Genomic DNA, 121,896 nt, shown 5'->3' with positions numbered 1-121,896 from the left:
AGCTACTTTGGAGTTCAGGCTGGAACAGGAGGCAAGTTGGTACCAGCCTCCATAATGAGGAGGAGGACAGCATCTGTTTCCCATCAAAGGTCGAGAAGAGCATGTTACCTTCTGGAATAAACGTACTTGCTGTCGGTGGGATAACAGCTCCCAGGGCTGTTTGCCTGAAGCTAAGCTGGGAAGTTGCACATGCTGTTCATGGTGGAAAATGGAGCACAAGAGGGAAAAAAAGGAAAAGAAAATGAGGCTATAACCCAAGCACGGTAGAAGAACAAACAATGACCTTCATAAATACAGGCTAAGCATTACATAAGAGAATTTTTCTTTTCAGGTGCTTCACTTTGCATACATTTGATAAAACAAAACAGATAGGAAAAACTACTCATCTCAAAGCACTTTGTTACTAAACACACACACTTGTACTATTAAAAGGGGGTGTGTGTGTGTACAATATACAGCCAAAGAGAAGAGCATGCTGATTCTAATACTACACATGAAGATTTAATTTTACAGCCTGCCAGGAAGAAACCAAAAAATTTGAAGAGAGTGAAATTACTCTGCAGAGGATCTGCAGCTCTCCTTAAGTACAGAGGAGAAGGGTGGCCAAGCACTAAGAAGCTCTTAGGACAACAACAGCCAAGCAAGGTTAGCCTAAACGAACTTGAACTGTACATATTTAGCCATCTTTGTAAACCTTACATACAAAATAACTACACAAAGCAGCTTGATAATTGTCATTAGCAGGAACTGCTCAGTATCTTACTGGGGTCAAACAAGCCTGCTGTTCCAAAAAAAAGTTTGCTTTCACAGTTGCTTAACTGGTGTCTTACCAACTTTAGTATTTAATTCATTAAATATCTATTTCCAGAGTCTTTCTTAAGATCCACCTCCTCCACAAGCCTTATATCCCTCAGCCTGTTACACCAGCGTCAGAGCTGCTAAACACCTGATGGCCTCCGCACTTCTTGAATTCTACTCTGTTCAAGCAACAGGTTTAAGTTATTTTTCTGAAATGTGGCAGCTCTTGAAAAAGGTGGCTTTTAAAACATTTCCTCACATTATGATTAATTCCAAATTGGCCTTAACTGTTGGAGATCAGTTCAGAACTATATAATTTATTTCATTATATTTACTTTATCTAAAAAGTATTCTGGTAACTTTTTTCTCCTCTTTCTGATATAGATCTGGTATTTTAACTCTACCATTACTTCGCTATGATTTAACATCTGGAAAAAAACCAAAACACTTTAGAACTGTATGTACAATTGTTCATTAATGGACAATTAATTGCTGCCTAAAAATCTTGCAAATTAAGCAACGTGCAATGCAATACAGTAACACATTTCCTTTACAAACCCTCATGTTCTCCAAAACCAGTTTCCTGTTCCTAGGATAAACAATATTACTACTAATTTTATTCACCAGGACTTACGTCAATCTCAAAACACAATCCTTGTAAATGCAACTGGAGACTTTTCAAGTGGTGTCTAACTTTCTTGCCTGTTATTTTCTCTTCTTTCTCAAGAGGTTCCGTTTCATTGTGATCAAAGCTTTAATGTGTGAATGGGTTTTCCTAGTTTCCTCTCCCAAAACCTTTCAAACATACTATATAAGAATGAATTTTGGTCCCTGATATGTTCAGGGGCCTACAATTACTGTTGCTGTCTCTGTGATGAGCCTGTGAGTTTGGTGCAACCTCTGCAGCTGGAAAAGGAATGTGCCACTGACTGGACCTGCCAGTTATTTGTGCTCTGCTTTCTCCTAAGCCTGGACTGCACTGCATGACACAGGGGACTGCATCCCAGGTCGCTTTTGAGCTAATACTAGCCAAACTACAGTTGGACTACCACTGTGCTGAGGAAGTATTTCCCCTCTCCCAGACTTCTGTTCCTCTAAATCCTTGAAAGTTCCTTCTTCCCGATAACTATGCAAAAGCAAACTTCTGCCTTCTGAGTCTACCTTTGCTACAGCCCAGCACAAACACCCCTCATGTTGCCTCAACAGCCACTTTGACTCCAAGTTTCTGAAGAACAGCCCACTTTGTAATTCTGAAGTCTCCTAATTATGGTTTGGACATCATAAACATCACTTTAGCTGCAGTCAGCACCAAGAAAGTGGTCCCTCATCCTTTCTCCAGATTGGCTGCTTCCACAAGCATCTTCCACCTGTAGAGTCTTTTCTGCTTCTCCAGTTTTACTGAAAAGTTGGAGGGATTTGATTTGTTTTGTAAATCACTTGAGCTGTGTTATGGGAATAGATGCACCTCATAAATTCAGGCCTTCTGATTTCGTTCTTGTTGATGAATGTTGCTGCCTTTGTTGAATGATGGAGCAGTTTTCTTCACACTTTTCATTTTGGAACTCATGCTCAGCCACTAAGCAGCTGAGGCAAATATTGTCTGATGGACTCAGACATTCATTTAAGGAACATATTCCATGTTCTTTGGCAAGAAATAAGAATCATAGAGACATGCTGAAAGCTTTTCTTTTCAGGACTGACTTGAAGAGGAAAGCTGGAATATTTAGGATTTACCAAGGTCACGGCTGGTTGAGAATAATCTTTCATGTTCCTCTGGTTGAAGAGATTGAGCCATGTGTAAGGAGTGTAGTATATCCAGATAGGGACTAAATTTAAAGTCTTTTCACTGACATAGTGGCCTGTGGAATGGATGCAACCTTAGAAGCTTCCCTATAACTTCCGAGATACAATTTAAAGATATGGAAAGGGGTAATAGATGGGAGTATAGCACAGCATGGAGCAGCGTGGTCCATCATAGATAGCACATGTAAAACCTCTCTGCTTAAGACACAGGAATGAAGAAAAAGGATTTTGCCCATTGAGAGTAGTTATTACAAGTCATGTATGAGGAGTGCTGTTTGTAGCATCACAGGAAGAACCTGAAGATACAGTGAAGCCCTGAACTCATGAAGAGAGTTTTGCCATGCTTCTGCATGGTCTATCACAATCCAAATAAGAAGCCAATGGAGAAGCTGATATGTTCACGTGCAAACTATTTTATGATTATGTGGTTTTCACCATTTGAGGGCAGGAACTGATATAGCCTAACAAGAGAGCTTAACAGTTACTACACAATGTAAGACTCAATTAGGAGATCTGCAAAATACTGTGTGAGTAAAGATGTGTGAAGATCACAGACTGTGTTGAACTGAAAGACAGACAAACAAAATGATAGCGGGTAGAAATAAACCAGGTAAAAGATGCAGATCGAAAGAGATAAGGACAGCAGCCTGAAAAGAAGGATAATGAGGGCATTGAAAGGCAATGCTAAATTTAGCAAGAGACCTAACTTTCAAACCATGAACAGATGATCAAAGTTACTTTGTCTTCTGCAGATTTTCACTCAAAGTACAACACAGAAGACTTTTGATTCTCACAGACAGCATACAGTCTTAAAATGTATCTCAAAACATGCTATAGCACACTGTGCCTAAGATCTTCCTGCACAGAAACACACTGCTAACTCTTGATCTAAATAAGGTCTGACGTTTCCAAGGGTATTTTCAATGTAGAACAAATGGCTTAGAAGCATGTCAGAATTTTTCTTCTTTTCTTATAGCTTTTTTTTAAAAAGAAAGATTTACTGTTATTACAAATCCTGATGTTGCAACTCCTGTGATCACTACAAAAAATGTTTTCCATCTGCGTTCCTCTTCACGAAATCCATGCCTGACCTCCTCACAAAGCTACCCCACTGCTGCTCACACCGCTTCAGCGCATAAAGGATCCTAACTGCTGAGACCCATTGCTCTGACCCGCAGCGCTTAGCAGCTGACTCACTCTGTTGAGAACCAACTGCAAGAGTAGCATCCCATTTTTCAGCACCAAAATTACTGCCAAAGGAAAAAAAAATCAACCTCTACAGAAATCATCGTTATTTGGTTCTATATTACTATCACAAAAGAAATTGAAGTTTTAATAAAACAGTGATTACCGAAAGACATGACACTTTGTAAATATATTGTACAGGAAATGATTGCAGAAATAAGCTTCTAGTATTCTGTGTCAATAGAGATAATACACACATACAAACTAAGAGACAGAAAGACAATATGCAGTACAAAAATTTTATTGACATGAGTTTGGGATGACTGTTTTACATATAAAGGTGAAGCGTTAGGAAAGAGTTAGGTAATCCTTTTCTCTTCCAGGCTTGATTTGAGAAAAACGCTACTTTGGAAATTATAGGCATGACCATGTTACTGTCCATAGCTCCCCAAACCATCTCCTGGGAGCCCATCGGAAGGCATCTAAGTCTGATCTGAAGAAAACTCCACACTTTCCTCTGCCTACCAGGTGAGGTAGCGAGACAACGAGCATTTCCGCATTATTACACTTCACAAGTATATAACTGTAGCTACTGTCAGGAAAGCCTAGGAAAATACTCCCTTTGTAGAAACTCTCCCTCATGGGAACATGATCTACCTCTGTAGTGAGGGGGAAATGATAAAGACTTAATTTTAACTGCAACTCAAGTATCATTTCACAGCAATTACATCTTAAAGCCACAACAGAAATTGATAATTACATAGTAACTCATGTTATCGCTACTACATTATCTCTGATAATACTGTAGTTAAGCTTGTGCTCAAATTCCTTTTCAGTAAAATCTGTTTCTGTAAAACACTATTATTTCTTGGATACTCTTAAAACACTAATGAAGTATATAAAAGTTTTTACAGTATACAAGAAAAAACTAAGTTAATAAATGATCACATTTTCTTCAATTCTATCAAAGAATAAGAGTCTGAGAAAAATAACTTTTATTGCATTTTAATTTCTCAATCTCTTTCCTTTTTTAAAAGGTAAAAGTTATAACGGAAATTCATGACATTTTAGATGAAGAGAAGCTTGGGAGAAACAAAATCACAATTCAGCAGGCAGATGATGGAGAAATCAAAGTATTTAATATGGCTTGTAGCTGAAAGTAATTGATCTGCATTTCCAATCATTGTAGTTATTGCCACATTCCATTAATTGTTCATTAAGTGAAGATAAAAACATGTCTTTAAAATGCATGTACAATAGCTTTAAGCCATTGCTGTACATATTGTGCAACTCATCTGAATGCAGTTTAACACGTGAACTTAATAGAATATATTTATGTACAGTATATACACAAACAGAATCCTGTGGTAATACCCCTGAAGATTATCATTTAAACGAGTAATTTTCATAATAAAAGAAGAAAAAAAAAATCTATGAAGGTGGCAAAACTGCCCATTTCTGAAGTTCAAATCAATATAATTTCTAGCTGATTTACATAGAAATAAAACTGTGGTCCTGTACAAACTTTACATTACAGGGAAACAGTTTATTTTAAAAAAATATTTACATATTTGAGTACTTGGTTCTTTGCAATAGAGATTATATGAACACAGAAAATTGTATGGTAGGCAGGTTTATTTATTAGGTTTTTCTATTTGTTCTTTTTTGTGCAAATTCCAAATCTCTCTTTTTGTGTTATTATCTGCCTCTATTTGCCTTGTATTACTGCTGCTGCTTTTTTTAGTATTCTGAGAAGGCTGGGTGACTTTACTTCTAGGAACAGGAAGAAAAGATTTAACTCTTGAAACACCCAACTCTGTCTTTGATCTACTGTTGCTGCTTTCCACAGTTCGACTGCTGCTGAGAGGACGCATTCCATCCTATGAATAAAAAAAAGCATTTTCTGTATTAATAATTATTGCCGTTTGACCTGAAAAACAATCAACCAACCCTACTAGCCCCAGAGAACCTTTGTTATTTACAGTCTTTTGCAGTTTAATGTGACAGCTTCTTACTGCTTGGTGAACAAACTATGGCATTTTTTTGCTTTTTGACTGAAAGGCAAGCAATATCATCAAGATCTTACAACACCAAAATAAGTCAACAGGGTTTTTGCATTACCATTGAAAAAAACTTAAATTTGATTCTCAGATGTCTCAATTTCAGGAGTACCCAAATAAAAAATACATGTTCTTTCTTTCATTATTGTGGAAAAATCACAGCTGGAGCCACAGCTAAAAGGGAAAAATGGAAAATTAGGTAGTTATGAGCAAAGAATCCAGCTTTACAGCTTCAATAAAGATACTCACTTTTTTGTACCATCAAGGCCATAAATAAAACAACATAATCATGATGAAAATAATACTTCAATAACAGAAGTTGAAATACTAGTTACATTTTTATCCATAATCTTATAGATTGCTTTCTTATAAATTAGAGTTTAGCATCTCAAATTATTTATGCTAAGAAGCTACATTCTTAAAAACTGGTCTATACTATATTCACCCACCCAAATTTAGATACCTAAACTGCCAAAGTCAGGTATGTTGTCACTTTTTGTTCCTTTATAGTCAAGGAGAAAGAGGTTAGTTAAGCCATTTTATGATGGTCACTAACATATATCTTTCATGAGAGATGCTTACTTTTCCACTGACAGGAAAGAGAATTAGGACCCTCTGAACAGCAATATTAAAAAGTTGATTTTCACCATCAGCTACTGCTCTTCATATAAAGGTTGGTGGCATGAAAACAGATTATTCACCACTGTTATTTCTTATTAAAACTTTTAAATCAATTTGTTTGTATAGTGGATTGAAGATTTTGCATCTCTTATCAGGTTTCTCTTTCTCCTTCACATACTTGAAAACAGTTTTTCTTCCAGGCAATTAAATAAAATACAATGATGGGTATGCTGCCCTTTTAAGTAATTTGTCTTATTACTGTTGGTAAGATCTCTTCTACTTATTGAGTTTTGCTTTTGTTACCTAAAGAATTCTACTTACTTTCAGAAAAGGATGCTTTTCTAATCCCAAACTCTTTTTTAAACACCAGTTCTTGCAGCTGCATAGGTTTATTATTGTTACAATTGCCCCTAAAAGTTTGACTTCTGCTTCCAAACTAAGACTGTGCTCTTCTAGATTTTTGATAAATTTTCTGTAGTAATGACTAAATTTAGAAACAAAGCTTGTCATTCTATTAGATCTCTTTCCCCTCTAGCAAAAGGTTGGGTTTTGTTTCCTTCATTTTGGCCAACACTTGCCCACAAAGATATGGGAAATCCATTTTTTTTTATTCTGTATGAAATCTTTTGACTAAGTTCTTCAAAAAACTCAAAGATAGCTAAGCTCGTCTATCTCTGAAGTCAATATGCTTTACATTGTTAGAAGGAATTTTAAAAGGAAAAAGTTCACTAGGAAAAATTTACAGTAGGAATGGGTAGGTCAGCTTACCAAATTATACAGGCATCACTACTATGTGAAGCTCTGATTTGCAATGTCTGAAATGAATGTGTTTTAGAGAAATATTTAAAAGCAGTATATCTAAATGTGAATCTGCAATGTTAAAATTGTTTCCATTAGCAGAGACTGTTCTCTGGATTTTAAGTAAAATTACAGAAAATATTCTAACAGTTTGCATATTTCGATATGAAAAAATAGGAAGGTAAGGGTGGTAAGTCATCTCATCCAGCTTTAGCTTTTTTAATGCTTAGGTGTGCAAGTTAAACTATTTTCAGGGCTACTTCATTGTACCTGCAGAAAATAGACAGTGTCTCTAGAAAACAGTTTATCACAGTCAGATAAAAGCATCTGGACTGGACTCTAGAGGACCCCTATCAAGGGAATATAGATGACATTCTGCCCTGGCTAAGCTTAATTGAGCCGTGTGCTCAGAAGCTCTCTTGATGTTCAAAAACACAAGGAGCAAGGCAGAAAAGGGAAAAAAGTGTAACAAGAGAGAAAGCAATAATTTTTACTTTATTATCCAAAGAATGAAAACTAAGCAGGATATAATTACATCTTCATATTTAGTGGGGATGTTAGCACTCACAAACAATTATTTGAATTTCTCAAAAGAAGAAGATAGTGGACCTATTATATCTTGCAGTAGTATTCAGTTTATCTTTCCACTCTGAAACTGCTCTGAAGTTAGTAAAGTTTGTTTACATTTAGACTATTTTTTCCCCAAATCACCAAACTTATAACAGAGGGTTTCTTTTGATTTCTCATAAATAATATGGCAAGACAAGTGTATATTACAATAAATAGCTAGGTAGAAAAAAGAAACTGAATGCCCCTTTGAAAAAAAATGCTATTCTTCACAAACTCCAGTAATATCATGTCTTCTCAAAATTTCTACCACTGAGACCTTTGACACCAGAGCAGCTCAATTCTACTTAGATAACAACACATAGGAAAACAGTGGTTTGAAATCATATATATGTGGGTAATCACTACCAAAAAAATGGTAGAAAAAATAAACCAGGAGCCACCAATTTTACATCAAGAATTTTAAAAAGTTTTGCGCTCTTGCAACCTTACTGAATAACATTAATTGGGGGGGGGGGGGGGGGGGGAGGAAATTAACCCGGGGCTTTTATTTCTCTCAATATCTGATGCAAATGACTTATAATGTCAAAGTAATGTCAACAATACTTGCCCTAGGGAGATGGCTTTATGTAAACATGAAAACTGAAGCAAATACATCCATTGTTTAATAAATCTTTAGTTTCCATTAGGACACATGGAAGAAACTTGGCATGGTGTGTCTAGCAAGTTTCCTAAGAATCATGACAGTTTATTTTTGTAATAAACAGGGCACTGGAACACTAATTCTTTGGATCCAATCAGGAATTCAGATTCTGGAGAAACTCAAGATACCTTCCCTATCCTACAACAAAACTTGTTTCACCTACCTTTTGTGCTGTTGTGTTACTTGGGTTAGTACCACTTGCTGAAAATACAGGATTGTTCTGAGAGTTATTGAACATCAATAACTCATCCTTAGAATCTGCAATCTAAAAACGATAAGAAAATGGGGATTTTTTTAGTTATTCAAAGCAGAGATTTTGTTTCAATTTGCCAAATTTTGTAGTCTTGATTTTATTTTCATTTAGTTTCTGTGCAATGCAATGCAGAAATATCCAAAGAATGATTAAAATATCTTTCCTTGACTGTGTTTGTAGGAGATGGGAGATAAAGAGAGAGATTTCACACTGACTATTATCAGAGGAAGATTAAACATATATTTCCAGAGCAATACTACTCAGTGGAGCCTAAGGGCAGTTTCCCATTACATTTTATCCAGCCTCAAGAATATCACAGAAAAGAATGATCCTTTTCTCTTCCTACTGCCATGTTTCTTCCCTGCTATTTTCCATCAAACCTTGTGACCATGCAATAGCAGATAGAGTCTGATCAGCCTTCCGTCCTCACTGAAAACTAGGAATTTTATCCTGGGGCAAGCTGATCCAGTTCAGCTCCGCAACTGCAAAAGTACTCAATCCCAATGTAACAGAGGCAGCAGGAACATGTTTGAACGAAAGGGCCAATTTGAGAGTAGAAGTACTTATTCTGATGGCAGCCTGAAATTACATTACACAAAGAAAACATGCAATAGCACCCTTACTTCTGTAAGCTCTACCAGGCAGCTAGGACTTAACAACAGAAATTCCAGCCACAGATGGTTCCACCCATGGTGAGGAAACTGAACAAAAGACAGTGACATCTATCTTCTTCCTTATCTAACCCATATTTCCTTGAATTGTCAACAACAAGCAATTACATTTTACATGTTATTAAACACAATTTTAAGTTGGTTACCATTTCTTTAAGCACATCCCATTCTTTGAAGGATAGATATGGTAAATCTCTGCTGATTAGCTTGCCAGCTTGGTGCCTATGACTCATGCAAGCACTGTAAATACTTCAAAAAAAACCCCATCCAAAACAAAACACCATAATAAAGGATTTCATTAAATAGGCTGAAAATCTTCCCAAACACAGTATTTCTTTTTTTAATACAAACTTGGTTGACTTCTAAGAATAAACAGAATACTTAATAAAGCAAAACTAATAGAACTGCTGTTCAGGGAGATCCTAGAGGATGTAATGCAGAGCCTAACTGGACAACAGCCTAAGACTGACTCTAGCTGTGTTTCAAAAGATATGGAACAGCTGCTCCGGTGTGAACGCAGCCTGCTGTCACACCCACCTACTGCAGCTGTGCTAGGAGGAAAGAAGGAAACGAATAAATAGCTACAGCTAGAGAGAGAGCTGGATGCTTTTGGTGTAGAAGGAAAAATGAGAGAGATCCATGGCCCCACGCTCTGCTCCAACAGGCCTCCCATAACCACCCACAACCCATTCCAACATAGAACTTAGCCCCAAACCTATGAGACTCGCGAGCATCCTTCACCCTCTTCTGCCACTGTTAAAGAAGAATGAGGCCAATCCATTCTTTCTTGCTTGGGCAGCAAAACTGCATTTCGCCTACACAGCAGAGGAGCTTTGAGACTGTTCTGTGATAGCTAATGGGTTTACATTAAAGAAACCAAATGTGCAATGCATATTAGGAAAAATTTTCTATGTCTTTAAGACTGCAAAACAGTTTCCCAGTGGAAGCAATGATAGCATGAAAGATAACATGGGGAATAATAACGCAGAGAAAGCTATTGTTGCTAGCATTTATGAACTTATAAATTTCAGTCTCAACTGCAAAAATCTCTACAAGAAAAAATAGTGAAGGTGTAATTTAAAATAATGTATATTAAACCAGAATACTTATCCTCAAATGTATAATTTATTAGTTGACTTTGGCTTATTCCCAAATAATTTAATTACTTTATTCAGTTCAAGCAGTCCTTGTAAATTAAAAATTTATTTTAAACTTGTAGCAAACAACTGCATATGGTAATGACATAAACTATTTAAAAACCTTGTGTTTACCTTGCTTATATCAGGCTCAGATTTGCTGGAACACATACTTTGAAGTTCCTGCACAAGATCTAGTTCATCATCAGAACCAAGGGACAGCCTTTGCTCCAGATTTAACGTTCTCAATTGATCCTTCTCTGAAGATCTGGTTAAAAAAACCCAACACATGGAGAGAACAATTACAATTAAGCTATGAAACAGAATTTTAAAATAAGTATTATACACACCTGAAAAATAGTAATTTCTTTCCAAATGACCTTTACTACCAGAAATAGAAAGAAAATAACATCTAATTAAGTAGCAGCAATAGTTGTCAATATTGTTATATAATAATAGATCTTCATTCTATTCAAATTATTTCCATTCTGAAATTTTAACAAAGGATTCTTCTGCCTACTATCTTCAAAGATTCTCCACTTTTTAAGATGGAGCAATCAATTTTATTCCACTCTGTTTTGGACTTAATTCCAAACACTTAAACCCTGGCATACTGGAAGCATAAACAATCTGTACTCTCCGTGCCTGTGAATATGGTAGAACCAAGGTTTCAAATTGAGGTAAAGTCTCAAATGCAGTTCTCTCTGGCTAATTCGTACGCTTTCTTGGAGAAATTTGTATCATTTTGATGAAAGTGCATGTACTATACCATTTTGAATTGCCATTCAGTAAGCTAAAAGAGCCAGAGGAGTTTTTACAATATAATGCCAGGTGAGAAAAGCGTATGTTTGGCTTTCCATGGCAGAGTAAGTGTTACATAATATTCTTAAGTCATAGACTATTCTGTTACATAAAAAGACATGTAGTGCTGCAAGGCTTGAATTACAGAAATAGATTCTAAAACTATATTGAAGTACATAAATTTTATTTTCTCTCGGAAATTAAAATTAAAAAGGATTCTTTTCTTCAAATGTAGAACCAAAACATTACCAAATACAAACTCTTCATCTATTCATTATAATGTGCTGGTTTACAACACAATTTTATCATCTTTATTGTTTGCTAAGTGTTACAAATACCAGAAATTAAAACTTACTTTGTGGCAAGAGAAGCTCTTTTCCTACAGTTTGGTTGCAACACAGTCTTAGACTTTATACCTGCACAAAAGAGAGATTGACTTATTAGTGTGTTACCATGTGCATTGATTTCTTTATTCTAAAATCTGTGATAAACAGGGAAAAAGTGTTCCCATTTACTGGCTAATTATATCAATAGATTCTGTGAAATATCAGAATACATCCCTTGAAATTGTTCAGAGTAGCATTAGGAACTGCTAAAATGGCAAATGGGGCATGAGTTGCCCAAGCTTTTGTGGAAGACAAAACATGAGGTTTCTGTGCAAGTCACTTGAACCACCCTTACTGGTTCTCTCAAAGAGAAATCACTTTTCAACAGGGAAATATTTATGTTTGCTTCATTTAACTAAAATCAAACAACTTACTCTTACTTGGAATCAGTAACAATATTTGATTCTCATAGTCAGAAATGGAAGGCCACTAAAATTAAATTCACCATTCCATTTTTCACTTATATTCAGATATGAACTGGACTCCAAGAACATTCTCAGGTACAAGATACAGTATCAACCACCCTACTTCAGGTTATATTCATTTGATTTCTTAAATCCTCTTAGCAGGATTAGATAAATTCACAATTCAGACGGAGAACTAGCAATCAAAATCAGGACAGAGTTGCAGTTCAGAAAATGCAGACTTCTTTATGAAAAAGATCCAAAGGGTCTTTTCCAACCTGAATGATTCTATGATTCTAAGAGCTGAAGATATGAATAGCTCAATTTAACATTACAAAGTATCAGGCATCAAGTATTTCAGTCTTTTATATATGAATTAATTGAGGCTAGAATCTTACTGTTTCTAAAGTGCATGTAAGCCTCTCTCTCTCTAAATACCTTCTTAACTCTTCTCTCTGAAGGAGCTACCTTCATTTTCTGAGAGCAAAATGAGTAATTTGATTTTGTCCTCTAGTTGTTTTCCTGTGCAATATTGTATTCCATTACGGTATTCCTAAGTTTTCCTTTTCGACAGATGTATGCTTTTAGAAGAATGATATGTTGCTTCTGCACATATTCAGACGTTATCCCTGTGTAGTAAATGGCTTGTTAGATGGCTTTTGACCTTGAGGTGAAAAGACATTTCAAAAGTGTCAACTACTAATATAACTTTCAGATTTATACACGCACATAGACCCAGTCATATAAAGCCTTCTTTGTAAAACAGCATTCTGAAAATGATGTGGAAGCTTCTTGAAAACTTTACAGTATCTGTGACTACACAGAATTTTTTGCATTTATTTTTTGCAATTAAAGTGATAATCAAACAAAAATCTTCAATTTAAACCCAAAGATCTCTTCCTTCCACTACAGGGCTTCTAGATTATTCTAATCAATTTAACTAAAAAGACTGAACAAGAGATGCATGATCTGAGGATGCATGTATTCATTTATTTTTACTTCGATTCAAACAATGGTAATTATTGTAGTGAAGCTATAAAGTATGTGTAAAAAACCCCAAAAAGTAGGTATACTGTAAATTAAGTGCAGAACTAAGGAGTACCAATCAAGTATTTAAGCCTTCTCTCATCCGGTATTGAGGAAAAGAATGATAGAGCATCATTCCGTGCAACATGAGGTGAAACCACTGCTTAATCTTCCACCATCTGAGCCAAAGTTTACCTCATTATCAGACATTAGGAATGGCATTAGAACAAACAAACAAAAAGCCAAAAATTAATTAGGATACCTCACAGTTCGAAGAAATAATTTTGGGGAAAAAAAGTAAACAATTTTTTACTGGTAAACATAAACATGAGTGTCATTTAATTGAGGATTTTTAGTTCATGACATAGAAGAAAAGTTAGATTCATATCTATGCAGCTTAAATCCCCACACCTTCTTTCAGAATTGAAAATAGAAAGCTTTACCTTCAGTATTTGTCTCCTGCTTATTCCATGACTGGGAGGATAAATGGCCTGACTTTTTGCGAGGACTTGTGCTCACTTTTCTCCAAGAAGCATTCTCACCTCTTTTCTTACCACAATTTTTGTAGCTTGAAACCACGGATAAAGGAAAATTTCCTCCCTTAAAATCTGCTATATAATTATCTAGCTCTGAAACAAAAGTAGAACAATGTTAAGAAGTGACTGTTGCAAAAGGTTCTTCTTTGACTACCTTATACAACTACTTAGTTTAGTGACTGTAAATGCTTTTAACCACACAGGTCCCATCATAATTACAGTTATGTTTTATGGAAGTTTTAAAAAAGGAATCAAACAATTAAAAGCCACCCTGTGGCAATGTACAACTACTTGCCTTTCAGACTGTTCACAGTTACCTGTTCTGGGTAGAGGACAGCCATGCAGAACAGCTTTATTTAACAAGATACTGAGAGCAGCTTTAACAACAGCCTGTTGACCTTGGCTAGGATTTTTTTTGGCTATTGCTTGTCCTGGTACAGATGGTCTTTTCATAGAGGCTCTGGAGAGTATTGCTTCTTGAACTCTGGGAGCTATCACAGCATTCCATAACTTGGACATCCACCTGTAGGCGGACAAACAATCCCTTAACTTCAGAGACAATTATCAAACCCCAAGATTTTATACTTTGGGTAGCACATCAGATTTTGCATTTTCAGGAAGCACATATATTTTGGACTTCCTATTGTACCCCATTTCAGAGAGGAACTGATTTTATTTAAGGTAGGGTTTATTTGTTTGTTTTACAATAAACTATTGAACTTAACTTTCTTCAGGTTGCTTTGGCAAACTATTTTTTGCCATTTGATGCTATTCCTCCTTCAGTTAAGGACTATAAAACATCCTTTTCATTTTAAGCCTAAAAGAAAGAACGTCTCAGAAAGATGTGTGTTCATGTATATACAAGAAAAGCCCCTTTCACGTTTGCTAGTGCATGGAGAAATTTCCATGCTTGCAGGTGCTCATTCATAGTCTATTTGATGCCAGCATGGGAAAAAGGAGGTATTCAGTTATGATTGCACCCTTTCGAGTATTCTTTCATTTCCAAACTTGTCCAGTTTACAAGACCTTTCTATTCGTACAGCTGCCTGGCTCTCACTCTCCTTTTGTTTATTTGATCTATGGTGAACTGTGTTTCCCGGATGCTGTGGATTTTCCAGATTGTCTGGTTTAGAGACTGGGTCTGATTACAAAAATTTGAATCAAAGGGACTCTAAGAGAGAAATATTACGTTGATTTAGCATAGAAGTGAAAAATTTGCATTAGGAAATAAATAAATGCTATTTCTTACAGTTTATAGTTCTCAAGGGATAAAGGCTAGGAGTTTCAGGCTTAGGGCTCAGCTCACATTTACAAGAGACATTGAGATAATATTTTTTAGATCAAATCCAACTCTTTTTTTTTCTTTACACTATCTTATGGGAGGAAGATTGTAAGATTTGAGAGTCAGAGGGTTTATATTAAAGGTCTATAAGAAATGATAGACTATAATGCTGTGTTTCAGCTTTGCAGAAATCCATTCAGAAAAAGTGAAGGCTAAAATGTCTGTTTGACTTACAAGAACCATTTTGTTGGATACACTGATACACAGAAGCCATCTTATTATAAAAAAAATATGACTTTTTGGCTTTTTTTTTTTTAAAGTTAGAATGCATGAATCATTTGATAGATGTATTTTTGGTTAGTTATGAAGCATAAGATTGAGTTTTGATGATATATAACCATGCTACAAAGTGCTGGTATAAGCTTGATAAAAGTTACATTACTTAGAAAAATAATTAGTACAGTTGTTAAAATAAGATATAAAAAATGCATATTGGAGATGTTCCTTGAAGCTTCCTTAGCATAACGCTGTAGATACCATTCCTCATACAGACTGTTCTGCTAGCTGAGTTAAGCTACCAAAATAAACAATTCCTTCCTTTTTAGTAATAAAGAAGTCTATCTCTCCATTTCTGCCTATGTAAGCTTTTGACATTTTGCAATTCTGCTAGTATAAATGGTCAGAAATGAATGCCGCAAAGATAAAATTAATTGAGCCCATTCTAATCTAACAGTTAACAATTGATGAACTCTACAATGCCCTCCTCTCTAAATTCCAACCTGGTATTTAAATTCAGTCTTACATTTGCGCTCATTTTGATCAAGTCCCCAGTTCTTTGACATAGCTGATACTTAGGAAAGGTATAGCACCCCCACGTCCCTGAAAAAGAGCTGTAAAGTGAAACTCTTTCCTGTTGGAACATCATTTTTAATTCCCTAGATCAAAACCAAGAAAAAAACGTAGCTAAAATTTTCCTCATTTATTCACTCTACTCTCCAAAACTTGTGAAGCTACATGAAACAGCACACAGCAGGAAACAATTTCCTGTCACGCCTTCTCTCTCCCTTCCCAGCTGTCTCCTTCTGCCACTTGCCTCCTGCTAACACTTAGCCCAGAACAAACCCAGTCTGTAGATAGCTGTCTGTCTTAATGAACTGATTCAGTGAAACTTTAATAAATGTAAAAAGCAGCAGAATAGCACAGAAGTGGTTAATTAGATTGAAATAACAGCAACCAGTGAGCTGCTAATTAAAACTAGTTATTGCTAGTTATATGACCACACTGCTGGTCATCATGCTGCTAAACTAAAAGCGTCCAGTAAATGCTTACTAGAGCTGTGCTTTTTAACTCTTTATTAGTGGACAAAAACTACATTAAAATGAGGAGTCAGATGGCATATCACTACTGTAAAAGACATTTTGGGGTTGTGCTCAAGATAAAGCATTGTGAATCCAGCCAAAGTTACATGTGGGAGAAATCCAAACTCAGAAATGAAGGGATCTAAAGAACAGTTTTTCTGTCCTCTACTAATGCCACTGCAATAAATAAATGCTTAAGGTTTCAGAGGATATGATTCAAGATGGAGACAGGTTATAGATGCATGGTATACTTTATTCTTTTTTTATTTCACAGCACCCATAACATTTCAAGTCAATGTTACATTCACATTTAGACTTTGATAATTACTCTGGATATTAGATAATCTGCCCTTTTAGAAAAAAAAGGAAAATGATCAAGCAAAATGTATCAAGATCTGCAAACAGAACAAAATATGAGAAAGCCAATACACACACTAAGCAAAGGACCCTGGAAGAAGGATCAGTAGAAACTAGTACAAGAGAGAAAAGTTGGAGAGGGAACAGAAGTGGCAATTCAGGAAATGCTGTGAAGCAGGGTGAGAAAAGTAATGTTGCATTTCCAGAAACCAATGTTATTATTTGAATTCTGAATAAGTTTGAATCTTAATTAGGGGCTCATTACCCATCTAATATAGCCAAGCAATATCTTAGCATAAAATTAATATATTTTAAAATTCTGTAACTATTTCTTGTATCACTTGCTAGCATTTGCAGAGAAGTTGGAATGTGAGCAGATGTTCATGCAATTGTAGGCAAGAAGAGACAAAATTTTCATCATTCTTCTTTTATGTTGCTGGACATCTAACCATATGTATAGCTAAATGTATTTACCTGCCTTATTTACTAAGCTAATACATCTATGAAATTGTATGTATGTTTAAAAATGATACCAGGTATTAAAAAGAGAGAAATAATTTTCCAAATTTCCCTCATATACAGCTTCAAAAGGAAACTTTACCAACTTCTCAAGACCAGAATTCTTGAATCTTATTTTGGTCTGTTCACTAATGAACAGCTTTCTTGACAGTGCTGTCTTGAAACCTTTAAAGGGTTGAGCAATATTAGCCATTGCAGTACAAGTAATATCTGTGTCAGAAAATAACAGAAAGATCACAGCAAGACTGACTTTCAGCCAATGTTAGAGATGCAGTTTCCACTTGTGTCCTTCAGAATTGCCCTTCTAGTAATTAAATATCAAACAAAAGTTTAAAACTTTCAATAACTTCCACTAAAATACTTTCAAGGTTGCAAAGTCATATTGGTTTTGGGAGAAACAGGACTACTAAATTTGTAATAAGCATCTAGCTGGCACTGAACAGTGTCAAACAAGAAACAGAAATCTTACTTCACTGTCACTTGGCCATGCCCTGGCACCACAGGACAAGAGAAGAAATGTTTTGGTCCCATAAGTGCTTCAGGTGCTCCTAGGCGTGACAAGCAAGAATTCAGCTGGTGCCAAACAGCAAGAATCCAGTCTATGATCTTGCACACAGGATCACATGGAGGAGGTACTTTGCCTCTGAACTGAAGAGAGAAAAGATGTTTGACATGACATAAGACCTCTGCTGCAAACACCTTCATTGAAACCCCAAGAAGGCTTGTTTGGTTTTTTTTTTTTTTTCCCCAGTATATTGCTATTACAAAAATCAGGAACAGTCAAAAGCTGGTCAAACCTTTTTATGGAGTATATTGCAGACTTGTTGTATTAAAACTTATTTCCCCAACTACACTTTAAAAGACATCTCTTTATCAATTAATTGACATGCCTCTACTTTGTTGTGGGAAACTGAGACACAAATTTGGCAACAGTGCTTTTTCTATGGTGTCTAAGATTAGGATTACAAGAGATACTTACCATATCCTATGCAATTTATAAGATATAAATAAGGCATATAAAAGAACATACAATCACACTGAAAAGGAATGTCTCATCCAGGCATGTTCTCAGTGGATTTCCATATTTATTTTAGATTTAGTAGTGATGAAGGAAAGATGCCTTTCTCTAAGACTTACATTTTTTAGTATGCCTTGTTAAAGGCAAATTATTTGGTGCCAGAAAAATCATCTGTTTCCATCTGACTCCAAATTACAGTCTTCATCATCCTAATCCTAACATTATCCTCTGGAGCAGTTTGAAGTAAAGGAGCATTAAAAGATGCACTAGGGATAGTATTTGCCAGCACTGAAGCCAGAGCTTCTTGACAAGAGTCTACAGATGAACAATATAAAGTAAATGTAGAAAAACATTTAAACTGTTCCCATATATCTTAATAGTCCAAAATAAGGGGAAAATAGCTTTTCATATGAAAACATGAATATTAAGGCACAAACAAGGTATCAGAATACAGAGCTAGGATCTTTGAAATAGTCTATATTTCAAACAATAAATGTGCTTTTACTTTCCCTTAGATTTTTATAACAGATTAATCTTTCTTCTATTTTTAACTTTGGAATCCACTATTTTAAGCCCCACACCAACTGGCATTTGAGTTTGTGTATGACACATGTATGTATTAAAACAAAAGAAGCACTAGCACACTGGGCATTTTTATTCATTATTTAATTAGCGAAGATACAGGAAAATATGTGGCCTTTATCTCCATATATGCTTTAGACAAAATAAACTTAATGAGATTACTACTCAAATTCTTTTCAACTTCTGACAGAGGTAGAAACCTATTACATTGTTAAACTCTAACCTATAAGACTAAGGATTGCCTTCAAGCCTAAACAAAATAGCTTGAAAATGGTATCTGTTATATGATGCTGCACGTTCTGGTAGCCAAAGCAGTTTGGCAGAGTAAGTTTGATCCAGTCTTTGTGAACAAATCAGAATACCACTGCTTCTGCAATTGTCTGCATTACTATATTTCTTGGCCTTGTGCTCAACTGAAGACAGTCCTTCTCTTTGATCTTGAATGATCTACGATCAAAGTGTTTCTGTCCTTTTATAAAGGGGCTTAGATCACTAGATGTTGTCCAGTGTAGGCTTGAGTATACAATATTTTTCCTCAAGAGGATGGAGGAGAATTCTGCCACATACTTTTATTGTACTGTCCTCTGGCCTATACCTCATTCTAGCACTATAGCATATCTGCAAGATACCAGCTTCAAACAACCCACCTACTTGCCTACAGACAATTGCTACCCTCCCCCTCCCCCTTTGCAAGGATTCTGGAAACCATTCATACCCTCAACCAGACAACCACTCATAATGGTTCCAGTTTACTATATCTGTAGGGACTCAAAGATTTAAAGCACATGGGGAAAAAACAAAACATTGTTTCATGCAGAAAAAAGTACTTATAAATAACTATGCACCTGAAAAAAGTAACCTACAAAAAGTAATCTATTAAGAGTTTCACTGATACATTTCACATGATTCTTTTTTTATATTCTGTATTCCTGTTCTTGCTATTAAAGAACACCTAGGAATGTTTCTAAATTTCATTATTATCATAACTGAAATGTTCATTTACCACACATTTCCTCTTTAGGGTCTCTTTGAATAAATAAGCTTTTATAGATGAGAACTGTGGCACGGGGTACAGGACATGACATCCCTAAGGATACCCAAGATATATACAGCTGAACACTCAGAACCGACAGTAGGTCTCTTGTCCCAGACCAGGACTCTACTACTGACAGTTTTTTCTATTAGTAGAACAATCTCCCTTTTTAAGTCTGTTCAAAACTCTGCTGCCAAGATTATTTTCCTTTGCAGCTGTTTCGATTAAACTCCCCCTCCCACGTCTAACACTGCCTGTCTGCAATAGCTGCTATCACACTGGAATGGTTTTCTTCCAAATAACTTCCGAAATTCCACAATTCTGTGTTTGCCCACATCTTTCTTTTCATTTTCCAACCTCCATTTATTTATTCATGTTAAAACAGTCTTCCCATCTTTATTCTCTTTTGGACTTTTATTCCAGCTTCAGCAGGCCTATTGGCTCAAAACAACTTCCCTATTGATATATATTCATCCCTCTTTCCTCTTGGATTTGAAAATCATGAAAACTCTTTTTGCTGCTTAAAACTTAGACAATACACACAGGACATATAACTATCTTATTTTAGATATATAGAACAAATTCCTTGAGAAAGGGATTCTGTGTTTGCTGTACAGATTCTTACTATCATGCTCACAAAGAAGATTAAAAATTACTGAGGGATGTTTTCATACAGTCGATAAGCAAGTATCCACAGTATCATTATTTGCAGCCAACCTGTGTGCTTATGCTAACCAGCCATAAGACAGTTAAAGCCATAACCTTTCTATACGAGGCCAAGCACAACATTTACAGATACACAGCCCGTATCTTCCCAGGAATGTTTTTTTTCCTGAAACAACTTAGTTATCTGCTCAGCTTTTAACATTACCATTGTACATAGACCTAGTGATGAACAAAATTAGTGAAGCCGATTCAAGTTCTTACCTTGTTTATAACTTTTCTTCTTAAAAACCTTTGAAGCAAGCCATGCATTGGTTCCCCATCCCACCTAAGTTGAACCCAGCGGAAATGCTGCTGAACCAGCAGGTCAGAGCCATGAAGATGACACTTCACAATTGTCCCCAGTAAAAAGCAGTTCTCATGAAAGTAAAAGGCACCAGAAACTCCATTTGCTAAAAATGAACCATAAAACATTTTACCGAAATACTCAAAGCTTTGGCATGATTTCATATAAAAGCAAGAAACAGTGGCATAATTAGAAAGAAAAAAAAAAGCACCAAAAATTAGCCATAAACCATAAAATATAAAACCTGAACAAATTACATTTTTTGCCTGTTCTCTGTTTATCATGTATTAGAATACAACTGTACTGTAGTAAAAACATTTCTCTATCCTAAATTCTTTAAATACCTCTTTGAATAGTGCAAGGATTTTCCGAACTCCGATTCTCAAGAGGTGCCAGAAAATCTCCTAGTAATTCAGATAAAGAAGCTCTCTCCAGATTTTCTAAAATCACAATGGTTGTCTTGTTTACGGGAGGCTGTTTAACTGGGACCAGACAAGCTGAAATATAAAAATCCCATTAATGTCTACTTATGAAAATTTATTTTTATTTACGTATACAGCTTTTACTGCTAGTAATGCAACAAAGGAATTTTTAAAAATTTTTTGCCTTTTAACTTGTTCATAGAAGCAGACTGTATAATATATTCAAAACTGGAAACATAAAATCAAACAATGGAAAGAATATGATAATGTACAATAAGAAAAAAATGGAAAACTATTATTAAAATAAATTCCTGAAATGGCTATAATGGGATCTTCATAGATAAGAAGGATTTCAGCAGACTGAAAATAAATACAACAGAGAAGATAGCAAAGAGCTCTGAAAGCATTTCTTTCATTTACTGTACTACATCTTAAACTTTTAGCACGTACTCTTTACACCATGTAGTGATAAAAGGATTCAGAATATTCCATGTCTGTAAGAAACTTAATCATTCTGTGAGACTGTTTATTTGTTTGCTACTATCCTCTCTTCAAAACCTCCTGCAATATCTTTAAGAATCACCCAAATAATCAGAGCTAGTTTGAAGCACAAAAAGTAGCACCTGAACCTAATAGGCATTAAAATAATATATATATCATTTTTTCACATTTCAGATATTTTTCTTCATTTTTCCTGATTTTAATATCTTATTGCCTAAAAAAGATACAGCCTTTGCAAGTGCTCCTGTAACACGAAATCCCAGATGCTTCTGTAATACAAATATTAAACAAAACACTTGTCTTGAGCTTTTGTTCATGAGCGGAGATGCTGTCAGAGGAGACTGTGCCTTGCATTTTTTCACAACTTTTTGAAGGTAGTACTAAAGATGGTCATTAAGGAAAATGAGTAATAGAGCAAAACTACAGCAACTGGCTGTAGCTGATGATTGCTATTTATTTGCAGTTTCCTGAATACTACTGCCCTGTTTTACTAAGAGGATATAACTGGATAGAAGGTCAGGTACCTCTTCTGTGTCTGATGGAACCATTTAGAGAGAGGAGTAGAGTGCTCTCCTAGGAGAGGAGATGCAGCAGAACAGTGGGGCAAGAAGCAGGCAGAAAAATGGGAGACTCAACCAGCAGCCCAGTGCTGAAATGCAAACAGACTACTAAGAAGTCTGTTGCTGACACAGAGTAATGCAGCCCAAAATAGAAGCTTTCCTAAGAGACAGTGGCTAGTAAACAAACCAGACTATGAATGATTTTCTCGCCTGCAGGTCAAACACCAAAGTCTAGCTGACTTGTAACTAAATGGTCTCTTCTCTCCCAGCAATGGCAAAATATGTGGGAATAATCACTGGCACAAGCTATCCTCCAAACTGTGACCAGGATTTCCTGGGAGAAAAAACTGACATAGGCTGGAGTTACACCAGGAAGCATGCTAACAAACAGAATGTAGCCTTGCACACCACTGTACAAGCCTCTGCTTTTGTTCACAAGCAGAGATGCTGTCAGAGGGGACTGTGCATTTGTGGCGACCAAGAAATTCAATGAAAGCTACAGGATGAAAGCGTACTTGAAGAATAGGCCCCACACTGCCAACGCACAGCAGCAGAAGACAGCATTCAGTCTCACTCACTGAACTGTAGTTTTTCTATTAAAAAGTTAGTAATTCTAGTTTGTTTGAATAAAATGTTTGCTTATGAGATTCAAATTTCTCTTGTTTCTGGTCTGCCCATACTGAGAAGGAAAAAGGTAGGGGCTGATTGTCTCAAAGCTCTGGCTGTCTCAAAGTTTCATCACAGTAACATATGAGAATGCATCCAGAGGTGTTGCGTTGGTACAATTGAAATTGATACAATTTCAAATGCCTAAAGCCCAGCCTCTTTCAATACAGAAAGTGAAATATGAAAATCAGCTCCTGAAGCACAACCCTATTCCAAGCAGTAATGACATTTATAATATTTATTTTTAATGTGAATGACCATATTGAATGAGAGGTAAAATTAAGATCCTAGAGCTGTATAAGAGACCATAGTAATAAAAAAGCCCAACATTTTTGGAGGAAAATGAGGTCTTACTACCAAGGTTAGATTCAAACTACATTGCTAGTTTTTGTCAACAAAAAAACCCAAAACTAAACACTCATTAAACAGAAATGGAAAAAATTAGAAGAAAGCAGCAAAAGGTTGAAAGCAGCTAAATATCCGAGAACTACTTGCAAAACAGTAAAACTGTATTTGAGGCAAAATTAATTTGAACAGTACCAAAGAAAAGGAAGCATCATATCACCCTTCAGGCTCTTATATTATTACTATATGTGTAATATATATTATATTAGATATTATTGCTATATTATTTCATATATTATTATTATATACAATATTATTACTGTACGGTTAATACTATGGCAAAATAAAATAAAACAGAGTTTTAATGCATGAGTATGGCCAAAATGCAGCACAACTTACCCATGAAAAAGCCCTCCACAGAAAATACTGCTTTTTCCTTCACTTTTAGCAATATTCTATTCCTTTTTTTTAATGTTCTCATTCCTACTTCTGACTGAACCGTGTGTCCTCCCCCTTCTTCTGCTTCCGTACTTAATTTGCCCATTTTCAGTCATTCATCTTTGGCTACTTTGTCCTTTTTTCACTCTTACCAATTATTCATCAGGAATGTACACAGGTACAGCCACTGACCACTCTGAGAATACTTCATTGTGGAGCACCCAAGTAATAGGACTTTAATCTATGTTCACATCCATTAAGAGAAAATTGTTCATTTTAACAGAAATTCAACTTTGTCCTGTAGTAATGGGTCAGAATACACACACACACTAAATTTGCCTGCCTGGGTGACAAAATTTGGCTCAGATTCACGCTAAAGTATCTAGCAAACAAGCATATATCAAAAGCAAGTGGTCTAACTTTTTAAGAACTCTTTCACTGCTTCCTTCATTCCCCGAAAGTTAGTAATTATAGCTTCCCTTCTCATATACTTCTTCTTTTTCATAAAAACCACTTGAATAGCTAGAGTAAGGCAACAATAGACCTTCATTTCTGATTCAGTAGATCCAAACCATAACAATCGACTTTTAAAGGCTCACAATCAAAGGGAAAAAGGAATGAGATAGAAAAAAATATTAAGAACTATTAATTTTACTTAAATGGCAAACTTTTGACAGAACTCTCTATTAGACTGTCACACTTAGTTCTACCTCAGTTTAGACTCTTATCATTATTCCCCAAGCACCTAAAGAACTGTGGTTCTGTTAAAACATGCAAAATGTTTTAATGTATTTCTTTACTTTGTACCATTAAAACTTTTCCTACAAATTACCAAAAGCAGTCCTGCTGAAATAACCTTACCACTACTGATGAACAGTTCTGCAAGCTGCTCCTTGGAGAAACCAGCATCCACTTCAACTTTAACGATTTCACATGTGGATCCTGCAGCCACTTGCTTTTGCTGTGTTGAAAATTTATAAATTTGGTGAAATAGTGCAAGCTCTAATTTATGAACTAATTTACTTTCTACATTTGTGTTAATACCTTCATGCAGGCCGCTATCTGATATGCTATATAGTCTTGCAAACTTCCTTCTGGACCATGGAAAATGACATTACGGTATTGTTCAACCTACAGACAGACAATAAATTATTCTTGAAAGTTCATAGACTTGGATTATTTTTTTTACCTAGATGAGACAGCACTTAACAGACAAAATTATTTCTTTTTCACAACTGTACTTGATAACCCTTACTATAAGAGTTTTAAAATAGGCAATATTTGCATGCAATGTCTTGGAAATTATTGATAAATTTATATCCTAATTTGTAAAACTACATGAACAGGTATTTTTGTCATTATAACAATCATTAAAACTTGAAAAATTCATGTAGGAAGAATGAGTTTAGGAGTCACAAATACTTTCTTGATTTTGAATTAAAATAGGTAAACCAGAATGATGTTAAATTAATCAAAGAGTAGTTTAAGTCATTGTTAACTTAAGAACTTGGACTAAGGACTTTATTTCCAGTTGAAATGGGATCATATTATCAATATGGTAGAATAAAAATTATTTCATCCATCTTAACTGTAAAATTACTTTATGTCTAAAACGTCAGTAAGGGAATACACTCATATCATTGTGCAATATTGTTGAACACAGCAAGAAAACTATGGCACGTAACTGATCTAACAACATACAATACTATTCAAGGATGCAACAGAAATTATGTAGATTTTAAACTAATTCTGATTTGATTAGCAATGTTAAAACAAATTATCTATGAAAGTTAATTCATATTATCCAATTATCCTTACATTTTGAGGTATTACATAAATTATAAGAGTTACAGGAGATATATAAACTATATATAACAGTAAAATTCAAGTCTCGAATAACTGCTTACATTAATGTTATTCTAATTTACTTTCCCCTCAAAAGGCAGAATGAAATAACTTTGGAAAGAAGTAAGATATCACAGAGCTTTTAATATATTTTCTTAAGTGATTCAGTTAATCAGATGGAAGCTGTTTAAAGAAGAAAGTTAATGTCTGCATGTGATGAAAGTTATTGGGGTAAGATTTAAGAGAAATTTTATTTTAAAATAACAGTTTTCATCCCATTTAATGTTTTAGAAGTCTTGACATTCTTTCACAGAATAGAAGATCATTTTTTTTTAGTCACCACTATTACAGAAGTATTTTCACGTATAAATAGCATGCTGAGAGAAGCCAGCTTAGTACGTACCAGGCGGAGGTAATTCTGAAGTGTCTGAAGATGGATCATAGATGCATAAGTCACACTATTTAGGCAGCCCTCTTGAGGTCCTTTAAAAAGAGATACACAAATAACTTTTCTAAATCTCTTATGTTTATAAGCATGTATGATGGATACATATGCTTTTCATGCAGTATTCTACAGTGATCTCCTAAAATTACAGGCTATGCAAATTAAAATGGTGAAGGCATTTATCTAGCAACATCGATTCACAGGTGTCCATGACATAAGGAAAGTGGATACTGCTATATAACTGAAAAAGGTAGTAAGGCTTTTATGTGTCAGCATATTTTCTAAATGCTGTAGACCCCTTCAAATCTAGTTAAACAATTATTTGCACATGATATTTCTGAGGATCAAGCAACACGAGAACAAAACCAGTAGCAAATGATTCTCAAATTATGTATTTCATATGGAGTGTCCTAACATTCAAAACTGGAAATTATGAATTGAAAATTACCAAACAAAAACACTGTGATATCCTCAGCTCTGTTGCTCTTCAAAAAGTCCCATGGTGGCTGGGAAAATATCTGACCTGTTGACCATGAGATGTTTCCTGTTAAAAACAAAAAAATAAGAGAGATAGATATTCCCTGTATCTATATGAAGTGTCCTGTGCTCAAGCATATTCACTTGCTTACAGAGATTGTGTGCATACACTGACAAATTTGACAAACAAACCAGTCCCACGTACCAAAGCATACTATTATTTGAGACATGCCTGAGGATACTAGTGTTTTCTGCCAGCTGAGACACAAGTTTAATAGCTAGTCTGTCTTTACATCTTTACATGTAAAATAAAGTAGAATAAGATAATTTGCCCAGTCTAATATAAATAGAGTTTTTTTGGGGTGGTGGAGGGGTGTAGGGGGGAAGGGGATTTAAGATGAAGCACATGAATTTTCAGAATCCTATACAACTGTTACTGCTACTATCACATTTTGGCCAATTTCTCATAATTTTAAAGATTTTTCTGTTTTACCTTGATAAGTGAAGTTACATAAGCCAGAAGTAGTCCTGTTCTACCTATGCTGATGATTTACAGTCTGGATTTACTGTACATTCTGATGTACTGTAAAAGACATAAGGTGGGCTTTGCTTTGAGTTATTTTGTTTCACCTGTAATACAGATCTCTCCTCTGAAGTACTAAACTGAGTAAAGGACTAATTAACATAGGGCCTCATGGTCCCCAAGATATTAAAGTGCTTAATGAATTGTACCATACACATAGCTAGAAGTGCTTTCATGCCAGCACGATTCAAAGTTTCATAGCTAGCACTGCTCTTTCTTAGTCTAAGCTTTAAAAGATCCAGAAATCTAAAGATATTTTTATCTTACTTACAAAGTTTCACTAAATCAAGAAAACCCCCAATTTTTGCTTTTCTTATTACACAATATTGATACCTAGTTTGACAGATAATATACTGCTTGCACTGAGGCCAATGTTGGATTCTGCAGCACTATTAAATGACAGGTCTTCTACGCTCCTCCATCCATCAGAAGCGATTGCTTGGAAATGGTTTGTCACTGCCTGAATCACTGCTTTTGAAAAATCATCCCATGATGTCTGTTTGCGGATATTTAAAGCACATATTGTGTTTTCTGTATCAAATTCCTCTGTACCACAATGGGCTGGTTCAATGCCACGGACTGAAATCCTTACAGGTACATTAAGAGCATCTGTTGAAAAACAGAAAATCAAGAATGAGAAAAACTGTAAAACTCAATTAAAAAAAAAATCCTATTATTAAACAGCATTAACATCTAATATTTCAAAGGAAAGCTACAAAATAACTACTGCTACAGAAAAGCAAATGTTAAAGAGCAGCACAGATCACCACCACCAAATCAAAAACAAATATCAAGGTATCTATATTTTTTTTACATTACAAAAAAATAGTATTATGCTTAAATAACAGGAAAATTTACTTCATCTTTTATTTCCTCTTTGCAGACTAATTTCTTATAAATTAAGACAGATGGTAGGTAGTGTCTTAACATTTCAGTTTATTGCAGTTGTGTACATTTTTATTATCAATGCAGAAGGGAATTTCTGGCACTAGTGTACAAGTGGTAAACAAAGTTAGCTGAGCCAAATGTCTTTAAATAAAAAGCTCAGAGCTAAGACAGAAAATTCACTTGGAAGTGTGAATTTGATATGCTATAGAATAAATTCAGGAAATATTAAAAAAAGAAAGGAAATGTACATGCACACTCTAGAAACAAAATTAATTTAATGAAGTTATTTTAAATCTTGCTCTTTAAAAAATGGAATACAACTCAGCAGAAGCAGCGGTCTATATGGATCATTTAGATGGCTAAAAGTGCAAATGAAACTATCTTCTAACTTCAAAGCCAAAACAATACCTTTCAGAAATTATCCCTGGAATTAAAAATAAGTGCACCGCAAAAAAAAGATATCAGCTTATTATGAAATCTTGCAACATGATCTTAGTTTTGCTTTTGAGTTCAGAAGCCAAATCTTCAGCCAGTACAAACCAATGAAGCTTTTCTGATGTCAGAAAAGCTCTGATTTAAACTCATTAGCCTACCACAGGGAAAAGATTACTCAAAGGCTTCCTTCAGATGTGGGATTGTGAGAAATGTATCAAAGGCTTACCCTTCTGATGGCTGGACCTCAGGGAAATGAGCAATGACTGTAAGAAATACAGAAGGATCTCTACAAGGAAACAGGCCCCTAAGACAGAGGTACAGTGTATGTCTAAATTTCAGTGCATGTGACCTCTACGGCATAGCTGGCAATCCTGGCCCCCAGTCTTTCAGATCTGTTGCAGTGCATCCTCCTGTCCTACATGCATATAATTCCTTACAGTGGAAACTTTACTGGACTGTGAAAAGGTAGAGGATGGTACCTACACCGCTTAGCCAAAATGCAGTCTTGGCTTGTTGAGGCATATACCCAGATGAGTGTGGTGTTTCCAAGCTTCCACAGATCAGTGGGAGCAAAAAGGCTAATTATGATTGCAGTGATGTTAACTACAGGCTTAACAAATGACTGAGAAGAGAAATGGAGTCCAAAGGTTCTGACCTGATAAAAGCAGTTGGATTCATGATAAGCCTGACCACAGAAACAGGGTACTAGGACTGAGGAAAATAATACAAGCATCAATTTAACAGTCTACAGATTCAGCCATCGGAAAGTGGCTTCAGTCTGATAAAGAAGTAGACCACAGAGGAGTTTCTAAGACAAAGTGAGTTGTGTTCCCCTCTGCACCTACAGTAAATGGTAAGAACCTAGATATTATAATAGCTGAAGAAAAAAAAAATCAGAAGCACTACACAGAAAGCTTCCCTATTTTGTTGATAATCAGTGAACTTTACTATTCACAGCCCTACATCCCACAACACAAACACCAAAAAAGTGAATAAATACGAAGCATACAAATCTACAAAGTCAATACTTCTGACTATACAGACAAATAGAAAACAGAACTTGTGAGTGGGTGGACTAAGTTCTAACTCAAGAAATACATAGGTCAGCCTGCTCTACTGAATTTTGAGAAAACTTACAGAGAAGGAAGAAGATGACAGGTTCCATCAGAAGAACAATCTTCTGACAGAAGTTATTTATGTTGGCAAAAAGAAGTTGTTTGATGTTGTCTTTAAGACTTCTTTTGAAGAACAAATAAACAATCCCCTCAACAATAAATAAGTGGCAAATAAAACTATGCTCTAAAGAGAGATTCAGGTGTGACCAGATAATTGTCTTAGCCTGAGGAAATTTGACAGCTACCCACCATATGATTTTTCTGTAAGAATTTGAAGAAAAGATAAGAAGAGGGTAATAGCTTTGGAAAAAGTAATTACTAATATTACATTCAGAAATTTTAAGAGAATGTGGATGTTTGCACATGTACAAGATATACCATATTTTCAAATGGTTTAAAAACAAAGACATAAGTCACTTAATAACCTCCAACAAAATTTTATCATATGCTTTTGCAAAATTTGGAGAATAGAAGCTTGCTAGGTTAAGAAAACTTCATTTAGTGTGCCAAAAAAGTGACAACAACCCTTTTAATATTTCTCATTTTTGACCCACAAGCTCCTTACTAAAAACATTTTTATATAGTGCTGATAGCATTTACTTACTTAAGTTTTCTAGGAGGTGTTTGCAATCATCAGTAGCAACATCATGCAATGTTCGATTACACTTATCTTTTCTCTCAGCCTCTAGGCCACCATGGCTACAAAGGATTTCTAGACAGTTCTGCAAAGGTAAGAACTGTATTATTTACTTGTCCATTTGCTGTATTAAAGAGTTCTACCAATATGCAATGAAATTCTTACACATGCATTTCCAAAGATAATGAGCTATGGAGTTTCTATATACAAGAATACAAATGATATTCCTCACAGGGTTGAAAACCATGAGTAAAAATATTTTATACCAGAACTGAAAGTCTCAAATCAAGATTTTGAAAAAGCAGAACATATGCATCCAGGCTTCCACATTCTCCAAGCATCAACTGCTGATCAGTTGAGTTGAGAAATTCTTAACATCTGACCACCAGTTTAGGTATTTACATAAGGAAATAGAAGCCCCACTATGCATCCTGTTTTGAACATCTTGGCCTCAATGTTCAAGCAACACTAAACAAGCAATTCTAAAGCTTAATACAGACTAATTAATGAATCTATTCAGATAGCAATCCATAAAACCAGTTTTCACTTTGCAATTCACAAAGTAGGAGTTTCAAAAACAATCATTTTAAAATCACCTTGGAAGCCTCTTTTTTGGCAGGTAAACCTGAATTTCTGCAAGCATAGTAACAATGCAGCAAAATAAAAACGCATTTCTATTAAAGTCAGAGCACAAACATTTTGTGGATGCCAACATGATGTCCTCTTAAAATTCAAAGACTTAAAAAAAAGTCATACGCTCAACAAAAGCAAAAATTCATTACGATTCATTAGAAACAAGCCACTAGCAGATAAATTTGGAATGGTACACTAGTACTGTAACATGAAAAAATACTAATTATATAGATCCTCCCAAACTATCGGGGGGGAAAAAAAGCCCCCACAAAACTACAATCAAATGTTGATCAGCAATCAGAAGACTACGCCTTGATTTCTAATGATCATCCATTCAGCAACAATACAGATGGCACTCATGAAAGCTCTGTAATCATCAGACATGCCTTTCAAGGACAGATATCCATATTAAAAAAAAGACACCATCAGAAATTATACTAGTTAATACTGTACTGATAACCCTTGGGGTTAATCATAGCAGAGAAACCAAACCTTGAAAACACAGAGAAGCAGCTATTAAGTATTTCAATTCAGAACAGTGGCTTGTTGCAGGTTTGGCTACTGTTACCTATTTTGTAGCTGTTCTAACAGAATTCTGGCAGTATATCTGATACTCTGACACCTTTCATAACATAATGGTCATTCAAGCTATATTTCCCTGTGAGATGAAGTTTTACCAGACTGTGCTTCCAGCACTTGTAATAACTTCTAAAAATTCATTTAGCTCACTAACTTTGCCAGAAGAAAATTATCCAGGAAAAAAAAGCATATTTTCTTGCCAGGTAAGTTAACCCTGTCTCTCAAGCGGGTGCAACAAATGGCAAAGACAGCAGAAGGCAAAGGAATGAACTGTGAGACTGAAAGTGGGAAGAGGGAAGAAATAAGTGGGAGAGAACAAAGAAATGAGGCTTATTTCCTTAGTAAATGAGAAGTTTTGTTGGCTCTGTTGCCTACGAAATAGCAGCTAAAATGCTCTAGCATAATTAATCTGTAAAGAATGGCACCTACCAATCTTGAAAGAAAAGGGTACAAGTGCCAGCACTGTTTATATGCAATTATCATGTAGTGTCATGAATGACATGTAGCACAGATAAAGGATTAGAGAATGAAGTCGAAGTGTTAACAGTACTGAAAGATGGCTATTATGCTTTCCTTAGCTTCTTAATATTCCAAACATCTCTTGAGTCAATAAATGCATTTAATCAAATACAATTATATAAAGTCTGCAACATCAAAACCAGGACTCTGCCAGCTATATATTGTCTTCATTACCTAAGAGAATACCCTCAACCCTCAATGGAGATCTCATTAAACAGTTGATGTGGAATGTGCTCAGAAACTCAAAACCATGAGTTATTCATGAAAGGTATATGTGAAGACTTCCAGTGTCAAAGCCTTCAGAGAGAACACCTAGCCAAAGCCTCTTTAGACAATAAATAAAACCTAGCTTCTAAAGTCCTGAGGATTATATTATTGCAGAAAGAAGCAACATACTGCACACTATTTAGGTATTTTCAGACTATAACAAATACCTTAAACTCCATCTAAATTCAGATGAGTGGAAACTGAAATAAGAGTCTGTACCTGCCTAACAGACACTGGTAATAGAACACTGCTCTGTTTGTAATGCAAAATGCTGAGTAAGCAGTGGCTGGTCCCTAAAACTCCATAATTTAGTAAACTGAATCTTAAATCTGTGCCTATTTTGAATTTATCATAGTAAATTTATCAGGAAAAAAGCAACCATAATGATAGATATTGAATTAGGCATGTAATCACAAGCTGATTTTCGAAGTCTTGGACCATATTTTCCTAAAATTCACTCTCTTCTATGCTTAGCATCCTCTATTTTCTCGCTGGGTAAAAGTTTCACAGTAAGATTTGACTGACAGCTGTCATAAAAAAAAAAAATCCTTTAAACAGTCAGTGTTAGAAGTGTAAAGCTTCTGGTGTCAAATCATTCAAGTAATGTTCAATTTCCAGAAATCTTCCTGTTTATCATCAGTAAGACCTGTCAGGTCATTCTCCATGTCAGCAATTATCCCAACCCCCAAAAAACTTATTCATTGCCTATTAAAAAGGCTGCACAAAATAACAAATTAAACAACATATTACTGCACAAATATGATTCTTAATAAATTTCTTTTCCTCCCCTCCTTCCCACAGGAAAAATTGTTCATAGTTAAATCACCCCTAACTGTAACTGGAAACTATGTTCATCTAATATCTCTAAGTGCATGACACCCAATGTATTGGCATTTAGGGTGGGATTCACCTCACCTTAACTTTGAAAATCTGAATCTCAAGTAATCATTTTTTCTCTTTTTATTGTTGTCCCAAAACAGGCATTTACATATGACAATTCACCCCATTTGACACCTAGCTTTTGGGGTAAATTGTCCACTGGAATTATCTCTGTCTCTGTTAAATCAACTGTGTCAATAAACTAGATAACAAACTTAGATTTGACATCTAAGTTTTAGTTCTTCAAAGATAAAAAAGGAGGATTTATCTTGCCTAAATTCTAGCAGGTTACTGTAACTTGTTCACATTGACTCACCTTAAAGCCTTTTGATGCTGCTATGTGGGCAGCAGTCCAACCCTCTTTGTCAGCATGGTTGATGAGATCTGCAGTAATAACAGGCTTTACTCTGCTGTTGTAGTTGTCTTCTCTCTTCTCCAAATCAAAGTAGTCTAAATCAGGCTCTGCATCAGTCAAAGAGTTCCCATTGTTTGGTTCTTCATAGTACATAAGGAGCTTGAGACTGTCAACATTACCAGAATCCACTGCTGCATGAATCGGTGACCAGCCATCCTAAAAAAGCAAAAGCAAAAAGCACACTCACACCAAACACATAGCAAAATGTTTGCAGAACTTATATCAGCAATGAATCTGAATGGAAGGCTCTGTTTGGAAATTAAAAAGATAAGCATGAGTGACATAATAATCCTTTGGGAAGACTTTGATTATATGTGTTTAGGGTGGAAGAAAGAGGGAAGAAAATGTAGCAGAAAGAAAATTTTACAGCTTTCTCCAAGGACAGTCCAACAGACAGAGAATTCAAAATTTTTAGAAGAGTGTAAGTGACATATGACTTACATGCTTTTAATAAACTGTTTCCTTATCAAACTAACACGATTCTAATGATCAATAATTTGTTTCATATTGCATTAGTCAATTTATCAGTCAGATATTTTAATGGTTTTGACATCATAACTTTCTGTCATTTCAAGTCAAATAAATTTACTTTCCAAATCCAAAATAAATGAATCAAAAAAATTCAGTGTAATAGAGGAGCAGAATGTACTGTGAAGCTAATACTCTTTGTGCTGTGTTTCTGGACAGCCTGCATCCCACATTTATTGTCATGCTTATGACAAAGTCTTAAGAAAAACTTCAAGAAAGCATCTGAAAAGGGCAATGCCTAGACATTAGTTTTGAGACAGTTCTCCCTTTCTCCTGTAGATAGAAATTGTTTTTGCCATATTCTCCCATTTGTGATACACAAGACTGTACAATACTGGCTAACAAATTTGGGTGTGAGGGTCCCCTCAAGGACAGTAATAAAGCACTCTAACATAAAAGGTGGGAGCAAAATCCCTATCTCCCTTTCTCCACCTTAAAAACAAGTCAAAACAGAAAAGTTCTGTTTCACACATCCAGTGCTGAAGAAAAGTCTGCAGCATACTGCAAGGAGAATCTGAAATATGTAAAATGTTATGAAAGTCACATAATTTAGGAGATTTTAGACAATACATGGCTTAAAAAAAAGAAAGTATGATGAAAAGAACAAAACATTAATTTCAAATTACATGGTTTATTCCAGCTTTAAAGAAATCTTTAAATAAATATTTTAATGTAAATGTTTCCTAACTGTTTGCAGTTATTCAGTACTATACAAGGTACTTTAACTTTATAAACTGTTTTAACTTACACTGGTTTTTACTGTTCGATCTGCTCCACCTTCCAACAATAGCTTAATACAATCGTTATTTCCATTTTTACAGGCCAGGTACAAAGGTGTCTGTCCTCTGTCAGCAGCATGGTTAATATCAGCCTGATACATAATTAATAATTCTGCACACCTACAGCAAACAATAAGGTAGTAAAATTATCATATATTTGACATCCAAAACCTCTTTATAACTTAGAACATTTAAATATTTTTTTATAAAGTACTGATTTTATAGATACAGATCTACCTATGATTTTATCCATCAGATATACACAAGTATAAGGTATAATTTTATACATAGGTATAAAGACATAAAATCAGGTTACTTTAAACCTGCAAATCTTAAACAACTGTAGCTTCATTTAAAAACTGTGAATGTAAAATGTTTAATTTCACAAGGCTAATAAAAACTTGATGACAGCTGCTTAAGAAAAACCTTCAGCTAAGCAAAAAAGTAACATTTCTGACTACTGATATTTAAAATAGGTTTTGAGACGAGCTATACCAGTATTCTTCCTGGTTCTTGTGCCAGGGTTGGCTCCCTTTCCCTTCCCAAATCCAGCTTTTCAATAACACTCAAGACTTTAGAAAAATCTCAATGCCAGTCTATTTCCTCTGCAGTTCAAACAAGGGCTGTAAACAAAGATAATTCCCCATCTCTCTGTCTCAATATTTATCAATCCATAGAAGGACACCAACAATAAAGCCTCAAAGCAATTAATGCAATGCCAAATAACTACTGGTTAGGAGACCATACTATAACAAAGAGAATGACAAAATATTTAAAACAATGTAAGGTATATATAAGAATATAAGAAATTACAGATTATAAAAATCACAAGTATTTTAAGAAAAAAATCTCTTTTTGGTTGTTTTTATTTAGTCAGAAAAATCAAGTTCAAGATAAAATGAACAATTTTAGAAAAGGGTAAAACAGATAACGAATTACTTAGCTGAGCTTTCTGAAAATGCTCAAATGAACAGAAAAAATACAAATAAAAGTACGGCTCTACCTTATTAAATGTTGAACATGTATTCTAACTATAGTCATAAAAGTCATCTTAAGATGAGCTTGTAACAAGACACCTCCATAAAGTAACTCAGATGGAGTTTTAAGTCTGCTATGTTAAAAATACCTGGTTTGTTATCTTGCATTGTATTTGGTGATTCTGAAAATGCTACATTGACTTTCCACCTCAAGGTCAGGTAAGGTCAGCCTGGCCTGGACCACATAGCAAATGATTTTGAAAGTTTCTCCTAAAAGCATTTTCTGAATTGGTGGTATTACTGAACAGCCTCAAATATCGGGTTTTTTTTCTGAGTATGTAACTAAGGCTGGAACAACAGTATTGTTTCATTTCAGGAATAAGGTTAATGAATATGTCACAGTGGACTGGCTAGCAAATCTATCATAGACAAGTACTGTGTAATTGATAGTAGTTTAGTGCTGTCATTAACCCTAGATTCTTAGTGCTGCCGTACAACTAACACAGCCTACACAACATAACACTTGAAAGGGGACAGACTGTATTATTGCCCCAAATTCTTCCTATTACAGAATTTTTCTGAGCCAGAACTTTGAAGCAATCAACAAATCCAACAGCCTGAAGCACTCATAGTCTGTCAGATATTTTTGGCTGGCCTCATTATTATTCCGTGCTCACTTCTACAGTTTGGTTCATGTTTAGTATCTAAAAAAAGTGAAAGCAAAAAAAGTCTTTGGAGATAACACACTACATAAGTAACTCTAAGGGAAAAAGAATATAAAGTCTGCAATATCATAACACAGCAGACAAGATATAGCAAAGTGTTGTGAGGGTAAGTCAGAGAAATAAATAACTTCCTATTTAAACAAAGTCTAAGATATTTATTTTAGTGAGAGAATATGAAGAGTGTATTTTTTGTTTGTCTTGTCAAGGCACATGTAATTTTTACAGATTTTACATAAAACACTGAAACATTTAACTAGATATGTATTTCTGCACTCAAAACACCTAGTGGAAATCTTCTGCCTCTGGATTAAGACTTCCAGTAAAAGATGCCCATTAGTTGATAAGCTTGAAATCCTCTAAGAAGTGGCAAGAATCTCTGATAATCCTTATATACTCATGAAAGACCATGAGAAGAACAGAAATCCCACTCTTCCTCATTGTTGGGTCAGGGCCTATCACAGTATAATAACACTCAAAGACTCTGACCCTTATATGTTACTGTAAAATCTGTAAAAATAGTAAAAAGGAATATTAAAAGAATCAAAAACTGAAAGATAAGCAAAACCAAAGATACATAAAACAAAGGTAAAGTCTGTAGTAAAGATTCCTCATCATGTTGTTTAAGTCTTTTTGCATTTGTAAAATAATTTTATCTGGATAAGGATGCTCTGGAAGAGGTTATCTAATGGTTCCTTCAATCTTTCAGTTCTATTTCCTATGATTCTGTGATACACAGTAAAGCTGCAGAGCAGAATTACAACCTCAGCCTTCAGCTCCTCTGATGAAGGGAGGAAAAAAAAACCAATCATCTGGATGAATTGTTGTGTACCGGTTCTCAGCATAAAAAGATGACAAAATTTTCCAATCATGCTGTCATAAACCACCAATCTTTATAAAATTAGGAGCTTCAAAAAATAATAGGAAATTATTGTAACTACAATTTGAAGAATGTTCTTAGAAATATTCTTTGACTCATACATAATTTTCTGTTTTTCAAAGTTACTCATACAAAAAAACCCTTAAACCTTAAAAACCCCTTGTTGTTTAAAGTATTTGATTCTATATGACTCAGGAGAATACTCTGATAAATGTTCTTTTGTCTCTGAATATGAAATTCATAGTTCTCTGCTTCAAAAAAATCAGTGCAAAAATAATTTATTTTCTCCTTCCGCTGTTCATCCTGTATTATGGCGGATAACTTGAAGAAAATTAAGAAATTGAAAGGTATGATGCCCATGTGGTTGCTAAGAATACATGTTCAGCAACCTTAAGAGCTGCAATTGGAAACAAAACAAATGGAAAATATTAAAACCAGAATGACACATGAATATGAGTTTCAGTAGATGCTTTCAATAAATGATAGTTAAATGCAACTATACCTAAGAATGCAACAGTAATGTAATGAAAAAACTATATAATATAGCATAAAGAGAATATAAAATTGAGTAATACCTGATGGGCAAAAATCTTAAGACTTCACTTACTTGACATGTCCCTGAGCAACTGCTGAACACAAAGGTGTAAAGCCATTTTTGTCAGCAGCATCAACTTGTGCTTCTGCAGTCAGCAGCAATCTCACACAATCTATAAATTGAGCAAAAACATAGACTGATGCAACAAAAACAAGTGGTTAAAACTACCAGAAGTTAAAACCTGCTCAAGGGGCAATGGCAGCCAGTCTTTCTGACTATACATCACACACCTTAGCAAACTGAAGTAGAAGCTCAGGAAGCAGTCTGCAGGAAAGAGTTGAGAATTGACTCCCTGGGGGCACCACCACTATTTTGCAAAAGGCGCTTGGCTTGTGTTCTACTGGGATCCAAACAGGTGCCCACTGCTGGCAACTCCCACAGTTATAGGTAATTTACCTCCAAAGTGGGGAATCTGAATTATCCAGCAGCCCCTAAAGGCAGCACAGTCCCACTGGCAGTCATGTGACACATCCCAAATATGACAGCCACAGAGGAGATGCTCACAAGCCATATGTAACTCAAACAACACGCTGGCCAATCTTGTTTTAGGGCACTTTGACTTGGGATTGCAATGACAAATAAAATAAACTGACAAACTCAAACATCTCCAAACCGTTTCCATTCATATATTTCCAAAATTACATGCTAAAAATAGTATCAGCCTGATTCCACCATCCCACAGCTAAATTAAGATAATTAATTACATTGCAATTAGACTGCTTTTCATCCACAAATTGGATGCAATTAAGTTTGAAGAAAATACTTAATCTGCTTTATATTCTTGAAATTGGTTCTAGACCAAAATAAAACAAGTCTTTTGTAGTTGAAACTACTACTTTGAAAATAAGCTCAGCTAGAACACCAATTATAAACTTCTGACCTGATTTCTGAGCAAGCTTAATGTACTCTGTTCCAGCCCTGGGTAAGACCCTGAAGCCAAGCTTTGCTAGTGAAGCTTATCTCTAGATATCAGAAACATATTTTTAGAATGACTTAGAAATCTGACTAATCTAAACCATTCCTGAATGTATTTACTCCTGTTACAATTCTTTCAAATATTAATATAGATGTTGTGGAGTTGATTGAATAAATAATTTACCATAAAGAAAGAAGATATTAAACCACTGTAAATTATTATATTGTAACTTAAGATTCTCAAATTTTTAAGTAAGTAATCTGATCTGAAATGACTTTTCTTTTTTTAAAGTTGGTTGTCAGGATAAACTACTAGGACTTCATCTATAATAATTTTTTTAAGTCATAAAGAAGCTCTCAGTTAACTAACTTACCTAGTATTTCCATTTGTAAGATAATACCAATTAAAATCAAATTATATTTTCAATCACTTCGTAACAGAAAAAATACTCTGCTAACAACATATTTTTTTATCCTTTTTCCATTGTCAATCCCAGTCTTATATTAAACAATTAACTTGAAAATACAGATTCCTGCTTGACATCCAAAAATACTTTAAAAGTTTATGAAGGATGTTGAAAAGATTTTCTTCTAGCAATTTCAAGTATTTGGCTAGAATACTCCTAGGTTTCTTCATAAAGCATATGGTAGCCATGCAAAAGCCATGAAGAATGCACAGAACAAGACTACCTTTCTAGAAAGGTATGGTTAACTCACAATTATTGATTGGCAGATCATTCAGGTGGTAGTTTATCTATGGGAAAATACTGTTTCTGATGAAGATCACTGAAAAGAGCTGTTTATTCTCAGGGATAGGTGCAAGCATGAGGAAACACAGCTACTTTCATAAGGCATAACAAGTGAGCTCGTAAGCTCTACGTGACCTGTTCTGGTAGCATATCAAGTAAAACAGGAATAATCCTCAAGAAGCCTAGGTCCTCTGGATGGACTTTTGATTGGGATTTGGAGAAGTGTAATTTGGGTCAGTCCAGGCTCATTAACTCCAGTTCACCGCTGTATGCCACAGAAGTAATCAGCAGTGGAGAGGACTGGGTGGAAGGGCAGGCACAAGACAGACATTGATGTTGTCACTCAGTTAAAGGTTTTGGTCAAAGCAAAAGCAAAACATGGAAGTGTATTAGCACAAACACCTGGAGACTTTACTGCTCTCCACCACAGCTGGGTAGTTAGTTCTTCCAGAGTGTTGGCAAACACCATGCAGATACATCCAGTGGCTTGGCAGAGCTGACTCCACGTAGCGGTACGTCTCTGCACCTCACTCCTTTCTACTTCCCACATCATTCCAGTTTTTCCTATCAATCAGGGTGCCACAGCCTCCAAATACTCAGGATAGAAGAGAATCAATTATACCATAAATGCATATAATTAGCACATAGCTGAGTCCAAAGGATATTATTGTTATTCTCTTCACATCTCTCAGCTTCAGGAACTCTTGTTATTCCATTCTCTCTTTCTTAACCACCTCGTGTGTGGCAGAAAATGGCCAGGATTGGCAACACAATACAGATATACAGATATGCAGATATATTAGCTAAGTGAACTACTGTACATGTTATTAAGTGCATAATAGACTGAAGCAGCTCCTTCTTTGTTAATGGATCAAACCAAGACAGCCTGACAAAACAGGCTGTCTCAATCTAGTGGTTAGATCATAAAATTAACAGTTCCTCGTGTTCATTCAAACACAAAGAAAGTATTTAATGTATATTTTTAGGGTGAAGTTCTCTCTCTCAGACCTACAGAATTGCGGACGGGGTGTGCAGGAAACAAACAAGCCGCTATGAGCTTCACGTGCTGGAAAAACCCTCAGCTGCAGCTCTCAAAAGGCAACTGTTTACGAACAGGAAGTCTACACATAGGACAGATTAGGAAAGAATATTTGAGTCCTCTCTTTTCTTGTGTAACTCAATTGTCTCTACAGAGTGGGCTGAGAGCATATTATAGCTGCTGCCACCATGCTGGTTACAATGTGCTCTACCATTCTCTGGTTATCTGCACATCTCAAATACTGTATTTCTTCACTGAAAATATGTGGAGGTTATACACTGTCCGCTCTTCCCAGACTCTCTGCAACATGGTGTTGTTTCTGAAGGGAAGTACTCACTATGCTCTTAACAAGTCTAGAGCTACTCTTTTCTTCTGACCAACTGTTTCAAGGAGAAATCAGACAATCTGATTAGTTGACTTAAGAAGAAACAAGGGCTCCTGGATGTTTTTGAATCTATTTAGTCACTAACTCCAGGTTGAAAGTATTCTCAATAAATTAAATCATGGTGTGGTCTCAAGGGTCTTGTCCAACCTAAATAATTCTATGATTCTAAGGAAAAAAACCAGCCAAAAGACAGTAACTTACCATTGACAATCCTACTCAATGCAATGAAGAAATTTATACAATAAATTATTTTATCCTTCCTAAAATTACATCAGCGTCATTTCTTTCTACCTGGTTAGTTAAAAAAAAGCTATTAAAATGCACTTTTTAAAATAAGAGATTTATTTCTGTACTTCCTTTCCTAAGCCTATATATTTTTACATAAATTTATTTTTAAATCTCCACTTTGAAGAGCTGCAACTATCCATGCACTTGGGAACAAACTGCAAGTAACAAAGAAAGAATTATATATTAAAGTTTAGCACAAAAACCTTCCTGCAAAAATATTATAAACCTACTACTCTCAATTTGCATATCATGTATTAAGGGGACATCAATACTGCTGCTGTGTGATTCTCTCATTCAGAATTCATACAATCCATTTAGTTGCTAAAATACAATGATTTGTACAACGTAGTGATTTTCACATCCTGTCAACTATACATAGAAGAGCAACACTAAAACCTTTGTAATATATTTTTTATCTTAAAAAGAGGAGATACTACACAATTACAGGATGCATATGCATGTGTGTGTTTTTATTATTGTCTTCTGTCAAGTGCCTCTCTTATTTGAAATGTTGACAATATAACAAGAAACCAAACTGCCTTTGCTGTCAGTAAGAGCTGCTCAGTAATTGTAACTGAAAATCAGGACATTTGCTTTGAAACATTTTAGGAATACAAGATGAATAAAGAAGAATTGGGTCAATTATGGTCTCCCACAAACACCAGCAATGATAAATGGATGTAAGCCTAGAATAACCCACAGAACATCCATTCAGTGAGGGGGGGGAATAAATCCACACAATATAATAAACTTGGACTCAATACTGAAGATAAAAAGTTGCAAAAAAAAAAAAAAAGTGCCAAAGGCAGAAAATAAAACAAAGGACTTTTCTCATATTTTAAGGGTCTTGGCAACCGCAAAGAATCTGTCAGATGAAAAGGCCCAGATGTTCCTACGAAGTAAACCATAGCACCTAGCAAGCAAAGATAAAATATACCATTCCAAACAAAGGGAAAATTCCCCCTATCCCTATGCCTAGTAGCAAAATTAACCCTGAACATGTCAGAAAAATGTATACTATCTGCCTAGCTATGGATGCTGGATCCAAACTTTACTTTGATATTTAAAATACCTGAGAAAAATAATGGCAAAGTCTCTCTAAATACTATTTTGAACACGAGAGTGGGGTTTTCTAATTGTGTCACTAACAAATACGTTGTTAAATAAAATCACAAAGTACTCTTGAAAGCAGTGGCTTTATAGGCACCATGTTCCACCTTCTACTGTGAAATAAAATCTTGACTTTACTAAAGTTTAATGGAATTTTTGTCATTGGTATTGGTGGATTTCATCTTTAGTGTCCAAAACAGCATAATGATATTATTTGCAATATATAAATCTAGGAGATTTTTACATAAGTAGAAAAAACTACAGTAATGTGTACTGGAATTTTAAAAAAAGCTGCTGTTTGAGACCCTTAATGTTAACAGTCTGAAAATTATCACTTTGAGTTTGTATCCATGAAATTCATAAATGTTACTAAGATATTTGCCTCATTTCATAAATATATTCATAAAATATGAAGACTGACTGTTGAAGGGTTCAGAAATGTTACCTCCTCAAGACTGAGGGTTGGGGTAGTGGGAAAAAGAAAAATATTAACTATCTCAGTAGAGCCTAGAGAACAAACTAGAGTTCAAAAATAAAGACAGTTCATTTTATTTCCCAAGTAACACACTACTCTGAAACCATCTTCCATCATTTTCATCATTGCTGCAGAAGATCAAAACACTGGGGATGACCTGTTCTTTTCTGCTTATTCCCTGTAGAGGAAAAGTTTGTTCTTTCAAGTTGCCTTTGCTACAAAAGATATTTAATTTGTCACGGAACATGGGGTGACGATATCTGGTGGCTTTTTAAAGGAAGGGAGTGGAGAATTAGAATGGATGTTCCTGCAGAATTACCACAAGCAAGAATGTTTTCTGTGTTCCAAAATTCTGCCTCCAGAAGCATTGCTTATATATATGCTATACTATGATTTTTGTTATATAATTTATACATCTCAGTTTCAATTTCACATTTTTAAAAAACATGCATTTGACCTAATTTATTACTAAAACTTATGTAATAAGCTTTCACTATTGCACATGAATACCATACAACACTTCGTATCACTTACCTGTATGTCCGTTCGTAGCAGCAGAATACAAGGCAGAATAGCCATCTTCACAAGAGTAATTAATGTCCAGTCCTTCTTCATTAAGCAGCATTGATAATAAAGTGACATTTCCCTGGGCAGCAGCTTGGTGAAGAAGGGTGGGCCTGCCACCCAGGGGGACAGGACCACCACTTGTTAACAAAGAGGTTAGGGAGGAAGACCAGCCTGTGAGTTAAAGCAACAGACGTTAGATGGAAGACACATAAATAAAGCTCTGCATTTTCTGTGCTCTTTTAAAAATTAAAAAGGATCTTCAAAATGACAGGAATTTTTAGTTTAGCACAGGATTTGTGAATCTTTGTCTATACATCAGAAGATATTCTGAAGAATAAAAACTGTACAGGGGTGACAGCTGTTAATGCAAATGAACAGGATTTCATTACAAAAGGTTAACATGAAACTTGTTATGAACTGTAGTAGCAGCTGGATGTCTCAAAAAAATTTATATTATTAAAATTCAGAACCTACCAAAAGTTTTATACAAATTTTAATTTAATTGCTGATATGCTGGGAACGTTTTTTTAAAGTATGTAAACAAAGGCTTCCAAAACAAAATACTTATTTTCATAAGAAATTTCATCCTCCTTTACAGTCTTAGTGTAAATTTTGGTATTTATATCTCACCTGCAGTTACACAGATAAATCGCACAGAGAGCCCTTAATAACTGTAAGCGCTTTTTAATAAGTTTGCAAAAAAATGCAGAAATCATTTACACAAATAATACAGAAATAAAAATACTGAACTGTACCTTAAGGTAATGTTCCTTTTACTGAGCAATACTTAATATATTATAAAATGCTCCAGTGTCAATGAATTACCGGTTATATAAAATTTATGAGTGAAAGGTTTCAAGTCACCCCATTAAAAATTAGTATTCAATTCAAAGCTTTGAAAGCTTAGGAGTTATCTTGGTTAAATGTTCTGTTCATTACTTATCAGCTTTAGTAGGGAGTTTGTTAAGGATATGAAGTTTGCTGCACAAGGCATAGAAAACTTTGTGCATTCTTCCTTGATCAAGGACTGCAAGAGAAAATAGGAGAAAGATTTTTTTATCTTATTTTCACTATTACCTTTAGAAAATCCACTTTATATTTGTCTCTTGAATAAATAACTTCGTATTCTGTGGCCACACACAAGCTATTATAAGAGGTTGAAATCTGACAATACAAAGCAAGTTTACTGTGGTTCTGCAACACCCAAGACTGAAGAGGAGCTGCAGGGCATTACCTCCAGCTCCATCGAGCTGATCAACTGCTGATCTGACATGCAACACCTAGAACTAGAAAAGGCATGTGGCAGTAGCTCTACCATGTTGGGATGATCTGCTCTGCATTTTGGAAAAACAAAATTAAATATGGAAGTTCCCAATAGAATTCTACAGAAGCAACAGATTTGGAAACCTTGCAAGATCTAGGTAAAATTTTAACTAAGGTCCAGACTTACACAAGAATCCACCATCTGAAGAACACATAATTTGATCCCAGTCCACAACAACAAAAATAAATGCTTGGAGTTTTTTCATATTTGTTTCTAAAGTAAGATAAATTTGTAACTTCAAATCAAGTTTACTAGTTTAGTATGTAAAAGAATCTTATTTGAAGTATTTTCACAATGTTAGCTTATTATTCACTATATTCACTATTATTGACTATAAGCAGCCATCACTACAGCTATGAAGTTACCTTATAAATCCAACTTTAAACCGATGATAAACTGTAAAGTTAATTCCATCCATCTTCATATAACTTCAATTCTGAAGCTACCTTCTGACTATTAATACTCTTACTAATATTTGTTTCTCCAGTATTTTTAATCAGAGGATTTTGAGGGTTTTCTGAAGTTTGCAAAAAAAAAAAAAAAAAGCAATATACAAAGTAAACTGCATCCTTTAAGTGGTTTAAAAATACATTTATTTCCACTTCCAATATTTGAGAACAGTTAACTCTTATAAAATCTCCAAAGGTCTAAAGAATAACTTCTGTTCTTCATTACCATTGTAGAAGTGTTTTTATTTTTCCAACCTTTTGTTATTCTTTGAAACTAACTGTGCTGAAGCTGTTCCTATATATATATTAATGTTTTTAAAATGGTACTTGTGCAGTTTTAGTGTCTTGCCATGGTAGTTAACTGGTAGTGTACATTGCTTGGGTGTCACTCCAGATGCTAACATTCTTCATCCAAGTTATACTGGAATTAATTGGGGGAGTCTGGGGAGCCTGACACTAAACTTTAAGTATGAAGTTCACTTTGCCAAGCAGTTTTGTAATATGAATAGTATTTCTGGGTTCCCTTCCTTATTGAAAATAGTGCACTTTTTTTTTTAAAGCATCATTAACAGAAATGCCAAAATAAAAGGATTTCTTTGTGTGCCATATGTGGTATCTTAACTTTAATTTCAACTCCTTAAAATGAAAGATATGTTGTTGCAATTCAGTGGTGCAATTTATTATACTAGGTTAACATTAGATGAAAACCTTATACTGAAAAAGATATAAAACCCAGGTAATAACATAAACTCCATGTTAACTTTAGCTTCTATTATCAATGTAAAGCAATATAATAAAGCTGAATTCATCCAACAAAATACATCAACATTAGAAAATACCAATAAATAAGGTACACTATTACTGATGCAAAAAGCTAGGAAATGTGAAGCATCTGTGAAAGCTTGTAGGGCATGCAGTGATGAAGGGCAGAGGGATAGACAAAAACAGCTTCTGGCATCAGCTTCAGAATGTGAGATGGTTAATTTCAGAGCCCAGATCAGTCCCTCACCCCCCCCCCCCTTTTATCTTCCAAGCCAATTGTATAGAGAGAATAAATCAATCATTACAGAAATGAGCAAAATAAAAAACATACTTCACTGAAGAGTGACATAGAAAGCGCAAAACCAAGAAGAAAGTGAAAGCAGAAATCCCAGGGGTATGAAAATCCAACTGCCTACATTGGTTTCCATTTTGAAGTCTTACAGCCATTGAAATGTAGAAATCCAAACAGAGCAGAAGCATTTTGGCACCAGTTCAAAGGCTGCTGAAGTTAATGAAAACACTGTCACAGATTTTGAATTAGGCCATAAATGTTCACTGTAATTTCTCTATGTGCAGTCTGTTCAACATTAATGACAAAAGCTGGTGTCTTTTTCTACCAGGGATGAAAAGAGAAACATGCAGTACAATGCCCAATCTCTAAAAGAAGGTATTGTCACATTAATTTAGCAGAACACATAACTGAAATAATCGGTGCTCTGATTTTAAGTTTGCTCTTAATAGTTGCTCCTTCTAGAACCAAGACACTCCCTTACTGAAGATTGGAAGGCTGTTGATATGTTGAAGCAATCTGAGTTAACTCAGAAACTGTTTTAAAACTAGTAAATAGAATACTTTAGTGGTTAGGGTATTATCAATCCTTCTGACTCCACAGTAAGAAGAAAAACACATGAATTTACTGACAAACAAAAAATATAAAAATGAAAGATTCTTTCAGTGTCTTTTTTGATATGTTAAATTTTTTGCACTGTTTAAAAATATTAACAAATTCTGATTGAAGCTCACTACTTACTACAAAATAAAATTAGTAACATTTCACCATGCTGTGCTTTAACTGAAAGTAAAATTGAAATTCTAAACATTTTCTGAAGAAAGTAAATGAAACAGATTAAAATCAACCAGAGCATTAATAAAGCTAACTGAATCTGTGCCTACATGGTGTGAAAATGCAGATATGGGAAGGAGGTTTCAGTACTATTTGTAGTTTGTGAAATGTTCACCTCAAGAAAAGTCATACTGAAAAAAGAAACTGAAAAAACAAAGTGATTAAGTTACATGAATCCAGGCATAACTGACCACATTATCTTAATGAAAACTGTGTTATTGAATTTGGTTTATCTTTTCTAAGACAAAGTCTATTTCCATATATATTTATAAAATCTTTTTTTTTCTTTTCTCAGCATAAAATTTTGAAGGAAATATCTTTCCATACTTGCATAACATCTGTTGCTCAAAGTTTATTTAGTTCTGCAGATTGCCAGAACACTTGGCCAAAATAGATTAAGTTCCCTTAAAAAACATAAATAAAATGGGATTGGAGAATAAGTGCAATAAAATACAAGCATTAGTTTGGGAAAAAGACAAAGGAGCTCCTGAATATTTACCTGAATATTGCAGATAAAGTTATTAAAGTTCTTTGACCCTGTTTGTAGTCAGTAAAGGAGGGATATTAAGACAACATCTCTATATTAATAAAATAAAACAGCAGACCACTACCTAGAGTTTAAGCAATCTTCCTTTGTAAACTTCAGATTATGGGATATGTTTCCCATTCACAATTGTAAAAATTCACAAAAATCAGTGCCACTTACAAAATACTAACAGCATCAAATGTTCAGAGCAAGGATTATAAGGAAATTAATGAATCCAAATGTTTCCATTCCTTCCAAACATAAGTGAATGGAGTGTAAATGAAGAAGTGCAATCTGAACACATAAACCAGAACAATTTAAAAAACCTAACAGTTTTTGACAAAAATCCTATTTTTGAGAATTGCTTTTGAGAACTGTCACAAATGTCATAAAAACCACAGCTTGACTATTTTGTGGAGGAGTCCTATTTAAAAGGCTAATTGTTCTCCTAAGAAAAAAGTTTATACTTCGAAGCACAAACAAAAGTAATAACAATACATAGAGTTATGAAGTCAAGTTGTGGTAATATCATTTTAAAGATAGAAGATTTTTTTTTTAAAGAATAATCAAAAACAGCTTCCCCAAGACTGATGAGCGAGTTCAACTGCCTTATTGGACAGTGGGGCAGCTACCAACAGAAAGTGGTTGGTTGTGTGATGGAAGCAGACTAGCTGTGCAGGCGTTCTGTACCCTACAGATGATGATACAGAGGGACTAAAGTACCATAACTGAACTGAAAATAACTGCTGAAAGTTTGAGGCCATTCAAACATTATTCGATGCTGATGAAGGTCTAAATTGTTCCATAACTGTGTGTCCATCTTCCTCACTGCAGTGCAAGTCAGGCTAAAGTGGGACTTCTACCTAATGTTCCAGTGCTATTGATCGCAGCAGGGAAATATGTTGACAAAAAGATTTATAGGAGATCTGCAATTAACTGAAAGGTAGATGAGGGCTGCCTTTGTCCATTTAACTGCCATCAAGAAGATACCCTGCAGTTGGCAGCACATTAAGCACACAAATAAGTCCCCCCCACAATGCAAAATGAATAACAAATACACACACTGACTCCAGACTATCAACGTAACGTTTCAATTTTAAGTCTCCAACAATAAACCTTTGCTGATATCTGTTGAAGTAAACCTGTGAGATGCCACATACAAGTATTAACAAAGCCTACAAGTATAACCAGATGAACTACAGAAAAATGAAAATAAAAATGAAACATATTCTGTAGGTATGAAGTTATATATTTGAAACTGCACTGTTATCCAGGCAATTATAAACCTTAATGTGCAACTACCTAATGCCATAGGAGAATACACTAGCCCCGGCTATGCCCTATTTCCTAAAAGATTCACAAAGCACTGAAATACACATTCCATGGAAGATCACCAGCAGAGGTAATTTTCAAAACATTATTTCAGACTGAGAAAGCCTTTAAGTCCAAAATAACATCATTCACAAAAAAACCCCAATCAACCATCCAATCCCCCAAAAAACCCAAACAAAAGAAAAAGGAGTTTCTTTAACATATCATAATCTGCAGCACATTTACTTTAAACATTAGTCCTCTTTACCTTTAAAAAAAGCTTTCAATTCAGAGACCTTCTTGAGGAAGCAAATTGATTTATAACATTACTAAATCAGCAAAAGAATTCCCATACCCCTGGAATGTGGAAAAAATATAAATGAAAATGTCAGCTTTTAGAAAGTAAAAAAGAGAAATGTATAAAAAGATAAATAAAGCAAACAAGAGACGTACAGGAAAACCAAAACATTATTTTAGAGGGAGACAGTTTGTAGCGTATCAATCCCTTTACCTGATGCTGTTACCAGGAGGCTGTCTGAATCACATGGTCTACAGGATGAAGCACTAACAGGGTTTATGGAGGAGCTACAGGCAATGGTGGTGGGAATGACAAAGGAATTTTCTGAACATGCAGGTTGGTTCAGTCCAGGGAAGTGGGAAGGCCAGGCACCCACCTGAGATGAGGCTATGGCTGGTATGGCACAGCCTGCAGGTGCCACAGATAAATCTATAGCAGGTTTTGGTGGCAGCTGAGGTGAGGACTTAGAAATAATTTCCTCATTTATTACCCTGATTCCTTGTGGTGAACTTGAAAGAGGTGAAGTCACGGTTTTGGTGTCAGTTTTTGCACTTGTATTTGGGGATCGACTACTATCCATTAAAACTTTAAGCTGTGGGTGTGGTGGAGAAGGAGTTTGAGAAAGCCCTGGTTTTTTAGGAGGAATAGGTGGAGGATTTCCTCTGTCAATTCTTGATACACTGGGAGTCTTTAAACTCATTCTACCGACTGGGGGGTAAGTGCCAACTTCCATTGAATGTGATGTCCCTGGCCGTGATGGAGCACTGCTCTGAGGGCTTGTAAATCTTGAAAGGACTTGGGTAACGGTATTCCGAGCTACCTGTTTGGCAACTAGGTTGTCACGACTAGTAGGGGATACATCCCTTGAGGGAGGGCTTTGGGTAGTGTTTCCATTTTGGTCTTGATCATTTGCATTCGCTTGAAATCTAAATCTAGCTGCTTGGATTCGTGGATTTAGGCCTGGATGCCCAGTAGCGTTGGCAGATGGTGAATGCAAACTGTGCATAGACGAAGTGAGCGAGGAATTCTGAGCTGCGGCAGTTGGTGCTGCAGGGGTGCAGAGGGAAGTACTATTTGAAAAAGGGGAAGTGCTACTTGGTAAATCAGGTGATGAGCCTGTACTTGGTCCATTTTCCTCAATTCTGTTTTGATTCTGTGTAAGAACAGGAGTTGCAGGAGGGACAAGTTCACTAGATGAAGATTGCCTATCAATGACAGGCTTCACAGATGCTGCATTGGTGCACACATTCATTTTTGTATTGCCAGACACGAGTGGGTTCACTGTAGAAGGCTTTACAGATACAGTCAAAGGCAACTTCTTAACATTTTCTGTGCTACTGTCCATCACTACAGTATCTGTTTGGCAGGCAACAGTTCTTGAACTTGGCTCTTCTGTTTCAACAGAAACAGAAACAAGACTCCTATCTTTGTTTTTATCTTTAAGAGAAAGATTAGCTTTACTTTCATTCTCCTTTTTTAATTGCTCAATCATTTTGATCATTTTATCTCTCTCTTCTCTGAGGTCACTGGTGTGCACTTCCTCTCTATGAAGTTTGGCACGCAACTGCTCTCTCTCTGTGTCAAACTCAGACAGCTGCTTTTCCATTTGAGCTTCCATTTGTGTACTCCTTTGTTTCTCAGCTGCAAGAGACTCCTCCAGTTCAGCAGCCTTTTTCTTTTCCTCTTCAAATTTTGACATCACTTCTTCCAGTTTCTGGGCTTCCTCTACAATTCGGCCAGACAATTGCTTACACTCTTTCACTAGCATCAATACTACATGCTTATTCTTTCCACGTTCTTCTTCAAGACGAGCCGATAGCTTTTTGTGCTCCAGCTCAAGATTCTGTAACTGAGATTTTTCCATTTCCAACTGTAAGAAAGCATAGAGAAAAATTCCATTAACAAGATGGAAACTTTCAATGTAACCTAATATTAAACTGACATTGATATTTTAACCTTTGAAAGTATGCCTAAAATGAGCCTGTCTACCCCAGGAACGTAATCTGTGATATCTAAAACAAGTGCCTATAATTTTATACAAGCAAAAGAAAGAGATAGGCATCTGAAGAGCAATTCAGAAACTAAGTAAGCCCATCTACTTTCCTCCATTGACACACAAAGACTTCTCAAAGCGATTAAATGCTTGTGATTCGTGAGTGAGGAGCTACCTGTTCTCCAGAAATTAGACATAACACATCACAGAAAGTCCTCTTCTCAGTAAAGGAACCAAACACAAGCAAGAGATGAGCTTTGCAAAAAAACTTTGAGCCCAGAAATGAAAGGTTTAGGTTTTAGGTCTTCCACAGACTGAAGGGTTGAAATACACAGTCCATTATGCCCATAATAGGTGTCTTATATATTGTTTTAACATTTAGAAATAAGACATTCATTTCTGAGACCAACTTTTTGGCACAGGCACAAGTATCTTCCTGTACTTACTAACAGTGGAAGGTCTCAATGACATCAGTGATGTATAAACTATGTTATAAGCTAGAATCAGAAAACTACCTACTACCATGCAGGTAATGGATAAGAATAATTCTTCCCCTCATTCATATGGTCATTGCCTCCAATTCATCTTGCCTTCTGATTATGCTTCTATTCAAAGCCCCTGTTCTAGAAAAGCACTGGAAAAATCTGTTAATGCACCATTTTATAAAATACCAACTAGCAATAATGCAACCCAAATTGCTTCATATTTTTCCAAGTAAACTTTTACACTAGTCAAACAACAACAAAAGAAAAACTGATTTCTTTCTTCCTGCTCCTCCCTTCACATACTGATGCAGTAGCTTCCTATATGACTTATCTGAACGACTGATAAAAAACCAAACAAAACCCCTAAAAACTGCTGAGCATTCCTTCTCCTGTAGTCTCTTTATTGGTATAGTCTTGTCAGTTCTACTTCATATTTATGTACAGATTGATACAGAAATAACAATTCAGAACTGTACCACTAAAGTGCATTTTCTAAGTGGGCATTTTTTCTGGAAAAATACTTTCAGGTACCTATGAAAAAAAAATAATCAATTGCTCACAACATGAACAGTTAATTTTGACTGCAACAGGAAATTGTTTCATGCTTCTACAACACAAGAACATTTCAGAGTGCTCAAAAAAATAATCTAAGAAAAGCTGTGGCAAATAGCAGTACATTTAAATCTTACTTGGAATAAATGTTTCACTTCAATAGATGAAGGAAGAACCATAGATTATAGATTCAGATTATAGTGTCATGGTAAAATAATACTAATTTCAGAGTTTAAGGCAATACAGTGTCATGAACATATTTACTGTAAACTGTTACGTGGGAAACAAGATGGCCCCCAATAGGGGATTGGTAATAGCTATGGAACATCTCATCTTTCAGTCAATGATTAAAATATTGCTTTGGTTGTTAGATGAAAACAAACAAACAAGCAAAAAAAACCCCAGGCATTATAGTATAATAGCTTTTCAGAAGCTTGTTGCCACAGCACGCTATTCCCTGTCCTCTCCAATAGGAGATGAAATTTTTTAGCTCTGGAAGCTTTTTCCACATCACCCTAGATGTGTCTACAATTAATTTTTAACTAAACACCATTTAAACAAAAGCTAATGCAAATACCATTTTTAAATAATGGTTTTGTTACTCTCCAGTTATACCACAGAGATGAAACTCATGCCATCAAGAGATGAGTACAAGAAGGAGAGAGTCTGCAGTTGTAATAGAAATAAATCCCACCTGCTGCAGCTCATTGTCCCCAGGATAATTTTTTCCCACATGGTAAGTAGAATTCAAACACAAGAAAATGCTTAAAAAGGGAAGTGAAATGACATAGAGAGAATAAACAATAAATCCTGCATGAATTTACACTTATAGATGAACGTAGGTCTCAGCCTCCCAACATTTCTAATCACATTACCTGACTGTAAATTTCTCTTCCGTTTTCTTCAGAAGAATGGAAAAAGCATCAAGAGGTGATGGCAATACTGATGTGATACATATTATAGTAATAGTAAAATTTCTTCCTGAAATCATACCATTATCATAAGAAACAGTGAACTAAGAGGAAGAAATCACTATGGGAAATTATACCTACATTATATATGTCATCTTGGTTTCAAATACCTCAAAACCTGTTTAGCAGTGGAGGGGATCCATTGGGGTTTTAGAACTTCATCCCAGGTTAACCAATACACTGTACAATACATTTCAGAAAACTGAGTCCACCCTTTCTTAAGAACAGTTTTAAACATATAAAAAATAAGGTATGGCATTATCAGTCATTGCTAAACAAACAGTATCAGCAATGACACCTCTTAAGTTATGTTAATGACAGTACAGCTGCAAATTAAATTAACAAGCTGTTATGATGACATTGTACTTAGGAATGGTCCCATTCACAGTTCTTCACATGCAGAAAAATCATTATTTTTTCTCAAGCATTTCATTGGTTTTTTCAAAGCATCCAACAGCATTTGGATGCTTCACAAGCATTTCAAAGCAAGTGGAACATCCAACAGTAACAGCGGAGCATCCAACAGTTTCTTTTTTATTAAAACAGATACAAAAATAATGAGAAATGTATACAATTTTTAAGGCTTGGAAATGCAATAAGATTATAGTGCAAATGTTTTTATGATGATTTTCTATACTTTATTATTCCTCCTATTTTGCTTTCAGATTAGTGACTGGTTCTATAATTTAACTGTTGTGAAATTACATTACTTTCAAATAACTACAAGCAGATTTTAACATATAGCTGGGATGAAATCAGTTTACCATACTATTATAGTGTATAGTGTCTTACATGCAAGCATTGCATATAAATAAAGAATCCCTAATATTTATAAGTACTCTATTTGATTTCAAATTGACAAGAGCTGCATTAGTTTCTCATTTTATGTTGTCTCCTATGACTATCTCTTACCCCTGCCCTTGTTTTGGCTGCATCATCTTGAATAGAAAAAACCTCTGAATATTTACATTTTTTCCTTTAGAAGACAGATTTGGGACTAGCTGTATTTATTTACGAGTTTATGAACTAGCAACGATCTGATTTTTGCGAAGTGTACTATATGCATACTCTAAAACATATCAGTAATGTAAACATTTGTAAATATGTCCAAGAAGGATTTGAAAATGGGTAAAAAAGGATACTGAGAAAAATGATAGTGTCCCACAAAGAACTAACTAGCAAAGACCATTTAAAGGTGAGAGACAGAGTACATGCCTTGTGAGAAAAGGTCAAGGGAGATTGGCTTGATTAGTCTAGTGACAAAAGACTGAGAGATGATCTAATAGAAATATACTGCTCCTTTTGAAGGGTCTTACAATGATGACAGAGTCAAATTCTTCTCAGTAGTGGCAGGTGGGGCCCCACAACAGAAGGTTAAAATGAAAAATTGCCCTTTAAGTGGCTCAGTCTTGGAAAAAAGTTCTTCACAAGGATAGTAGTGCAGAAAGGCTGCAGTATTGCAATTCCTGGGGGGTTTCAGTCCTCAGACAGACAAATTCACAGATGACCAGATGTACTGCTGGTGATACTCTGCTTTAAGCACAAGGTTAGACTAAATCACATCAACGGGCCTCTTCCAACCAATGTGTCTATCTTTCTTTGAGCAATACTAACTCCTCTGCAAACATCTGACAAATCAAGAACTGTAATTTTGATTATCTGGTTTTGAATTCCCAGGAAACCTCAAAATTAATTTTGATAGCAGCTCCAGGAAAAGCATTCAAAGAGATGGAAGAGGATAGAGACCTAACACATAGCAGATGACATCTGGGGATTAGGTGTTTGGTAAATGACTGACAGTCATTTGTGCACCTCTTTCATTTTTCTACATTCTGGCACATTGTTATGACTTGCTTTTTATGATTAAATACAAATTTTATTCAAAGAATGCTTTTAAGGTCACTATATTCACAGATAGTGACCAAGTCCCCAAGAGTAAGAGTTCAGTCTGAGCCTGTTTAAAGTCCAGTAATATCCAGAGAAAATAAACACAGCGGTACATAGACTTCACTACTTAGCGTAAGAGTGAGACAATGAGGCAATTCCAAAAGTGAAGATACAGGCATCACACACATTTAGAGGAGGAGGAACCACTCTTGGAGGGAGAAGGTGTGGCTGTCTCTGTATTTAGGTCACATTTTTCTAAACTTTTTTTTTTTTGTTACATTGGGTCACCCTACTTTGTTGAACATTTCTAGAAATCCCTCAAAACACCTTCATTACCCTCTTCCACAGAGGGATTTGAGAGATGGAGAACAGATAGAAAAATGTAGAACTACGGGAAGGTAAAACACTGAATGAATGGTTTGTGAATGGAGATGGTTGAGAGATGTGTCATCTGTTGCCACAAACCCAAGAAGTTTTAAGAGGGTGCCCTGTCCAAATAGGATTTCTAATTGGCTTTAAAAGAAGAAGGTGTAAGTTCTGTAGAGTCATGCACACAGCTGCTCAATACCACGCAGTTTGTTTTCAAATCCTGTGTTATTTAAATTTCCTATTTGTTACAAGGAATAAAACCAGTAGAATCATAATGACACACTTTCAAAGCAACATACGTTTAAGTGTGGTGCTTTAAAGTTTAGCTTAAAAATTACAGACTTCAGAATTGAGTGTAGTAAAGGTTCAGGTACTTCTCAAGGTAAGAATCAAGCTGCAAAATAAATTAAGATCAAACTACTTAAAATTAAGATTTAAAGAAAAAACCTCATGTATTCTTCTCTGAAACAAAAGACAAGAGCATCCTTTCCTGTACATGCAGACTTACAGATACAGACTTTGGTAACAAACCTGGGACAAAAGAAGGACAGAAATGGAATTTACATACCAATATCCTGACTTTGAGACACATTCTCAATATGTAAACCCATCTTACATGCATCTATCTGTTAATATAATAAAAAACAGAGATAAATGAAGAAGAGACTTGTGGCCATGCACTGAAACAAGAAATAATCCAAGTGTCCAGGCAGATGTGTCAGGCTGTCTCCCAGTGTCATTCTTCAGTCAGAATAAGCAAACTTACTCACTGTATGCTATGCTGAGACAATCCCTTCCCCAAAATCTCAACTTACTTACAAAGCATACGAAAAATAAAATTAACGTTTAAGAGTCCTCAAAAAGAAGTGCTAGGTAAGTACAAGTAACAGTTCACCACATAGGCCATTACACTGTTTTAAGACTTACATATCATACATACAGTCTAGTATTATTCAATTTTGTTAATGTGGTATCTGAAGTCTTAACAGAGCAGGGATGCTTAAACTAAACTAAACAACAGCTAAGATAAAAAAAGGTTTGCTGATTTAAGTATGTATTTCCAGCATACTTCCAGTACTTCAGTGTGCATATTATTTCCCAAAGAGCAATTACTACCAAAACCAATTTTATGTCAATTGTCTTAGCATTGTCTGTTTTCTTTTTTAAACATCAATATAAAATTGTCACCAAAAAGCTATTTCGCAGCTGCTGAAGACATTCCATCCATCTCATACACAGTGAGGATGATTCAATGCCTAGCAAGCATTTCTTCTCTAATTATTCAAAAATACCTGGCCTAGATTAGTCTATTATATTACCACTCCTCTCTTTCCTCTCAAAAACCCCTCCCCAACATATTCATATTTAGATACGCTTTAAGAATATATGGTTTACATATTAGTGAAATATGTGCAACCAACAAACCATTCACCTTCAAAATAACATTGTTTTACCTTCAAATGAGACTTTTTTTGCAACATACTTGTTCCAAAATAATTTTCTCTTTACAGCAAATGTTCTAAATATGCAAAAAGGTATTTTTTAGTTATAATTTATTTTTACTGATTTATGAAACAGAGCCATCTAATATAAAATGCATATAAATTATTTATTTTATGCTATTTAGGTTAGAATAAAAATAACAGTAGCTTCTCTAGGCTTCAATGGTGTTGGTTTAAAAATATAACGTGATGATGCTTTCTCAGCTCACACTGAGCTATCCACTTATATACTGCATTGACTTGTACCAGTTATAGTTCATTTATTGAATAATAATGAGCTAAATTAATGGAATGAATGAGGTGTGCACACAAACTATCACCAGAAAATCAGCACCTCACTATGTATGACAATTAAGTGATAATATTTTAACACTCCTAATGAGTACCAAGTTAGATAAAGATGCAAATTTAAAAAGTAGCATGAAAGAACAAATCAGGAGAGGGAAAAAGAAAAAAAGTCGGTATCAGTATACCTTCTTTTGTCTGTTTTCAGCAGCAGCCAACTGAGCTGACATTCTTTCTTGCATTTTCCTGCAGTGAGCCATAACAGCTTCTAAAATGGACAGGGGGTTCATGCATATTGGCTTCTTTTCTTTATCACCAGCACCAGCCTCAAAGTCTCTCTGAAGAGCCAGAAATGGGTCACTCAGATTAAATCTTCCATATCGCTCCTGGATAAAAACCTCTTTGCGCCGGGCCTAACAAAAAAAAACCAGACAAAGAAATAAAACTAAATGCATTCTTTGGAGTACATCCACACATAGAAGAGACCTAAACCACAGGGAAAGTTATGTTACTTATTTACGTTTTTAAAATATTTTCTTCAGGTATTTGTTTACAATCTCTAGAAGAAATAGTCAGATATATTGCACACAGATTTGATTATAGTCAATATGATTCACCACATAAAAAGACCCCCTTCCCTTCTCAATTCAATACAGAAATACCAATTTGGAGCATTTCAGAAGTATCACAAAAGTAACATCTCATAAATTGGCTGATACACAGAGAGGAAAGGGAAGAAAAACATTCTAAAATAGTCTTCTATTTCTGTGTATTAAAATAATGTTAGTAAAATATATGAAAACATGCTTTGTGTGTTTACTGCAGTACCAAAATACGTATTTTGCAAATAAAAAAATTGACGGTATGCTTACACATACAGAGATTTTCATATGTAATATCAGACAAGCAGAGAGCAAAAATACCATCAAGGTTTTTGTGAAATTAAGACACTACTAATATCTCTCTTCAGGAAGAACTTGATGTCATATATTTCTCCATACAATTATTTTAAAACACAATTATATTTCCAACTACAGTATAACACTTTATTGTCATAACAAAAAATATTAATAAAGATCAGAGGTAGTTTTGCTTGACAAATTTTTGGTTCTTCAGCCCAACATAGAAACAGACCAGTTTCAGAGAAGGTATTTTTATATATTTAATACACAGTACACAGGAAGATCACAGATAAACACTGACTTCTAACAGTCTTCATAGAAAATATGTTCCAAAATCTAAGGCTTAAGACCCATCTAATTTGTGAGGGGAAGAGAAAACCAAATCAAACCAAGCAAGCAAGCAAAAAAAAAAAATAAAACACCCCACCAAAAAAACCCACCAGAAAGATCCAATGATTTCTAAAATTTTGTTGTGGTGTTTTTGTGCATATAACAGAAAGCAGAAGGAAGAAAGCCAAACCATTAAAGCACAAATTTTGGAAGAAAATGAAGGCTTGTTACCTTAAAAATTAAAACAGTCACTAGAGCAACTCTTTAAAGAAGTATGTCAGAAAAAATTTTAAAAAAACCCCAACAAACCCCAAACCACAGTGCAGAGAAACACCATCAGAAAGAGGAATCCCTCCGAAAATGGACAAAACATTTATCTGTGACTTGATTCAAATTTGGTTTTGAAGAATAAGCAAAAAAGAGAAAGACTAAGCCAATTCTGAGGTACAAAAGAGGAGGAACAAGCCTAATAATTACCAAATGGGTTAGTAGATCATTTAGAAAGCTTGAAGTTAAAATTGTAACATATGAAAAGATCATAAAAGGTAATACACATTTCAGGGCATGAGAAATCAAAGAACCCAAGACTATGTTAGAAAAACTCCCCAGAGAATAACTACAAATAATACACCTTAGTGAATGCCCAACTTTTTCCTATATATTGTCTACAATATTGAAAAGTTGTGGGAGATTAAAAGGTAAAAGAGAAGTTACTTACAACAGAAGTAAGTGTGCCTGCATATTCTGATGCTTGAAATACTTTTAGTCTATTTTTCAATTTGATAGTATAAATAGAACTTGAAAATATTTATAAAAAACCTGGGTCTTTGGGGCATAACTTCAGAAAAAACTTAGAGAGTTCATTCAGACCTAAAGTCTAGCTAGGCTTACAAAGTCAGGTAGTGATTGGTTGAAGAGACAAAAATAAGCTGATAGAACCTAGCTATTTTTTATATATTGCCTTGAAAATAACCCCTAATTAGTCTAATATTTTAATCCCTTAATTCTTAACTTCAATATTTTAAACTAAAATAAAATAGTTCCACAGGTAGTATTAGAAAGCCAGGTGGGGAATGGCTATATTTGTAGCTCCTGGTTCTATATACTTAAGTTACAGGACAGTATGCAGCTTAGGAATTCAACCTTCATGTAAAGGAAACAATCAAAACCAAAAGCCTGACCCTAAATGGATTAAAGTACTAAGCAGCCAAACAAAATTAAAAATCCAAGCAGGTTAAGAATTTAAAAGGAGATGGAGGCACAATCCATATATAAATTATCAGCAATGTAAAATCCACTTAGTTTATATAAACAAAGTGAGCCATCAAAGTAAAGGAAAAAACACTGATGTAGCAGCTCATCTGTAAATAAAAAATAGGACCACCAGGGCTTCCATCCTTAAATCCAGAGACCAACAGCAAAAAGAGAAGCCAAGTAGATTAACTGATCAGAGGCAAAGGCAACCATTCATGCCTTTAAGGAAACACAGGTAGACAACCAGTGAAATAACGTGCATTTTCTAGTTTTTTTCTATGACCCAGGACTAGCTGTCCTCTCAGCATATACTGTATGTATGCAATGTGAATGTTCTCTAACATGCATAGCAATTAACAAAGCAAGCAAGGCAAACGCTCAGTGTGCACCTGCCAAAATAATAATGGGACTGGGTGTTCAGACTCATTAACTAAGGAAAATATGAAACTATATAGAAGAGATGATCTCCATCTGAATGAAAATCAAAACAATCTGCTGGCATTAAGAAGTAAAGTAGTACAAGAAAATATGAAAGCTAAAGACCATGGAAATACTAACAGGTCTCGAACAGCACGTGGTTTGGGATGACAGACCCTTTAGGGATGAAGCCATAACTGTATACCCTCAAGCACAGTCTAAAACAGACTGGTGACTCTCAAACCATAAACAGCAAAGTCATCTCAGGATGCTTCCAACTCACAAATGCAAAGTATTAAAACAAATGTTTCCATGTTTCTATACAAGGACTAAAAATATAAAATAAAATGATGGGATGAGGAGACATGATTTCAAATGAAGATACCAGAATAAAAGATAAAGCAGAAGCTTAGCAGAAGGGAAGCAATGAGTAGTTCTCTAAAACTTAGGCACCACGTGGCAGAAAGACAAGCTAGGCTTGAGTTTTTTTACATGATTCCTCCAGCCTCTAAACAATATTTCCGTCCCTTTGCACTTCACTAAAGTACATCAGATGGAAGAAATACAGCTACTAGAATCAGAACATTTTCTCATATCATCTTTCAGCACTGAATTTCAAGTCATAAGAGGTAGCAGCAATATCAAGATACCTGTTTTTTATGGCACTTATCTGCGGAATGTACAGTCTAATGTCATACAAGTAATTAATCCTTTAAAATAATCTCTGCATAATTTGGTGGCTGTGCTAAAACAGCTTTAGCACGGGCTCATATATTAACTTCAATTGCACAGCAATATATACAGAAAATAACATTTAAAATGTTGATTTGTGAGTAATTAACCAAATGTATTTTCAAACAGAAAATTTTCAAAAAAACCCAGAATATGCACCCACTATAGGAGGTAATCTGGATTGCTGCATTGCGAAAGGTGTTATATGAATTTATAAACTGTCAGCTTTATTTTTCTGTACATACCCATTTGCATAGCAACTAGCCTTTTAATGGAATGCCTGAGATTGAAAGTATTTAAAGGTATGAAAAGATGTCCATGGGAAACAATACTTTTTGCAGCCTATGCCAGTGGTACACAAAATTATGATTTAAGACTTAAGCTAAATCCTTCAACAGGTAACTGCTAATGAAAACTGACAGTAAGCATAAATCACACATAAATCAAGAAAAAATATCTAAAAACAAAGACAAAAACCCCCTTTAAATAGTTCATTCATGACATTCACTACTGTAGTACAGTAAAAGCTTAAACTTCTTTACAACAGCTTTTGAACTCAGCCCAGTAAGAACATCACATTTATAAAGAGCTTTTAAATCCCTATACAGGATCTGAAACATTAAACAAGGAGACTTAAATCTAGTGCAACTACTCCTTAGAATGAAAACCTAAAGTTTTTTTACGGACAGGCTGGTCTACAGCACTGTTAGGTCAAGGATGAACTACAAGTTTATATTAAAATAAAGTACAGTAGAACTGAAAAACATCTTCAGAGAGGGGTGAAAGATGATCAAAAGGTACAACATGGCTTCTCTTCAAGGAAGAGCCAAGTAGAAATAGGACTTTTCAGTGTGAAACAGAGACAACCAGGGAGACACATTCTAGAGGTCTGCACACTGACAGGACAAGTAGCAATTGTCCCATGATCTAATAAGGGAAATTTGAGTTGGACACAAATTCTTCTCACTGAGAGCAGATAAGCATTGGAACGTGTTGCCCAGGGAAAATATATAAACCCTCTCACTGGGAGATTTCCAAAAGATAAGGCCATCGGCAACCTGATCCATGTTTGACGTTAGTCCTGCTTTAAGACTGAACTGAATGATCTCTCGAGGTGCCTTCCAACCTAAATTACTCTATGATTAGTGATTTCTTCTAGGACTGTTATTTTTTTATCTTGTAGGTGCTAGCAATCTTCTCAAGTTACAAATGACAGAAATGAGCTCTCAGAGGAAGGAAAAACAACCAAACACTTATTGGTGGAACAAGTCTTATGTCTTGCTTTGGATCATGAAAATACTTTTTATGACTTAGAAAACAGAACTTTCAGTCTGTGATGTTCTAAAAAACAAAAAATCAGTACTGAACAATCCTAGGGATTACCCAGCTGTGTGAAAAAAGGGGAAGGTTTACTCTCAAGTTTTCTCTCCTAGAAAGATAAACTGCTTCTTTTATTACTCTCTCAGGGAGCCTGTCTCCTACCGCATATACCTCATTCACCCCTAGACGAATTTTTTTTCGCACTATTCAAGTCATCTCTATGCATCTATCTGCCAACTCCCTCCATCTCTCAAGCTGATCCTTTGCAGTCACTGACCCAATTATCTACTGGCAGATGAAGACTGGCAGCAGGGTGTGCAGGGAGAGGAACAAAAGGAGTGGAGGTATCTGGATGATGGGTTGTAGGAAAATCTGCAAATCCAGTACAAGAACTGGCCTGCAGTTACTTGTTTCTTATGTTCTATTTCATAAGAAAAAAAAAAAAAATCTGTTTTCAGTGACCACACTGAGAATTATGAAGTTTAATTAGATTTTTTTCCCTCTGTTATTGAAAAAGAATGTAAGGGGGCCGGGAGGCCTTCAAATAGTATCCATCTTACTGTGGACTTAAAGCTAAAAGCATTAGAAAAGCAAGGAAAAACAAATATGACCAATTAATAGATAAGTAAGAAATAAGCCCAATAATGAAACACAAAAAATTAACCACATAAGTTACATTGTTAGTTTTCTTTCAGTAATAATCTACATTTATATTAGTTGCACACATTTGCTGAAGTGAGTTTTCATAATCAGCTTACATATATCAGAATATATAAGCAACTGTATTTTTAAGGTTAATACTGCATTTTTTCCCCAACATAGCTCAGAGTTCCCTCTTCGTTTACCTGCCAAGTTAAGAGTTCAGCAAGTCCAAGTCTTCCATGCAGCAATTGATGATAAACATCAAAAATAGGACTGCATGTCCTACACCATTGTGGAACAATGGAACTGAATTAAAGCTGCCTCAGAACCCTTAAACAAAATTTCCTTCCTTTCAAGAGCGTTTGTTCCTCTGATTAATTTCCTCTTCCACATATAATTGTTTCAACAGATGTTGATAGGTTCATATTAATATTTATTCTTGACATATGTATTAGGGAGTGGTAAAAAGTCTTCTAAAACTAACCAGCATTGAAGAGGAGGCAGTAAAAGCTTATTTTATGTGTTATTTTAAAGACAAGGGTGAGCCCTTCATTCTAAATAAAACTGGAAGGGTAATAGATTTTTGAAATGAGAAAGATGGCTGAAAGAAAACATATTCACAAATATTATTCAGTGGCATTATACAGTGTCTTGAAATTATTTTTCTGGAGATATTCAGTTAAACAAAAGAGAATTATCAATGAGTATATATGCATAACAAAAGCAGTACTTTCTGAGATACCTGCAAAATACTGGAGTCAGGGACAGCATGTCTTACTATGATTAATTGAGAATGACTCTTTAAAGAATGCCAGCAATTTTGTTACACAATAGGGCTTGGGGGCTTTGTTGGCTTTTTGGGGGGTTTTTTGGTTGTGTTTTTTTTTTTTTTTTGTTAATGTAGATGTAAATGAATGTTTTCAAAGTATCATATGAAATGTTACTTCCATATAAAGTTTTACATAACAAATTAAAAATGGAAATGTTAACTGCTGAAGAAATGTTATCCTGCAGCATGATTTCTGTCAATGAACACGTGATGCTCAATTTCTCCTTACAATCTTAACTACAGTCTAACTACCTTTCTTCAGCACTGTGTAAGTGCATACTTATTGCAAAGTCTACAAGTGAGTTACATTTTAATGAACTCAATATTATATGAAAAATATTTGACCAATATATTGAAATTATTTCCGTGACAAGTATCAAGTATCATAAGACAAAAAATTGTGTGTACACTTAAGGATGAAAAAAACAGATATTCCCTGAAGAAGACTGATGATTGTAACAGGCTGCTAGTTCAGAAAGAGTGAAAACAGTAGAAAGAATTGAGAAATAGGAGGATACAATCAGCAAGTTAAACAAAACCAACATAAAAGTTGATTATGCTCTGACGGACCTATATAATTGTTTCATACTACAAAAAATGCTCTTCACAGATGACTGATCAGGATCATGAAAGAATTCAAGTCTTTTGGTAGAGGTACTAATGAAGAAAAGAAAATACTACCCATTTAGTAATTTTTAATGTAAGGCACACATACTCAGAAAAAGCCATGCAAATATATCAATGAAGCTCATTACAGTGAAGTAGGCTGCATGAAAGTGGAGATATAATCATTTTTTCTAGAAAAGTTATCCCAGGCATGAACCATTAAAATAAGAGTAAAAACAAAAAGTTGCATTATTCTCTCATTCACAACAACCCATAAAACTTCTCCAAAAATCTGTAATTTGCAAAGCGTCCCCTTCTCTCAGAATCACATAGCTTCAAATCCAAGCTTTTAAAAAGCATTTTTCAAGGTAAAAAGAAAGCTCTGAATATAAGATTGCATGTTGTTTTACAAGGCTATCCTTAGTAACCTCCATTTAAGAAGATATAAAATCCCATCATTTTAAGGCATTGCATTATTTTCAGCATTACAAAGCTAAGATCAGTACCAAACGAAAACCTAGTACAGTCAATATAAAATATTCTTCACTTCTTTCAGATGTAAAAGGTGAGACTTGGGTCTTGCACTAAGTTTCTAAATGAAGAAGGAAAAAAGCTCAAGTTGTGAAACAACATGTGCTTTCAACTAAGAGCCATCCAGATGTTCTATATAAAGAAAATAGACATATTTTATGACAGCTTTGTTGTCTGATGCTGAAACATTTGAAAATTATAGGGCAATATTTTATAAGAAAGTATCACTGTTCGATGCTCTGATTATCTAACCACCCAGGCATTTATTTCTGATAATAATACAGATTTCCATAGTGATAATGAGTCTCAACAGATAGAAGAGACTTGAGCTTTCTGGTTGCTTTAAATAACCATTTGTCATCTAGACTTTTTCTGCATGTTCAGACTTATAGTTCAAATTCATGCAAATCAGTTCATAATTCCTTGCATGGAAATCTGTCAGCCATTCTTCTGAAGTACTGAAGGAAATCTGACTTCACCTCTAACCAAAAAAAGACCACTTTAACCTCCATGCTTAGCAGTTAAAAAGCTTCTTTAACTCAGTAACAGACAAAACATACCAAAGACATAACAGAAAAACTTTAACTAAATCTGTGTTTCTTTTTCATTTACAGCATTTAGATTTTCATATTTCCAAGCTATCAAAATCTCAGTTAAAATATCATCCCATATTACTGCATGGCAAATACATGATTATGAAACTTTAATTATTTTAATGAAAAGGTATGCAAATTATGAGTTTACAGTGCAATCATCAGGCACAATCAACATGGGTTCACAAAGGGAAAGCCCTGTTTAACTAATTGGATATCCTTCTATGATAAGGTCACCCACCCAGTGGATGAAGGGGAGGCAGGGATGTAGTTTTTCTGGATTTTACTAAGGCTTTGGATACTGTCCCTCATGGCATCCTTCTGGACAAGTTGTCCAACTCTGGGATGAGCAGGTTCACCGTGCGCTGGGTGAAGGACCGGCTGAAGGGCAGAGATCAAAGGCTTGTAGTGAATGGGACGACCGCTGGCTGGCGGCCGGTCATCAGCGGTGTTCCTCAGGGCTCAATTCTAGGGTCAGTTCTGTTCAATATATCCATCAACAGTCTGGATGCAAGAGCTGAATGCACCATTAGCCAGTTTGCTGATGATACCAAACTGGGAGGTGCTGTTCATGCCCTTGAAGGACAAGAGGCCTTGCAGAGGGATCTAGATAGATTGGAGCATTGAGCAATGATTAATGGGTTGAAATTTAACCAGTTGAAATGCCGGATTCTGCACCTAGGATGGAGTAATGCTGGGCACAGGTATAGACTGGGAGGAGTGGCCGGAGAGCAGCCCTGCAGCAAGGGATCTGGGGGTGCTGGTTGTCAGCAGGCTCAACAGGAGTCCACAGTGTGCCCTGGCAGCCAAGAGGGAAAACTGCATCCTGGGTGCATCAAGCACAGCATAATCAGCCAGTAAAAAGAGGTGATCATCCCGCTGCATTCAGCGTTGGTGCAGCCTCACCTTGAGTACTGTGTGCAGTTCTGGGCCCCACAATTTAAGAAGGATGTGAAGGTCCTTGAATGGATCCAGAGGAGGGCAACAGAGCTGGTGAAAGGGCTGAAAGGAACAGGCTTTCTAGAGAGGTGGTCAATGCCCCAGGCCTATCAGTGTTTAAGAGACATTTGGACAATGCCCTTAACATGCTTTAACTTGGTCATCCCCGAATTGGTCATTCAGTTGGACTAGATGATCGTTATAGGTTCCTTCCAACAGAAATAGTCTATTCTAGTCCATTAACAACACAGATTTATTTGAGGTATAGTAAGAGAATTCAATGTTTTCAAATGATTTCTGTATTCACTGGAAAGTAAATTGTGAGAGTAATATGTATTACCTCCAAGAAGAATTTTATTCTTGCTACTACCCCTAGTAAAGAAGCTGAATGAACAAATAGATTTAACTAAATACATTTGATTTCTAGAACAGAACATTTTAAAGTAAACAGAATACACATCTACATTGTATATTTTGGGTTTTATGCCCTTTATTAAAACTTTAAAGTAATTTTCCAGCTAGTACTCTTTACAGTTACCATTACTTAAAAGTTACTAATTTTAAAATTGTCACATAAAAGCTTATATTTCCACAATATCTAGCTAAAATTTTGTGCTGCCATTTCAGAGAGAACTGAACACCGTTGCTCTATTTTCTCAAATTTCCCATTTATTTCTCCAAATGGAATGCTGGCTTTTATAAGAGACCTAGTGCTAAGTATTTTTAGTACACTGCTAGAGCTTCTAAGACAGAAGCCTCTCTCTGGAAGAACTGCAGAAGAACCTGGAAGACCTATCCACCAGTCAGAACAGCATCAAAACAGAGTGGGAGGAACAAAAGCATACACCCAAGCATAACAAAAGTAACTGCTGCTATGTTAGTATTTTCACAAGTGTCGAATTTGAAAAGGACCCCAATCAAATCTCTTACCTTATTAATAATTATCTTTTATAAATTACTATCATAATTTATTTAGGGGAATCAAGAACAAACATTATACATTTTTTCTTCAGCAACAGTAACATGAAGAGACACACAAACAAAAGAAAGAACTGTTATGGTATCAGTTGCACTTTCGTGTTACCATCAACAAAATTAACTGTACCATTTATTGGCATAAAGGAAATATCCTGTGTATGTTCTGTTAACTAAAAATGGAAAATTTCAGTTAACATAATAATACAGATAGGATGACCCAGTTACATTTCTCAATGTCATCAACGTGAGTAATGATGGGAAACAGATAAAACATTTTAAATAATTCATTCTAACAATCAAGTTCACAGCTGTATTATGCAAAGCTCACAGAAATCGAGAAACAGTTACATCAACATGATATTGGAATTTTTTATTATTGTTTTTACAAAGTGTGTGTATCTCTACTCATTAATTTATGTTGGATTATGCAGAAAGATCAATCGAGGGTAGGAAGAATCAAGTGGGAAAGGCAAAATAATTATCCAAGTAAGAAACCAGCAGAATACTTTCAGCTAAATTAGAAGTTACATGCCTGGCAACAATAAAGATATTCAGATCTTATGTGTAAAACAAAAAAAGTGACTATTATCAATGTAACAGTCATTGCTGGAAAGGACAGAGTGAAAAGGATGCTTGCAATGCAAGGCCATAGAGTTTTCATACTAGAAAACTAGCCTCACAGTTTCATACTTGTAGTCTCCAACTTTAGGAGAACCTGGTAGAAGGATATTTACCTGAGCAGTGAAGCTTAAGCTTAGTAAAATAACACATATACAGGACTGTTTTAATATGTTTTACCAAAAGTTTTGCTTTGCTCAGTGCTTAATAACTCCCTTTGGCAAATAGCAAGTAACTACCACAAGAAGTGATGTAACACTACTGAAAACTTATTTTGTCAGTAGCTTCTAGAAGAGGCCTTTGAATGTGTCAAAATACCAGGATCCCTCAGATCAACAAAGTTTATCAGTCCAGGGACTGCTGCTTCTACCTCCGCAGCATCTGGTGGAAAAGGTGCGATCTGGTTCCATTCATAAAGAAGTGCAAGAAATAAAGCTGTTACTTGATGGAAACCCCAAATACAGTTCACTTGATACCTTGTATCATGCAAAGAAAAGTATTTATTGTTAGTTATCCATGCTTACAGAACTATTATTACAAAAAACCACTGAATATAAGAAAAGTAAATACTCTCATAGGCATCTGAAATGATCTTTTAAATAAGATACTATACATAAAGCCAACTCACCAATAATATACACAGTATTTCCAAATTATTACAACATGGACTCTGGCAGTATCAAGGATAAGGTATAAGACTGTCCTTTAATTTCACAACATTTCCTGAAGTACGGTGTTAGGTTTTGCTGTCTTAAGCAGGCTTGGTCATTTTGTTGTCATGCAACAAAAACTATTGTCTTACATTGTAACCAGCCATGAAATTCTCAAAAATTGAGGTCCACACAGATATTTACTGGAATAGTGTTAGTTTCTTGAATTGTTTGGCAATAAAGCAGTGTGTCAAAACATGTCAAGTAATTTCATAAAAATAAATTTAGCTGACAAACTAAAAAAAAACCACAATACATAAACCATGATTAAGATAGGGAAAAAAAAAAATTGAACAATCTTTAAGGTTGTGTCTAACAACACTTTTTCAATTAGGTGAACAAAGAGAGTGCTGCATTACTTTAAATAAACCACAGATAAAGATATCATTCCAAACTAAGCACTGAAAAATCATTTTATCTACTAACTTATCTGAGGTTTATTCATATTTCATAGTTTCTTTGCAATCAATTTTAAATAGCTTGTAATAGTGAAATAATAGTTTTTGACAACCATGTTCAGAAAATTACAATAAACTAATATTAAGAAAGTAAAAGCTTTAAGCATAACCAGAATCATTGGACAGGTAAAGACAAACTATATTTAAGAGCAGAGAAAATGCATATGCAACCATAATCAAATTTAATAAATGAAAGGTAGTGATCAGATGAGCAAGGACACAAACTGCAAACCATTGCCTCCCCCAAATTCAGTAAAAATTAAATTTTTGCAAAGAAATTGCAACATACAAAAATGACAACTGCAAACAAGGCATTATCTGACTTCTATTTCATGGTTCACTTCTGCCACCAAGGCCAACAACTGCCATCATACTGCCTACAACAATAACCTTCTGTTACATACACTTTAACATCTTCTGCTCCTCCTTCTACCTAATCATCATTTTTCCAAGACACCTGCTACAAAACAGGCTGTCTTACTGGCTGCCAGAAACCCCTAAAGCTGCCTTCTGTGTGCTCTTAGCTCCATTCTTCGGTACAAAAGCACCATGGGATCCATATGTATAGAAGTTCAGATTTGCATTTTAAATTCACAACAACTTAGCACAATTACTGCAGGTAAGGGTCTTCACAATTTATAGGCAGTGTAGCTTCATTTGACAGATTATACTTAATATACATGTAATTTTTCTACCTATCAGTCAATTTGAGAACAACTAAACTATATGGATTCATTCTGTTTTTCTGATAGCTCCCATGTTTCTTTCCCTCTCAACCCCGAAATTCAATCTAGAAGTACTAAATCTTATATTACAATTCTTCTTAACTTTGTGAAGTATTTTGGGATAAAAACTTTATCCATACACAATTGACAATTATTGTGTTGGCAATAATTCTTTTAACATATAACTTGCAGAATACAGGCAAAACCAAAGATCACCCCATCACAAGATGCAGAAGAAAATAACAAAAAGGACACGAAAACTCTAACAGATAATCAAATTTTCTTAATTAAAACCTCAACCTGCAGTAGGCAAAAGTGTGCCTTGACAAGTGAAAGAAGCTCTTTTGCTAGACACAACTCACTGGGAAGCAGACAGGTCAAATTAGGCAAGTACAGTTTGTGAGTATGTACAGCTCCCCTTCCAAATATTTTACTTAATATCTACCTTAGTTTTTTTTCAAGGAATAGCTATTTCACTACTGAAAATGCAAAGTCCGGCATGAAAAGCTCCACATTTTGCATAGTTATTCCAGTATTTTTGGTTACCCACCAAAAACCTGATGTTGTTACATAGTATATTGTTATGATAAACTATGATACACTCAGTTGTTTTTTTTAAATTTTGTTTGATCTTCACATGCACTTAAAGAATTGCAAAAGTGTTACAGAAATTGACAGTTATCATCAAAATAGTTCATGTTTTCAATGAGATTAAAATAAAACTATATTGTTCAGTGCTTAATCATTGTTGGCTGAAATTGGAAGACAACTTTACTAATAACAGCCTTCCAGAACGCACAGCTCAGGATTTGAAATCAAACTAGCTTGAGCAGAAAATGTATTCTGCCCTTCAGGGAGAAAGAGACTCTAGAAGAGCATTTTACAGTGATCCATCTGCCAATTTCACAAGCAAGGTCCATCTGTCTTAAATTCAAGAATGATCGTAATGGTAGAAAACATTGGGGAATTTCTGGTTTTAGAAAATGCACATGAGCATCTAGAGTTTGGGGTTTTTTTTAAATCTAGAGCAAATCAACCCATATTTCCTGCTATATTTACACAAACAACCTTGGAAAAGGGCATTTATAGGTATACAGTGACTATGTCAACATAGTGCAGCACAACAGGAACAAGTGCGTAGAACAACACAATCAGTACTAGGAATGTGACTATGGCGCTGCCACTTGGTGTTACTTTGGACTAGCTCTGCTCTCAGTTCAGTTTACACAGCCCGAGAGCTGTCTGTGAGGCAAATCAAAGTTAGGTGGGGACAATGGGGAGTTTCTTCAAAAGTGTGGTCTTGGTCTAAATGTTAAGGTAGGTTCACTCAAGTAGTTCCTTCACACACACATATTATATAGATATGTAAAAAATGGCCTTCATCATAATGAACCCCAACATCTCATAAGCTACTCAGATGACCAGAACTTTCTGATAGAATGTTAGTACAAAGAAACATTTTTTTCTGTTGTTCTAAAATGCAATACTTTGCAAAACAACATTCAATTTGATTATATATACTTTTAGAAAAAAATGGAGCAGAGTTTTGAAGTAATGTTGGATTACACCATTATAGCCTTAGAAATGGAGTGTCTTTTCATTGCAGCTAGTTATTGAAGAAATTTCTGAAACAATCCGATCATTTCAAAACAAATGATCCTCCTAAAATGTATTAAAACTTTTTTTTAAGACTTGCTTTAAACTACTGAATTTCTCATGGAATTGAATATTGATATCCTAGTAGTTCTAAAATGATTAACAGGAGAGCTGGAACCTGAAAACTGGCATTCAACATACTATGTATTGTCTATTTTAAAGAAACATTGTGTAATCTACACAGTAATCACTATACTTTCTAAAAGCTGTTTATCCTTATGTTAAAATCTTGTCATTTTAGACTGGAAGCTTTTTATGGTAACACTAATAGAATGGGTTATTAAACTTAAATGTGGCTATGAGGTATTATTACGTGATGTATTAATTTCTGTCTTTTGACCTACCTATTTCATTACATTAATATCCACACCTTCAATACAAAATTCAACCACTACTCTTCAAGAACTCACATGTCTTGCTAGGGGAAGTCAGAAATTATCTTATATGGATTTTCTACTCAGACATCATACAGAAAGTATGATTCATTTCCAGCTCTATTGATTAGCCTGCAGGCCTGTCAAAATGCTTAGATTCAGAGAGATAGTTACAATTCGAGCAGAACTACCACAGCAGAGATCTTTTTCTTCTTATCTTTTTATAAATTTAGATAGTCTAACTTAAATTCTCTGAGCAGCTAAATTAACAAACTCTGACTTTCGCTAACTCTGTACTCCACAGTTCATATACAGTGCTTAATAACAGACCACAAATCTCCACCTTTCCTTCAACTAAGGCCCTAACAGTATGACTTTTCTTACCCAGCTGCCTGGTTTTATTGACTATCTATTTCTGAAATGCTTGCAGAAACTGGTTAAAAGATTCAACAGAAATTGGTACAAACACATACACATAAGATAAGCTCTCCTGCCTTAGGAAGTTATAGTGAAAATTAAATACAATAGGGCTTTACAACACTTAAGAAACACCTACAAACAAATTTACCTTGCCATTCTCATACTGTCCTCCTGACTCAGTCATCACACACACAGAATCTGTTGATCTGGAGCTCACTTAAGCTCTGAGAAAAAACATTGCTCCACAGCAATGTAATTGATACTGTAGTCAATTTTAATTTAAAAAAAAATATATATCCATTGTTGGTATTGGCAATTCTTTTAGCCATTTTTTTATTTCATTTGTGATCTTTCCCAAAAATCCAAAGAAGTTGTTCCAAATCTATGCAGTGTTATTAAAGGATCTAGTATGATAAGAATTTGCATTTTTTTGTTCACATTAATTAATGCATATCATAGAAGCAAGTATAATATAAATTTTCATTTCATCATTCACCACCTAATTTACATATGCAAATATAATTAATAAAAAATAAACAAAAATCCCAACTAAATTGCACTTTCAAATTTTAGATGAATAATAACCTACTAAAGATTTAACTTTGAGAGAATCACCACTAAAAGCAGCATTTAGTATTTGTAATTCCATGCTTGACAGCTAACACTAGCACTTCAGTCCATCACATGAGGGTCAATGCACTTTAAAAAATCCTCTAGAAAGCATGCAGATACAGCAACCACTTTACAGCTGGAGAAAATAAAACAACAAATGAATGCTGTATTTAAGATCACAGTTGTGGGAGGCCAGACCTGTGCTTTGATTATGTGGCCACATTATCTCTACATTAGGAATATATTATCCCCTTATTAAAAGCAGACATTATTTGGATAATTGAGAAAGATGGAGGCAGCAGCTATAGTTAAGTCTCCCTCCTTTTTTAACTATATGCATTCCCAATAGCAATTAAACAGCATGTTATTTGTCATTAATGAAACACCTTTAATGATTTAAGTGTTAATCTGAATTTAATTTTAATTGCAGTGCAACCCTGATCATGGAGTACTAAAAAAAATAAACTACAGATTCAAAAAGAACCATCATAAGTCATGTGGTATAACAGTTATATAAAATCAGAGTGCTAATAAGAAAGAGTTCCACAAAGATCACCTCCTTTGAGGTGAATCCTGATGCTGCTCTCCACAGCAAATTAACTGTTCAGTTAGAGAATAAATCTGAAAATTTGACCCTTTGCATGACAAAGGTCTGCTCTTCCAAGGCTGTTGGTCCTCACAGGGCTGAACTTGTCCAGCAACCTGAAATTGCTCTGGCTGATAATTACTGTAACTTTTTCAAATCCAAATTTCTCTGACTTCCAAATTCCAGATAGCCAGTGTTCCCCAAAAAATAGTGTTCAGGTAGAGATTAATTCAGCAAAATACTGTGAGTTCTGTATTGTACAAATCAGAGTATATTATAACAAATTTAGATATGCTAAGGGCAAAAAAATCCCTCAGCTTTCTCTGTTTATATCAAAGCACCAAACTACTTTTATAGCAATAGTAGGAGATGTTGACCCAGTTAGATAAAGTTTCAATCACTGAAGCAGGAAGCAACAGCCCTTTTTTAGAAATAGGAATGTTATGTGTCCTTACGTATCTGCAGTTGTGCATATTATAAAGGAACAACAGCATATTGTGAAAATGTGGAAGTATACAGATGTCATCTGCATATTTCTTACGAATGCAGTTTGGATTTGAAGTTTTGTTTTTGTTTCAAGGTATCTTGTTTTTGACTTCAAGGTATCAAAACTTTACATAAAATACAATGGGAAATATATGATACATTATGCACAAAGATGCAATAAAAAGAGTTAATCTTTATGTGTGACACCTTGGGTTTGATTCTCTGTAATTTATCATGTGACACAAATTCAAGTGCCTTAATAAAATCTATTACATCAACACTATTAACTATACTAACTAAACTTATCTCCCCTTCCCCTCCAACGGGATGACTACTTAATTTAACAAGATTTTTCCCCATAATCACAAACTACTGGCCTTTCTCACTTTCTTTTTTTTATTTTTTTTTTTACTTACACAGAATAGACAGAATGGACACTCTGCACTGGAACGACACCCAGTAGACAGATTTAAAAAATTCCCTAGTTCAATATTTCCAAAGCAGAGCAACAAACTCTGAAGCTTTTCTACTTTATTCTCACTGGACTGCACCTTTTTGAAACTAGGCTTTAAATAAACAGGAAAAGTTACACAACATTTTAAAATGCTGAATGAGGATAGCACCAAGAGAAATTAAACTGAAAGTCATAAAGTACAAATTAATTTTGACAATATTCATATTGATATACATATTCATGATACAATGAATACACTGTAAATAAACACCCAGAAGACAAGCATCTGAAGACAATACAATTCTGAAATACAAGGGCATTGCCTCCCTGTCAGAAAAGCAGTATTACAGCAGTACTAACTGATATAGGGTATCGTTCTGGAGTTTAATTTCTTTCACTGACACCTCAAACTGTGCATAATTTTACAGCTATTTTTTAAATAAAAGAACAAAAAAACACAGAAGTCACAAAACCACAACACATTCAGATTATTATTTTAGATTTCTATGAGCTGTTAAGTAGCAAAGTTTGCCCCATATATAGGACTGAGGCTCAATCCACAAAAACAAAGACGTGTTTTCTGCTTAATCCATCAGAACCCACACAGACAAATTACACTTTTAAAACATATCAAGAAGCATTAAACTGTAATACTGAAAAGCAAGTTTCTGAAATAAACAAAAAGAATTCATTTAAAACTAGATTTTAAAAGTAATTTAATTGAGAACTCCGTAATACACATACATATATATACACACGTGTGTATATGGCATAGAAAAAACCAAACCAAAACCAGCAAGGCACCAGTTCCAACTCCATATCTTATCCAGAAATACTGTTCCTGCTCCCTAGTTCTTACACCTTAACTCTGTCAGAAATCTCTGTTCCATTCCACCAGGGAATACTGTGGATAAGGTGTGGATTGTGATGATATGACATAACATACCAAGGGAAAAAAACATTTGGCACTGTGAGAACCATGCTCCTGTAAAAGTCAGCCTGAAAATAAATCCTACCTATGGATGTTGAAGGTAGGTGTGGTTTTTTTACATAACTGGCTTTATAGACAGAGAAAATACAACCAGATCTGTCTCAGATCTTCAGTAAAGCATACGATGTGGCTTCACACAAAATTAGTGAAGTGGCAAACAAGTGAGGTCAGTCTAAAAATTTATACAATGGCAAAAGGCAGACTAACGGATGCATCAAACATGTCTTGTTAAAATGAGAAACTTAATGCTAGGTGCAGATTAAGAGTAGTACCATGTGAGTCAGTCTTTAATTATATTCAGTATTATCAGTTCTTTTATGATCAACCAAGGTCGATTCACTTTGATGTCAGAACTTTCCAGGAGAGGTATTTACAATAGATACATAAGTACTATTTATTGTACAAATTTCATAAATGCTCAGTGAAACCTTGCAAAATGAGTATGGATAAGGGCACACACATTTAGGAATGAGTGATTATAGAGAAAAATCTGAGATGACAACCACAAGAATGAACAGTTACTTTCTAAGAGAAAATTAAAAGATTCAGTTATGTAGTCTTAAAAAAAAAGACCAAGAACATATAAAAGTGCTTAATAAATGTGTATACCACAGTAACTGAAAACTGACAGGAATATCACTTACGAGGAAAAGACAACACATGTATTATCTAGTATAGGGCTGGAAATTATCAGGTTTCGACCTATCAGAGAAACTGGGCTTTGAAACAGCCCTGCAGTTCTAGTAGGATTAAAAAAACCACCAAACAAACACAAACTCTGCAAACACACAAACACCACTCTCAAACTTTCCTTGTTTTGAAACAGAGCTTGATCAGCTTTTGTAATAATAACTTAAGAAGTCTTTTCCCTTATATGATAAACATCTCCTTCTCACTTTAAGGATACGCAAAGTATGTATGCCAATTTGTTGAAACAATCAAAGTACCAAATTTGACACAATTTCAATGGAATTCTCTTGTTATTCACTTTTATAAAAGACCTACACTTGACTATTATAGTAGCTTGCTTTGTGTGCTGCTTGGAGACTCCAGCTGCTAATACTGCTGACTTGTGGCTTCCCAAGAAGCCAGGAGATTCAAAAGTATTGGATTCCAAGGGTACAGTTCTTCAGCAGGTATTACTTCCAAGTTTTCCAGTACTAGTACAGCTAACCAGGCAAGCTGCCTGGAAGATTTGAGTTCCACATGGATTTTGTTTAGAGGATTTTACTACAAAATACAGGAACTGGAAATTAAGATGCCAGAGAAGAAAAAAAAAAAAACAAAAATAACCCCAAACCAATTTTCAGCATTTAAATACCTTATGTGAAATTGAGCTATTTTTTATATTGATCTATATTAGTTATCAAAAAATACTGTGTACATGCTACCCATTTCAGCAGGTGCATGGGAATCTGATGTAGAATTTTTCTTTCCTGGGACTGCACTATCCTGAATGTTTAATGTTTACTATCATTAAAAGTGTAATGCAGTCTTCTTTAATTTTTTTATCCCTCCTTTTATTCAATTTCAATACATCCATTATTTGGTATGTAGTGTAGTAGCTTGTTTGTGAATATGTATTAGAAAAAAATTGTCTGAGTATTCTCTTTGCATTCCTCCAAAGTTAGAAGAGTTTAAAAAAGGGATTCTGGATGTGGTGTGCACATTGTTTCCCCTTTTACAAAACCTTAATTGGCAGTCTGGGAAAATAAAAAGTCCTAGTCCAGGCAAACAAGACGTGAAATTGTAAAACAGCTAGATGAAAAGGCAGTACATTTCAACAGATGCATATACCTGAAGGCCAAATACCAAATAACTTCAAAGTGCAGTAATCCTCCAGAAACATATTGCTTCCAGTGTCTTATTGTCATTACAAATTGAAAATCGTATTTTATGAGAGAGGTTTATACCTATAAAGTCTTTAGTTATTAATGCAGGTACATCAATGACAGCTACTTTAAAGCTCCATTTGCATCAAGTGATCTGAAGCCAACACTAAACAAACTAAAATTGCATTTACAATTGTCACTGTGACATTACAAGTGGAAAATGTTCCCACGCTACTTGACAACCATTACACATACTATTAAAAACTAGTGTTAGATACATTTTATTACATTGAGGTTTTGCTTTAAGAGGCCTTAAAGGGCATAATTTCCCTCTATCCAACTATGAAGCTATAAATATTTTCAAACCATGTTCTCCCCCCCTAAACCTGAAGTCTATTTGGCAGCTCTGTTAAATTTAAAATTGATCCAGAACAGAATAAAAGTCATTACAGTCATAAAAATTTATCATCTTTTGATTAAAATACAGTTTTGTTTGGACATTTCCAGTCAACTTTCTAAGCTGCCTTTCAGACTGCAACCTTCTGAAGCAGAAAGCCAACCTTCACATGTGTCCAGTACAGCAAAAATCTAATCAAGTACTTGTGAGTGCTGTTAAGAGTATATATCCCATATTCCACCTTTTCTTTAAAAAAAAAAAAAAAAAAAAAAAAAAAAGGCAAAACAAGAAAAACACGACAGAAACTCTTCCCTTAATGGATATGACCATCCAATTTTCCCTCCTTCCATCTCACAGAAAATGAATGCATAGACTGGATGCACAAATACATAGACCATTAGAACAAATGATGAATGGACTGAATTTTCCTTTGAAATTATTTCTTCCTTTCACAAATAACAGACTCTACAATATAAAAGAATTTAAAGAGGAAGCAATTTTGCAGTTTTCGCACTTATTTCTCTGAAATTTTATTGGTATTTTATACCAAAATTACATAGAATTACTGAATGGCAACAATTAAACAAGAACATATTTTGTGATTACTGAGGTTCAGTCAACCTAAAACTTTAAAAATCACAACTTATCTTTCCACTAATAATATTCTATGCACAGTATAAAGGAAGTGGCAAATGAAAATTTAAAAAAAAAGCAAACCACAACAACCCAGTAACTTACCCGCAAGGCTTCAATTACAAGGTCTCGTGCTTCTAGTTCTCCTTCCATTATACTCAAAAGCATTCGCAATTCTGGCTTGCTCAAGTTATCCACATCAAACTCTCTTTTCTGTAAGAAACAAAACACTCATGAAGACACTAACTGACTGCAATAGTTACTGTAGATCTGAAACACAGACATATCAGCATCTTAATTATGGATTCCTCAAACATCTATAACTGTCAAAAGTTGCGGTGACTTTATTTGTAGTATATAAAGTCAAATTTAATAGCAAATAGTCTGGTTCTTTTTTAGTTAAAGTGCAGAAATTAAAAACCCTCCAGTATGACACTTTCAAATCCTATATGGTTGCAAGGAATCGATCCTGCAAAGCCTTGTGAATGATAAGGGTGAAATGGTAAAGAAACTAACTTTGTGACTAACAGTTCCTATATGCAGCCTCACAGAGACCAAAACAATTCAGCAGACCTGAAGTAGCACATCAGGGATGAAGACAGGAGAAGGTGAAAGAATCTAAATCACAGTGCACCTAATCCAGTGTAACCTGTGCCTCACTTGCAAACAACTACCAAGTCTTCACAGTATATTGGGCTGAATAGGAATTTCTGAAGTACAGCTTGTGAAAAGACATGAAATCTTATCTGTATACTTTATTTCCAGTCCCAATGTTTGGCTGGAGGGTACAGTTCAGGTTTCAGAGGCACTGACAAGTAGCAACAATATCTTCTCACTCCACAGTTACCAAGATCAGTAAGTCTGACTGCCACCCCTAGTAAGGCAGGAGAACGGGTTTAAACTGACAAATAAGATCATTGAGCATGTGCATAAACACTGTCTGCTGGGAATATCAGTATGGCTTCTGTAAAACCAAATCCACCTCAAAAACTGCTACAGTTCCGTAACAATGTCAGTAGACACATGGGTAAAGAGGATCCACTGGACATGAATATATTTGGATTTTCAAAACATTTTGGACAAGGTTCTATATCAAATATTATTACAGAAACTCCTATCCAACAGTATTGGATGAAAAGATACTTCATGAATAGAAAGCAAATGCTATGGGTAGATGGAGACAGGTAAGCAGTGGGGCATCTCTGTGACCAGCTTTATTCAACTACTTCATCAATAATCTGGAAAAAGGATAGAGAAGTGGCAGGAACATCTATCTCATGTGGAAGCTGGCACATAATTCCTCACTTACAAGGTTTACATCCTCATTTTGCCACTATATAAAACCCTGGTAAACCCACATCTCTGCATGAAGTCCTCATCTAAAGGTATAGAATCGGTCAACTAAAAGGATAAAGAGAGAAGGAAAAACTGCTATATGATGAAAGACTACAAGTCTGGAAGTCTTGATTTTGGAGGTGGGGCAGGGGGAATGCTACCAGTATTTACAAAATCATGAAGGTAGTAGATAAGATTAATAGAAATCTCTTGTTCACCAATATCCACATTCCTAACGCAAGCAGACAGTGAAATTAGAAGGGGATCATTTTAAGGGAGATAACAATATTTATTTCATGTGCTAGATTCAGCTGACCAGCTTGATTTCCAATACACTATTTACTTCAAGGGAAATGCTAGAGTTCTTGCTATGATATAGATGTGTCTCCTAGCAAAGCCCTGAGATGCAGATGCTCAGCTGTCTTCAGTATGACGTAATCAGTTGCCAAATTAGCTGGACTGTGTATCTAGATATGGTGTTTACTTTCCCTGAAGGACATAAAATCTAAGAGTTCAGCGACCCAGCAGCTTAACTTTATCACAGGAAAATCCAATAAAAATTAAAGCAAGTACCATTTCTGCTTTCTCAAGGCAAGAGGAGGGCAAAACAGTTGTTCTTCCCTCAGGCTAGAAGGCCATAGATCAAAACTATGCAAGAGCTATAACTGTATTAGACTTACTCTGTGTTCCATTTCTACTTTGTAATTAAAACACACAGAGATGCACAAATGGCTAGTGGGAACTGTATGCCAGAACTTTAGCTATTTGCATTCCATGTACATTGAATTGAGCTTCTTCATTTATGTCAACAACATGGATCAACAAGAGGAGCAATGTTTTCTATTAAGAGTAACTGTTTTGGGTACAGGGCCATCCACTCTAAGCAGTATTTCTAGACTGAACAATAGTTATCCTCTATTTTTGTTGTCTGGGTCAGCTATTCCTCTAATCCAAAAGATACCTCTTACCCTCCATGCCAATGGATCAAGAAAAACAACAGGTTTCTCTGAAGGCTGTTTCCCAACATACGCTGCAGCAGCCTCTCACAGTGCTCCTCGCAATTCTATACAGTGCTCACCAATCTATGGACATGTATAAAGTAAAAAGTTACTAAACATATGCAGTTCCTCATGTAATCTAATGTCAGTAGACTAGATTTTACTTTATAGGCTGCAGCAGATTTCACTCTCAGCAGTTCTAACTACTAAATTTAATTCAGTCAGATAGCAGGACCCACTTACCAGCCTTCCTTCTATGAACCACTTCATAATATCTAATTGCTCAAGTACAGCAATTGATTTATTCGTATAACTTTCTTTATAACAGAGAAAAACTATCTCCATTTTTCAGGTGGAAAACTGATGCAGAGAGATTTTTTTTCAAACAACACAGAAAGTAGTATAAAACACAATTTTCAGCAAGTCTTTTAAGTCTCCATTCAGTGGTTTAACCACTACATTTCCTTCCCTATCAAAAATATGCTTGCCTCCTCTGACAAAAAAGGCAGACAAGGTTTCTGATAGACAGGGACAAAGTTAAGAGGGGCATCCACAAAAGTGCAGTACAAGAAATGTGATCCTACTCTTTTCTCCAAGTCAGTAAATTCAGCTTGTCAGGAGGTATAACACAGGGCAGCTCTTCATCAAAAGACTGATTGCACATCACAGGTGAAACTTTCCATTTCTGCAGTCTTCCACAAGACATAAATGAAAACACTCTTACATTCTTAACAAACGAGAGGCATTCTTCAACATATGTGATGCAGTGATGAGCTTTTTAAACTAGGCATCTGATCAAGCAATTAAAGTAAATTTTGCTCAAGTACACACCCTGAACTAGAACATATGAAAAGACAGCAATAACAAGCAATTAGAAGTGCTCACTGGTAATTTATAGTTAGATATAGATAAACACGAAAAAGTGTTTATAGAAAGACATACCAATTAGTTTTTGTATTTTTCATTTAATAAACTTGAAATAAGAACTAACAAAACCACTTCATATATGAACAATTCTAGCATATCAGACTAAAAACCCACTTAGCCAAGCATCCTGTCTCCAAAAGCAGCCAATAAGGGATGCCTTGAAATCAGTACCAGAGCAAGAAAAGCACATAATGATACTTCCCAGAAATATTTTCCCAGCCTCCAGCAATTTTCAGCTTATGCATCTTCTGAGCCAGAAATTGTGATTTTGCATGTAGTAGCCCTTGGCTGACATACCTGTTGTGAATTTGCCCTATTGCTCTTTGAATCTCTATGTAATTTTAGCCTTCACAACATTCCACAGCACAACTACAAATTTTATGAAGAATCACACCTTTGCTGTCAGTCTGCCATCAGCTACTTTAGTTTGATGCCTTCTGATTTATTAAGCACAGAAAACCTAGTCTATTATTACCCACACTCTATGCTACACACTCTATCAGACAAGTCTTCACATAGGTACAAAGAACAACCAAAATTTCACAAAACTGTCCAAAGTCAACCAGAAAAGACACACAAACAAAAAAGTGAAATAAATTTAAGAGCTTTTAAGGATGAAAGGCGATCATTTTTCAAATCTTGTTTATGAATAATTTTATGCCCACTGAGGCTTTCTTATCATAACTTTATCTGTCAAATTCTGAAACTGGAATGACCACTTTTTCCCAGTACTTTAAGGACATCTTATATTTGTTCACTATTCAACTTTGAATCCCCTCACACAGGGTAACAGTGTGCATGGCAGTTGCTGAAGAAGCTACCACACCTTCTCCCCCATGTACATCTCTGAATCAGCACTTACAGAGCTACAACATAGCTTACCCTAACTGGACCAAAATACATAGTTTAAAGATTTAATATATTCTCAAGCATAATTGTAAAAATATTTTTAAGATTTGAGTAGATAAAGCACATGATGAAATAAAACTATCCTTCCTCTTAAACACTCCCTGCCATCTTCTGGTTATCAAGATGTCAGTCATGGCAGGCTTGCCTGAAGTTCTTATTGAGATGGAGCACTGTTTTCCTAAGTCATAGAGAAAACTGTTGTTTAGATCTAGAAAAGTAATCTTCCTAACATCTTCCAGTGGAACAATAAGTCTTAGATCTCCAGAAAACGAAGACTGCATTAGTAGCTCATGGCTTATGTGTCATCTGGGGTTTAGCTTCAATACCTCTGGTAGAGTGCCAAGTTGTAACAATTTAACCAACAATTTAACAACTATGTAACCAAGCAAGCCATTATATTGGTTTTATAACAGACATACATGAATATGTTACCCCAGGGTGATATTTGGCATACACAACCAAAACACAAGAGAATTTTTTTTTTCCTCTACCTCTTTCAGATTTTAAAATGTCTGGTTTATTTGATTTATAAGAATAAAGTACCTGAAAAAGACTACAACTTCAGTCCTCTCTAAGACTCCACGTTATTTTTCAGATCAGTTTTGTAAGGGGTGTGTGTTGCCTGGCAGCAAGTGCACTGACAATACAGCGAATGGTTAATTAGCTAAAACTCATTCAACTACCTGTGCATGCAGCACAAAAAAGAGTAGAGGTAAAATGACAACCTGCATTGCCAAAGATGAAAAGAAGCTCTACCATGAGCCAAAAAGAAGACAAAAGTATCTCTTCTGAACAAGAGAAGAACAGTTTAGGACATCAGTGATCAATCTGGACAGGCATTTTCCCACCTCCATCATCTTTGGAAAAGACAGAAAGAGGATTAAATTGGAAGGCCACCAAGAGGCACAGGAACAGAAGTGACTCTATGCCACATGCATAGCTATTTAGAGCAAAGATGGTAAAAGTCTTTAGGGTTAAATTTATCCCACCACTCTTCCTCAAAAAAAACCCAAAATTCTTGTGAGGGATCAGCAGTGCCAACAGTTTGGCTCTGCTGACCTAGCCCAGTTGATAGTACTGGCAACTTTAGGAGCTAAAAGCGCTGTTTAGCATCCTCCTGGTGTGCCCGGCGCACGTGCCATGGCGGCTCCCTGCGGCTGGTTCCTGCACATGGGCTGAGGGGGACGCCGGCGGCGCCCGTCAGCGCAGGGGCCACGAACGAGGCGGCAGTGGTGGGGAGTGGAGCAGGGGCGGCGGGACCAATTTTTTAGATTTTGACATAGCGCTGAGGGAGATGGTGTAGTTGGGAACTGTCAGTGCTCGGTCAACGGTTGGACTAGATGATCTTCAAGGTCCTTTCCAACCTAGATGATTCTGTGATTCTGTTCATTGTGCTACCACAGCAGCTGTTACAAACTCTGCTGCCTTCAGCAGAAGTCTGAATAGGTAAAGTATAAAACCCACAGCTTTGTACTTTCTCTAAGCAGAACAGAGGCAAAAAACAAGTTAGCTGTGAATTAATCACAAATGATCATGGAAAACAAACTCCTTTCTGAGCAGAAAGCAGCTACATAGCCTTTTTAAAGATGAAGCTGGGTAATAACCCAGGACTTGGGAAAGAAACCTGTGAAGCATAATTGAGGGCTGAATTGGAAAGACAGGGTAGGGAGAAGTATAAAAATGCTGTACAAGAAAACACATAGGGAAAAGCTGTCAAAAAAAAAAAAAAAAAGAGGGTCCTTTCAGAAGGGAATGAAAAGGTACATATCTACATTTGTTACATATTTTATATTGAGTTCTATTAAATACACACAAGAATCCTCCTGACTTTTCACAAAGATGAGGTTCTAAAAATAAAAACATTATTATTTATTAGGCTATACAAAGTAAACTTTTAATATCATGATGGCCTCACATCTGTCAGACCCATGAAACAACTACATCAGGGAAACACAACCGATTCATACACTTTACAACACCAAGTATGTCCCCCAGGTACAACTCATCTGACCAAGTATAAAGATCTGTTTTGACTAATTCTATTTAGTTGCCTGCATAGAAGTATCTAGTGCTATTTGAAATGTCCGGGGGATCAGAGATATCTTTCTGGGACAGGCAGATACGATTCAGGATTTAGGAGAATAATCCATACCCTCTGAACTGGTAGCAGAAGGACAGCTGGGATGCCCTGGAGTATCACATAAGGACCACTAAAGGAAGCCCTCAAGATAGAACTAAGACACCTAAAGGTAGGTATGAGCTATGTAAGCTAGGTACGTAATGTTCCTTTATTTTCAATGGAGAACTGATTAGTCTAGTCAAAACAGCCAAGAAATCAATTCAGCTAACCAGCCACCAGAACTATTTGATCATGACTCCACTGACTGTATTGGTCAGATTTCCACAGACTGTAATAGGATATTAAACACTGTGCATACATGTATACACTTAAATTTAAGTGTCTTGAACCCCATCCGTACCTCCAAGAGTCAGCTGCCCAAGTCACTTCACTCAAAACCAGAGAATCTCGCAAACCTGTTTCTAAAGCAAGCTATTCCTTCTAACCACTTACTTCACCAACTATAAAAGGAAGTTTCAAGACCTAGCTCAACATAAACATGGGTATGTGGTCAAATGAATCCTAACACTTTTCTAGTAAAGAAAACTCTGCAAACAGCATATTAAAAGAAGTGTTTATAATATCCATAAGTATTCATGAATACTTCAGGGAAAACCACAATTCATTGCTTTAGCTGTGGAAGGCTTGTTCTTTAGTCTGAAACTAGGGTAAGATGCTTCTTCAAAAATTATCTGATGCAAAAATACACGTCCATTTCCCACCCTATCCAAAATGAACTTAAGTAAAATGTGACCTATAGGAATGTTCCTGGCAACAGAAACAGAGGCAAAGAAATGTCTTCCAAGGAAAAGCAGTGCTGTGGAACTTGCTCCACAACTAGGACCAAGTTTCTTGCTGAAGAGTTTATCATCTGATGTTAACGTCCAGGACTTATATAAAATTCCATACAATCATATCTGAGGGATCATGAGGGGTCTGTATGCACATTTAATTATGCCCATCCATTAGCTCAGTGACTTTTATTGGATTATTCACCAACGTGAAGTTACCTGCTTATTCTGCCTTCCTCTTCCCCAAGCACAGCTCCCTTACTTTCTAGGTTTGTCAAAGGTTTTCTTTAAAAGGTATGGGGGAGGTTTTGTTTAGTTGCTGTGGGGTTTTTTTGGCTTGAGCTAACTGCAAAACTTTTAACAGCTTCAACATTAACCATAAATACACCTCAAAACTGGGAAATTTATTTTGGAAACAAAAAAGACAGCCCCCGACCCCTCCAAAATTAGTAAGACACTGACCTTTACACATACCCAGATATTGTCATAGCTGTGAAAACATGTTTGCAATCTATTAACAGCCATAAAGGTACTTAGTCATTTTTTATTTCAGCGCAAGTTAGGCAACTAAGTCTTTTTTATGGATCTAGGCCCACAACCCTTCAATAACCATGTTTAAACTCTTACTTAAATTTAACAGGTAATTTCCATTCAGAAAGTAGCTTTCAGATAAGTCCCTTCTAAGGCAAGTAGTATATAATTAGATCCAGATACAGGTACACATTGTTGAAGCTATTTTTAGAAGTTTTCCACAGGCTATCTTGAAATCTTCCAGAATTTTACACCTTACCTTGCGCTACAATATAACCAAAAAAATCAATGCCCAAGAAAGCTTTAATTTACCTATCACAGAGGCAGTACCTCTTCCCTAAGTCTGCTTGACACCTTCCATTTACATATTCAAGGACTATACAGGTATTGTAAATCACCTGATCCCTTTCTCTGGTAGGGGTGGAAATGGGTGTGGAGGTAGAACTCAAACTGTTGTCTTCCTGAGATCTTTCCTTCCCGTCCCAATTTCCATCTCTATTCCTATCTTGCTATATCACCTCTGAGGCCAAAGCAACGCTTACACAAGTGAAGTCAAAGCAGTTTGGAAAACAACAGGACATACTGCATCCTACAGATTTGCACCTCCATGCCACTTTCACACATCCATCTCACAGCATTGCCCCTCTGCACTTCACCTTTAATGACAGACAGTGTGAAAAATCCACATTTGGAAGAGAAAGGAACATTTACAAAGGGGACTACATTCAGTGGCGTTCTTTTCTCATCCCCCAGGACCTTCACAAGGGAAGAAAGGCTGTGCTACAGGTCATGGAGTAGAAGACACAGGAAAGGCAACACTGTAGTTTGGAGTAGGGGGAGGAGAGACAGAGGTTTGAAGTATGTCACTGCAAGATGGATCATCACAGAGGAGCAGCAGGACTAAGACAGAACTGTGCTGTCCTTGCATCTCACCTACAGGTTGGAACACCACAACAGCTTCGCATATCTGACTAGATGAAAATAACTTCTCTGAACAGTAACACTACACTGAGAACTTGTATTCAGATGAGGACAGTTGCAGTTAATCAAAGTCCTTTTGCAAGTGACCATTTTCCAGGATATAATCCCTAATAAGAGATATAGTCTTTGCTTTTCAAAGGGTTATGGTCTCATTTTTTGCTACTTGAAATATTTTCCAGATAAGAATCATTCCAACTGATCTAAATCAGCCTGTATAATTGATCTGATCAAACCATTATTTAGCATTCCACTATACTGACCAGACAGCAGGTCTACGACGAGCATTCATGCAGATCAATAGATAGTGAATATACCAAGCTAAGCATAAAATCCTACACAATGTCACCACAAAGTGTCATGGAATTTCTCTCTATTTATCTTTTTTTTTTTTTAAATACTGACAGGTTTTTTTCTGTAGTGCAACTTTTTTGTACTGTTATGTGAACCACAACAACCCAGACTGATCCTTCTGGGTATTCACAGATCACTCTCAATGAAATTTCGACCAACGAAGATGGCAGCAAAATCCCTACTCACTTTAGAGGAGCCAAGATTCCACACTACCAATATCCTCTATATGTACAGCTTTACAGAAAAATAACATTTATGCTTCTGATCACTGGTCAAGCAAAAAAATCAAACACAGAAATTTTACTGAATAATTTTAACAAACTTCACGTTTGATATAACAGGCTTTTCATAGGCTTTGTTAAAGCTACACTGAAGCTATAACATATGACAAGCCAGACCTCTATGCACAGCAGGCTGATGTTCAATGAAAAGACTGTCAAATTGGATTATTTCTTGCTATTATATAATCATTATTGGTAGACATTATGCAGATGGAAGTCATTCAGCAATGTTTTAAAATACACACATATGTTTTCTCTCAATTCTAGTCCAAATTGCACCAACACAATTTCACTGCCTTCAGTGCAATCAAGCTGTGCAGGTATGAAAAAGGACCAGAACCACTCCCCTGTCGTTTTTCCTTGTCATCCTTACCACAATAAAAATACCAATATTTTGTGGGAAAGAAGTGGTGGGCTTACCAAATGCTGTGCTCTATCCAAGGAAGCTCAGAATGATAAGATTATCGGCTTTGCTCCTAAACATAACACACCATAGAACAGTCTAGGCTTTTTCAGTCAAATTCCCTGGTGAATGTAAAAAAAGGAGGGAGGGGGGGCACTTTTAATCGTTCTCTACAGTGCTTCTAAAAGCAGCAAAAAAAGTCTTTTTTTTTCCAGTGATATTACTGATAGTGTACCAAGATGCAATAGCAAAAACCCTACTGTACCATCCTGTCATACATCTCCTGCTTACACCATTAAATTTACACATTAACATATTACTATCACAAATACTGTTAGCTTTTTACTGCACCATTTGTGCAACCAGGATTCTGAGAACTGAAAAAAAAAAAAATCTGAAACTGTACTGAAAACAATATTTCTTTATAAGTTGAAGTTTAGCATGACTTACAAGCTAGTCATCTGGATGCTTACTGTCATCCTAAAGGTAAGCAAGATGATCCAATTCATAATTCTGTATCTTGAGTTTAAAGACAGAAAACAAGCTACTCATATTGACCCTTCAAAAGGAATATTGGAGCAGTGTATTAATATATTTTTTAAATCTTTTAATTGCCCAGAGGAGTTCTTTTTACTTTCTTGTACAAAAGATAAAATGAAATCAACAGTGCAACAGCTGTATTTGCAAGGAAAAAAATATGAAAAGGAATATTAAATATTTAATGAATGAAGGCAAACAAAAACTAATAATTTAAATTTTTTTTTTTATTGTTTAAGTATAGTTATTACTTTTGTTAGGGAGCAACACACAGGTTACTTCCTAGCATCTCTTCAGTTTTAAAAAAATATTTTAAAAGCAGCATGCAGCGTAGAGCTGTTGCTCCTACCTTCCACAATGAGAACACCAAATTGCATGAGTGGCTTACACTGCACTGCCTAACAGGACACTATTGGAGTGCTTTTTGATTACAGCTACTCATTGAATTTTTAAAATTGAAACTTAAGGCAGCAATAATATGAGCATACTAAAGAATTTAGTATGGAATTTTTTTGCTCAAAATTAGGGCTTTAAAGTATTTAATAGTCTGCTTTTATGAATTCTTACCTTAATATTAATTTATATCATGGTTATGTCATTGTTTTAAAAGTCAGTGATGTTACAAATATTCACTGTGTAAGGTTTACTTTTTTTTTTTTAAGTAAAACTCAACTTCCACAACACTGCAGAAGTTAAAACATGTAAGAAAGATTAAATGCACAGTTGGAACAGGGTTTCAGATAAGAATTAATGCCTGTTTGAAAGAAAACAAAATAATAAAAAAAACCTGCCAGCAATCGCCTCAATTTCACAGAAACTAGTGCCGCTCCCTCGCCCCCGCCTTCGGGGGTCATCACCTTCAGAAACGATCCCACGCAAAACGTGCACCACAGCGGTTTTACTGCCCTAAACTCTGCATGTCGCTTCGAGGCCGAGCACTTAGAGCCCCATTTTGGACCTGGTCACCCCGCTCTCACAAGGGCTGTCAACCAGGCGATTAACACGGGCTGATCAGCCCCGGTGGGTCCCCAAGCAGGTCTGACCACGCCAGGTCTGGGATGCGCCGGGCGAGGGAAAGCTGCCGGGCTGAGAGGGGTCTGCCACTGCGCGGGTGGGGAGCCGGGGGCCCCCCAAAGGAGCGGCCGCCCCAGGGGATGAACCCCCCGCTCCCCTGGCAGGGCGTCGGGCCGGTGAGCAGGAGAGAGGAGCCCGCCGCTCGCCCAGGGGCGCGCAGCCTCCACCCGACACTGTTTTAACCGGCGCCGAAAAGGCCACACGACGGGAGGAAGGAGAAAGCGAGCTCCTTGCGGGCCCAGCAAAGGGTTAAAGATCAACATTTCCCCCCGGCCCTGGTGTGACAGGTCCCACCGCCCCGGCCGCTGTCACCACCTCAGCCCGCCCGGAGAGATGGGGCGCAACCGCCCTCACTGTGGCAAGCGGCGGGAAAAGGGGGGTGGGTACGAGAGAGGAGAGGAACGGGGAGCGGACACGGACACACACACACACACCCCCGCCCCAGCTCCGTGCCCCCCTCACGGGCGCCACACGCCGACCCCACAGCGGGAGGGAAGGAACAATGGGGGAGAGAACCCGCCGCCCCCGTTGAAGGCAAGAGGGAGGCCAGCAGGGAGGAAGACCCCGAGCCCGTCTCTCTTCTCCCTCGGGGCGGGACGGGGCTCGGCTGCGGCGGGTCTCCGCAGCCGAGCCCCGTCCCGCCCCGGGGGAGAAGGAGGGCGGAGGGACGGAGCTGGGGAGGCAGGTCTCCGCGCGCCGCTGCGTCCCGTCCCCACGGGGAGCCCTCCTCGGCCCGGCTGGGTCGAACCCCCCTCTCTCGCCAAGCCGGTTACCGCTGCCGTGGCCGCCGAGTCCTCCCGCCCGCCAGAGCCCGGCTCGCCGCTCGCGCCCTCCGTCGCCATCTTCCCGCTGTAACGGCTCCGGCGCGGAGAGCGGCGCGGATCCGAGTGGCGGCAGCCGCCACCGCCAGGCGCTTAACCCCCTCCCCGCCGGCAGCGAGCCCACCGGGAGCGGGGGCGCTTAACCCCTCCGGCGCCACGCAGGCGGGGCTGACGAAGCCGAGCCGCCCCCTTCACCGGCCGAGGCGAGCGACTCCCGCCGGCGGGCGCTCGGGTTTCCCCACCCACCCTCTCCCCGACCGCCATAAGGCGGCCCAGAGCCAGGCGGAGGAGGGGGAGTGGGACCCCGCCGCGGGCTGCCGGCGCGCAGTGGTGGCTGAGGGGAGTGCCACCGCGCTGCCCGGGCTCCACGCAGGCACCGCTCTCCTCCCTTCCCTCCCCCGTGGCTTGACGCAGGAGAATGAAAGGAAAGGTTATGGATGAGGCGGAAAAAAAAAAGGGCTTATACAGCAGGCTTGGCTCACCTGATCGGTGAGATCCTTAAACCAGCTGAAGCCTTTGAGGGAAGGGTCTCTTTCCTTCTGGGGGTGCTAACAGAGGGGGTCACCTCGCCGTCCCTGTGCCTCCTGGAGGGACTGGGGGAGGACATTTCTGCTGCCAGCCCGTGCTTAGGGGCTTATTTTCAAGGCAGGATGGCCTCAGAGCCTGTGTAAGGGTAGACCTTCATCCAGGCCCAGTGTGTCGGACCCAACACTTCCGTGCCTCTCAGCCCCAACCCTGAAGCCCACCCTGGCCTGTGGCCACCCTTTGCTGTTCCAGGCCCGTCCTGAAGCCACAGCCTGTTATATAACTCCTTCAGAGGAAGGTTTGGGTTGCTGAGCTGAGCCTACTACCACACAGGCTAAACGTTGCCCCCCAGGAGCACCCCTTCATCTGTGCTGCACTGTCTGTCTCCAGGGATGTTCCTCAAGGTCTTGCCCCGCTGCTTTCCCTAGCAATGGGAACCTACCTGGTGAGCTATACACCAACACCAGATCGAAATGTACCCTCCTCTGGAACCAACTTACATCTTTTACAAGCTGAATTTCCAACACGCTTTACTCTGCAGACACATGCAACTTTCACCAACAGCAGGCTCCTCTGAGCCTTGCCAGTTTCCTCCTTTCACAGGGCTGCTTCAGGTCTAGGTTTATGCCGAATTCCCCTGGCACCACAATCAGACAGAAATGGACCAATGTCTTCCCTTGATCAAAGGCAACAAGTGTTCTTAAGCATGCTCTACCTAAGGATGTAAGTAAAAACATGCGTGAACTTTTCCCCCTTTACGTTACCAGAAGAGGAACCGATGAGCTCTTAGTAGAATAAACTCCAACTGTAATGTAAATGTACACTGAACAGAGTGAGCAGAAGGCAGTGTATAGGATCCATTACAGGGCACATGAAATCCAGTCTCAAACAGATGCTTTCTGGGTTCAAGGTTTGATTTTCCTTAAAAATCATCTAGCTTTCCTCCTACTCAAGCTTTACACTTTTTATAACTCTAGTGAATGCTCGCATCCTTTCCACTGTCGAAGCTGAGAAACTCCATTGATGACATGGAGCCTAAAACAACTTGTTTTTCTCAGTTCCCAGAACTCTTAATACCATTTAATTGGTTTTAGGATATATTGTTGCTTGCTTACTTTATTGACAGCAAAATACTATACATTACTCATAATTATTTTATGTATAAATTTTGACTAGTATATGGCACTTTGCCATCAAGAAACTCAATGAAAAGTCATTTGTTTCCTATGGATTTTGTCATACTTACTCCTCTTCAAAATGGTTTTAAACACAGAAGTTTTTAAACTGGTTTGAGAATATCTTTTATTGATTCCTGTCTGCCATTATCATTGCCAGTATTTCCCTGTTGCATTAGAATCATCTGCTGACCATCACAGTTACTTACGTGTTTTCCTGAGTTGGTACAAAGCAAGCATACAGCATCCTATGTAAGTACTAATTTTTTAACCCCATCCATATCACATCAATGATGTAGCAAAGGCTGCACCATTTATCTCTTGCTCTGATGAGATCATAAACTCTGGTTTAGCTGATGTTTTATCAATTACCAAGTGTACATTTATCAAAATACCAATGAATATTAGATTAGTCATAGCTTTTAATCTCAGACTTGAGAACTGATCTCTCTTTCCTCATCTGAAGATAAATTTAGAATGATTTCTGAGAGAGATGGGGGTGCTCAGATCTCAGCCAGCAAAAAATTAATAAGATAGATGGACCAGCAACATTTCAGTTAAAAGCCTGCCCCAGACAACTAATATCCAGTACATCATCCAAGAATTGGAAGCAGTTTCACCTGCTGTTGTGGTCAAAAAGATGACAGGCATGCTTTTGAAGGAGAAATGATCTATATTTCTTCTTTATGCCATGAAATGAATTGTCACAACATTTTGAAAATATTATTGATTTTTGTAATTGTATGAGCCTATATTGCATGTTTGTGTTTCTTCACTCTTTCCCCTAATGACAGCAACAAGGCTTACTGTTGGCATGAGAGCACTAAAATCCATAGTAGATATTACCAGTCACCATTGGGAGTAGATTCTCATGCTGCATAGCAATGGTTGCTGTGTCAGGGATGGTGGTAGGGCACAAATGTCTTTGAGGTTTTGCTGCATAAAGAACACCTTTGGACTTGGGATCATCTTCAAAGTAAGAAATGTTTTTTTCTTGATTGTTAGTACTGCATCACTGGACAAGGTCTTTCTTATTCTCTGGTTACTCTGTTTATGCTACTGACATCTCTCAGAACTGGCCTCAGAACTTACTCACATCTTCTCTCAGAACTTACCCTCAGTAACAGAACATCTACACACGTAGTAAATGTGTTCAGAGAGAGGGACAAAGCGTGACTTTGTAACTGCTCCCATAGTGCACTGTCTGTGGTCTATGCCTGTATTATACAGGGAAAAACACCTCTTCAATGCATGGCTAACCCAGAGCCTTTCTAGAATAAATTGCCTATGCTTTTACAGATAATTTTATCACTACAGTAAGGCAAAGGAGTTGCTTTTCTCAGAGGAAGGTGCTCATTGTTTTACTACTAGCACATAGCTGGCAAACTGAATGAAATTAACTCTTTTTCTGCGTTCCAGTTTTATTTGGATTGAGTGACATAAAAGAAAGGCCAAGCCTAGGAGTAGGCCTTACAATCAAGCTTTAAATGTATTTCTTTCCTATGATTAGAGAGCTGGCATGCAGCAGTAGAATGTCCACACCTTACAGGATGCAGCTGCTGGACTGAACGATACTCATTCCCTCCATCAGCACACAACTGCTGAGATTGATAGAAAATGCATGCCATGGCTTTACATTGGCAGGGAAGCAAACTGCTATGTATCTAAATCATACAGTGTATTGAGGCTTTACTGCCTTGCTACTAACTGTTTGCATGAAACAAAAAAAAAAAGTAAAATGGTATTTTATTCATCCTTTTCTAAAAAATAAGCCTGTCTGAATTTAAAGCAAGCAGGAGATGCTGAAGTCCCAAAATAAATTTTTAGAGAATATTGGATATGTGAGAAAAAGTAATTAATCATTTGATCATAATGATCTTTTCAAAGGTCACCCAAGTGCTAACTTAAGGCATTTCTGCCATCACCCTCATCTAGGACTCGCCAAGTCAAGCCAAACGACATAATTCAAATACTGCACTGATCACCTCTTCAGGGAACTTTGGTCTTGGGGAGCTATAAACGATACAGAGCACTCTGATAACTGAACCATTAGCTTTGGTTTTGTGAAGAAGGGGTTGCTTTCTCTGGAAGATGGCACACCACTGTCTGGGTGAAATTCAGTAGAAAAAGAATCAATATTCTAGAAGGCATGTTGGCTGTTTCCGAGGATGTTAAACTAACATCAGAAAGAAAGGTGAAAAGGAGATAAAAATCAAAGTGTTGAGAACAAAATGGAATCTCCAGTAGTCATCAACAGAAGAGATGCTTTAATTGACTGTGCACAAGGAGCATAGCTAATAAATAGAAAGTGTTGGAATTGTTGATTTATGAGCATAAATTCAACAGTGCTGCATATTGCTATAAGCTAGTGATGTGATTCACATGACTGGAGTTGTTGAAAACTGGGCTATAATTTGCTTAGAAAGGCACAAGTGGACAAAAAGAAGGGAAAACACTATCAAAATAGAGTGTTCTGTGTGTCAGCAATACTGACATCTCAGGAAAAGTTATTTGAATGTTTATGAATTGTGTTTTAATGTTTAAAACATAAAATGAAATATTAGATAATGCTTACTGCAAACCTCATCACTCTAAAGAACAAAATGACAAGATCCTTAAGTACCTTCTACATAGAAAGAGAAAACTGCTATCACTGAGACTTCACCTTGAATGACATCATTTTCCCAATACTGTAACATCCTGGAAATGTCTAAAAATTATAGGTGACAATTCAAAAAGTTAACCTTGAGCAGGAGGGTTCTAAATGAAACCTCATTTTAACACATGAAGAGGGAAAGCAAGCTCCAACTGGAATTTAAAATTTGAGTGTTTGCTGTGCCTAACTTTTAGAAATCTGAGCCCAGAATGGAATCCAGAAACTAAAAATGAGTACAGCCTATGAATTTGGAACGTTTATTTGAGAGAAGTCTTGCAGTCTGTGTTATGCAAAAATAAAAGATCACACACTGATGTCCCTGGAGTTGAAATTCATAAGCTTCTACTAGAGTATCAATATATTTCAAGTCTATGCTGTAATGTCTGAAAAAGTTGGATATTTGTTTGTTTTGCATGTGTTTCCCTATGAGGAAGAAAATGATAACTCATCTGCTGTCAAGACAAAAAAGAGTGTATCGGTTTTTAAATACCAGAAAGGTATAGTACAGTTAAAATTATCAGACTGAAAATGTATGAAAATATTCAGAAAAGCTAAAGGTCCTATCTTATTTCTCTCATTCACTCATCTTCTCATGGGTTTCAGTAAGGAATGTGAACTAGATCCACAAGAGATTGCTAACTGAAGCAATAAAGGTGCAGGAATCAAGAATTCTCAGAACCAGTTTCCCTGAGCAGGCATGATGACTAATGTACTTTTACAGGCATCAGCACTTCCAAGCAAAAAACCACATTTTTTTTTCTGGACTTGGGAGAAATGCATGCTGCTATGATCATATTGGCTGTAGTGGCAGGAGGCAGGGGAATTCATGCTGCAACTGCCAGACGTGGAAGAGTTTGTTCCTTCACTGGCAGAAGTTATGCAGTGATCTGCAGTGCTGGGAAGTACACTACCTCATTTTGGAATTTAACTCTTAGCCCACAAATCACCACACCGTGAAATTAATTTTTTTCAGTGATTGTTAAATCACTTTATTGCAGAATGTCTTCCTTTTTTTTTTTTTTTTCTTTTTGAGAAACAATAAATTGACTGCTATCCCTACTGTTCTGGTATTTCTCCCTTTTCATTAAGCAAAAGGTTAATTTTGAAATTTTCTTATGCCGCTGACATCCTATGAACAAAATTGGATCACTAAATGCCCCCCTGTAGGGATGAAGCTGTACCACTGCCAAAATGGACCGCTGTATCTTAGAAGAAACTTGGCTGGAATTGAAATGATAGTGCTCACAGTGGCATCTGTCCTCTCTGCCAAAGCTCAACTATTGCCCTGAGAGCCCACTGTGCAGCACTGTATGCAGGCATTCAGCACGTGAAACAGCTTTAAGAGGACCTTTATTCTGTAATTGTAGAAATTAAAAACTCAAGGGAGGTTAATCAATTCATTGCCAGGAAGGATCAGTCTCAGTAAGGTGGTAACTACCTTAGCACTTGGATTGAACTTCTATGTGGGGACTTGGTAATGAAATGTTTTTTGTACTGAAATGCTCCACTAGTGAGAAATTCCCTTGCTAATGAAACAAAACTGCTTCATTAGGTTGTTAGCTCCACCACTGACACTGCAGAACCACAGCCCAGGAGAATTAGCTCCCGTGTTGCTGACACAGAACAGAAATCATTGTGCTGAGGAGTTAACTCCCTCCCAGAAAAATTGCATTTGCTAGAGTAAAGGAACAAATTTTGTTGCCTGTAGGAAAGTGATGCACTTACTGCTGCAATTCAGCTTTTGCAATGCAACTTTATTTATACTCTCAAAGTTGAAAAATAATTCTATGAAAAGAGATCTGAGAGTATGTGTGTTCCATAAACTGATGTGATCATATTGCCAAGACTCATAGTGACCTGAACTAAAGATAGGCTACTCATGTGTAAGTCTGTGGTTCAAGTTTATGGGTAACACAAGTGCTGATGAATGTTTTAATCAGAAAAAAAAAAGCGGTAAGACAGACTTCCTTGTGAAATCACAAGTAAAAAAGGTGAAATTATAATTCATATGGCATTCAGTATGTGTGCAAAATTCACTTATTTACAAGTAAATGAGGCAGACAGAGGAAAAGCAATGAGCAGAAGAGAGATAACCCTGTCTAGTCTTTCCTGTCAAGCACAAGCATCTTTCAATGTACAACTGCACAGAAATCTTTCAGTCAGGGATTAGGGATTCTGCCTTTGCTGTACCATTAAAATACTGGATATCCAGAAGATTATCTTTCATTAGAATTTTTCTCAGCATGTCCCTCAAGATTAAGATGTTTTACACCATCACTTAGACCATATGGGACTTTGCTTCCCCATGTGTCATTTGCCCACCTTACTGGGAATTAAGTAGGAATCAAATTCAAAAAATTGAGTGTTAACTGGCTGCATTGCAAAAATTAAGAGTGTTTAGGCTCCTGAGTCTCACCAGCTCTCAGTGGATGCTGGGGACTCTCCTGCCTTCTTTGCCTTGAAGTTGCCTCTGAGATTTCAAGACCAGGCATGAATATAAAGCCAAAGCTCTAGAGAAGATCTGCTGCAGCCAAAAATCTGTATGAATATAATGATTTCACAGAATTATGTCAAAAGACTGAATAATCTCGCTGCAGGACAAAGGCAGAAAAAAAGGAAAGTCAATGGATTTGGAATGAGGAATACTTATGTAATATTTAATCTTTGTTATTTTAAAACAACTACAAAATATCATTCATAGAAATACAGGACTGGACTACCAGTCAGTTAGTCTAACCTCTTCCAGATCCTAGCAAACATATTACACAGTCCTGTCAATAAAATGATTGCTTTAAAATCAGAATTTTTGCTGTATCATTTCTATTCAAATGTGTTAACTTAGAACTACATAAATTCTGCATTATTTATGACAAAATTAAATATGTCCTGATCATGGTGACTTTTCCTTAAGGGCTATCAAATAACATAGTAGCTACTAATTAAGCACCACAATATATTTATGAGTCTGAAGATATTTGAGCAGTTATTTAGATATAAAAACAAAGGAAAGCTCAGTGACTTGCTAAGGATCACAGAACAGTTCATAAACTGTAACTGAGAAAGGAAACCCTGGAATACCGGTTTCCAACTTTTTATTCTTATTGAAGTGACCATCTTAGTAAATATATACATGTAATGAAATGAGATTTAGATGTCCTTGTGTCAACATAAAGGGATTGCACTGGAAATGAACTGGTACTTGAAAAAATGGCACTATCAAAAAGGAATGCTTTCACAGCTGGGAAAGACTGCATTTCAGTGAAGTTTGTTCTACTCTGCACTGTATATACCACTGAGATACAATAGTATTTGTATAAAAACACTTCACTGCGCAAGTCCTCTTTTAAATTTAATGCATGGTTTGTCCAAAAAAACAGTTGATTGTAAAAAATTTCAACCCTGTGACAGAGGGTAAACTGTTACAATTAGAAGTAGAAATGAACCCACAGTAACGCTTCCTTTGGAAACAAGGCTCTGTTACTGGAGGATAAGAAGAGGATAGTGGCTATATTTCTGATTGTAAAAGGTATCCCAGAGTATAAAAAAATCAGCATGTGCAGCATTTGGCTTCTGTTTAGCCTTTGAAAAGGCTTTTCAGATATGCAGCCTCTTAAGGGAGATTTATTTTGCAGAGATCGCTCTAGAAACAACCAGAACAGAGCAGCAGCCTAGAACAAAGCTGCTTCTCACTCATGGCGTTACGAAAGCATCCCTCTCCTGCCTTTATTTGAGGCCCCTGAGGAAGCCTACAGGATGCTGGTTGCTAGGCAACACCCAAAGCAATGGTGTTTATAGCATTAGGTATTAATTATTGTTATGGGCCTTTTCCACGGAAGATCCTGAAAATATGCAATTAGATACCTCACAGAATAAGTAATTTTGCATTCTGATGGACAAGCATTATTCTGCAGAAAATTCAGAATTTGACAAGTTATTCAAAGGTGACTGACTATGCCAAGCCTAATATTTTTTTTTTGTCATGCTGGTTTTTTGTAATTGCAGCCAGGGGATTTGAGCAACAAAATGGTTACAGTAAGCTGTTTAAAGGTTCTGAACTATAATATAATATTGCTTCATTTGTTTCCCTGATAAGAGTGTCTAACCCTAAACCGATCTTTACCAGCACTTTGTTTTGAGTAGTTTAGGTCAGCAGTTGCGTAAAAAAAAAAAAAAAAGAAGCCTTAGTATATGAATATGAAAGCTTTAAAATAAAATATTTAATAACAGCTGCATGTTGCAACACAAAAGTAGAACAAACAGCTCAACAAATTAAATCTTGTGAAAGAGGCAAAGTTTACTCTGGTAGTGTTGTCCTTGAGATAAATTTCTTCATATCATTCATGACACTGACTTGTATTTATGAGAAAGGAGAGCTGCTCTTCCTTCTCTAGCATTGCCTACCTAGCTAATCATCACTAGTGTAAGGGGACATATATGTGGTACATTCCACTTTTGATGGGATGTTTATCCATTGTGTAAGACAGGTTATATCCCCTGAAATGAATCGGGGCAGCCAAGAAGAGACTCCAGTTAGTGCAAAGAAAAATGGAATTCATGCTAAAGCGGGTCATTACCAAAGGTGAAAACATAACCAGCAGCATACTGGAAACTCCTGTGAAGTGACAGTGACAAAATGTAACCAACACCAAAGCAAATAAATTACTGTCTCAGCACATGAACTGAGTAATAAGACAATTAGAGAAAGAAATGGTTAGACTTTTACCAATTACTGCAAGAGAAAAAGTACTAATTATTTTCCGATTGAAGAAAGAAGTTGAGACTGTGGATGGGAGAGGCTCAAGCAGACACTAATAAGAGGATGTTTGGCTGAAAATCTTTGTACATACAAAGATGCCTTCTCCCACATCTTGAATACACTAATATTTGTACAGAGGGAGAGTGAAATGCAGCAAAGGGGCATAGGAAGCACTTTGGTCATTTGCCTGTAGATGAGGCACATGATAGAGTGTAAAGCTCCCATTCTGTTTCCTGAGTCACATCTCTTTAGATGGATATGTGGCAGAAAACTGTCATGAATATTGATGTCTGATAATTTGCCTCGGGATGCTTCAGAAATCAGAACACTAGTCAGACTGGTACTGTGCTGCTTCAAATGTCCATAGAGCATTCTAGCAAGGAAAATTATCAGGCAGGCAATAAAAATGATAAAATCAGAAAGTCTGAACCTGTCCAGTAGGCAGTGGAGAGTCTGGACACTCAATTTTAAATAAATGGGGGCAGAAGACATGAGAATTTTACAGCTGTCTCCATAGCAGTTCTCAGCTCCAAAACATGACTGCCCAGTTGTTGAGGCTGCTGGCTGTTTTTCTTTTGACTGTTTCCAACTGGAAAGGTATGAGGAGCAGTCATTTCATTCACCATTTTGATGGACACACAAATGTGACAAAATTACTATCCTTTGGCCATTCATAGTGACAAATGTTGGCTAGAAGAACATTATTTTGAACCCTGTTTTTTCAAGCATAGCATCTTATGAAAAGTATGTACACTTTTTAATGAAGTGGTATGTTAGGGAAATCAGTTATTTAAAAAAAAAAATTAAAGATTGTTCCACAAAGACATGCTACAGGCAGAGAAATATAGAAATTAAAGTAGTCTTTTTGGAAAAGAAAACTAACATACTGTAATTTTATAATGAATGTGAATGCATATGTTGATAACATCATATTGCTCAAACATTTGTCATATGGAATATCTTTCTATCAGCTAGCAGAGATTTTCCTCTGGTAGTGCTTCCAAAGCAGGTGGATTTGCTGTCACTGCCTAGTTCTGAGGAGCCCGGAGGTACTGCATAATGGCAACCACAAATTTCAGGATGGCTCAGGATGTGTGTCTGTACTAGAGCCTGACCAATACAATTTGGTTATGTGACAGAACTCACACAACAACCTACAAAAATTATGACTCACATGCTGCCTTATTTGTAATAGTGATTTTTGACTACCTGCTGCAATCTTATGAATCTTCATAAAAACCTCCTCCTCTTTTCCCGATACTTGTTTGATCAATGTGTTTTTCTCTCACTTGTCTGATTTGCAAACATTAGATAAAAATGGAAACAAACTGTGTATTGATGTTCTCTATTTTTCTTATATTTCGGAGTATAGCTGTATTACTTTGAATTACTCTGCAGCATTTCTAGTAATTTCACATAGGAACCATAGGCATCAAGTTATTTATTTACTATTGTATATCTTCTTTACTTCCTTTATTTTTGTCATTTGAAATAGCTTAGATTTGTTTTATGACTCTTTGATCAGAAGTTTTCCTGAGTCAGCTATTGTATTTAGTTACAGACCCTTAACTAAAACCTTCATCTAATTTCAACTGCACTGCAGTGTCTGTCTGTGATACTGTTATGTTTAGTCAAGTTGTTTTCAGCAATGTTTTCTCTTGGGCCCAGATCCACAAAGAGACCTGGGGCCTCATTGTCCAGCAAGCTAGAAGCTAGCTCTGAAGGTGCCTCAATCCAACAGCAAAATCACCTTGGGTTAGGAATTTACACCTATGAAACTGGGTATTTCGGTGAAGAGGCAGCAGCAGCAGAGCTTTTTAAGATTCTGAACTTTATGGATATGGAGTTTAGAGAATCTGAACATGAGCTGTTCTAGGTGTAGAGTGATTTCACCTTCTTTTGTATCCTTGAACTTTGTCAGATATAATGTAATAAGAATTCCATATTTATTGGAGACCGGACTGTTGGCTGTTGTATGAAATGAACAGCTAAAAGAACAAAACAATGCCAGTGCCCATCAGCTGCAGACCTGTCCCCAGCCTGCAATTTGTTTAAGCCTGGTACAGTATTTTTCAGTGACCTATTTAAAAAAAAAAAAAAAAGTCTATCAAAAATTTCAATTCAGAGTTCCACAGTACTGGGGAATAAGAGCTTAAACAACTTGTCCCCTCTAGTTCACTTTTTCATAAAGCTTTGCTGAAGGTTGTACTATTATTTAACAAAAAGAACTGTTCTTGCACAGTTTGTCCAACAAGATTACAATAAGAAAGAAATCACTTCTTCCAAGAGCTGAGAGAAACAGAAATGCAAATAACTGGTCCCTTCCCTGAATATCCTGAAATAAACCTTTTTCATCTCATCAGAGGTGTTGTTTTGGGGAGAGGCTTTAACAAAAGAACTAGCAACTTTTGTGCAGGGCTAGAGGTGGACTCAGGTTCCAAGTCAAATAACCTCTGGGGTTTCAAGTTGATTTCACAGGTTCATATTAACTGAAGTAATATAAACATGACATTCAGTAGTTGTACCTCGATTTCTATCCCTGCAAACTCATTCTCATTAGACTTTTTTTTCCCTTTGCATATTACTGAAAAGTGGAGCACAGTAATCAAAGAATCACAGAATCATCTAGGTTGGAAAAGACCTTGAAGATCATCTCGTCCAACCATTAACCTAACACTGACCATTGTCAACTACACCATATCCCTCAGCGCTATGTCGACCTGACTCTTAAACACCTCCAGGGATGGGGACTCCACCACTGCCCTGGGCAGCCCATTCCAACGCCTAACAACCCGTTCTGTAAAGAAATACTTCCTAATATCCAGTCTAAACCTTCCCTGGTGCAACTTGAGGCCATTCCCTCTTGTCCTATCGCTTGTTACTTGGTTAAAGAGACTCATCCCCAGCTCTCTGCAACCTCCTTTCAGGTAGTTGTAGAGGGCGATGAGGTCTCCCCTCAGCCTCCTCTTCTCCAGACTAAACAACCCCAGTTCCCTCTGCCGCTCCTCATATGACATGTGTTCCAGACCCTTCACCAGCTTCGTTGCCCTTCTCTGGACACGCTCAAGTAATTCAATGTCCTTTTTGTAGTGAGGGGCCCAAAACTGAACACAGTAATCGAGGTGCGGCCTCACCAGTGCCGAGTACAGGGGTAAGATCCCTTCCCTGTCATCCCTGCTGGCCGCGCTATTTCTGATGCAAGCCAGGATGCCATTGGCCTTCTTGGCCACCTGGGCACACTGCTGGCTCATGTTCAGCCGGCTGTCAATCAACACCCCCAGGTCCCTCTCTGACTGGCAGCTCTCCAGCCACTCCTCCCCAAGCCTGTAGCGCTGCTGGGGGTTGTTGTGGCCCAAGTGCAGCACCCGGCATTTGGCCTTATTGAAACTCCTACAGTTGGCCTTAGCCCATCGCTCCAGCCTGTCCAGATCTCTCTGCAGAGCCTCCCTACCCTCGAGCAGATCAACACTCCCACCCAACTTGGTGTCATCTGCAAACTTACTGAGGGTGCACTCGATCCCCTCATCTAGATCATCAATAAAGATGTTAAACAGGAGTGGCCCCAAAACCGAGCCCTGGGGGACACCACTCGTGACCGGCCGCCAACCGGATTTAACTCCATTCACCACAACTCTTTGGGCCCGGCCATCCAGCCAGTTTTTTACCCAGCGAAGCGTGTGCCCATCCAAGCCATGAGCAGCCAGTTTTGCCAGGAGAATGCTGTGGGAAACGGTGTCAAAGGCCTTACTAAAGTCAAGGTAGACAACATCCACAGCTTTTCCCTCATCCAATAAGCAGGTCGCCCTGTCATAGAAGGAGATCAGGTTTGTCAAGCAGGACCTGCCTTTCATAAACCCATGCTGACTGGGCCTGATCATCTGGTTGTCCCGCACTGTTGTATGATGGTACTCAGGGTGATCTGCTCCATCAGCTTCCCGGGCACCGAAGTCAAGCTGACAGGCCTATAATTTCCCGGATCATCCTTCTGACCCTTCTTATAGATGGGCATCAAATTGGCCAATTTCCAATGTGTTGGGACCTCTCTGGTCAGCCAGGACTGCTGGTAAATGATGGAAAGCGGCTTGGTGAGCACCCCAGCCAGCTCCTTCAGCACCCTCGGGTGTATCCCATCCGGTCCCATAGACTTCTGTATGTCTATGTGATGCAGTAGGTCACTGACTATCTCCTCCTGGATTGTGGGGGGGTCGTTCTCCCAGTCTCTATCATCTGGCTGAGGGGGCTGGATTCCCTCAATACAACTAGTCTTGTTATTAAAGACTGAGGCAAAGAAGGCATTAAGTACCTCAGCCTTCTCCTCATCACTTGCTACCAAGTTTCCTTCAGCATCTAGCAGTGGATGGAGGCTCTCCCTGGTCTTTCTTTTGCTGTTGACATACTTATAGAAACATTTCTTTTTATCCTTGACTAGTGAAGCCAGATTAATTTCTAGCTGGGCTTTAGACCTCCTGATTTCCACCCTGCATAACCTCACAGCATCTTTGTAATCACTGTGAGTCGCTAGCCACTTCTTCCAAAGGCCATAAACTCTCCCTTCCTCCCTGCGTTGCAGCCAAAGCTCCCTGTTCAGCCAGGGTGGTCTGTGCCGCCAGCTTCTCTTACAGCACCTGGGGACAGACTGCTTCTGTGCCATTAAGACTTCCTTCTTAAAGAGTGTCCAGCCTTTCTGGACCCCTCTACCCTTCAGGACTGTCTCCCAAGGGATTCTGTCAAGCAGGTACCTAAACAAATCAAAGTTAGCCCTTTGGACGTCCAGGATGGTAGTTCTGCTCCTCCCTTTCCTGGCCTCTCTAAGAATAGAGAATTCTATTATTTCATGATTGCTGTGCCCAAGTCGGCCTCCAACTGCCACATCATCCACCATCATTAAGGAATATACTTGCATTCATATCTATCCATCCTCACTACAAAACTTTACATTTTTCTAGTTATCTTCCATTGAAATGGAAACATTTGCTACTTGTTTTAATTTCCTTTGCAAAGGTTTACCTCAATATAATCTAGAATTCCAATACTTTTGTTGAAAATATGATTTGTCAGAGAACGTAAAACATACTTAAATAACCTGTCTGAACAACATCTCTGTTTTCATACTCAGTCATAGCTAAGCTCCATCAGTACATTTTGTGTTACTTGTGCTGGAAGAACAATAAATCATTTCTACGGAAATTTTTGTCTTTACCTACTAGCCGTCCCATTCAGTGACAAATTCTTCTTGAATTCCTCCCTTGTTTGGAAACAGAGGTGTCCTTCATCATACACATTCATAATCCAAGAGAAAATAAAAAAATCATTACAGTGGCTACTGAAAGCTAAAAAGATGGATTATTGTAGACAATTGTGAAGAGTTTTCAGTACATAGAATTAGAAAAGCTCATTTATCTGATTTACAGCTGCCTTCTTAAAATGTAGATCAGAACATGAGATCTGCCCTGTGCTATATCCATGTTATGGTAAATAAAGCCAGAACGTCAGCTAAGCAGAAACAACAATAATGGACTTTCTTAGCCTTCTTTTTTTGTTCTTGCTAATCATGTGGTGGAGATTTTAGGACTCAATACTTTTGTCTCTGCAAAACTACCATGGTCTGACTTTTTAACTTCCATATCTTTTAGATTTTTGTTTCTGAATGTTGTAATGAAATTGTTTGGGGTTTTTTTTTTTACCTATTTTCCTAATTACTGTTTACTTATTCTCTGTTTTCCCAACATAATGGCACATTAATAGGCGGGAGCATAGTACAGTTTGTCAGACTGTTCTAAATATTCTGGCAATTTTAGAAACTTGTTCATCTCATTGGGTGCATATAAATATAATGACCTACATGATGCAGGAATGAAAGAAACGCAGTTGAAAATAATGTGCTCATTGACGTAAGTAAACCATGACTGATAGGAAACGAGCCTACACTAGTGGTGCCAAGATCACTATAGAAACGGAATGATCTTGTGGCAAAATTGTAAATGCTAATCAACTGAAGAGAGGCACAAAGTCTGAGAGTGCAACAGAGGAGAAGGAAAGCAGCTACCAACGCCTCTACTGATAAGGCAGTAAGGATTCCTGCCACTTAAAATGCCATACCTTTGTGGTTCCTATTGCTCCACATGGGTGGAACCAAAGGAGATAAAACTTTTCATGTTGGATTTACAGTCATCTTTCTATATTTGTTCCAGCTCTACTGCCACAAAGCAGGTATTGTAAACCTCATGTGATCATCTGCAAAAGTTTGTGTGGTTCCTTTGTGTACATCTGTGTTAAGCCATACGTTCCACTTTGAACATGGAACTTCTCAGCCTCCTGTGCTTCTCTGTCACATGAGATAATGGGAAAAATCCTGTATCCTGTATGGAGATGAAAAGATGTGGTCTCTGAACTTCTGAAATGATCCATTCAAATGGGATACCCTTGAGTGAAAGAAACGGTCGCTACTCAAAACAGACTTTTCAAATCAATGGATTTTTCCCCGAGAGCTTTGATCATTTCATCTGCCCAATCATAAAATCACCTGAAATACAGGTTTAGCAAATATACAAGGTAGTTTTTGAACAGATTGCTTCAGAGAAAGCTTAATCAGGGCAACATAGAGGGAAGTGGATGGACTGACTAGAGGTGAAGCCATATATTGGAAACAGAAAAAGAATCTGATCTAAACTTAGAGAATGCTTACTCTGAGGAAGAAACTGAGGAACAGAAATACATCCTAGTATTTGGTTGTTTTATTTTAAGTGCCAAGTAAAGGTTAATTGTAAACCAGGGTCCCAATCAGAAGAAACCTTTAGAAAGGGAAAGCAACTGGGTAGTCAGTGATAGCCACCAGTAGTTTTGGAACCCTAGGACATGTGGACCAAAATGTCTTTATAAGGTTTAGCACACAGAAAGGAATTGTTTCAGAAAGGCTAAAGAAAGACACAGTGCTGGACCATACTTGCTCAGAGGTGACCTAGACATTTTTCACTTAAATTTCCATTGTAAGCACCTTGACTTCTTAAGTAAAGGAATACTAGAAAATTAATAATTAATGCTAGAAAACCATCATTCTTTTCCATTGAAATGAAATCTTTTGAGACACTCTAGTCTTCACCATCTTCTAATAATAGCTTTCAATAACTGATAAAATTGTATATTCAAATACAAAGCAAGAACCTCCTTCAGCAAAGACCTTTTCTTGGTTAGATGCATCAGAGATAGTGAAGGGACCATCATTAGTTGCTATGCAAACAGTCTTGTTGGTACACAGACAGGTATATGAGATAGAACCATATTTCCGCTTTCATCTTATTCTTTCCTCCCCTTCTATGCTCATCTGGGCTCCAGACTTAATGAGAGTTAGGCCTTTTCAACGGGAGAGTACACTGATGCACCTGTAGCATTCATATGTGGCTGGAGCTTTCTAGATGATCAGCAGAGGTTCACAGAGGTTTGAGCAAACAATTGGAGATTCAACTGCTGTGCTCTTCCTTCACCATGCAATAAAGGTGGATCTCAGTCAAGTTCTGGCTAAATGTGAAGTGAATACCAGTAGAGAAAAAAGAATCCCTTTATATCATTTAATTTGATGTAACAACAATATCACAAAATTGCTAAGGTGCTGAAAAGAATATTGTCATTTTGGAGATAAAGTGTGATTATTTCATTAAAGCCTGAGTTCTCTTCCAAGGGAGACAGGGTAATCTTTAATATAGGTAGTCTGTACAATTAGCTTTCTTATTATTCCTTGTGTAGAAAAGTCATACCTATATATTTGCCTGACGACCACTACCAAGGAATAGGAAGTCAGCAATGGCCACTCAGCTGCTTTGTTGCTTTATTGATCTATTTACTTTTCAAGTGAGCAGGTGAATAAGGAGTGCTTGTTGAAAGGCAGATAGCACAAATGCTTCCCAGCACTGAGATATCATGTATGCACAGTGCCGAGAGCAAAATATTTCAATGTGGAAAAAAAAAGACAAATAGCAATATGACTTGACTTCAAATTACCCAGCATGAAGCCCATCACTTGAACTGCATCAGGAAAGATGCTGGCTGCCCACAGCAGCCTGTGATACTATTAAATCTAGTAAGAATAATTGCAAGTCTAGGAATGCCTCCAAGTAAATTTGCTTAATGATCTTAAACTCTAAGGAAGAGATGTCCACCCATTCCTTAATTATTTAATCTATTAAAGGACATGTGCATAATGCAGCAGCTTGTCTGCCCATCAGTACAACTCAGCAGGAGTATAACTTTCTCTAATTGTTCTGTGCTGCTTTCCCTTTTGGCTGATGAATCCAACCAAGGGCCATTACAGCCTGCTAGGACATTGGACCTGCTCAGAGATACAACTGTCATCTCATCCTGTAATTTAGCTACCCTGATAGGTTACCTTCTCTGACAGAATCAAATAGTTCACAAACAGTAAAGCATCTTAACTGCATGGGGCTAGACTTGCCCCAGTCCTGTGGTTTCACTGATGGCTGAGGTGAACAGATGTCCAACCTCACTGCACTGGGAGTTGCATGCAAAAGCACTCATTTAGACTTAGCTGTTCCATAATCATAGTTGGCAGCATGAAAACATTTTCAGATCTTTGTATATACACATATTAGTATTTATATATGTACAGACACACACACACAGAATCACAGAATCATCTAGGTTGGAAAAGACCTTGAAGATCATCTCGTCCAACCATTAACCTAACACTGACCATTGTCAACTACACCATATCCCTCAGCGCTATGTCAACCCGACTCTTAAACCCCTCCAGGGATGGGGACTCCACCACTGCCCTGGGCAATCCATTCCAACGCCTAACAACCCGTTCTGTAAAGAAATACTTCCTAATATCCAGTCTAAAGCTTCCCTGGCGCAACATGAGGCCATTACCTCTTGTCCTATCGCTTGTTACTTGGTTAAAGAGACTCATCCCCAGCTCTCTGCAACCTCCTTTCAGGTAGTTGTAGAGGGCGATGAGGTCTCCCCTCAGCCTCCTCTTCTCCAGACTAAACAACCCCAGTTCCCTCATCCGCTCCTCGTACGACATGTGCTCCAGACCCTTCACCAGCTTCGTTGCCCTTCTCTGGACACGCTCAAGTAATTCAATGTCCTTTTTGTAGTGAGGGGCCCAAAACTGAACACAGTAATCAAGGTGCGGCCTCACCAGTGCCGAGTACAGGGGTAAGATCCCTTCCCTGTCCCTGCTGGCCACGCTATTTCTGATGCAAGCCAGGATACCCTTGGCCTTCTTGGCCACCTGGGCACACTGCTGGCTCATGTTCAGCCAGCTGTCAGTCAACACCCCCAGGTCCCTCTCTGACTGGCAGCTCTCCAGCCACTCCTCCCCAAGCCTGTAGCGCTGCTGGGGGTTGTTGTGGCTGAAGTGCAGCACCTGGCATTTGGCCTTATTGAAACTCCTACAGTTGGCCTTAGCCCATCGCTCCAGCCTGTCCAGATCTCTCTGCAGAGCCTCCCTACCCTCGAGCAGATCAACACTCCCACCCAGCTTGGTGTCATCTGCAAACTTACTGAGGGTGCACTCGATCCCCTCATCTAGATCATCAATAAAGATGTTAAACAGGAGTGGCCCCAAAACCGAGCCCTGGGGGACACCACTCGTGACCGGCCGCCAACTGGCTTTAACTCCATTCACCACAACTCTTTGGGCCCGGCCATCCAGCCAGTTTTTTACCCAGCGAAGCGTGTGCCCATCCAAGCCACGAGCAGGCAGTTTTGCCAGAAGAATGCTGTGGGAAACGGTGTCAAAGGCCTTACTAAAGTCAAGGTAGACAACATCCACAGCTTTTCCCTCATCCAATAAGCAGGTCACCCTGTTGTAGAAGGAGGTCAGGTTTGTCAAGCAGGACCTGCCTTTCATAAACCCATGCTGACTGGGCCTGATCATCTGGTTGTCCCGCACTGTTGTATGATGGTACTCAGGATGATCTGCTCCATCAGCTTCTCATGCACCGAAGTCAAGCTGACAGGCCTGTAATTTCCCGGATCATCCTTCTGACCCTTCTTATAGATGGGCATCAAATTGGCCAATTTCCAATGTGTCGGGACCTCTCTGGTCAGCCAGGACTGCTGGTAAATGATGGAAAGCGGCTTGGCAAGCACCCCACAATGAGTAACCCACACAGGCATATAATACATGTATACATAAAAAATATGAAAATTTAAAAAGCTTGCTTTTGATGGCAGGGCTGGGAAGACATTTTCAGATTTTTCTGTACCACACATCATGCAGATAAATTATCCATAGATATGTGTCTTTGAATTTTATGTTTATATGCACACACCATATATTCAAGATCAGGCATTCATAAACTGCTATAAGCTTGGATCTGAGTCCCCTTAAAGTAACCACTTTGGATGTTCTGGTGGTAATGGAGATCCTGTGTGAATGCTCACATCATGGGGCTATTCCAGCATGAAGTTATAGATTTTGTCTTGTTTCCTCTGATGTTTTTGAAAAACTTCAGTTTTGGTCAGATAAGGTGTGGGGAAAGACTGAGGTTCCTGCAAGACTGGAAAATATTTTCCTGTTCTCCTGTTCTGTGTTCTCAATTGAGATCCATGGAAATTAAGAAGCAACATAGTTACACAAATTAAGATAGAAGAGAATCAAGCTATTAAATCGAAATGGAAGAGCAATGAGCCAGGTAAAATTTAGTCACACAACATAAAAGGTACACAATCTAGTCCCGGATTGACCTGTCTGAACAGGGAAAATAAAAAGTGATTGTTTTATTTGAGGTTTCTGAGATCCCTTTGAATCAGAATGGTTCAAGCTTCTCCTGAAGTTGTTAGTGGGTTTTCTGTGTCCTTTCGGCTTAACAGGAGGGCCCATAATGCAATCTCAATTGCCTGGGTTCTGTTGGGATCTCCAAACCATGGACTCTTTTTCACTTCTGAAGTCCTGGTGAGGTAACTATGCCAAAGTAGTTAATCCACAGCCAGTGAAACTGGTGAAGCTGGGTTTCTCATGGGTCTGTGTTGTACATCCTTTAAAACACTCTCACACACAATACACTCAGCTCACCCTTACGTCATTTTTCCTTGCTGCAGTGATACCTATTGTTGTCTTGGCTTTCCCTGCAGTACACACAGCCCCCTCCCAAAGCCCCATCCCTCTCTTCACACTGCAGTAGTCCTCCAGCCTGCTGGTGTTAACTTAGCTCTCCCCTCCCTTGGACTTCTTATAAGTCCAAGCTATTTTTTCAGCACTTAGCTGTGTAACCTGGTAAAATGTGCATGCTAACTGGCCAGTCAGGGCATGCTTGCCGATGGACCAGCTAGATACTGCTAAAGAGCTCACGCTGAATTCTCTCTGCCTTTACTTCAGAGGAAGCACCAGTAGGGTCTCTCTTCTTTAATCAACATATAGATTTCAGTGTAAACATTTGGGTTTTTTGACATCTCCAACCATCTACTTATACAGGGCTGAAATTGGTCAAGGAGTGTCAAAAATGATGAGGAGAAGGGAGAGGGGGGGAACTGCCTGCCAGCCAGCTAAAAGAAGAAATAAAGGATGTAATTTTGTAAACTTCATGTCCTTGGAAAGACAGGCTAGAAGATAAAGTGAGGATGCCTCAAAACAGACAAAACTAAGTCTACTGTATGTTCGGAGTTGATTAGGAATAGTTATTTGGCTTTGCTCCAGGAACCTTGCAGTAGAAAACACAAATCTAGGGAGCCAATAGCTTATTCCTGAATGACAGAACAGACCCCCTCTATATCTTTTATATTTATGGAAGGACAGTGAAGTGGTAGCCTGCTGCCAAGAGAGCTGTTCACCAGCACATGATATTATTTGAAGTCTCTCATTAAAGCAACTGATTTTTTCTGTAAGTTTGAAAAGAGAAAGCCAAACTGCCACAGGAGCCAAAAATCCAAAAGCTAGGCTGTGTCTTCAGTGGTAGCTCTGGGCAAAGTGTGCTGGGTAACCTACTCTTTCCAGGAGCAGCCCTTGGAGGTGGTATGTCTCTGACACACTGTGCTCTCCTTTTTACCCTTGAATATGGGACAGAGAAAATTTTCGTGAACATCTATATCTAGTCACTGCTCTGGACTCTCCCATGCAGGAAGGGAATGAGGTAAGATCTTACTCTTGCGCAGCAGCTAGAGCCCAAGCTGAGAAGTGCTTCTAAGGTCAGAAAGCAGTCTTTTCCCATTAGTGTGGACAAGAGCTGGGACAAATTGGGTCAAAACAGTATAATATATGACAATAAAGATGTTCTACATCATCTTGAGTTACATTCATATTTTCATCTGAAACTAAAGAATCCAATTTTCCATTTTAAGTGACCCTTGAGAATTATTTCACTATTTTTACTGCATCCCCTTTTTCCTTTTGTTTTGCTTTTCCTTCTTTGTCTATTTTGCTTCCTGCTGTCTATTCATGATCTGAGCAGAATGCTGCCGTGTGGATTTAAGCTGTGATTTTTCTGTTCCTTGTTCTTATATGTTCTTCTAGAGCTGAGATACTATATTAAATCATTTGCATTTAGAAACTAGATCTTGCCTTTGACTGTGAATGCATAGCATAAACCTGGCACTCCTGACAATAATTGCTTTCATTTTTGCTGTGACCAAAGAAAATTTTTGCACTTACTGTGAACCTCATGGGTGTTAAGAAAACTCTTTAGTGCTCCTTTTTTAAATGTCTTCTGTAACAAGTGGAAATAGTCAATCGGTCAGCAAAATATAATCCTAAGATTTATTGCAATATACAAAAAGAACACATTTCAAAAATAAAAATGATCACTTGACTTGCAGAGAAACAGATGGGCATGAATTACACAACTAGCTAGAATGAAAAATAGACCCGAAGTGAATTAAATGCTGGTGGGATGAAAATTAGGCATTTTTTTTTTTTTCTGCTGAAGTGAGAAAACAGTTCTACTTATAATGGAAAATTATTCACTCTGTACTGTAGTGTAAGACAAAATCTATCACACTGGAAGAAGATATTACTAGACTGTAGAAATACATGGTCTCACCAGTAGAATGGATTGTCTCACTGAAGACAGAACTACAAATATAATTTAAAATTCAGCAGTTCTGGACAAAAAAATGAATGCTTTCAGTACTTACATATTTAAAACTTTTGCTGAACATGTAGAACAAACAAAACAAATGCTTTTTAAATGTGCTAACATTGCAAATCTTTCTTTTTAAATTGTAAACTTGCTATAAGATTTCATCACATTTTTGTCTCAATAGATCTTTCTGTTATCATTAATTACAGTTCTGTTTCCACAAGCATTGAATGTTCCTATAGAATGTATGACTTCATCTTCGGCTTTCAAAGGGCAAGTGCTGTAATAAACCTGAAACTGCTAAATATCAGTTAATTCCCACAGTAATTATTTAAGTATTATTTATATCACTGTAACTCACAGAGATCTCAGCTGAGACTGAGGGCCATTGTGCTAGATATTATCCAAGAGTAAGTTTAATATTCTTTTCCACATTAATCTAACTCAATTGAGAATGGCCACTTTACAAAGTATCAGCTGTGCTGCAATGATCAGACTTTTGTGAGAATAGTTTATAAAGAATGATCTAATTGTTCTGCATGCTTGGGGCTGCTGAGCTGCTCTAAATTCCCAGTGAACTGCAGGAAAACATCTTTATTCTTTCTGGGCACCTGGTGTAGTGCTGACTGTGAAGGTGGAGGAAAAGCACTGGAGGGCTAACTGTAGAACAGGACCACTTGCATGCCACAGCATGATCATGTAAGCCTCTGACGATTTGTTAGCTGTATTTTCTGCCCATTGGTGAGCACACCTGATTTTCAGAAACCTATGGTACTGATGGGCTGTCACATGCTGATGTTACTTGACTTGGGGATCACACAGGTTATTACTGACATTAATTTTACAGAAGAGCCAAAATTAGCAAATCTTTGTCCAAAGGGATTATAGTCTAAATAAAGAAACATTAGACAGATGTACTAGGAGAAATGAAATATCTTCTTTATTTACCAGATGATGAACATGAAGATTAAGAATTAAAATCTCTCTCTGTGCAGATCAGTGGGAATTTTGCCAGTGGCAGCAACTGGATTAGGCCTTTACCCACAAGGATGATGCTGCAGTGGTCAGGCAGTATATAGTAGAGACAGGAACTGAATGAAGGTTTTTTGAATTCTGGACCAGAAAAGGGACTGTAGGAACACTTGTCTTGATTGGAGTTTGGTAGGCATGTGACCTCTGTACTGTACACCACAAATATAATTACATTTATACAGCAGTATGGTCAACTACAACCATTTCCACCCCAATACCGACATCTGGAACTTGGCCCACACCGGAAAGTGCCTTAGGGACCATGTGTATGCTTCAGGAGGACCAGTCTACCATTTTAATAACCACTCTAGCAAACTCATCAGGGCGCCAGTCGCAATGCATTTTTTACCATCTGGTTCTAATCAATCTTTGTGTGGCACCATGCCTACCATACCAATCTTTGTGTGGCACCATGCCTACCATACGCAGGTTCCCTGCTGTAAAATGACATGTTACTGCACCGTGGCTACTCATTATTTCAGTCACTGTGTCCTCACAATGTCATGCAGTGCCTGGGGGGTCTCATAAACGTATGTGCTACAGTGAGGCGCGAGAGAAAAATGTCTGTAATGGACTTAACTTCATTACAGCTGGCTGCAGTGGTTTTATACATGTTCCCCACATTTTAATGACATTTGAGCATTACAGAGGACTTTCCTTAGCAGAAAAATGATCACCACCCTGCAGCACATGGTTAAGGATGTGGAATGAAGAGCAGCAGGATGCAATACTGATCGAGGGAGGGATGATACTAGTGGAGTTACACAATTCACTTTTCCTGTGAAGACTGTTTTAACAGGGAACTATGTTGCTAATGCAAAAAGTTTAAGGAAAAGAAGTTCCCTTATAAAGATGCACTCTGTTTGTCCATGAATGCTACAAGCTAAGCATGACAGAGGTTTAAATTTCATCTTGGAGTCCGTTCATTAAGATTCTGATAAAATCATTCACCCACACTGAAATATGCAAAAATGAATCTTAGTCAAATGTCAAATACTGTGGACTGAGAAATTAAAAGAGAAAATCTCAAAACTATAGATTAGAATCATAGAATAACTCAGGTTGGAAAAGACCCTTGGGATCATCAAGTCCAACCATCAGCCCTACTCTACAAAGTTCTCCCCTACACCATATCCCCCAACATCACATCCAAATGACCCTTAAGCACATCCAGGGATGGTGACTCCACCACTTCCCTGGGCAGCCTATTCCACTGTCTGACCACTCTTTCTGTGAAAAATTTTTTTCCTAATGTCCAGTCTAAACCTCCCCTGTTGCAGTTTAAAGCCATTCCCTCTTGTTCTGTCACTAATCACCTGTGAGAAGAGACCAGCACCCACCTCTCTAGAATGTCCTTTCAGGTAGTTGTAGAGAGTGATGAGGTCTCCCCTCAGCCTTCTCCTTCTCAAACTAAACAGTCCCAGCTCCTTCAATTGCTCCTCATAGGATTTATTCTCCAGGCCCTTCACCAGCTTCGTTGCCCTCCTCTGCACTCGCTCCAGCACCTCGATATCTCTCTCGTATTGAGGTGTCAAAAACTGGACACAATACTCCAGGTGTGGCCTCACCAGTGCAGAGTACAGGGGGACTATCACCTCCCTACTTCTGCTGGTCACACTATTTCTAATACAAGCCAGGATGCTGTTGGCTTTCTTGGCCACCTGGGCACACTGCTGGCTCATGTTCAGCTGCTTGTCAATTAGAACCCCCAGATCCTTCTCTTACACACAGCTCTTCAGCCACACCTCCCCAAGCCTGTAGCGATGCATGGGGTTGTTGTGGCCCAAGTGCAGGACCTGCCACTTGGCCTTGTTGAAGGCCATCCCATTAATGTTGTCACACCAATCCAATCTATCCAAGTCTCTCTGTAGAGCCTCCCTATCTTCATGCAGATTGACACTCCTGCTTAACTTGGTGTCATCTGCAAACTTACTGATGATACACTCTATGGCCTTATCAAGATCATCAATAAAGATGTTGAACAGAAATGGTCCCACCACAGAGCCCTGAGGATCACCACTTGTGACCGGCCACCAGCTGGATTTAACTCCACTGACCACCACTCTCTGGGACCGTCCATCCAGCCAGTGCTTGATCCAGCAGACCGTTCACTCATCCAGGCCATGGGCAGCCAGTTTTTCTATGAGAATCCTATGGGGAACTGCATCAAATGCTTTTCGAAAATCCAGGTAGACAATATCCACAGCCTCTCCCTCATCCAATAGTTGGGTCATTTTGTCATAGAAGGAGATCAGGTTTGTCAGACAGGACCTGCCTTTCATAAACCCATGCTGACTAGACCTGATCCCCTGGTTGTCCATTATATGACTTTTAATGGCACTTGAGATGACCTGCTCCATGACCTTCCCTGGCACCGAGGTCAGACTGACAGGTCTATAGTTTCCTGGATCCTCCTTTCTGCCTCTCTTGTAGATGGGTGTCACATTTGCCACCCTCCAGTCCAATGGGACCTCCCCAGTTAGCCATGACTTCAGGTAAATCATGGAAAGCGGCTTGGCGAGCACATCTGCCAACTCTTTCAGCACCCTTGGGTGTAACCCATCCGGTCCCACAGACTTGTGTGCATCCAAGTCTTAGATTGTAGATTATTCACCTACACATTAAACAAAAGACGTAATGCATGCTTTCTGAGAAGGAGTATGCATTAACAGGAAATCCAGGTAATCTGCAGAGAACAATCCTTTTTGCTAGTGGAATTGTACATCTAATGACTCTCTGAATGGTGAATCTCACAAATATTTGAAATTTTTGGCATAGTGATTGCAAACTTTTATGTCCACAGAGGCTGTTTATGGCCCCTTATACACATGTAAAATGTGTACCAAAACTGTGGTCTGAATACTCCCAGTAAAAATTTTTATCTCAGAAAATGAAAGTTCCCCTCCAAGATCACAATACTTGAAGTCTGTTGTAAGGGACCCACTCTGGCCTCAAATGTCTGCTGAAATAACTGGGATTACAATAGTATAAAACAGGTAGGTGAAATAATTTGTAAAGCAGTACTAGAGGTTTTGTTCATGCAAGTGAGTTTCAGATGCAGTAGATGTTCATGGATTTTTGTTTCTTCCCAGATAAAATTATTTTAAGAAGATAAATTAACTGAGCACTCATTATACATAGGGCTTTCAGGTCCATGCACAAAGCTGCTTATTGTATTCAGAGAGGGGCAGGACATCTTGGTACAGCGGACACGTTTGCTTTATTCCTCGCAGTGCTCTTTTCTCTGGAGCTCTCTTCCTGGTGGTCTCACTGCCCTCTGTGCTCCTCTCAGCTGCCAGATGCTTCTTCCAGAGTCTGCCCTGGACCTACGGAGCACCCTGAGGTGGTGGCCCTCACATCTGTCACCATCTGGTGCCTCTCTTGCCCCACGGTGGACATGACTCTGATTGTAGCACACATCATATGTGCTTGTAGCTGACAATTCATGTGGATATGGGTGTTCTGGACAAAAATTATCCTGTCTCCAAATCATGTTTGTCTTAACCTTTTAGGATCCTTTGATTTATCAAGAGTTTCACAGTGAGGATCAGGTTTAATCCTGGGGAAATAATACATAGAAAAGATTTTACAAAATCAGTTCTTGCTTATGCCCCTACTGAGGAGATGATTTCGCAGTAATCATGCCTGTGTCTGAGATTAGTATCAGACCCTGAGTGCCATTAAGACATCACTATGGGATGCATTTTCTATTTTATTCTCAGCAAAGCGGTCAGCTGCAAGGGTGATATTATCCTTTGTCTTCTGGCTTACTTTTCCAGTAATGAAAAACCTTCCTCAGAAGAAGGAGAAGCCTCTTGTTTCAATATTTTAAATATCTTCTGTAGTTACAATAATAATCTAAGCAAAAATCTTTAATTTGTCCCCCAAATGTCATGTACTCAGATGTAAATCAAGGACTTCTGGGGTAAGTATCAAATGCCAGGAACAACCACCCTCATCCTGGAGTATTTAGGTCATTTGCGCAACATGATTCTGATGCTGTTACTGCATTGGGTGGCACTTTATTCTGCAAAAAAAACCCCCTTTGATTTATACAGGGCTTCTTGCAGAAGAAAGTGCCTAGAAATATACGTTTGTCTGAATACATTTCTTAAGATTATGGAAGTAGTTTGCAGATGTCAAACACTGTGTAAATATTGCGACAAAAAATATGAATCCTCAAAAAGATTTTGCATGTATAGAGGTAGGCAGTGACAGTTCATGGTGGGAGCAGTAAAATCCTTCCCATTTAGAAAGTAGAGCCATTGGGAACATCTGATCAGGGAATCTGTGCAGTCACTGAAACACAGCCCGTCTGGTCTATCGTTTGAAATACACTGTTCTGTAATCTTGTGAAAATGAAACTCCAGGGAAACTAAGTGCACAGCACCTACTTCACAGGCTTCCTAAGCATTTTCACGTTATACAACAAAGCCACTTTGGTTCTGCTGGGTTCTTGACTTACTGCAACCTTTCTCTTGGCCACCGAGGTGCATCTGAAATATTGTTGAAAGAGCAGAACTTAGGCAGAGATCATCTCCAACTGATGGGAAGTGTTGTTATGGAGGTACCTCTCAGACTCTAGTCAAGGGCCTGAAATTCAAATTTCCAGTTAACATTCCAGCAGAATCTGTATATGAAAGATAGCTATATATCAGCTGAGAAAATGACATTTCCATCCTTATTGCTTCCCAATGTTAAATCTCATGTAGCCAGGTTAATTTAAATAAATCTGCTAACAGCAGTTCAATAATTCTTGTAGAAAATGTAGTTAAATTTTCTGTTCACAGTATATATGCATGCACAAATGTATTATTTCCCACAGTTTATGTGTTCAGTTCATTGATATCCTTTGCTTTTTCGTTGTATAATTAGGTCACAAAATATTCCAAACATGTTAGTTTGTAAATGTAAAGAAAATGTACTTGCCTATTATATTTCCAGTTTGTATAGAAAGTTAAATTTCAAAGCACCAGCCAGGAGAAAAACCCTTAACACCCACTGATAGCCACAGGAGTTGTGCAAATGCATGAAGGCTACATTTCAAAGGTAAAAAGCTTTCACTTTCCTCATAAAGTGTCCTAGGTAAAGATCTAGTTGCAATGTTCTGCTTGTGTACCCTTTCCAGGCATTTGACCAGGTAACTGCACTGGATTTGGGTCTCAGGGTGACAGGCAAAACCCTCTGTCTGCTTGCAGAACCAGGCAGCTGACATCTGCAATTGAGGGTACCCCACCAGTACTCACCATTCTCATACTGGCTTCATATCCGCTATGAATGTCAAGCTTTCAGGAGGCTGAGCTGTGGCAACTTCAGAGCAGACTTCGTCACCCACAGTTCATATGGGAGGGCACCAAAAAGCTGCACAGGTGAAACCCTTGAGAATGCAAATGGTGCTGTTGTTGTTGGGCATCCTCAGAGAGCTGATGAAGAGGCTAGCACTCTTTGAAAGCTGGACCTCCTGTCTGTCATCAGCACCAGTGCAGAAGTGGCTCTGGTCAGGGTTCACCAGTAATATTTTCAAGGGAAAGAAACTCAAGATTCCTGTTCTGCTTTCTCTTATTCAGTGAGGTAAAAAACCCCTCCAAACTACCAGCAAATGTTAGAAATAGAAACAATAGCAGTTCTTTAAATCAGACTACCATCTATGTTAATTAGGAATTTTGCACAGAAACGGCACTAATTAAGTACATACATTCTGACTTCTTTCTCTTCTGAGCACAGAGCAGACAACCCCAAATATATTCTCTGCTGACAGTTACAAATGCATAAGAAGGCTTCCACCATACCCTCTTCTGTCTTACAGAACCTAGTGCAGAAATACGGAATTAATTAAAAAATACAAAGTACAATAAGATGCCATCCTCTCCCACTTGTCCTCAGCAGTTAGCAGATGGTGTGTCGCATACTCAGCACTGCGGTGCGAAGGTGGATAAACCCAAAACTGGTCCCCAGACCGTAGGGTGCTGCAGCAACATTTCTTGGGTGTGCTTGTGCAAATCAAGAGTTACACAAGCAAGACCCCTGACTTATGGCTGTCTGAGTCCAGAGCAAGCAAAGAAGTTACAGTCTGTTAAAGGAATTTCAGATCAATTTCTATGAGGATAAGATTTGCCAGCATTCATAGGGCTTGGGACCCCTTCCTTGCTGCCAGTGCCCAGGACAGCTTGTGGTCTGCATTCTGTGGCAGGGCAAGAGCACCTGCATCGTCCCACATACACTCAGCCCACGGCAGCTGCATCCCTGCCTGTGCAGAGTCATCATTTGCCTTTTCTTGGTACTCATTTGTGGTGAATGTTGTTCATATTCTATTCAGGTTCGTATAACTTGTCCATTACATTGATTTCTGTGAGTCCATTACAGCAAAGCTTATTTTACAGTCTGTGTCAGATGCTGGGTTTTTTGCACATTATGGAAATATATTTTTTGGTTTGCTCAGTATGTGTGTGAATGATTCCATGTGCAATAAAAGGTTCCTGTTGCATGCTCTACTTGTAACCACATTAACGAGCCACATGTGTCTGCAGCAGTCAGGATGTGTGTTGTGGTTATTCTCTCTTCTGAGGTTTTGTGGTTTGGGTTTCAGTGAATTTCTCAAGGTTTTGCTCTGAGGGTTTTTTTTGTTGTTTGTTGCCCATTTTTCATATGAAGGGATTTTTGATTATTGAAACCTTTTGTTCATACGGTCTTTCTGTAGAATAGAATTGTATTGCGCTGACCCAAAATTTCCTTGCTGAATGCAAGAAGATGGATTAGATGGATTCTTGAGACCCTCGCAGCATTTCATTTCTGTAGCTCTGTGTTTTTACTGCTGTTGGGGTGTGGGAGCCATACAGGAGGTGTTGATGTGTGTTGAATGCTCGCCTGTGGATTATAGTTTGTATTTTGCCATCTGGCTGCCTGATAATTAGTCCATCTTTTTATCAAATGAATGGCACATGTCTTCCTTTCCTCAATACATATGCAAAACTATATATTTTGGAAAGGATTGTTTTCAACTTCAGAAAATAGCCAGAAAGCAGTGTCTTTCTGCAGTCACGTGCATGTCCTCAGACAAACCTCACCCACGTTTGGACCTAGATTAGCCCCTGCATCATACCGTGGTATTTTGCACTCCAAGGATTGGATTACTGATTACATGATGTTTTGAATTTGCTACATACATATATAAGCTGAAGTTTGGATGATATATTATTGTACTATATAGCTCCAATATGTAGCTATATTTTCCCACGTTCAATAAATAAAAGAACTACTGAGTTTGACGGCATCTTCATTCTGCTATATCCCCATCACTGCTCCAAGTATATTTCTGTGAGATCCATTCCTGATGGGACTCAATAGGTAGGGACCCTCAGGAGAAGCAACCTGAGCAGCAGGATACCATAAAGAGGACAAGGGGAGCGTGAAGTACCTGACCTCAGCTCCTGTGGTACTACTGCTAGAGAAATCTGTGGTTCATTATGCATGTGAAATGAGGAAATAATGAATTCAGTGAAAATTGACCTCCAACCCCTGGGAAAAAAAAACATTTTCTGAAACCTTTTTCTTCTTATTTATCAGGAAGCCCTTGGAAAAGGTTCTCCAGAAGGAGATGGAAGACATTTTCTCACTCTGTTGGCTATCCAAGTCCATGCTTAAGAGCTATAATTCATGAATCACTAGCTATGTATCAAATGCACAGAGAAAATCTCTTTTATTGATATATATATTTGGAGAAAGATATTTTTGATTCATAAAATTGAAGAAGCTGTCTATTTCTGAGAAGTTAAAAGTTTATTTTTTTTTAATTTTTCAAGAACGCAATGCATTCAAAATTAAAGGTGTGTGTTAGCTTGTGAATTATGGGAAATTATTTTTTCCTATCTAGAAAGAATTTTTACCACAAAATATATTCATTTATGAAACTTTCAGCAGGTTGGCATCTGCCAAACTGTCTGAGAAGACAACATAATGGACCACTTCTGCTCAGTCATTGTGATTTTTGTAGTGTAAAAATAATCTGCTAGAAATTGGTTTGAGGCAACAATATCTGCCATCAAAAAGAAGTGAATAAAAATGTACCATAAAGTCAACATTTCTCGCACATCTCAGGCACTGAATGGGACTTTTAGCTATAACCAGTCTAAGCTGTATTCAAGTATGTATTAAATATGTATAAAGAAAATTACCATTTTCCTGAACTATCTAGTCCTATATAGTGGAAATGAACATATATTGATTTTCTAGCA

At 37.2% G+C, this 121,896-nt stretch overlaps 1 protein-coding gene across 2 annotated transcripts; it reads right to left on the bottom strand.

Annotated features, from left to right (window-relative positions):
- Positions 1 to 4,071: 4,071 nt before the first annotated feature.
- CTTNBP2 (cortactin binding protein 2) lies at positions 4,072 to 90,645 on the bottom strand. Of its 2 annotated transcripts, none has more exons than XM_074870208.1 (23): positions 90,437 to 90,645; positions 78,532 to 78,639; positions 57,590 to 57,814; positions 49,571 to 51,227; positions 43,532 to 43,735; positions 38,049 to 38,148; positions 34,832 to 34,982; positions 33,457 to 33,711; positions 30,231 to 30,348; positions 27,522 to 27,797; positions 26,577 to 26,672; positions 26,087 to 26,166; positions 24,883 to 24,969; positions 24,700 to 24,799; positions 21,251 to 21,403; positions 20,825 to 21,012; positions 17,734 to 17,912; positions 14,066 to 14,271; positions 13,656 to 13,841; positions 11,752 to 11,812; positions 10,731 to 10,863; positions 8,699 to 8,800; positions 4,072 to 5,666 (listed from the first exon to the last, which is right to left on the bottom strand). In XM_074870208.1, exons 1-23 carry the CDS (start codon positions 90,503 to 90,505, stop codon positions 5,421 to 5,423), a joined length of 4,980 nt encoding a protein of 1,659 aa, XP_074726309.1. In that variant the 5' UTR covers positions 90,506 to 90,645; the 3' UTR covers positions 4,072 to 5,420. The 2 variants fall into 2 exon arrangements, with proteins under 2 accessions (XP_074726309.1, XP_074726310.1); XM_074870209.1 differs by lacking the exon at positions 4,072 to 5,666 and adding an exon at positions 5,721 to 6,020.
- Between the last annotated feature and the right edge of the window lie 31,251 nt (positions 90,646 to 121,896).

Source organism: Strix uralensis, chromosome 5, assembly GCF_047716275.1.
Source record: "Strix uralensis isolate ZFMK-TIS-50842 chromosome 5, bStrUra1, whole genome shotgun sequence".
Classification (NCBI taxonomy): domain Eukaryota; kingdom Metazoa; phylum Chordata; class Aves; order Strigiformes; family Strigidae; genus Strix; species Strix uralensis.
The sequence above is the reverse complement of the archived record's forward strand: the minus strand, read 5'-3'. Positions and strand labels throughout refer to the sequence as shown.

Coding starts and splice junctions, on each gene's coding strand:
- CTTNBP2 (XM_074870208.1), bottom strand. CDS start 90,505: ATGGCGACGGAGGGCGCGAGCGGCGAGCCGGGCTCTGGCGGGCGGGAG. Junction 78,640..90,436: donor ACTCGGCGGCCACGGCAGCG/GTAACCGGCTTG, acceptor TGTTTCTTACAG/AAAAGAGAGTTTGATGTGGA. Junction 21,013..21,250: donor TCCTTGCACTATTCAAAGAG/GTATTTAAAGAA, acceptor GTTCATTTTTAG/CAAATGGAGTTTCTGGTGCC.